This window comes from Dendropsophus ebraccatus, chromosome 3 (assembly GCF_027789765.1).
Source record: "Dendropsophus ebraccatus isolate aDenEbr1 chromosome 3, aDenEbr1.pat, whole genome shotgun sequence".
NCBI lineage: Eukaryota > Metazoa > Chordata > Amphibia > Anura > Hylidae > Dendropsophus > Dendropsophus ebraccatus.
The window spans coordinates 22,085,153-22,227,048 of record NC_091456.1 but is presented as its reverse complement, the minus strand read 5'-3'; the positions used below and the strand labels follow the sequence as shown (position 1 = coordinate 22,227,048).

The 141,896-nt window shown below is 44.0% G+C and overlaps 3 protein-coding genes across 3 annotated transcripts; 1 reads left to right on the top strand and 2 right to left on the bottom strand.

The window, feature by feature from the left end:
• The first annotated feature begins 20,019 nt into the window (after positions 1-20,019).
• On the top strand, positions 20,020-37,079 carry YPEL1 (yippee like 1). The gene is made up of 5 exons (XM_069961103.1): positions 20,020-20,205; positions 27,314-27,592; positions 28,925-28,968; positions 31,076-31,184; positions 32,226-37,079. The coding sequence occupies exons 2-5, from the start codon at positions 27,476-27,478 to the stop codon at positions 32,313-32,315; spliced, it is 360 nt and encodes a 119-aa protein (XP_069817204.1). The 5' UTR covers positions 20,020-20,205; positions 27,314-27,475; the 3' UTR covers positions 32,316-37,079.
• Positions 37,080-64,737: 27,658 nt separating this feature from the next.
• Positions 64,738-103,211, bottom strand: PPIL2 (peptidylprolyl isomerase like 2). The gene is made up of 20 exons (XM_069961102.1): positions 103,057-103,211; positions 99,115-99,164; positions 96,690-96,735; positions 94,920-94,982; positions 91,905-91,956; positions 84,068-84,119; positions 80,685-80,776; positions 80,400-80,489; positions 78,624-78,699; positions 76,557-76,717; positions 76,380-76,455; positions 73,799-73,905; positions 71,513-71,602; positions 70,729-70,762; positions 70,517-70,634; positions 70,362-70,418; positions 70,216-70,288; positions 69,735-69,797; positions 67,962-68,104; positions 64,738-65,690 (listed from the first exon to the last, which is right to left on the bottom strand). Exons 1-20 carry the CDS (start codon positions 103,086-103,088, stop codon positions 65,600-65,602), a joined length of 1,566 nt encoding a protein of 521 aa, XP_069817203.1. The 5' UTR covers positions 103,089-103,211; the 3' UTR covers positions 64,738-65,599.
• A 6,603-nt stretch (positions 103,212-109,814) lies between these two features.
• HIRA (histone cell cycle regulator) lies at positions 109,815-139,438 on the bottom strand. The gene is made up of 25 exons (XM_069961101.1): positions 139,230-139,438; positions 138,541-138,603; positions 134,724-134,834; positions 134,453-134,543; positions 132,984-133,078; positions 132,448-132,543; positions 131,841-132,001; positions 131,592-131,759; positions 129,394-129,507; positions 126,749-126,819; positions 124,556-124,661; positions 124,231-124,446; positions 123,743-123,828; positions 122,601-122,789; positions 120,643-120,798; positions 120,342-120,537; positions 118,790-118,891; positions 118,265-118,413; positions 118,022-118,183; positions 116,822-116,880; positions 116,499-116,604; positions 113,782-113,904; positions 112,679-112,842; positions 112,338-112,426; positions 109,815-110,626 (listed from the first exon to the last, which is right to left on the bottom strand). Exons 1-25 carry the CDS (start codon positions 139,264-139,266, stop codon positions 110,510-110,512), a joined length of 3,027 nt encoding a protein of 1,008 aa, XP_069817202.1. The 5' UTR covers positions 139,267-139,438; the 3' UTR covers positions 109,815-110,509.
• Positions 139,439-141,896: the final 2,458 nt, after the last annotated feature.

Sequence of the window (141,896 nt, the reverse complement as noted above, 5' to 3'; positions counted from 1 at the left end):
TCTTGCATATACTTATATAACATATTTCATTTGTATATACTTCTGTATAAGGTCATAATGCATCTCTTTTATTCGTAGCCAGGGAAGTCTGGCGATGCTTTCTAGCTTTTTATACTGGTGGTGGGATGATCACGTGATGCTTGACTATTTTCAGAGGTAGACAGGCCCTCTGTTATACACACTTGTGTGAGAGACTCAGGTGCAGCTCATTTTGTATATATTAGTATCTCCTCTCTACAGTACATTATGATACTGATGTCCTGTACTTAGGGGCGGATTAACTCTACCATAGGCCCTGGGCTGTTCACCAATCCTGGGCCCCCCTACCCTACTGTACATATGCTAGCACTAGCGTGGTGTTCATAGTACAGGATAGATAATATCATGCTGCCCTGATCTGTGCAAAATCGTGGTAAAAAATAATACTTTTTTTGCTAATCATGAAAAAAACTGTATCCAGGGACAATACTCCACTGAAAGTATAAGTCTGTTTGGGTGACCATGGGCCCCCCAGGAGCTCAGGGCCCCGGGCTACCGCTCGAAAAGGACCTATTATAGTCTACTGCTGTATAGGACAGGTACTGTACCCATCGTATAGGAACAAAGCCCAGGTCTCTGTTTAGCTTAGGTTAAAGAGATTTGCTACTGAATAATGTGTCTGCCTTCTCACTGCCTTTCATTTCTGGGAAAAAAAGGCATATTTATAGATTTTATAGCCAGCTCCTTCATGTCTGCTGCCAGTGCTGCCCCCTGGGGGCTGAACATCAGACACAAAGAGAATTGAATTAAAGCACAATAGAAAGTCTGCTGCCAGCTACTTCCCTCTCGCCTGTGATGAAGTCCTGCGTTACTTCCACGTAAACTGTTACAAATTAACCTTGTAAGCATACAATAGGACGCAGCGCTTTATGCTTGGTTCACCGCACGGATTTCAAGACTTTTTCCTTGTACCAGACACAATGATTACTATCATAGTGCTATCAGACACAAAGAAAAACTGATGTATGAGACCCTATTCACATGTCTGTAATTCGGTTCCGCAATTGTGAACAGAATTTAAGACCAATATATTTCAACAACCCAGTTCAGGCGTCCATACTGTACATGTGTATTGAGCCGTGATCCGTGCCGCAAAAAAGAATAGGTCCAAGTGCAAACCTGCATTTGCGGCACAGATCACTGTCTTCTATGCATGGGTCTGTGAATTGCAGAGCACTACTGATGCACATTCATTCATAGTGCAGGTCGCACTGCGGATGAGTAAATGAGGCCTTAGGGTCCTATTACAGGGGAAGATGTCGGCCTAATCAATATGGTAAATGAGCGATGATCTGCTAGATCGGTGCTTGTTTACTGGGCCTATTACACAGCCCAATAATCGTTTAGTAAGGGCTGCACAGACATCTTTAGCGATGTCTGTGTGGCTCTTGCTCAAACAGTTAAAACATAACCTCGCTATGCTCCCGGTGTTCTCCTGTGCTCTATATGCGTCCCGGTGTGGTGTGACGTTACCCAAATATAAACTGGAAAGCAGAAACCTGCAGCTCCAGGAAGGGAAGCGGGTTTTTGGAAATAGTAAAAGATAATTACCTTTCCCAACTAGTGCAGGAACCAACAAGAGGGGGGGCACTCCTGGACCTAATCTTAACCAATAGGCCAGACAGAATATCAAAAATAGAGGTGGGGGGTCACCTAGGTAATAGTGACCATAACATAGTAAGTTTTCAATTATCCTTCAATAAAATGATTAGTAGAGGGGCTACAAAAACATTAAATTTCAGGAAGGCTAATTTCCAAAAACTAAGAGAGGACCTTGGGAACATTGACTGGGACAATGACTTCAGAAATAAAAGTACACAAGAGAAATGGGACATATTTAAGAGCATCCTGGGTAAATTGTGTGAACGACACATACCATATGGGAATAAAAGTAGTAGAAATAAGAGAAATCCAATGTGGTTAACTTCAGCTGTAAGGGGTGCAATAAATGATAAGAAACAAGCATTCAGACTACTAAAACAAGAAGGTAGTGGGGAAGCATTGAGCAACTATAGACAGAAGAATAGAATGTGTAAAAAAACAAATAAAAAAAGCAAAAATCGCAACAGAAAGAAGGATAGCCACAGAAAGTAAAACGAATCCCAAAATGTTCTTCACCTTTATAAACAACAAAAGACTTAAAACCGAAAATGTTGGTCTCCTCAAAAATAATCTGGGTGTAATGGTGGAGGGGGAAGAGAAAAAGGCCAATCTATTAAATACATTCTTCTCTACTGTATTCACAGAGGAGAATCCCATAACAGACGACATGACTAGGGATAATGTAAATCCTCCCATAAATCTCACCTGCCTAACACAACAAGAAGTGGGAAGACGCCTTAAAAACATTAAAATCCATAAGTCACCGGGCCCAGAAGGTATCCATCCTAGAGTTTTGCAAGAATTAAATACTGTGTTAGACAGACCGTTATTCCTAATATTTAAAGATTCTATTACGACAGGGATTGTTCCACAGGACTGGCACATAGCTAATGTGGTACCAATATTCAAGAAGGGGTCAAAGAGTGATCCTGGAAACTACAGGCCCGTAAGTCTAACATCTATAGTAGGTAAAGTATTTGAGGGGTTTGTAAGAGATGCTATACTGGAGTATCTTAATGAAAATGATCTTATGACGCAGCACCAGCATGGATTTATGAGGGATCGATCCTGTCAGACTAATCTGATCGGCTTCTATGAAAAGGTAAGTTATAGACTGGACCTGGGGGAGGCTGTGGATGTTGTGTATCTGGAGTTTTCAAAGGCATTTGATACTGTGCCGCATGAAAGGTTGGTCTACAAAGTGAGGATGCTGGGACTTGGGGAAAACCTATGCAAATGGGTAACTGGTTGTGTGATAGAAAACAGAGGGTGGTCATTGATGGAACACATTCAGATTGGGTTTTAGTTACTAGTGGGGTACCACAGGGGTCAGTGTTGGGTCCACTTCTTTTTAATATTTTTATTAATGATCTTGTTGAGGGGCTACAGAGTAGAATCTCCATTTTTGCAGATGATACTAAACTGGGTAAAGTAATAAGTACAGAGGAGGATAATATCATATTACATAGGGATTTTGGAGAAGCTAGAGGCTTGGGCGGTGAAATGGCAAATGAAGTTTAATGTGGATAAATGTAAGGTTATGCACTTGGGCCATAGAAATAATAAGTACAGTTATGTGCTAAATAATAAAACACTGGGTAAAACTACTTCCGAAAAGGACCTGGGCGTATTGGTGGACAGTAAACTCAACTTTAGTGATCAGTGCCAGGCAGCAGCTGCCAAGGCTAATATAATAATGGGATGCATCAAACGAGGTATAGATGCTTAAGATGAGAACATAGTTTTGCCTCTTTATAAATCACTGGTCAGACCACATATGGTATATACTGTGTACAGTTTTGGCCACCGGTATATAAGAAGGACACAGCTGAACTGGAGCGGGTGCAAAGGAGGGCAACAAAGGTCATTAAGGGAATGGGTGGGTTACAGTACCAGGACAGGTTTCCAAACTTGGGGTTATTTACGCTAGAAAAAAGATGTCTTAGGGGTGATCTGATCACAATGTACAAATATATGAATGGACAGTACAGAGATCTTTGTAATGGTCTTTTTACTCCTAGGTCTGTAACCATGACTAGGGGGCATCCTCTACGTCTAGAGGAAAGAAGATTTTATCATCAGCATCGAAGCGGGTTCTTTACTGTACGAGCGGTAAGACTGTGGAACTCTCTGCCACATGATGTTGTCATGGCCGATTCATTAAATAAGTTCAAGGGAGGCCTGGATGCTTTTCTTGAACAATATAATATTACAAGTTATGGGCATTAGATTTCCGGTGATACGTTGATCCAGGGATTATTCTGGTTGCCATTGGAGTTGGGGGGGGGGGGGTTCTCGCTGTGGTGGGGCAATTGTTGTCTGCCTCATAGGGGTTTTTGCCTTCCCTGGATCAACACAGTAGGGTTCCCTAGGTTGAACCTGATGGACTCGTTATTTTTTTAACCTTATTTACTATGTTACTATTGTGTCGGTGGTGGCGAATAATCACAGAGACTTGGAATAAAGTTGAGGCAGTTTACTACTTGTAAATGTGCAGCAGGTAATACAGGATCAATAATATAGGATTTCTTTAGATAAAGTCTCTGAGACACACTTGACAAAGTTTCCAACAAACATTTGACAACAGAACGACCAGGTCTGTAGTAGAAGTGCAATGTAGGATATAGTCCTGTTGGTTGAGTTGTGCTGAGTGATACAAGAAGTAGAGTAGCAGAGAGGAGGATGCCGTGAGAGTCTCAACCTATGTAGTACTGTGCTCTGCCATGATGTTGGAGGATGAGGTAGAATACTTGTAAGAAGAAGAAGAAGAAGAAGAAGACCTGTGCCCGTGTAATGACCTTTGACTTCAGTCTTTACACCACCTAATGCCCACTAGACTTGGCTGAATTTCAAACGGCTCCTCTTCAGCCAATCAGTGCTGCCTTGCACTGATTGGCTGAAGAGGGGAGCCGGGAATTTCAAACGGCTCATTTCAAATGGCGATCAGAGCGGCGACGGGGGCGACCGGAGCAGCGGGTGGCGATCAGAGCGGCGGTGGCGGTGATGAGAGCGGCGGGGGTGGCGATCGAGCCAGCGCAGGGAGCTGCGGATGAGCGGGGGGCCGGGCTGCGAGCAGGGGGTCGGGCGGGCCGGGTGCCGCAGGCGCGCGATCGGAAAACGATTTTTCTGGACGATATATCGTACCGTCTAAACGCTGATAGTTAGGAAAAAAAATCGTTACTCCGACATCGTTAATCGTACGATCGGGCCAATTATCTTTTCGTGTAAACGCACCATAACTCTATTTTTGCCATAAGTGGTGAGTGCCTCTTCTGTCTTTAAATGGAATTACTGGAAGACATTGTCTGCAGTTTTGGGAGGGCACCATCGGTGGCACTGGGCCAGGAGGATGGTGCACTGATCACCCTTATGATCTAACCCTAGCCAAAGGGAGTGCTGATGTATATCTATGTTTTACCTAGAAACCATACACTGATCCTCAGAAAACATATTTGTGACCTCCTTTCTATCCAGGATACCAGAGTGTCTTTCGGCTATATCTTCCTTCTTCTCCTCCCGCTTTTTAAAACTCAGCATTGACAAAACAGAACTAATCATCTTTCCCCCATCTCGCTCCACCCCGCCTTCTAATCTGTCAATCACTATCAATGGCTGCACTCTGTCCCCTGTTCCCCAAGTCCGCTGCCTTGGGGTCACCTTTGACTCTGCCTTGTCTTTTAAACCACATATTCAGGCCCTGACCACCTCCTGCCGCTTTTACCTTAAAAACATTTCCACAATCCACTCTTTTCTCACCCCTGACTCCACAAAACTGCTGGTGCATGCTCTCATCATCTCTCACTTGGACTACAGTCTATCCTTAATTCTGCTGCCCGACTAATCCACCTGTCCTTTCGCTTCGCCTCTGCCTCCCCCCTCTGCCAATGCCTTCACTGGTTCCACATTGCCAGGTTTCTGCAGGAGACGTGACGTCACGTTGAAATCTGAAGAACTCTGTTCAAATTTCTGCAGCGGGAGAGAGGAGCGTTACCGTCCGGAACGCGACCCCCCCATATATACTATATTTTCGAGGACTCAGACAGCATGCTCGAGTCCATCCCAACCCCAACTTTCGGCATTTGATTAGCAGGGGCTGCTGAAGTTGGATAAAGCCCTAAGGCTATGTGGAAATCATGGATATAGTCATTGGCTGTATTCATGTTTTCCAGACAACCTTAGAGCTTTATCCAACACCTGTCCACCTTTGGCAAGATTTCTTACTATAAACTTAATACATCCAAATCTGAGGCCTTACCTTTAAATGTCCCCCAGTCAGTTTTAGATAATATGAGGTCTACTTGTGCACTGGATTGGCAAACCGAATCCATTAAATATTTGAGGACGCATATGACGGCCAATTTGTGTCAATTATTCTCAAAAAACTATACACCTCTCCTTTTGGAGCTCCAACAATCCGCCACCAATATATCAAAGTTGGAGATCTCTTGGTTTGCCGAATCTTCGACTTTATTTTGTTGCTGCACACTTTTCACGTATTCTTAAAGGGGTTAACTATGAGGTGTTTGCACATTTATTGTCTCTGAGTAAACACGATAATTGGTTTGAGTTGTTAGAATCAGGGAATTTGTTGGAAGGGATATTTAAAAGAGTGGCGCTCTGCTCCCTTATTAATAGAGTTTGGGCATATATTAAAGACGTATGTGGGATAGTGGGAAGCACTCATTTCACTCCACTTTGGAATAATGCTTTTTTGCACCAGTTTTCTAATATTCCTAATAGTTCGTTTTGGATAGGGAAAGGTATCACTCGGCTTGCTCAGATATGTGAAAATGGTTCACTTATTAAATTTGAGGTACTTAAGGAGACATATGGTTTGGACACTAATCACTGGTTTTTTTTATAAACAATTAGAATTTGCAAAAGTCCACTCTGGTGAGGTACACAGTTTTGAAATTAGTAGTTCAGTTTTGTTTAATAGATTCGTCACCGATCCGGCATGCAAGAAGTCCCTCTCATTCATATATAAGTCCCTGGTTATGGTGGCTCCCTGTAAAACTACGGATAGATGCTGGTCCAAATGGAGCAGCTTCTTGGGAGATATAGGAGAGGAGGGGCGTGAGCGGATCCTGGGAAATATAAGCAGGGTCTCTCTTAGTGAAGCCCATAAATTCATTCAGTTTAAACTGCTACATGGTGTTTACTATTCCCCTAAACAGTGGGGAAAAATGGGTATTTCGAGAAACTCCTGTTGCCCCAAGTGTAAACTGGAAGACGTTGATGTTCTGCATTTACTTTGGTCATGTGAAAGTGTAGGGAAGTATTGGAGGGAAGTTTGTAACACTCTTGATAGTAAGCTCAAATACAGTGTCCCCAGGGATCCGCTCACTCTAATCCTGGGGGACTCTAGTAGAATCATGAAATATGAGAAGCTTATTATAAGGATATTGTTTTATGCAAGGTTGGTCATTCTCAGAAATTGGATATCGGCAACTCCTCCCTCTGTACAAGAATGGATAAATACGGTTAACAAAATAATGTCTTATGAACGAATCTGGTACTCAATAAAAAAAAAATTGGTGTTCAGAAGCACCAGTGTTTTTGGGGAAAATGGGAGATCTCTTGGTCAGGTAGAATAGCGGCCTTCAAGATGCTACTACTCCCTCGCCTATTATACATGTTTAGAGTTCTGCCTATCCAGATTCCCCTGCAATTTTTTAGGAAAGTCCGATCCATGGTCTCTAGATTCATTTGGGGTGGTAAGCCATCTCGTATTGCTTATAATACCCTGATCAGACCTCCTCTTTTGGGTGGCATGGGAGTCCCTAACATATATAATTATTATCGTGCCACATTGTTGGCACAACTCAAAGAGTGTCTTGCAAACCCAAAGGACTATAAACCATGGCAATTAATAGAAGACTTTTACTCAAGACCTCCCTTAGGCACTTTATTATACTCTCATATCTGGTCCCCTACAACTTCGTTTCATAGATACTCTCCCCCTATGGCAGTAGGTCTTAAATGCTGGCTTCAAGCCCATGCTACCAGTGGCAAATCTTATAAACTTCATAACCTTCCCATCCCTATCTTAGCCCTAACAGCATCACTTCCTCACTCTTCCACACCTACATTATCTCTTTGGCAAGAGAAGGGAATACGTTTACTATCTGATTTATTCCACAGTGATCGCCTTCTCAAATTTAAGCAATTGGCCGACACTTATAACCTACCCTCCTCCTCTTTCTTTCTATATCTTCAGATTAGACACTGTGTTGAGGAGGCCCCTCTGTCCACCACTCTTTGGGATAGCTCCTTACTTACTCTTCTGACTGGGAAATTCAGGGGCCTGCGCCCCCTATATGATTTCCTAGGTAACTTCTCTGACTTAAAAAAACCTGCCGCCTTGCAAATGTGGGAAACGCTACTGGCAAAACAATACACGGCTGAAGAATGGCTTTCAGCCTATAAACGGTCATTAAAGTCTGTTATTTCTGCTGCTCATCGGGAAAACATAATTAAAGTACGTCTAAATTGGTACTATACCCCACAGAAGTTACAGTTACTTTTTCCTACGTGTTCCCCACTTTGCTGGCGTGGTTGTGGACAGACGGGTTCCCTGTTGCATATATTATGGGGATGCACACACCTCACTTCGTACTGGTCCGAAGTCTCCAAGCTTTTGTCAGAGGTAACTGGGTTGAACATCCCACTGAATCCAGCCCAGGCCTTATATTTAGAACTAGATCACATTCCCCCACCGACTAGGCCTATTGTCACCAAGATTCTGACTATTGCTAGGGTAGTGATCACCCGTCACTGGAAAGACCCCGTCGCTCCGTCTATTGGGGAAGTAATCGTAGAGATACGACTATGTTACACCTTGGAACGCCTCATATCGTTCACTAGGAATACTACAAAAACATTTCAGGCTAATTGGATGTTTTGGGAGACCTGTACACATTTTAGAGGTGACACATGATAATTGTACCCCTCCACTTCCTCTCATTTCTTCACTCCTTTCTCCTTGCGACCATTCCGGTTCTCTACACAATCGCTGGTTCCATGCCTGGTCCTATGCCCTATACTCGACACTTCAACAAAAGTAGACATACAAAAATTTTACCTTGCTGGTTTCATGTTTGGCCCGTTGATTTGGCCTGGTTTATTGTGTTTCCCCCTCCCTTATCTTTTCCCCTCTCCTGGGACGCCTACCACCATTCTACTTCATTGATGATCTTGTGACGATGGGACTGCCTGGAGTATGGTTTGCTTTAAACTCGTGGACAATGGACTCTGACCCAACTATGGGTGACCAACTTTGGCAAACCACACTGTTCATATTTAAAAGTTGTATGGTGGCATTAATGTTTGCTTTTTTTCTTATATCAATCCCCCTCCCATGTCTTCCCCTTCCTCCTTTCCTCCCCCCCCCCACATATGTTGTATATGTATTTCCTTCTGTGACATTTCCCCCCCCTCCCCTACACCCCCTTTTTCCATGTATGTTAGAATTTCTTATATGAACAAAAAAAACTCACTAATAAAAATTTATTGAAACATTAGAGCTTTATCCAAGTTCAGCAGCCGCCACTAATCAAATGCCGATCGTTCGTGTTCGGATGGACTCGAACCCGAACCCGGTTCGCTCATCTCTAGATTTCACCCAATGTGAAGAACATTAAGACAAACCACACCACTGGGTGAGTGACACCTACGCTGGATTATTGTTAGACACCGACCATCACTGCGTGGATACAAACAGGGCAGAGGAACGTTTTTGGACTGCTTGACAGTCCACTTGCATATATACCATCACTTAACATAGGAAGAGGGCTAGCAAACACAGAGAGACACTCAGTGTATACTAATACAACTGTTTGTTTTATCCAGCTAGACAGGGTATCCATCTAGCAGGGTAATCTATTCCTTTAGTTGCTGCACTCACACAGGAGCGCAATCAGCCACATTTTCACACAGATAACGTGAAAACCCATCTCTTCAAACTAGGCTACAACCTACAGTAACTCTGCATCACACTTGACTGGCATTATCACATTATCTGATAGATTGTAAGCCCTCGTGGGCAGGGTCCTCTTGCCCCATGTACCAGTCTGCCATTTGCCTTCATGTAAGGCTGGGTTCACACTGCGTTTTTAGCATACATTTAACAGATCCGGACAAACGGAACGGACAAAAAAAATAGTGTCAGCAACGTTTTTGTGTCCGTAAAAAAAAAAACGGATCCGTTTTGATCCGTTTTTTTTTTTTATAATGGAAGTCAATGGAAAAACAGATCAAAACAGATGCACACAAATGCATCCGTTTTTGCAATCAGTTTTTTTTTTTCCTTTAAAAAACGGATGAAAAAAATGGATTGCAAAAACGCAGTGTGAACCCAGCCTAATGTGTTTTTTGATCTTGTATTGTTCCTGTTTGTTACCCCCTATCTCTTGCATAGCGCTCTGGAATCAAGGGCGCTCTATAAATAAATAATAATATTTACTCCTATTTATATTAACATAGTTAATAAGGTTGAAAGAAGACAAGAGTCCATTAGGTTCAACCTAGGGGCACCCTACTGTGTTAATCCACAGTAAGGCTATGTTCACACAACGTGTATGTACAACGGCCGTGATTATTACGAGAATATACGTTGCATTGCTGTCTATGGCCCTAGCGGCGCCGCAAACAACTGACATTGAATAGTGGCCGCAGAAAACCATGTCAGTGCACACTATGGAGCGTGCAGTGGAAAGTTCTGATGCGGGCGCGCACAGATGCACTCGCATCAGAACTCTTCGGCCCGAAAGATCATCTGCCCAGTAGTGCAATACCGGCCGGGATGATCTTTTCAGAGACCGGCCGTTCCGTGACCCGGCCGGTCTCATACGCTGTGGGAACATAGCCTAATACTGGAAACAACTCATTCATGTTTAGTGTACATAAAAAATATACTACTTCTTTACTTCCTTCATACGCTGTGTGGTACAAAGAGAAGCGGTGAAGTGCAGACACTAAACACTAGAGGGCGATCATAATCTGTAAAAACAACAGAGCTGGCACTCGCATGGCGCTGCCAGTGTTTTGGATCAGAAGGGAGATACACAACATACAGTTCTTTGTTTTACAACAGAAATAATAGTTTGTATTTCCAAAACACGAGGACCCAAAACATTAAGATGTTTTCTAAATTAGGACTATGAAATAATAATATTGCCATAAACAGCCGCTGATCCACCTACTTATTAAAACCATATCAGCAAATAAATGTATGCAATGTGGTTAGTATCTAGACGAATCAGAGTGGACTAAATATGGCATCCAGGAGGTTCTATTTCTGAAATTAGAACCCAGCTTGATAATTCAGCCTAAAACTCAGGCTGTAAAATTTATATATATTGTGGGGGGTTAGCTCCGTCACAGGTATCACAGACACAGCAGAGTTAAAATCACTGGGTTTTATTTCACAAAGTCCAAGCAGTAACAAAATAGCTTCTCTTCAGCAGGTGCAAATAACATAAAGATAGCCTTGCTTCAGGCACAAAGGGTTAAACGAAAACAGGATTTCTCACCAGAACAGTCTTTTTAGGCTACAGCAGATTCTCCAGCTTCTCTGCCTGGAACCAACACAGCAGAACCTCCAAACAAGCTCCAGCCTTGGAGTTACACACCACCCCCAGCTCACCTAGTCTCCTGGCTGTTATAGGCCAGGGAAAACCCGGGATGGATACGTGGGAGCAGTCATCCCACCCAACTCTGAGACTGCTCCAGTAAAAGCCGGCCCGGAACAACTGCTTGAAAGCAGGTATACTAAATTAGAAAAAACTGTCCGTAACCTATGGTTACTGACCAATTCTATCCGGCCTACTCCACCGAGGCCTTGAACCACGGTGACACGTATCTGTCATCGACCACCATACCTTGTGCCTTGTCACATACCCCCCCCCCTCTGCCCAAAGCCGTGGGGCTGGGCACTTTCAACCAGCAGGCAGTGTACCCTTGACAGGGCATCTGCATTACCATGCAATTTACCTGCTCTATGTTCCACATTGAAACAATAATCTTGTAATGCCAGAAACCAGCGTGTTATCCTGGCATTATTCCCCTTTTTCATTCTCATCCATTTCAGTGGGGCATGGTCAGAAACCAACTTAAACCTTCTGCCCAGTAGGTAATACTTAAGGGAATCCAATGCCCACTTAATGGCCAGGCACTCCTTTTCTACAATGGAGTAATTTTTCTCGGCAGGGGAAAGTTTACGGCTGAGATACATAACTGGGTGCTCTTCTCCATTTATGTCCTGGGACATTACTGCACCCAGGCCTACATCGGACGCATCCGTCTGGACCACAAATTCCTTAGAGAAATCGGGTGCTACCAAGACTGGCTGCTTGCATAAGGCAAGTTTTAGTTCATTAAAGGCTCTCTCAGCCTCCGGTGACCATTTAACCATAACTGACTGGGTCCCTTTTGTGAGTTCAGTTAATGGAGCTGCTATTGTGGCAAAGTCTGGGACAAACCGTCTGTAGTAGCCTACGATACCCAAGAATGCCCTTACTTGTTTTTTTGTTAGTGGGCGGGGCCAATTCTGTATGGCTTCGACCTTGTTAATCTGAGGTTTAATTAAGCCTCTACCTACAACGTACCCCAGATATTTGGCCTCTTCCATCCCAACCGCACATTTTTGGGGGTTGATGGTAAATCCCGCTCTCCTTAGGGCATCTAAGACTGCCTGCAGTTTTTCTAGATGACTTCCCCAGTCACGGCTAAATATCACAATGTCATCTAGGTATGCAGCGGCATACTTCTTGTGAGGGATCAGTATGCGATCCATCGCCCTTTGAAATGTGGCAGGAGCTCCCTGCAACCCAAAAGGCATTCTGGTGTATTGGTAGCATCCCTCCGAGGTGGAAAAGGCAGTCTTTTCCTTGGCCTCCTTAGACAGGGGGATTTGCCAATACCCTTTTGTGAGGTCCAAGGTGGTGATGTACCGGGCTGGACCTAGCCTTTCGATGAGTTCATCCACCCGTGGCATCGGGTATGCATCCACACTGGAGACCTCATTAAGCTTTCTATAGTCGTTGCAGAAGCGCCACTCCCCACTTGGTTTTGGCACTAAGACTATTGGGCTTGACCACCCACTCTTAGACTCTTCTATAACACCCAACTTTAGCATTCGTTCTACCTCTTGGGAAACCACTTGTCTACGGGCCTCAGGTATTCTATAAGGTTTTAGGTTTACCCTAATATGAGGGTCTGTGACAATCTCATGCTCAATCACGGAGGTGAGACCAGGTAGCTCAGAGAACAGATCCTTATTCTGTTCTAAGAGTTCCCTGCATTGCTGTTTCTGAGACGGTGAAAGGGTGTCTGCAATAGTGACATTTTGGAAACCCACCTCTGGCTGAGTAAGGAAACAAGGTGTGTCTATAGAATCCCTATCTTTCCAGGGTTTGAGGAGGTTTACATGATATACCTGGATGGGCTTCCTTTTACCTGGCTGGTGTATTTTGTAATTAACCTCATTTACTTTTTCAAGGACTTCAAACGGTCCCTGCCACTTCGCAAGGAATTTACTTTCCACTGTGGGTACCAGTACAAGTACCCGATCCCCAGGGTGAAACTGTCTAATCCTGGCTGTTCTGTTATATACCCTACTTTGGGCTTCTTGAGCATGGAGAAGATGGGCCTTTACTATTGGCATAACATTTGCTATTCTTTCTTGCATTTGTGCAACATGCTCTATTATGCTTTTATATGGCGTTGCCTCGCTTTCCCAGGTCTCTTTAGCTACATCCAGTAACCCTCGAGGGTGTCGTCCGTACAAGAGTTCAAAGGGTGAAAACCCTGTGGAGGCTTGAGGGACTTCCCTTATAGAGAATAATAGATAGGGTATCAGACAGTCCCAATCTCGCCCATCTTTCTCTACAGCCTTTCTTAACATAGCCTTCAGCGTCTTATTGAAACGCTCTACTAACCCATCAGTCTGTGGATGGTATACAGATGTTCGTAGTTGCTTTATATTCAGGACTTTACATAATTCTTTCATAACCCGTGACATGAAGGGTGTTCCCTGATCGGTCAAGATCTCTTTAGGCAGCCCTGTCCTGGAAAAAATATGGACCAATTCTCGTGCAATACATTTTGATGAGGCATTTCTTAAGGGTACGGCCTCTGGGTATCGTGTAGCATAGTCCAGGATAACCAAAATGTATTGGTGGCCTCTAGCAGATTTTACTAACGGGCCTACAATGTCCATGGCTATGCGCTCAAATGGTGTTTCTATGATGGGCAGGGGTACTAATGGGCTACGGAAATGAGAGACCGGAGCGGTTATTTGGCAGGTTGGACATGACTGACAAAAATTTGCTATCTCCCTGTAACATCCTGGCCAATAAAATCTTTGCAAAATACGCTCCTGGGTCTTATCTACACCCAAGTGACCTCCCAACACATGGGAGTGGGCCATGTCCAACACCATCCGTCTATATGGGCCTGGTACCAGCAGTTGCTCTACCACCTCATCCCTTATTTTATGTACACGATACAGCAGGTCATTATTCATAGCAAAATAAGGAAACCTTTGGTCTGCACCTGGTTCTTGGGGAACACCATTTATCACACTGACATTTTCCATGGCACTCTTTAATGTCAGATCCCTGAGCTGAGCAGTCCCAAAATTTTCTCGGGACACTGCTAGATCAGGGATATGAGTTTCAGAGGACGACTCCTCATCCTCAGTCCCCACTAACACAGTCAGAGGAAATTCACGTGTGACCCCATCATACACATCAACAGTTTTATTAATGATTGCTTTAGAGTCTAAGGCCTTGCCCCACAAGTCCCAAAACAACGGAAAGTCTCTTCCCACGATTATGGGGTACATTAGACCTTTGACAATTCCCACAGTATGGGATATGGTGGTCTGCTTCACAGATATGGTGACCTGGGCAACCGGATAGTCTTTAGTGTCCCCATGGATACACTGTACCCCCACCCGCTTCCCAGGAACAAGCACATGTGGGAGTGTGGCCCTTAGTAGGGTCACCAAACTCCCCGAGTCTAAAAGGCCAAACACTGCAACCCCATTTACCGTTACCTGACAGACCTGGGGACCCTCTTTGGGGTGAGGTACGGCACTATAGGCAGGACAGGCGAACCAAGAACCACGGCGGCCTACGTTGCAGTCCATCGGTTCTGAAGACAGAGGGCAGTGTGCTGCAATATGCCCCTGGCCATGACACCTCCAGCAAATTACGGGGCGAGGCTGCCTCCCCGGGACAGATTGGGGATCTACCGTGTCTCGGATACGCCACTCTGCAGAGGGTTTAGGCCACTTTTTTGAGGGGTCTGGACCACTTCGGGAACGCATGGAAGATGACTTTCCCCCACCTTGTCTCTCATAGGACACTTCCACTGCCTGGTATCTTTCCACCAGGTTCACCAGGTCATCTGCACACTGGGGGTCTCCCTGGGCAACCCAGCATTGTATGGTCCTTGGCAGAGTTTGGATGAACCGGTCCATGACAACTCTTTCCACCATCTGTGCTGGGGTGCAGGACTCTGGCTGCAGCCATTTTTGTACAAGATGAAACAAGTCAAACATTTGTGACCTGGGTGGCTTATCTTTATTATATGCCCAGTGTTGCACCCGTTGGGCTCGGACAGCCAGGTTCACACCCAGGCGGGCCAGGATCTCCGCTTTTAGTTTGCTGTAGTCTTTGGCCTCTGGTAGTGGTAAATCAAAATAGGCCTTCTGAGGCTCCCCGCTCAGGTAAGGCGCAAGGACCTCCGCCCATTGCTCTGGAGGTAATTTTTCCCTCTCTGCTACTCTTTCAAATATGGTCAAAAAGGCCTCAACATCGTCCTCCGGTGTCATCTTTTGCAGCGCCTCCCTGACCGATTTCCGGGTTCTGCCAATGTCCTCTTTCCCAGAAGGAGCTGCCTCCTCTTTCCTCTGGGATGTCTCGGTCAGTGCGGCAAGCTGACGGAGCAGGAGTTTATTGGTCTCCTGTTGGGCTTGCATGGCCTCCATGTGGGCTCTCTGCTGCTGGGCGCTGGTTTGCTGCTGCTGCTGATTAGCCTGCACCAACTGTTTTATCAGCTCCTCCATGCTGGGAGATCCTGATTGCACTCCTGCCACTGCTTTAACCCAGGACATGCAAAGTCTTTATAAACTCTCTGTGACTCTTCTGGGAGCGCTAGATGCCCGCATCCAAACACCACTTGTGGGGGGTTAGCTCCGTCACAGGTATCACAGACACAGCAGAGTTAAAATCACTGGGTTTTATTTCACAAAGTCCAAGCAGTAACAAAATAGCTTCTCTTCAGCAGGTGCAAATAACATAAAGATAGCCTTGCTTCAGGCACAAAGGGTTAAACGAAAACAGGATTTCTCACCAGAACAGTCTTTTTAGGCTACAGCAGATTCTCCAGCTTCTCTGCCTGGAACCAACACAGCAGAACCTCCAAACAAGCTCCAGCCTTGGAGTTACACACCACCCCCAGCTCACCTAGTCTCCTGGCTGTTATAGGCCAGGGAAAACCCGGGATGGATACGTGGGAGCAGTCATCCCACCCAACTCTGAGACTGCTCCAGTAAAAGCCGGCCCGGAACAACTGCTTGAAAGCAGGTATACTAAATTAGAAAAAACTGTCCGTAACCTATGGTTACTGACCAATTCTATCCGGCCTACTCCACCGAGGCCTTGAACCACGGTGACACGTATCTGTCATCGACCACCATACCTTGTGCCTTGTCACAATATATATATATATATATATATATATATATATATATATATATACCAAAACCAACACTGTAGATTGTAGACTTATTGTGGAGAGTCGGGAGAAACATATGAAAAGCCAGAGCATTGGTGGTGAGCGAACTTACTCAATTACGCGTTCGTCAGCATTCGTCCAAACCAGGAATCACAGAGGCTGAAGATCTTGAATGCCACTCTAGGGCATATGGCTGTATCCATGTTTTCCAGGACTCCATAGTGCTGCATCCAACTTCTCCAGACGCTGGTTTACAAATGCAGCACGTTCGGGTTCAAATATTGCCAAACCCAAACTTTCAGCAAGTTCACTAATCACTACAGAAGATGAAATCACATAATCACATAGGCAGCTTCTGTAATAGTTTCTGATGAAAGTGGAAGAAAAGGATCCAATAAAATATAAGTTGGAGATGAGCGAACCTCGAGCATGCTGGAGTCCATCCGAACCCGATCATTTGGCATTAGATTAGCGGTCGCTGCTGAACTTGGATAAAGCTCTAAGGCTATGTAGAAAACATGGATATAGTAATTTGCTGTATCTATGTTTTCCAGACAACCTTAGAGCTTTATCCAACTTCAGCAGCCCCAGCTAATCAAATGCCAAATGATTGGGTTCGGATGGACTCGAACATGCTCAATATTCGTTCACCTCTAATAATATTCGTTCACCTCTAATAATAGTATAAGGGTACAAACACACACACCGTATACGCAGCGTATTTACTGCTGCGATACGCAGCAAATACGCAGCAGATTAGATCTAAATAACTGAACACAGCATCAAATCTGCACCATCAAATCTGCTGCAGATCTGCTGCGTATTTGCTGCATTATCTGCTGCGTATAAGGTGTGTGTGTTTGTACCCGAAAGTAGAGCTGCACACAGACATCTTTGCCTGGCTTAGTACATGTAACTATAAATATGACTAATTTTGGTAGCCAAGTACTGTAAGGATACAATGGTACAGGATTTATTGTATACTGAATGCTGGAGCAAGGGTCAGGATTTGTATTGAGTAAATAGACTGGTCATTGGTTATGTATTTAACCTGGCTTTCCTAACCCCAAAAAAGCTTGTGACTGAGCGTTGAACAAGATAAGCTCCGTCCCTCTTGATTTCCCCAATGGCCGCCCAAAGTTGCCGGGCCTACTCAGCCAATCAGTGACCACAGCAAAGACCCACCACAGCTAGTGATTGGCTACCGAGACCAGGAAAAGCTGAGTTGTGGGACCTAGCACTGTCAGAACAGAGGCAGCAGGGGATTGGGGGAGGTGAATACATGAGAGGAGTGCTCTATTTGACTATATCCAGTATAGACCATAGAAAATGAAAAGAGCAGTCACCGCTAATCAAATGCCAAACGCCCGGGTTCGGATGGACTCAAGCATGCTCGAGGTTCGCTCATCCCTAGTGCGGATTCAACAGGGTTAAATCTTTCTTTACCGGAGTTTCCAAAAAATCAAAAGTTCATGGGTTTACATTTAGAGGGATTATTCGATTTAATGAATGGATCAGCACTGGGATGCTGGTGCCTGGCGCTAGTCTGTTCCCAGTCACTGTCCTGAAGCACTGGAGGTGGCCCAGTGGCCCCTCTGTGACTCTGCTCCTTTAGGATCAATGTTGCCATGTCACAAAGGGGAGACCATCACACCGGGGGCCAGGCGGGTGCCTGAGAATAGACAGGCGCCGTGCATGAGAACCGTCATCGGTTCAAAAAAAGACCGTGGCACCAGCATCCCTGTGCCGATCCATTCATGTAAAAAACTTAAAGTAAAGTATCTAGTGGCACATTCGCTTTAAGGCTATGTTCAAACAACATATCTTTTCATAAAAGTATGGCCGTTGTTGCAATTGGCAATGAAAAGATAAGTTCTATGGAATCCCTGCCGGAACGTATACACATGGTATACGCTCTGGCCAGGATTTTACGCGGCGCCGTAGAAAACTGACGTCAGTTTTCCGCGGCTGCTATTCAGTGAATAGCGGCCGCAGAAAACCTTGTCAGTGCACACTATGGAGCGAGCGGCTTCGGCCGCACGCTCTATTGTGTGCAGTGGGGAGTTCTGATGCAGGCGCGCACTGATGCACCAGCATCAGAACTCTGCGGCTGCAAAGATCATCCGGCCTGTACTGCAGTACCGGCCGGGATGATCCTTTCAGAGACCGGCCGTTCACTCACGATGTGTGAACATAGCCTAAGGCTGTATTACACGGCACAAGTGTTGACCTATCAGGTTAGAAGTCCCTAACCCCCTTGTTTCCAGCTCGCTGCCTGTGATATTACACACATAGACAACAAATGGGGACGATGGACAATCCTTAGATCTTCCGCGCTGCCAGCTGAGGTCAGTGGCGGTCTGCCTACTACACGTAGCAGAGCAGCGGACCGTCGCTGATATAATTAGGCCGTTTCAACATGATGAAAGACCATGATCGTGGTCTTTCATGGTGCATTTACACGGAACGATTATCGTTCGAATAATCGACTCGTGTAAACACTGCGAACGATCAAGCAACGAACAAAAAAATAATTCATTTCGATCTTTCAACATGTTCTCAAATCTTCGTTGGTCTTTCGCTTAAAATTCGCAGATCTCTTCATGTAAACAGTCTTTCACCGATTCACGCTAAGTGAAAAATTATCGCAATAACGATTTTTCTAACTATTTATTCATCTAAACGCTGATTGTTATAAAAACCAAATCGTTGCTTCAAAATCGTAAAACGATCGATTGGGCGAATTATCGCTCCGTGAAAACGGACCATAAACATGTCCGATTACCAAATGATTATCAAAGGCCGGTAATCGTATAGGCGATAATCGTTTCGTGTAATAAGGCCACAGGCTGAGGCTTCATAACAACGCGCGTGACCTTTGGCTCCTCCATCCTGTGACCGTCAGGGGGATCACGTGGTGACTCGTGAGGTAATGCGACTATAACACACGACAATAGGAATCCATATCTGACAGATTTCTGGTTGTACCATACTTTGCCCCCATTGTGCGTGGTGGCCCCAGCCGTACCCCCCTCCCTCAATCTGTGGCGCAGTCTCGGCAGTTGCTGCCATGACAGGAAGGTCACACGTGACGAAGTCGCACTGCGACCACTTCACATGCCACGTCTCTGACTGAGTGAAAGCAGCCCGGCCACGCACGGGTTAACGTTACCCGCAGCGGCCGAGCTTTCGTCACTCTCCTTGTTGTTTATCCTCCTTGGCGCGTCCCCGAAGCTCCGCCCCATCGCCGCGTGCTGCCCGGGCCCGCGCCTGTTGTTAAGAACCCAAACAACAGTCCTAGACTCCCGCCCCCAGCCCGTGATTGGCCGACAAACAAAATTGTCACGCGTTGCCACCAATCCCTGTGTGAAGCGGCCGCTGTCATTCCAGGCCACGCCCCCACATCTCAGTCACCTCCTCAACCGCAACCAAAACATCCTTTGTCTCGAAGCAGCCTCCGCTCGCCATTGGCCAACGCTCACAAGGTCTGAGCCCTGATTGGCTGTGACGCACAAGGATTCGGCCTACCATTGGCCAGTTTTGTCTAACCGCCTTGGGCTTCTGAATGGTTGGCTCCCTCACTTAGTGACGGCAAAAAAAAGTATCCATCTTTTGATTGGCTGATAACGTCAGTGTTGTTACGTAGGCTCCCCCCTCTTCTCTCTAACCCGCCGTTGATCGGTTTCCAGTCAGAAACAAAAACAAAAGCGGCGGGAGGAGGTGGAGGTGGCGGTGGCGGCAGGGTGTAAAGGCCGCCCGGAGAATGAGCGACGTAGAAATTGGTGAAGGTGTCAGAGAAGAGGGAACAACGAGCAACGAGTAAGGAGGGGGCAGAGGGCTCCGTGTGGGCATGAGGGGCACCATTGTGTCTGACTATGAGGAAGCTTGTCTGCTCCTTGTGAGGGGGCACCATGGCGGCTGCTACCGAACACATAATGGGGATATGTGACAGGATGGTATATTGTATATATATATATTGTGTTATGGGGCATGAGGAGACTGGGTCTCCTCATAACAATGGTGAGGGCGCCTCTAGTGGACAGGGCCAAGACCTGAGGCAAAAGTAGGGAACCTTGACTCTCCAGCTGGTGCAAAACTACAACTCCCATCATGCCTGGACAGCCTTCGGCTGTCCAGGCATGATGGGAGTTGTAGTTTTGCACCAGCTGGAGAGCCAAGTTCCCAACTGACTAGACATGTCAGCTCCTATCCCTTCTCTTGGTGATTGTTTGTGTGGCCATCATCACATTAGTATTGTCCGTAGTCTGTTGGTTGTTTCCTTGTTCCCCCTTTGTGTTGTGGTAACTGTTCAGACAATGCAGATGATGATGGAGCTGTGTGAGTGTCACAAGGCTTTTAAGGATCAGGATCAGTCCTGTGGCTGATCAGATGTCATTGTATCAGTGTTTTTATACTTTTATTTGTAGATTGTTTAGTTTTTTATGTACTTACAGATACCCCCACCCCCATCCTTGCACTAAGCACCTGGTTGGTGTATGAACAAAGGGGCTGCTGTTAACCCACGATTCCCCATAGGCGGAGAGTCACAGGTTAACCCAGTAGTTCCCCGACCGTCAGCCACCTGGCACTCCTCCACCGGCCTCTACATAGTAGATCATAACAAAGACGGCTTGACGTAATAAGCAACATGTCTGTCTGTTGTGCCCTGCTTCCCCTTTGTGTGTGCCAGACCACTGAGCGCTTCTTACCCCCGAGCTGTCACACACACACACACTGAGCACTTCTTACCCCCGAGCTGTCACACACACACACACACACACACACACACACACACACACACACACACACACACACACACACACACACTGAGCGCTTCTTACCCCCGAGCTGTCGCACAGACACACACACACTGAGCGCTTCTTACCCCCGAGCTGTCACACACACACACACACACACACACACTGAGCGCTTCTTACCCCCGAGCTGTCGCACAGACACACACACACTGAGCGCTTCTTACCCCCGAGCTGTCACACACACACACACACACACACACACACACTGAGCGCTTCTTACCCCCGAGCTGTCGCACAGACACACACACTGAGCACTTCTTACCCCCGAGCTGTCACACACACACACACACACACACACACACACACACACACACTGAGCGCTTCTTACCCCCGAGCTGTCGCACACACACACTGAGCGCTTCTTACCCCCGAGCTGTCGCACAGACACACACACACAACACACACTGAGCACTTCTTACCCCCGAGCTGTCGCACAGACACACACACTGAGCACTTCTTACCCCTGAGCTGTCACACACACACACACACACACACTGAGCACTTCTTACCCCCGAGCTGTCGCACGCACACAGAGCACTTCTTACCCCCGAGCTGTCGCATGCACACAGAGCACCTCTTACCCCCGAGCTGTCGCTCACACACGTACACAGAGCGCTTCTTACCCCCGAGCTGTCGCGCACACACATGCACACAGAGTGCTTCTTACCCCCGAGCTGTCGCGCACACACATGCACACAGAGTGCTTCTTACCCCCAAACTGGCACACACACACACACACACACACACACACACACACACAGCGCTTCTTACCCCCGAGCTGTCACACACACACAGAGCACTTCTTAGCCCCTAGCTGTCGCGCACGCCCGCACACACACACACACACACACACACACACTGAGTGCTTCTTACCCTCTAGCTGTTGCGCGCACACACACACACACACACACACACACACACACACTGAGCGCTTCTTACCCCCTAGCTGTTGCGCGCGCGCGCGCGCACACACACACACACACACACACACACTGAGCGCTTCTTACCCCCTAGCTGTCGCGCACACACACACACTTAGCGCTTCTTACCCCCTAGCTGTTGCGCACACACACACACACACACACACTGAGCGCTTCTTACCCCCGAGCTGTTGCGCGCGCGCACACACACACTCACACTCACACTGAGCGCTTCTTACCCCCTAGCTGTTGCGCGCACACACACACTCACACTGAGCGCTTCTTACCCCCTAGCTGTTGCGCGCACACACACACTCACACTGAGCACTTCTTACCCCCTAGCTGTTGCGCGCACACACACACACACACACACACACTCACACTGAGCGCTTCTTACCCCCTAGCTGTTGCGCGCACACACACACACTCACACTGAGCACTTCTTACCCCCTAGCTGTTGCGCGCACACACACACACACACACTCACACTCACACTGAGCGCTTCTTACCACCTAGCTGTTGTGCGCGCGCACACACACACACACACACACACACACACACACACACACACACACACACTGAGCGGTTCTTACCCCCTAGTTGTTGCGCGCGCGCACACACACACACACTCACACTGAGCGCTTCTTACCCCCTAGCTGTTGCGCACACACACACACTCACACTGAGCGCTTCTTACCCCCTAGCTGTTGCGCGCGCACACACACACACACTCACACTGAGCGCTTCTTACCCCCTAGCTGTTGCGCGCACACACACACTGAGCGCTTCTGACCCCCTAGCTGTTGCGCGCACACACACACACACACTGAGCGCTTCTATTTATAGACAGCAGCTATCATAGAGTTCATGAATCCCAGACCACATGCCTTGGATATTGCTCCTCGTTCTCTAGCTCAGAGAGGGGGGGGGGGGGGGCAAACAAAAGATCTCAATGGACTTTGTTCCTGAAATCCCTACAGAATGTTTTTTTTTTTTGTTTTTTTTTTTACTGTTTCTTTGTGTCCGGCACCTTGTGTTTGTCTGCCATCCTTGTCTATGGCCGGAGTAATCCTGCGGCGCTTTGTGCTCATGGACGCAATGTAAATAGCCCAGATCCTTAATGTAAATAGACCAGATCTGTTCTAAGCCGCTGTCACGTCCAGTGACGTCCCTGAGCCGTCAGATCGTTTACTTGTTTGGGTCAAGAAATAAATAATATTTGTCTGTGAAATAGTCAGGGCTGGGAGAATCCCCCTTTTTTGTTTGTGTGTTTTCCTTCAGTTCTTGGTTCTTAGCGAGGGTTAACAACCATGTGGCTTTCCTCTTTGTTTGAAGGGCGGCTATAACTAATAATGTTTACATGATCACATGACATTATGATTGGATATGTTACACCCAATGCTTTACCTATTGCTCATCTATCTATGTGTATATGTATGTATGTATGTATGTATGTGATATATATATATATATATATATATATATATACACACACACACAGCACAATAGCAGACACTGATAATATGGGTCCCCGCCACCCATATTATCAGTACCTGCTATTATACTGAATACTAGGGGTGGGGAACCTTGGCTCTCCAGCTAATGCAAAACCACAACTCCCATCATGCCTGGACAGCCGAAGGCGGGGTAATATGGGGTGAAGGTGCTCCCAGTAGGTAAGTGCGTATAGGGTAGTTGTGGAAGCGCAGAGTAAACAGTGTCTGCATGTAAGGCGGTGACTCCAGTGTGAACACGTCACACGGGGGGTGTTTCTGATAACCCCCTCTCTCCGTCTGCACATGCTTTCTTTATATAGAAAGGCGTTTTGACTGAAGCATTGAGTGGTTTTCATTGCCTGGCTGCCTCTGATCAGTGGGGAATATGCATTACAGCTGTATATATTCAATATTGTGTTTTTTTTTATTGTTTATTGCACATGAAGTAGTGGGAATGTGCATAAAAAACACATCTGTCGCAGCTGCTTTTTTTTTTTTCAACTTACATTTTTGCATTTCTTCTGTACATGCTGAAGAGATGGCCCTTTGAGAAGGCAGGAGATCGGTCTAGGCTTAGCTTTCTATAATTTGGCAACAAGGTAAATGGGCAGGTATACCAACCTTACAGGGAGGAATAAGCTATATTGCTGTCTAGATCCCACCAGCCCATTGTGTGCTAGCCCCAGTTACAGGGAGACTCCTCGCAAACTGACAGTGATCACAAGTAGTTTCATAAGACCTAGTAACTCTTTGCTACACATGTTTCATGTATCTTACTTCAGTATGCTTTGGTTTTATAGCCCATTGTTGAGGGACTAAAGAGTGTGTGTGTGTGTGTGTGTGTGTGTGTGTAGATATATATATATATATATATATATATATAAATAAATATAATGTATGTATAATCTTTTTATTATTTTTTTTGTAGGTTTTTTTTTTTCTCCCCATGCCTATAATATGAAAAAAAAAAACTGACTGAAATCCTGAAAGTTTATATTCTGACACTTCCCTTACATCATAGGCAAGATTATAATGAAAGTTAAAGGGCCTTTTACACAGGCAGATTATCAGCTAGTACAGTTTCAAGACACGCTCCTGCAGCCAACAATCGCCCTATGTGAAAGCGACGGCGAGGAGCGAGAAAATTCCTAATCCTCGGCTGATCATCTGTTTAGAACGGGCTTAAAAATTTAGTGTTATCGACGGAACATCTTTCTGTGTAAACAGGTTTGTGCGGCCGATAAAGGGAAACAGACAGCAAAGATATGTATATAGCAGTCTCCAGATTACAAGCAGTCTATACTTACCAGCCACGCTGCTTGTGATACAACATCTGGCTTCTCCAGTCCTCCAGCCGCTGCTGTAACTTCAAGCCTCCGCCTTCTCCTCTAGAATGATTGACAGTTAGAGGAGGTGGGGCCTGAAAATACAGCCAGAGGACTGGAGAAGCCAGATGCCGGATCAAAAGCAGGGCAGAAGGTAAGTATACGCTGCTGCTTGTGATCTGGAAACTGACAGCACAGATATATACATATCTGTGCTGTCGGTTTCCAGGGCTGCACGAACGAAAGATGGATTGGTCGTGCAGCCTGGGCTTTCAATTTCTTGTGTTGTGTAAAGGCACTGCAAATGAGCACCAATCTTACAGTCTAAAAGAACCTTAACACCTATGTATAGATCCACTATGTGCAATAAGTGATGTTCAGAGCTAATCAGCCCCCCCCCCCCCCCCCCCCCCCAATTTGAATAGATAACCCCATGGTAGTGGTTTAGAGGCCCAAAAACTTTTAAGTTGCAACTTCTATAAGCGTCTACTACTGCGTTTACAATTCTGCATGCTCCTGAGCTAAAATCTTCCTACATTTCCTATCGTCTCTGCTTAATCAACTTCTCATTTAACTTTATATCTGTATTAAAGCTAAAAATAATGTTCAGCGTGTAACAGTCCCGTCAGGAAATCTGTGGTCCAGCCTCTCGGTATATACGCTCCTTTCATCAGATTATGATCTGGCGGCCGCCATCCGTTCTGCACAGTGGGTATGGGGCTATGTTTGCACTTTATACATAGAAGTAATAAGGGTGGCAGGGGTTTGCAGTTTTCCACACATTACAGTCTATGATGATCATGGTTAATTTGGTCGTTTCCGCTGCACATTTCAGCCCATGTGCCGCTCTGTATTTCCACTTTTAATGCGATTACTACAAGCTTTATAGACTTATACATCAATTGTACCTTGTTAGGAAAGTATAATGTGAGCATTCAGACTGAAAGGAGAAAAGGGATTGACTTTTTTTTTTTTTTCCGCCAATCCCTCTATAGCTAAGATCATTACCGTTTCTTTGTGGAGTCCATTGACATAATATTATAAATGTTTTATATTGAAGAAAGAGCTGGTCGGCGTGTGAGCAGGAGCAGCCTCTATACATCCCCCCCCCCCTTCTCTAAGGTGCTGGGTCGTAGCCGCCTTCTGCATCGGCAGTAATATGTCGGCTATATTTACCTTGCTATTCTTAGATACCACACACTGATTTGGTTTGCTGTGCTTGCAGGTTGTTTGTTTAGGTTGCAGCTTGCTGACCACGGTGCAGGAGACAGAAGTAAAGCCTGGGCTCTGTTTACATGGACTGCTTGCACACAATGACATTGCCCACAGTTTAAGAATTCAGCCCTTTAAACAGCTATTTAGAAATCCAGCACATAGAGGGGTGATTGGTTCACGCTAGAAAGAAATGCAGAACTTCAGAAACTCTTCGGCTTCAAAAAACAACTATTTTTATAGGTGTTTCAGTACCCCTGACTTGGGGCCTTATTATATGGCCTGATATTTGCTGTAAGTAAGCACCAGTCTGTGCACCCTTACAGAGCCTATTACATGGCTTAAGGAGAAGTCTGCCCAGACCCTTTTTTTTTTTTTTTTTGCAAGTGCTGGGGAGGATAAAAGAAATAACATGCTCTTATCTCCCCCACTCCAGGCACTGGTAGCCGCATAAAGCTGCTCTGGGCCCCTTCCTGGCCTGAGCAGGGACTCAGTTCATGACATGTGAGGTCTGCTCAGCCAGTCAGCAGACCGTATTGGCAGTATGCGGCCACCAGAGCTGGAATAGGGGAGGGAAGAGCACTTTATTTCTTTTATTCTCCCCAGCACTTGTTAAAAAAAAAGGGTCTGGCTGGACTTCTCCTTTAATGATTGTGCAGGATGGGCCGCTTTTATAGAAAATAATAGTTATACTTGCCTCTCCATGTTCTGTTGTCCTCCTGCCTGCCTCACTGCAGCCACCGCTGAAGCTTCTAAGCCCATCTGAGCAGTGACAGGCCGCTCAGCCAATCACTGTCCTAAATGAGGCACAGCCGCGTCAGAGGATTGGCTGCTCGTCCTGTCATTTCAGAGACTGCTTTAGCTGCGGGGAACAGGCCGGACAACACCAGGGAGCGGAAAAGTAAGTATAACTTTATCCTTTTCTATATTCTTTCATCAGCTACCGATTGCGGGGCTGATGATTTTTAAACTTGCTGAAAGACAACCATCAACCAATGATTGTGTTTTTTTACTGATCGTTGTCTTTGATATCTGCCCGATTCTGCCTGATTGGCCAGCTAATCGCCCTGTGTAATAGGACCCTTACAATAGAGTGTCATTATAGAGGGATATTGGTGCTGCCTCCTTACATATATATATTTTTTCTTCCCCCACAGGTTGACTTTCTCCTTTGGCATCTGTGTGGGAAGTGCCACACACTCCCCAAACCAACAACGGCTTTTGCTTGCATTTTCCAGTGTTTCTTTTGTCAGAGAGTGCAGCAAAGTTGTAATTCTTCCAGTGCCAGCCCCGAGCTGAGTGAGGAGCCACCGACAGACATGGTGAAAATGACAAAGTCCAAAACTTTCCAGGCTTACCTGCCAAACTGTCACAGAACCTACAGCTGTATTCACTGTAGAGCACATTTAGCCAATCACGATGAATTGATATCCAAGGTAAGCGTTCCCTGGGGTCCTGTCACTTTACTGTTCACTGGATAGGCTTCACAAACACATTGGAGCACATTAGTGTGTACGGTGTATGTTAGAAGCATACATATACATGTCACATTCCCTCCAATGAACACCATCTATTCAGTGGTGTCTTTTACCCATATATATATATATATATATCTACGACTTAGTACAGAAGAAAAACACTAGTTTAACGGAGGCAAAATTAACACTCTTGGGTTCTTGGTTAAAGGGGTACACTGGTTAAAAATCTGTTTTTAACCCATTGGTTTTAGAAAGTTTTACAGATGTGTGTTACTTCTGTTGAAGAATCTCAAGTCTTTCAGTACTTATGAGCTGCTGTATGTCCTGCAGGAAGTGGTGTATTCTTTCCAGTCTGACACAGTGCTCTCTGCTGCCACCTCTGTCCATGTCAGGAACTGTCCAGAGCAGTAACAGATCCTCATAGAAAACTTTTTCTATCTGGACAGAGGTGGCAGCAGAGAGCACTGTGTCATACTGGAAAGAATACACCACTTCCTACAGGACATACAGTAGCTAGACTGGAAGACTTGAGATGTTTAAATAGAAGTCATTTACAAATTTGTATAACATGCTGACACCAGATTTGAAAAAAAAAAAAATTCCCTCCAGATTACCACTTAAAATAAGGTCTACAGATATGATTCAAGGAAACATTAGACATACGCTACAGATACATTGTCAATGCCAGGTTTAAGAGGCAACTTTGTAAGTTAGGCGCCAGCAACAATCTGCTGTAGACCTGGATCTCGGTTGATGAATGATTAATTTATTAGCTGTTTCGTATCATTATATAATTTTCTCCAAGGACTGAAAGTCACTTTTTCACTCTTTCTTATTTTTGTGCGCGTCGTGACCCTTTTGGGGTCTTGTAAGGTGTTACTTCCTGATCCTGAACCTTATTTAACCCTATAAGATACCTCATGGTTTCAATTATTTCACCCCCCCCCCCCCTCCCTCCTTTCCTTCAGGCTATACAAATTAAGTTCTAAGAACATTAGCTAAAGCCTTTTGTATTCCTGCCAAGATTCCTGGTCAGTGAAGTGGGTTGGCTTTTATTAGCTCGTTCACCTGCTATCCCGAATAAGCTGAATTATCTTTACTTAGAGCCAATTACTATATTGCTTTATTATACAGACTGGGGTATGGTCATAAAAAGGAACAATAGAACTGTGAATAAGCCATTGTGTAGTCACTAGCTTGTGTAAATCTTATCATACACAGTTGTAGATATTCTTGTATATGTCTGTTTTGGACTAGTAACAATTTGGTGGGTTTTTTTTCCCCCTGCAGTCATTTCAGGGAAGTCAAGGGCGAGCCTACCTCTTCAACTCTGTGTAAGTATTTCCATGACTTGTTTTTGCTTTCACACTACTTTCTGGTCAGAGACTCATAGTAAACATACACTCCGATCAGTCTAGGATGCAGTGCATTGCAGTGGTGGGAAGGAAATAAGCTGCTGCCAGAGATTGGCATGCACATGTCCATGATAATTGGTCCACCAGCAGACTGCATGTCACGGACTAAACTCTTGATCTCTTTTGGAACTCTCGACATGATGATTTATGATGATGCCTGGAGATCCGAAACAGCTTAACTTCTTTGCTACTGAACTGACTGTGCTGTGTCAGTACAGTAGCACGAAATTTTAAATGTTTCGGATCTCCAGGCATCAAAATAAATCCTCATGCCGAGAGTTCCAAAAGAGATCAAGAGTTTAGTCCGTGACATGCAGTCTGCTAGTGGACTCTATATTGTTGTGGATGTGTGCATGCCGCCTTAGTGCTCTTTTTAGAGATCATGGAATGTGTTGATCGATCTGTGGGCTGATCTCTTTGAGCTGCACAGACATCTGCTGCACATAGGCACCAGTCTCCCACCATACAATACAACTGATTTAGGATCACACCTAGCCGGGGCTATTCTTGGCCTGAGTGCAAAGCTCTTCTCAGTCAGGTCATTTCCTTATTTATAATCTTGTGAGTAGCTGTCCAAACTGTGTGCTATAAATAGAGTACATGAGAAAGCAAGGCCTGCACTGCTAACAGAGCACCTGGCGTAGATCGTGTCTGGTGTGAAAGTGTTGTAGGCTCTACAAACAGGAAATTCTAGAGGACTCGCTGCCCGGTTGTTCCATGTAACTTACCCAGTCAGATTAGGGAAGTATCTCAAATGCTTGTAGTATTCAGTTCTGCTTGCCAAGATTTGCTAGTTTGGAATTTGCTTAAGCTTTACCCCTATGTCCTCATCCAGATAGCAGTGGCTTGCATGTATTAACCCTTTTGTTATTTTAAAGTGGTACAGTCACCCCCCTTACTCTATATCTGGGTCTCCGAACCATCCACAAGCTTAGATGCTGCACATTCAGTATAAACCTGTATAACCTGTATAAAACTTGTCTATGTTTTCTTTCTGCTCTAAAATCGATTTAATTTAACCGGTGGACAGTGTCACCCAGGCGGGGCTTTACAGCAGGGGGATGGGGCCCAACTGTTGTGATGCTCCGCCTAGGTGATGGTGTCCACAGATAAAATGAAGCAAGAGTAACGGCGGGGGGGGGGGGGGGGGGGGGGGGGGGGGGGGGGTGACAGTATCACTTTAATTTAAATATTCCTTAAAGTGTAGCTGTCATTTCAAACAAATTTGCAAAATTCAGTAGTGGAAGTGATTATAAGAGACTCTGTAATAGGTTTTATTAGGCAAAAGAGCTTCCTTCTATAGAGAGGGGAGGCTCCAAGGGGGATGAGTTAGCAGGGAGAGGAGAGAACCAGCCCATGCAGTTTGCAGTATAGGAGCCAGCACAGCACAACATCGTGCAATCTTATCTCACCAAGTTCCCAGACCAGCACTAAGCAGTCTGACATGTAAATCCATCAATTTAATAGAAGGAATTGACATAGCTGTATAATTTTGACACCATTTGATTTAAAGGGGTTATCCAGCGCTACAAAAACATGGCCACTTTCTTCCAGAGACAGCCCCACTCGTGTCCAGGTTGGGCGGGGTTTTGCTGCTCAGTTTCATTGAAGTGAATGGAGCTTAATTGCAAACCGCACCTGAACTGGAGACAAGAGTCATGCTGTCATGGTTTTGTAGCACTGGATTACCCCTTTAAAAACTTTTTTCTTGTCCTCCGGCATGTTCCTTTATGTCGCATTTGAATGAAACAAATGTGAAAAACTATTTAAAAACAAAAGATCCCTTTATAAACCCCTCCCATGTTAATTTATCTGTGGGTTGTTGTTTGCCAAAAGTAAGAAGGAAACTACTATAGGCCGGACGGGGTTCCTGTATTGATCTTGTCAGCATGGAGATGAAAGACTTGTCAGCCATTGTTGCCTAAAAGTAATAAGTCCGAACCCAAAACTCGCTCAAGATCTTGCAATGTTGTTTTTATTTTTTATTTTCTTTCACAACTGACCATATACTGCTTTTGCTCTATAGGGTAAATGTTGGCTGTGGCCCAGCGGAAGAGCGGGTCCTTTTAACCGGGTTGCATGCAGTGGCTGATATATACTGTGAGAACTGTAAAACCACGCTCGGCTGGAAATATGTAAGTTTATCAATACAGAGTTCTGGTTGTTCAGGTTTCACAATCATTGCCTCTGTTTGTGAGCTACCTGCATGCCCTTCTATTACAAGGTATAAGGTAGTGCTGTATTTTCATGCAACACAGATCGGAGATACTTTGCGCTATTATTATTATTCTATCTATCATTGCCTCTGTTTGTGAGCTACCTGCATGCCCTTCTATTACAAGGTATAAGTTAGTGCTGTATTTTCATGCAACACAGATCGGAGATACTTTGCGCTATTATTATTATTCTATCTCTCCCTGTCTCTGCATTATCTACTGCCCAGCATGTAAAACACAGATGTTTAAAACTATGCATCCCTTTCTGCCATTGCTAGCAGCAGTATTCAGACCTATCCCTTGCTAGATGTTTTTCTGGTGTAGTGTATGTTCCAGGGCTTAGCCTAGAGCTGGTATTATCTATAGTCCAGTAACATAACTACCTGTATGTGTCTGGTTTATGCAAGAGTGGGATGATTTCCAGGTATTGGCTTATAGGGTTACTGCCGCAATGGATTCCCACGTGCTGTCAGCAGATCGGTGTGGATAGATGCAGCGTATGCCGGGGATCAGGTTGCCGATCATGCATGGAACTTGCTGGGCGTGAAAAAGTCTTGGCAGCCCAATGCCCTAGTATCGGCTTCTCTTTCTGTGTTGAGCTGCCCTTCATGGCAGTGACCCTTTAAATCAGGAATGGGAAACTTTTGGCTCTTCAGCTGTTGCAAAACTACAATTCCTATCATGCCAGCTTTGGCTGTCCAGGCATGATGGGAATTGTAGTTTTGCAACAGCTCGAGGACCTGACTTTGACATGCCTGTTGTAGAACTTGCAGATAAGTTATTGGTGCAACTATAGGATCCTCAGTCCTAGCTGCATCTCACCAGTGCCTGACGCCACCTTACCATTGAGCGTCATGACCAATAAAATGGAGATCCTAGAAAGAGTCATCCGTTTTGATGCAGTCATTTGCTGGATGGCGCCTGTTTTCTTTATTAATGACGTCTCCTTGTTTCCCACAGGAACATGCCTTTGAAAGCAGTCAGAAATACAAGGAAGGAAAGTTTATCATTGAACTGGCTCACATGATAAAAGACAATGGCTGGGAGTGAGTCCTGTCCACCAGGTCGCATCTCTTGGAAACCTTTATTACTGGCTATGTAAAACCGAACTGTTCTAGAGCAACCGATTTAAAATATTGAACTTTACTGAAGAAAAAAAAAAAGTAACCTCATGGATTGGTAGAGTAGTGTATGGACACATTGTGACTGGACTTGAATATCCACATGTCTTTGAAGGTTCCTGCTCCCTTTTACTATCCCCCCCCCCCCACCCCCTTATGTAAGCGTATTCTTGTGTGTGATCAGCTGTTAACTGTTTACGCTGCAACACACCGGAATAGATTTGCCCCATCCTCCGACTCGTAGACTTACATGTCTCTGAGACCCGACTCACCTGTGCTGGCTTGCCGTTCTGTTTTTGTGCATGCCTATACTCTGTTATGTCCCTTCTCACATTTCGGCATCCCAGTTCCAAAGCTGAAGGAACAAGTGTCCATCAGAACATACAAGGAAGAAATAAGAGAACCAACAACCTTACAAAAACAGAATCAATGGAACTTGCAGTGCGAGGCGTTCCATGCCCTGGGCCTGAAGACACCGTGAATGACAAGACAGTGTTTCCCAGCCTTCAGTGCATGTTCAAGACTTCATACCCTATGCTGCTGTGGGGGGTGGGGGCGGGAGGGGTGTCCCCAAAGTGCAGAGAAGTGCCAGCTTCCGGTGATGTTCCTTTCGGTTTACACATATGTAGGAACTCCCGAGGATGGGGAAAGGTTCTCTCAATGAAACTAATATTCTGATAATATTTCTTATTTGCTCCAGACAAAATAACGTTTCAGAAACCCTGTGCAAAGAAAAAAAAACAAAAAAACACCACAAACCTTTTGATGGGGTGGGCCAACAGCTGTTGCAGACCCCACGTGGGAGCAAGGTGGTTTGCAGAGACGGTTCTTGTGTAACTGGCGCTGCAGACGTCAGGATCGTGTTATGGCTGGTTCCATAAACCAATGATTTAATGCACTGGATTAAGAGGGCATTGAAATGTTGTTAGGCGTGCTCCCGCTTTTTTTGCACATTCACAATGTAGGGAATCTTTCTGGTGAAAAGGCCCTTCTTGTTTGTATAGTATATTCCCCCCCATTTTTGTGTAGGATAGGTAATTTAAGCCTTGGGGTGTGGGTGGTTTGCTGGTTGAATCTCTCCCAAAGTTTGTTTGCATTTTATTTTTATCAGAAAAAAAAAATAACCTGAACGATTTATCGAAGTAAATGTTACCGACTTACATGTTACGTTGCACAGTGCGGCTGCTGTGGATGGAAGAAGAGAATTTTGGACAGACTGAGCCTAACCTTCCACCATTTCCCTGTGTGTGGCATGTATCCCAGCGGGGGGAGGGGGGGGGGCTGCTTTTCTTATGATAACCCTAAAGTACCCGCACATTTTTTTTCTTGCTACCCTTTTTACAGGCCTCTATGTATGAGGTGTGGGCCTCCGCTCTAAATGTCTTTGCTCTGCGCTTTTGTAGTTGATGTGGGCTTTGCATTACCATAGCTTATTTGTTTTCCCCCCTTTATAAATAAGTGAAATGTAATCTTCTATCTACTGCACATAACCTGTTTGGAAAGGAGTTAATGTATTCACGAGCCTTCAGAAGGCCGAGGGGTTACAGCAGAGAGATGAGTTTTGGCGTTTGCAGGACCATTTTATTTTTCTATAAAACACTACCACTACTGTGAGCACTTTCAATCCAATGATAATATGGAAATCCATGCAATAGCAATGCTACGACCCCCCTGCCCTTCTAAACATATTCTATGTAATGCTAGCTCTGTGTGTGTGTGATGACGCAACGCTGCTGCTGCTTAATGCATTATCTAGAACTAGGCTGAACCGCACTTTATGCTTCTTGTCTATTTAAGCTACTGCTTTTATTAAACTTCTAAAAGGTAGATTACTGCTACAGTATATTGATAGAAAACCTCTTTTTTCAGTGCATTCTTCACATACTGATAGTCACTCTTAGCTCTGTGTGTATCAGATCTTCATACGGTTGGAAATCTACCATCTTGGTAATCTATCAGACCTCCTGCTAGTACTGTGAAAGGGGTTTTCAAAACAGGTGCCTGAATTAAAGTGAAAAGGAACACTTTATAGGAGTTAAGGAGTATTCACATGCTTCGTAGATCACGGGTGAAGCTGCTGTCTGGCATCGGGGCTTCCTGGCATCATGCACCATTAGGATGCAAGGAGCTCTGAACCTATTTGAATCATCCTGCTACTGCAGTGCCGCACTGCTGTGTCAGTACAGTAGCAGGAACATTTGAATAGGTTCTGGAGCTTACAGTATCATAATGGGGCACGATGCCGGGTGTTCCTGATGCCGGATGGCAACTTCGCCCATGGTCTATGAAGCATGTGAATGTCCTCTAACTCCTTTTAGCTGGACTTCTGGTATAGTCATATGCAGAGATAACTGTGCAGCAGAGCCAATAGGAGCAGTTCCTTTTAAAATCTGCCACATTGCTACCTCTGCACATGACCAAACTCTGAGGTCGGGCAAACCTCGTATAATCTGAATCCCAGGTTCCTTAGAGTCAAGACAATATCTACTATATCCCTATATATTTTGCTATGCACTTTGCTCTTTATCCATTGAACACGTGCACAGATGAGTAACGCACAGTTCAATTATTGGCCTCCAAATTTCTATACAAGCAGAATTTTTAAGTAAAGAATCAGCAGCCATCAGTAGCCTGTTCTTGCCTCGTGAACAAAGCGCCCACCAATTACTAATGGCTCCCGGTTGTGGCTACGGTTATATATAAATATATAGGACAGTCTGGTTACTGGTCCTGATTTGTCTTTGTTTTACAGCAGTTTGCATAAAACTTGAAAAAAAAAATATGTACAAAACAAAAAATAAAAAAAAAATTCCATCTAACCAATTTTTTTGTATATAATATTATGGATAATATTTAAGCATTTTTGTGTTTATGGTAAGGTTTCCTCCCTCCAAAAAACGTTTGTTTGTTTTTTATGATTCTTGTAGCTACTTATCACATTTCTGTGTGTGCGTGTGTTTATTTTTGTTTCTTTTTTTGTTTTTTGTATAAGCTGTTTGGAAAGTCATTAGGATTCATTACATTTTTTGTGTTTCAGTACTAAAAACTGTCCCTGTACCCTGCTGGTGGGCTCACAGCATTGCCGCGCCTGCCCCTGGGTATTAAGTGATTATGGGGGGCTCGTACTTAATCAGGTGCTCTGTTCCCAATGACAGTAAGAAGTTAAATAGTACTTGACGTGACTTTTACTTGATTCGGTGCTGTTCCACCTAGTGTCTAACAGTGATGAGATTCTACCCCCTGCTTGATGTGACTTATAGGACCTGGTTTTGGTAACTGCAGACTTGCATTGTAGTGCTGTACTTTCCCAACAAGATTGTTATCCAGTAGAGATGAGCGCAACTTGAGCATGCTCGAGTCCAATCGGTAACTAAAGAAGTTGGATGCAGCCCTAGGCAGTCATGGAAAACATGGATACAGCCATAGGCTATATGCATGTCTCTTGGCCTCCCTAGGGCTGCATCCAACTTCTTTAGTTACCGATTGGACTTGAGCATGCTTCAGTTGCGCTCATCTCTATTACCCAGGAGTCATAATGACTGACCACCTTATGTCTCAGTAATACCTAGGTCTCTTTTCATTTCCAGACAAAACTACCACCATGTTTTCAATGTGATATATTTACAGTGTTCTCCTATGAGATACTAGGGGCAACCAGCTAGCCGCCATCTAAGATCCATGTGGATTATACAAAATCCCGCCGGTCCGTTTGAGGTGGTCAACCTCTCATTTCTGTAAGACCTATGTCAGGTGGCCGTTCAATCACCGGACTTTAAGTGCATATAGTTTATATTGTAAAGTGCACTTATTCTGCTTTCTTCTATGTATGGCTGTGCTTTTGGAACCGAGTAGTAGAGGGAGGGAAACGCCTGGGAAGTATTTGCAAACTCTATTAACATTTGCTTTGTATTTGAAAGTTTTGCAAATGTGTCCTATCCCCCAGAGTGACATTTTTTTTATTTTTTTTTTATGTATTTAAAGGGATTAGCTGGCGATAGAAAAACATGGCCACTTTCCTCCAGAGATAGCACCGCTCTTGTCTCCAGTTCTGGTGTGATTTGCAGTTAGGCTCCATTCACTTCAATGGGAGTTGTGAAACTTGCACCCAAACTGGAGACGAGTCGTGTTGTCTCTGTAAGAAAGTGGCCATGTTTTTCTAATACTGGATAACCCCTTTAAGTCTTTTGCTATTAGGATCAGTAATACCGGTGGCAGCTGTGACCATGCCTCTCATAGTCCTAATAATAATTGATCCCCCCTACAATCTAACAAAAAGAATTGTTCTTCCCGTGTAATTCTCATCTCTGTGACAGAAGTCCGATGCCCCCCGAACGTCATGGTTCAGATAGACCTAAGCTTTTATTCACTGTGCGTATTGCTGACTCGGACCACTTCAGTGTTGGAAGTCTGCTGAGCAGAGCTTCTAGATCCCTAAAGACCTTCTATACCGAGATAGAATCTACAGACAGAGCCACTGTTAGGATTGGGACATGCTGCCACACAATGTGATGCCTAGTGCCGACACTTCAGTCACTATTTGACACCATTTTACACTGAAATTTTTTTTTTTTTTTTTTTTGAGATGTCATAGCTTTGCTGTTCTGTCCTAGCTATATTGTACAACACTTGTGTGAATTGTTTCACGTTGTTGTATACAATTTGAGGTATCACAATAAAAAGGCTTTAATCAGCATCCGAGTCTCCAGTCTGTTTACCTTTCATATACATGGGAACCAGTATGGTCGGCTCTCCTGACATATCAGTTTTAGTACATACTTGATATACTGAGTCTTCTAAGTGTGTCTCCATTCACACTGAGCAAAAATAGCAGAATTTCAAGCGGAGCCTGCGCCACGGACGCCGCTTGAAATTCCACCTGTCCCCCTTGATTCACTGGGATAACTCGCACGCCTCCGCTCTCTGCTCAAAGAATTGACATGTCGCACAAGGCACACGAGAAATCTCTTTGAAACAATGGGACAGACGGAATTTCAAGCGGCGTCCGTGGCGCGGATTCTGCTTGAAAGTCTGCCATTTTTGCTCAGTGTGAACGGGTAAGTGCTAGTGCAGGTTAGTGCTGCTCCTCTGGTATTCTTCCTGGAACTTCTAATAAAAGTAAATTAAATTGACATCGTGTGACATTTCAAGGACTATAGGCACTACAGATATGGGACGGGAAGTATTTACTATGACAGTCATTTCAAGCATGTCTCCTTATAGAACTGACTGGAATGCAGGGGGATGTTTTTTAAAGGGGTACTCCATCTGGGAAAAAGAAAATCTTCGCCAGAAAGTTGAAGATTTGTTATTTACTTAAAAATTTGAAGCCTTCCTGTACATATCAGCTGCTGTATGTTCTGCAGGGAGTGGTGTATTCTTTGCGGTCTGACACAGTGCTCTCTACTGCCACCTCTGTCCATGTCAGGAACTGTCCAGAGCAGGAGAGGTTTTCTGTGGGGATTTGCTACTGCTTTCTATTTTTACACCCTTTGATAAATCTGGGCCATTGTGTGGATCCAGCTCACCAATTACACTAACATGTGAAGTGATACAAGATGAAGCATAATAAAACCTACCACTGAATACATGTAACATACTGTACACCACCTTTATTACAGGGATACCAGTATTACTATCCAGTTTCTTCCTTTTTAGTTTACACTTTTTATTTGCCTTTTAAAATAACATGGAGGATAGGGTGTTTTAATGAGGATGATTTTATTGTTATATAAAAAGACAAAACTACTACGGCAGCGGACTAAATAGGGTGACTGTACTAATAGCAGGTAGATTTAATGCAGGATTAGTCATGTATGTGAGCACGTGGATGACTAATGTGAAAGAGCTGAGCCTTGTGCTTTGTAGTTCTAAAGGACCTTTTTTAAAAAAAAAAAAAAAAATTCCTTTTTATGGTGCGTTCACACCTACAGGATCTGCAGCTGATTTTCTGCAGCAGATTTAATTTAAATAACTGATCACAGCATCAAATCTGCTGCAGATCCTGTAGGTGTGAACGCACCCTTAGTCTGTTCTTAGGGCCGTATCACACGATTAAAGGGGTTATGCAGCGCTACAAAAACATGGCCACTTTCTTCCAGAGACAGCATCGCTCTTGCCTCCAGTTTGGGTGCAGGTTTTGTAACTCCTTTCCATTGAAGTGAATAGAGCTTAAAGGGATTATCCAGCGCTACAAAAACATGGCCACTTTTGCCCCGCTCTTGTCTCCAGATTGGGTGGGGTTTGAAACTTAGTTCCATTGAAGTAAATGGAGCTTAATTGCAAACCACACCTGACCTGGGGACAAGAGTGGTGCTGTCTCTGGAAGAAAGTGGCCATGTTTTTATAGCGCTGGATAACCCCTTTAAGAGGAGGAAGCGAACGCCGACCTGTCAGCTCAGTGCTTGTTATCTCCTAGTTCCCTGCTTGCTGTCTGTGCTATTACATACAGAGCGTGGGGGTGGGGGCTGCAATCTAATGATTGTGCAGGTGGCCAATTGAAGAGAGATTATTGGTTGGAACACCAAAGTGATCGTTTGGTGTAATAGGACCCTTAGGGCCCTATTCCACTGGACGATTATTGTTCGCGGTCGTTAATCATTAACTGGATTTCAACCGAACGATTATCGGTTAGATTCGAACGATTTAACGATAATCTGAACGATAATCGTCCGGTGGAATAGGGCCCCTAGGGTCCATTTACACAGAAAGATTATCTGACAAAGATTTGAAGCAAGAGCCAGAAACAGACTATAAACAGAGATCAGGTCATAAAGGAAAGACTGGGATTTCTCCTCTTTTCAAATCAACTCCTGGCTTTGGCTTCATATCTTTGGCAGATAATCTTTCTGTGTAAATGGACCCTTATACACTCTTCTGATCTGACAACAATCTGGGATAGTAATTACTCTAAATGACTGTTTCTTATGGTGCGTTTACACAGGCAGATTTATCTGACAGATTTTGGAAGCCAAAGCCAGGAGTGGATTTGAAAAGAAGAGAAATCTCAGGCTTTCCTTTATGACCTGATCTATGTTTATAATCTGTTCCTGGTTCTGGCTTCAAATCTTTGGCAGATAATCTGTCAGATAATCTTTCTGTGTAAACGCACCATCAGGGTACAAACCCACACACCGTATACGCAGCTTATTTACTGCTGCGACACGCAGCAAATACGCAGCAGATTAGATCTAAATAACTGAACACAGCCTCAAATCTTCACCATCAAATCTGCTGCGTATTTGTTGCGTATCTGCTGCGTATACGGTGTGTGGGTTTGTACCCTCAAAGGGGTTATCCAACATTAGAAAAACATGGCCACTTTCTTACAGAGACAGCACCACTCTTGTCTCCAGTTTGGGTGCAGGTTTTGCAATTGAAGTGAATGGAGTTTAATTGCAAACCACACCTGAACTTGTGTTGGCCTTTCCTGTTGATCTTGGCGGCATAGGCTGGCCATCTAGTTTGCTTCCCGATACTTCACCAATATCCCACATCCAGTGCAAGGAAGGATCTAGCATGTTAGACCTGTCTGGCAGCAGCTTTCTCCCCCTCTCAGCTGTTTGCCCAACAGCTATCTTATGTATATGGTCAGCCTAAAGATGGCTACACCTTAGGACTATGTTAGACCTGCAGAGCAGGTCCTGGTAATGAGTGCTGCTGATCTCCTAGAGCTGCACTTATGTAATGAGCCTCACACAACTCAACAGGCGTGAGGGCAGGACTACAAGGACAATTGCTGGATAATTTGTGGGAAGATGAGAAGATTAAGCACGCTAATGCTGCGTTTACACGTAACGATTATTGGCCCGATCGTACGATTAGCTATGTTGGATTTACGATTTTTTTTTTATAACGATCAGCGTTTAGATGGTACGATATATCGTACGAAAATTCGCACTGCGATCGTTTTGCGATCGTTTAAGCCTATCTCACACATTGGTTAAATCGGCGAACGACTGTTCACACGGAACGATTTGCGAATTTTTTGCGTACGATGAACGACGATTTGATGACCTGATGAAAGATCAAAATGTATGATTTATCGTGCGTCGTTCGATGCGTTTACACGTACGATTATCGTTCCAATTCGACCGTTATCGCGCAAATTCACACGATAATCGTTACGTGTAAACGCAGCATAAAATTATGTGATCAACTGGAGAATGATCAGGAGTTCCCCCATACACCTTATACTGTTGGCTGAACCTTCCAGCATAAGGTGTATGAGCAGCATTGATCTGTATTTGTCTATATGCACATGAGGATTGGCCCTGCTGACCCATATGCACTAAACAGTAAACTGCTGCTGAGATGAGGGGGAAGCCTTGATTTACCCTTCAGGGATGTAGATCCTGCACAGGATGGAGATAGGTTTACAGATTGCAGGTACACAGGCCAGGCTCTCACTATCTCCTGCACATAGCACTATCTAAACCCCGCCTCCTGTATTCTGGCTCTTACCTTGCTGCAGCTAAAGTTAGGCTAGGTTCACACTGCGTTTTTGCAATCCGTTTTTTTTTTTTTTTGCAAAAAACGGATGCATTTTTCCATTGACTTCCATTGTTAAAAAAAAAAGAAAGGATCAAAACGGATTTTTTTTTTTTGACAGACACAAAAACGTAGCTGACACTACATTTGTGTCTGTTAAAAGAAAACGGATCCGTTTTGATCCGGTTTTTTTTCTTTACAATGGAAGTCAATGGAAAAACAGATCAAAACGGATGCACACAAATGCATCCGTTTTTTTCATTCGTTTTTCATCCGTTATTTGCAAAAAAAACGGATAAAAAAACGGATTGCAAAAACACAGTGTGAACCTAGCCTTAGGCCAGGTTGTCATTTGTCCAGCAATCTGGCACCGTCTCTGATGTGAACACCAGATGCCACAAGATTAATCTTTTTGCACCTGACTACCATATGTTGCCCAATAGGCTAAAATAGTACACAGTGATGGATCCTCCAATGTGCATAAGAAACTAAACACAAGGACAAAAGGAGACAGTGAGAGGTTACTGGGGGAAAGATTAGAAGCAATGTGAGAAAATATTACTTTACTAAAAGAGTAGTAGATTCTTTGAACAAACTTCCAGCAGAGGTGGTTAGTAAATCTACAATAACTGAATGTAAACCTGCCTGGTATATACATATATCTATTCTAAGATAATAAGAAGGGGAATACTAATAGGGCAGACTAGATGGACCCAGGGGTCTTTTTCTGCCGACAATCTTCTATGTTTGTACAATTTACAGATGAAAAGGGCTGTGTCTGTGTTCAACTACATTTAGGGTGCCTTCACACCTACCGGATCCGCAGCGGATCTCACTTCTGCGGATTTGCAGCGAGATCAGCTGCGGATCCAGTATAATTAACCCCTATGATAGCACATACTCGCAGCGGGATTGACATCCCGCTGTGAATATGTGCTTTAACCCTCCGCTGTCCGCAGCCCCACCGCCGCATCCCTCATCCCCGGCCGCATACCCGCACCCCCCCCATCTCCGGCCGCATCCCGCAGCCGAGAGCATACATTACCTGCTCGGCAGTGAGGCTGCCGGCTCAGATCAGCTGAGCGGGACCGGAGCCGGGAGCCTCACTGCAGCCGAGCAGGTAATGTATGCTCTCAGCTGCGGGATGCGGACTGCGATGGGGGGATGCGGGCTGCAGGATGCGGCCGGGGATAGGGGCTGCGGACAGCGGGGGTCAATCCCGCTGCGAGTGTGCTATCATAGTGGTGAATGGTACCGGCGGATCCACAGCGGTTTTCGATTCGAATCCGCAGAAGTGAGATCCGCTGCGGATCCGGTAGGTGTGAAGGCACCCTAAATGTACATATCATGAAGCACATCCGCTCCCCACTCAGTTGGGCTCCATAGACTTGTATAATAAGCCAGACTGATCATGTGACACAGAGACAGAAGAGGCTTGTTCTCCCGATTGGTACAGGTCTGAACATTCAGACCCGAACCAATCAAAATTTTTCACATGTCTCTATGACAAAGTTTTCTAAGATGGCCGTGACACTTTAAACTTTACGAAATGTTTAAAAAAAAAAAAAAAGTCGGCATTCCAAAAGCTGAAAATTTGCCCTGAGCATGAAGAGCCAAAATACTTGCAGTCAGGAAAGGGTCAATGTTATATAATGCTGTGAAGACATCTCATGCCTCCAGCTGCATGTAAACACAGCATAGTTGTAGGTCAGCAGATTGTTCTATGGGGGAGTCTACACATGCCAGGCCAGCTGTGATCTGGTCAAACAACTCACTGTCATGCGATCTTCCCACAAATAATCATGTTTTCAGAGTGATCATTATTGGTCTCTAAACCTGTAAAATATAATGGCTATTAACGATTTGGAAACTGCTTCGATTTGTGGTAAAACTGCCCGTGGCGCAACGTATGGGTGGCGTCTTAGAGGGGTACCACAGCAAAAAATAAATCTTTCAAATCAACTAATGTCAGAAAGTAATATATATTTGTAATTTACTTCTATATAAAAATCTCAATTCTTCCAGTACTTATTAACTGCTGTATGTCCTGCAGGAAGTGGTGGAGTCTCTCCAGTCTGACACAGTGCTCTCTGCTGCCACCTCATGTCAGGAACTGTCCAAAGCAGGTCCATGAAGCTATCTGAGAATTTTCAACGAACGACGATTTAAGAACACGTTAAAAGATCAAAATGAATGATTACTCACATGTCGTTTGAGCGTTCGCTGTGTTTACACGGTACGATTATCGCTCAAATGCAATCGTTTATGCGAAAATTAGAACGATAATCATTCCGTGTAAACGCAGCATAACTCTGGGCCATCAAATCTGCTGCGGATTCAAATTTGCGCCATCAAATTAGCTGCAGATCCTGTACGTGTGAATGCACCCTTAGGGGTAGCTTCACACGCACTGTATTTTCTGCTGCGGATCCGCAGCAGATTTGACTAAATGAATGGACACAGCATTAAATCCGCACTGTGAAATCTGTAAAATAAAGTACGTGTGAAGCTACCCTCAATATCTAATGCTTAGCTCAATCAGAAAGCTTTCAGTCTATAGTTCACCAATTACACTGACCCATAGGCACAGGCTTACAGTAGTTCCCAGCGTGTTCTTGCCAATGAACAGATAACCCTCGTCATAGGAATTTGACATTGAAAGCCAACCTGATTGTTCAGCAGTATGTTTGTTTTCCATGTTACAGACTTTGCTAGAACATAATCTACTTCCATGGCAGTGGGGGGGGGGAACCTCTATCTGTATTGTCCTTATTGGAGAATTAGCACCAGAACCACCCACCTCTCCAAAGGAGCGGAGTGCATGTTCTTGTAAACACAAAGTGCTGCATGCGAGCACTGCAGTCATCAATATCTGTCACTCCCATGGCAATAAAAGAGCACAGGGCTTTGTGGTGATGGCTTATTATGTTATAACTGAATATGATAAGGAAAGAATGTTTTCTATGCCGTGTTTGCTCATAAAGTACTCCTCCCCCTCACTTTTAATTATCCTTGAAAACCAACTTATTAAAGGGAAACTAGACTTAACACATAGGGCAGGGATGGGGAACTACTGGCCCTCCAGCTGTTGCAAAACTACAATACCCATCATGCCTGGGCAGCCGAAGCTAAAGCTTCGGCTGCCCAGGCATGATGGGAAATGTAGTTTTACAACAGCTGGAGGGCCGAAAGTTCCCCACCCCTGACATAGGGGGAGATTTATCAAACATAGTGTAAAGTGAAACTGGCTCAGTTGCCCCTAGCAACCAATCAGATTCCACCTTTCATTCCTAACAGACTCTTTGGAAAATGAAAGGTGGAATCTGATTGGTTGCTAGGGGCAACTGAGCCAGTTTCACTTTACACCATGTTTGATAAACCTCCCCCACTGAGTGTACCTATAATGTAGACAGATATGGGCCCATGCTCTACCTCCGTAGGGTGGTTCACATTGAGGAATAAAACTCTGGACGGCTGTTCGCGCTCACATGTCAATTCTTTCAGCGGAATGTGGAATCAGCCGGCCCATAGAATGGTGTCTATCAAGCAGGCAGAAAGGCATCTGTGAGCGCGTACAGCCGGCAGAATTCCACGGAGTTTATCCGCGAGAATTCCTCAATGTGAACCCACCCTAATGATGGAGGTTCCATATAAAATACTATTCCCATCATACCTATACAGCTAAAGGCAGTCCGGGCACGATGGGGATTGTAACTTTAAAGCAGCTGGAGGGCCGCAGGTTGTGCAAGGCTGCATGTAAGTCAGGAGATAAATCATGGTGGCTGGGTTCATACTGCGTTTTTACAATACGTTTAACGGATCCGTTTTTTTTAACAGACAAAAAAAAAAAAGTGTCAGCAACGTTTTTGTGTCCGTCAAAAAAAACGGATCCGTTTGTATCCGTTTTTTTTATAATGGAAGTCAATGGAAAAACTGATCAAAACGGATGCACACAAATGCATCCGTTTTTGCAATCCGTTTTTGATCCGTTTTTTTCAAAAAACGGATGAAAAAAAACAGATTGCAAAAACGCAGTGTGAACCCAGCCTAAGCAACATTACATGCTCCCTCCTTTATTTCACATGTCAAACTCAGGCCCTCCAGCTGTAGCAAAACTACAATTCCCATCATGCCTGGACAGCCAAAGCTTTAGCAAAACTTGTTTCCTCCAGCAACCTTGTTCCCTGAGTAGGGAGGGATAGAGGCCGTCGTGTCATGGATAGTTGTATGGGTATACCATTATGTATGTATATAACCTGGCTTGTGATTTTGTGTTTATATTCCCCTTTAGAAGCATTGCTATTATGGGAGAATATTGAAAGAAATAGCAAAAAAGACAAGGCACCGGCGCCTCGTGTAACACCTTAGGATAATATAGTTAGGAGGGAGGTATTGCGCTCACCTAAAAGCCACTTAGGCTTGATGCATATCACCCTAGAAAGGGTACTGGATGCGTACAGATGTCCTTGCTGGAGTAGAAAACCAAGGTCACAGCGGCTTCTAGGCTAGAAGTACCATCAGACGGGATGCTCCCAAAAGGGGGCCCGTATAGAAATGCAATGAAATAAAAAATTAATATAAATAGTTTCAAGGAACTCCAATATAGTGAAAAAAAAGAAACGTTTTTTATTTAGATAAACACAAGGTTGTCATGTTTCGGGCAAATTCTCTCCCTCCTTTACAAGTGTGCATGCATTTGTTTAATTAATAGCGGCCGCAGAAAACCCTGTCAGTGCACACAGTGGAGTGGGTGTCTCCAGCCGCACGCTCCATTGTGTGCGGTGGAGAGTTCTGATGCAGGCGCGCAGGGAACGGGTGGTCTCATACAGCGTCTGAACATAGCCTAATAGTTTATGTATGTATGTTTGCATCATCATTAGAGATGAGTAAACTTCGAGCACGCTGGAGTATGTCCAAACCAGAACACTATGCATTTGATTACCAGAGGCTGAAGAAGTTGGATGCAGCCCTAGGGAGTCCTAGAAATATGAATAAATCCTATGGCCTATGGTTGTATTCATGTTTTCCAGGAAGCCTTAGGGCTGCATCCAACTTCTTCATCCTCCGGTAATCCATTGCAAAGTGTTTGGGTTTGGATGAACTCCAGTGTGCTCGAAGTTCACTCATCTCTAACCATAATGATGAAAAAGCATTCACACATCCAGTGGTTTTTCAGGACTGTATATGATGTGTGCATTCATCTTCAAGACACAAAAAAATAATCTGTACTGCAGCCAGAAATCCAAATTTTTTGTGGATCAGAAAAAAAATTTGAGGTGAAAGCGAAATAATTTGGATTGGTTTAAAATGATTTTTTATTTTTTTTTAACAGATATGCAGAAGTTATGGACTTTTTCATCCATAAAAACTACAGATCCACATAAACTATCGACGCTCCCATAGACTTCTATGGGACAATCTGAGCCGCAATTATGGTCCGTACTACAGCTCGTCAGTAATTTTTGCGGATTCGTCAATATGCGGACAGTGTGAACAGCCCAACTGAAATCAATGGGCCCTAAAATGTGTCTGTATTTGCGGATCCGCAACTACGGACAAAACTGCGCAAGGTGTGAGTGTGGCTTTAACATGCCTGCATTCTAATCTTGAAGTGAACGTTGTGCTGCTCACAACCGTGGTGTTTCCCATCAATCACATTACACGTCTGACTAGCAGCGGTTTATTATTTCCTCTGATGAAGTAACATTGTTGTCGGGAATGTTGTTGGGGGGTTTTATTGCAATAGTTAAATTGCCCCAAAAATCAATACCATTTTACACATAGTATAATTATATATCGATCCGAATAGTAAGTTCAAAGACAACTAACGTCATAAGCTTTAGGCCCAGTAAATAACAATCAGCCGCCAAGAAAAAGTCAAAGCATTGTAAACATAGCATTGCAGGGCGCCGGTGGTCCTCCGGAGCCTGGAGTCCTGCGGGATGAGGAGGGGGCTCTCTGTACTGCTTACAGGCAATAAGGAAAGGGACTGTACTATTAAGGCTCCATGCACCATACTCCTCTAGAGTCTTCAGCAAGGCTGGAGTTAACGTTTTCATTCTAGGTCAGACATTACATATTGCTGTCTGTGAGCATTGCCATCCCATTTCCTGAGCTCAACTGAACCTAAATAGCAGGAAACCAGTCCCCATGAAACAATGGTTCCCCCCCCCCCCCCCACGTACTCCCTCCGGGCTTCTGACTTCGTAGTTAGGCAGACGTGTGGAGGATAACAGGACTGATAATTGTTATGTGATACAGTCACTGGAGTAGCTTGCTGTATGCGCTGTCCATGTAACCATCTGTGTTCTAAAGAATTAAAGGGACTGATATGTTATTTTATACTGAGATGTGATGACTGATACAACGGGTAAAGAGAATATACAAATACCGTGTTTTCCCGAAAATAAGACATCCTCCTAAAATAACACAATCCTACCAATTGGCCTAAAGTAAGACATCCCCGTGAAAATAAGGCACCCCCACCTTAAACTAAGGCATTTCCCGAAAGCAAAACAACCCCCTACCCGCTACTCCCCTAATGCCCTGGTGGACCTTCACAGCCGGTGCTGGGCTGACGCATGTCATCTGCCGTACGTCCCGCCGGCCACACGTTCCGCTCTATGCCCCGCCGGCCGCACGCTCCTGGTCCTCTCCTGCATGTTGGTGAGCTGGGGGCTGAGCGCCGAGGGAGAGAGACCTGGCAGCAGAATACCGGGGGCTGGGCGTCTTGGAGGGGGGGGGGGGCAGAGAAATAAGACATCCCCTGAAAATAAGACATAATGCCTCTTGGGAGGCAAAAAAGAATAAAAGCCACTGTCTGATTTTTGGGGAAACACGGTACAACATAAAAAAAAAACATCAGAAAAGCAAAGCAGTCTCCCATAGAAACCAAGGCGGGGTCTACTTTTATTTTTTAAAGGGACTGCTTTGCACCCGTTTTCCTCCATGTTCCCCATTGTGTTTTGCGGACCACTGATTTTATATCGTATTATTTTTACTCATACCTGTTCAGCAGATCTGATAACGCAGTCCCATTCTGGGGCATATACCGTATCCAGTATATAGAAATAATGGAGACATTAGATGTCAGGCCTGATGGGTGTAGCGAGATCTCGGCAGTGCTTTCGGTCGGTATGGTTTGCAGCATTCATTATCTCGTGTTCTCACTCGCTCCCTCTGGGATCAGCTATTTTCCATTGTTTCATTCCTCCTGTTAGAGGCGGCATGTGTTTTCCACAACAGCTGCATCCCACATGTGCATATGCAAAGCGTGTCATCAGGAACAGCATCTGTCCCCGACACCGCTCTTTCCTGTCTGGAATCCACCTACACATTAACCACCATCTACATAAGAAGAGGGATAAGAGACGTCCAAACAATTCAATGACCAAAGAAGGATATTTGATGTTTATGGATTAGTCACCATTAATGTTACCCATAAAGGGGCTGTATTCTTTATGTGCTACTATTAATGTCAGCACGAGGCCGGGGGTCCTTGTGCCTTAGCGGGCTCCTCATCCATCTATCCACTATGCACAATCACTTGAGACACCACTAACATACACAGACACACATTACTGACACTGACTGACTAAGGGTCCTATTCCAAAGGACGATGGGGGCCCGATCAATAATGTAAACGAGCGCTGATCTGCTAGACCGGCGCTCGTTTACTGAGCCTATTCCACGGCCGGATAATAGTTTAGCGAGGGCTGCAGGGACATCGTTACCGATGTCCTTGCAGCCCTTGCTTTAAACACCATACATTACCTAAGCATGTTGCAGGTCTTCTCCTGCGCTCCTTCTTCCTCCCGGTCCCGCGTGCAGCAGCAGCTTCTGAGCTGACAGACCACTCAGCCAATCACTGGCCAGCTAAGACAGGCCGCACCAAAGCTGCTGCATGCGCACGGGATCGGGAGGAAGAAGGAGCGCAGGAGAAGATCTGCTACATGCTAGTTAAAGCATGGTGCTAGTGAAATCATCGGGCACTGACCGCACATCGCTATTCCACGCAGCGATGCGCAGTCGGTGCCTAATGATTTTAGGTTTGAACCTAAATAAACCATCAGCCGATGACACGATCATCAGCTGATCGTTGTCTCTATTCCACGGAGCGATAATTGGCCAAATCGGGTCCAGATCCTTCATCCCTCCCTCTCTGCAGGACGATGGCTTCTTCTGATGTTCAGTGCTCACCCTGCACAGTTTGGCCCCTAGGGGGTTAACTTAACCCCTTAGAAGACAGACTGTCACTTTCAGATTATCCAGGTGGGAAGGGAACCTGAATAAATACTCAAATACTTAATGGTGCGTTTACACGGAACAATTATCGTTCGAATTTTCGCAATAACGATCGCATTTGAGCGATAATCGCCTCGTGTAAACACAGCAAACGATCAAGCGACGAGCGAAAAATCGTTCACTGTGATCTTTCAACATGTTCTCAAATCGTCGTTGGTCGTTCGAAAAAAAAAAATCGCAGATCGCTTCGTGTAAACAGTCTTTCAAAGATTCACTCTATGTGTGAGATGGGCTTAAGCGATCTTAAAAACGATCGCAATAACGATTTTTCTAACCAATTTTCGAACAATTTATTTTCTAAACGTTAATCGTTATAAAAACCAAATGGTTGCTTCAAAATTGTTAAACGATCGATTGGGCGAATTTGTAAACGGACCATAAGTCTTTCATTGTTTTTAATTGGGCTCGGAAAAAAACTCAAGTATTTCGTTGCTCGCTCATCTCTATAACTGTTTAAACAAGCTCTAAAATAGACATCTTGACAAAGAACAGCCAAACTTCTATCTAAGTGCCAGAAACTCTAAATGACGGAATGTAGACAGTTGTACAAACACTCCTTGCACCCTGTGTACTGATGTCTCTGGGCAGGAATCAGAGGCGGCCATTGTGTTGTGTCACCATGTAGGTGACTTCATGTTGGTCAGGTCCTGGTGGTCATAGAATATCAACGAAATTGGTCATCGAATGGTCATCGAATTTCAGGGAATCGTGAGTTAATATCAAGCTGGGAAGTGGATTCTGTGGGTGGAGCGTGAATACAGCAACACTCAAGGAACATGGAAATGGAAATCATAAATTGTTATTGAGCCGAGCAGAATGAAAGCTGAGCCGCCAGTTTTTTCCAAGCGAGCTTTCTGTATGAGGCACAGGGTAGATAAGGGACCTATACGGCAGCTAACCACAGAGGGCCTATAGATGGAGGCTGGGAGCGATTCCAGCAGCAGGCTCTATTTTAAGACGTTGATGTCACAGCTTAGCCTGAGGAAGATGTCAGCAGCGTGTGAGTCAGTGCAATTGATTCAGCTGCTGGAAAGAGACTGGATGCAAAACAGGAGAGCTGCTGGGGATCTGATACAGAGTCATAGGAGAGGGGGAGACAGGGACAGGGAGAGGGTGTTGAACTTGGAGCAACAACTCCTACATCCCAGATCCAAAAGTAAAAACTAAGCCAAGCCTTCCAGTGTCATCATCATTACAAATCGCTTTTTCAGTAACCTGGTCGTTTTCCATACAGTAGATGTTGTCACGCTTGTTATTTCACGTTACAGCGACTGGCTGCCAGATACATGACACGCTGAGAGCCAAGATACTTAGCAGGCTTATGGGCAAAATAGATGTCCATATTGACTATAAATGTAGATCAGGTCCTTTCCAGTGTCAGTCAACATCTCACTACATGCGTGATGTGTTAGGAGACTGCGTATACATATATACACGTATATCTTTACACTGTACATACACTAGGTTCACTTCATTGCAAAACAGGAAATAATGAACCGCTCTTGTTTCCTTCTATTGTTTATCAAAACAAAAATAACAAAAACAAATTTAAACCCTCCTATACTATAACACAGCCAATATCCCCCTATAGATTGACCATATATTAGATATCAGTGCTGCACATTCTCTGCGGACTGTATAAAGGAGGACATTGACTTGTATCCAGTGATTCGCCAGTGACATTTTCTCTAATCGGAGTTGGTCACTTCTCTTTATCATCTGGCCTTAGCCGTGACTGTTCTCCTCAGGATCTGCCACAGAAACATTTTAGGTTCCTTGCTTCAGCATGTATAGTAGGCCCCCTCTGTGCCCCAATATAGTATTAAGGCTCCTATGGGTCACCAAATAGTAAAAAAAAAACATGTGCCTTCATATAGTAGTTAGGCCCCCTCTGTGCTCCTATATAGTAGTTAGGCCCCCTCTGTGCTTCCATATAGTAGTTAGGCCCCCTCTGTGCTCCAATATAGTAGTTAGGCCCCCTTTGTGCTTCCATATAGTAGTTAGGCCCCCTCTGTGCTCCTATATAGTAGTTAGGCCCCCTCTGTGCTTCCATATAGTAGTTAGGCCCCCTCTGTGCATCCATATAGTAGTTAGACCCCCTCTGTGCATCCATATAGTAGTTAGGCCCCCTCTGTGCATCCATATAGTAGTTAGGCCCCCTCTGTGCATCCATATAGTAGTTAAACCCCCTCTTAGCAGGTACACCTCCAGTTGATAGTATGACCCATGTAGCAACACCCCCTCTCTATAGTTAGTCCTCCCAGTAGTTAGTATCCCCATTGTAGGTGCACCACCCCTTTTTAGTAAAGCATATCTCCAATGTAGGTGGTTACTCTGTAGGTAGTCCCAGTGGTAGTTAGCCCCCCAGTAAATAATACCCCCCTGTAGGCAGCCACACTCCCTGTAAACATCCCGCTGTACCAGAGCACTGGGGGAGGGTGCGGGTTGGATAAGCTTGGATAACCCCTTTAAGTAACCCTGCGGCCTATACATATTTTTCATGCAGCCCTGGGGCTGTATCCATCTTCTTCAGCCACCGGGAGTGAAATGCCAAGCATTCAGGATTACATAAGCCCAAACTTATTGTAAATTTGCTTTAACGGTGTTCTACCAAGACAGACCCCGCAGACTAGCAGAAGACCCTCCAGTGTGTTCAGGCTCTGCCACAATAATGGGTCCTCTGAGGGTTGATCTTAGGGAGGGGTGTGTGATCTGTACCAATGTGCATTATAAAGGGGTCTGTGTTAGCATTTCCCACATCAGCAAACTGCAGAGGGCAGACTGTCTGTATAGTGATGGGAGAGTGCCAGCTTGACTGTTAGACAGCCCCATTTATTGTCCTACTCTGCAGTGTCCAGCAGGATCATTGCTTCTTCAGCTGCTTCTTTGAAGGTTAATTCCAATCACACCCTCTCCTGTACAGGAAGCCTAGACAAGCTGGTGTTTTCCTGGTCCTCGGCCGATCGCTGACACTTTTACCCAGTATCAGCCATATTAGCATTTCTAGAAACTTGCCAATAATTGGCCTACGGGAAAAGGGCCCTTAAACCCCCTCTACACAGGCCGATTATTGCCAAGGAGCATTGCTAAAAATGTCAATGATCAGCCGAAGATCAGGAAAATGCTTGGCTCCGTGGAATAGGAGCAGCGGCAGCAGACTGCTGCTGACTACAATGGGCTGCCCGAACAATCTAAGGATCATTCGAGCGGCCCCTCACGTTGCCTGTATATAGTACATAAGTGGGTTGAGGGGAAAGGGTGGGTAGTCCCCCACTAGGTAAGTAGGTTGCTCCTATAAATAAACAGGTACCCCCAGGAGCTTATTACCCCCATTAGGTCGGTCTCCCAGTAGCTAGTCTTCCTTATCAGTAGGGAAGGGCTTTTAATAAGAAGCTGATCACAAGAACAAGGGGCACAACCTGGGGTTATTAGGAAAAACAAAACAGAAGAATTTGAAAGAGTAGTAGATACTTAGAACCAACTTCCAGCAGTTGTGGCTGGTAAATCCACATGTGTTAACCTGCCCTGCCGATATGAATCGAAAATCATATAAGATCGGACTAGATGAACCAGGTGGTCTTTTCTGCCAACAATCTTCTATGTTCCACTCATTTCAGAATTGTACAGTGCCAAAGATTGTTGGTACTATATAACTAAATATTATTATTATTATTATTATTATTATTATACCCAATTTTCTCTAAACTTTATTTTTCTGATTAGTCAATAAATTCTATACATTCTCAATGTTTTACAGTCTATAAGCATAGTATATGCTAGTAGTTAGGCCAGTAAATGAGCTATGTGTGCAGTTTGTATGACTGGTCAGATGAGATGGACAGTGCACAGAAACAAAGCTTCATGCAGCATGAGCACAAACCCCAAAACAAGGCGACCCTGTGACCTTCCACAACAAATGGGAGAAACTGCTGGAGGCTGGAAGTGCTGAGTGTCCCTGATCTGGCAGGAGAGGACAGGGCTTCATGGGGGAAGGTAATGTCATCTAATGGGACACAGTGGACTGATATCCTCCTGTTAGTAGAGGTAACACTATTAGGGTTGCTTTGCATTGAAGAACTGTATCATTCATCTGAATGGGGTTTATAAATATCCAACAAACCGACCCCATTCACATGAATGGAACTGATTTCTAGTTGTAGAGTTTTCTTCAACCCATCTAACTAAACTGTACATATTACTATAGTGAATAACGCTCATTTGTTTAAATTCGCTAAGCAATGCAGTTGACAAGACTGAACAAGGAAGGGCTATATGTATAAAACTCCTCTGTAATTAAAGGGGAAAGTACCACGTTTGACACGATGCACGTTTGACCCTTCCTGCCATTGCTAGCAGCTGTTCTCAGAACTATTCTTTACTCGCTGTTCTTCTGGTATAGTGTGCGTTCCAGGGCTTAGCCTAGAGCTGGTGTAATCTATAGTCCAGCAACATAACTACCTGTATGTGTTTGGTTTATGCAGGACTGAGATCCTTTCCAGGTATTGGCTTATAGGGTTACTGACGCAATGGGTTCCCACGTGCTGTCAACAGATCAGTGGAGAGATGCAGCGTATGCCGGGGGATCAGGTTGCTGATCGTGCATGGAACTCGCAGGGCGTGAAAACAGTCTTGACAGCCCAATGGCCCAGCATCAGCTTCTCTTTCTGCACTGAGCTGCCCTTCATGGCAGTGACCCTTTAAATCAGGGATGAGGAACCTTCGGCCCTTCAGCTGGTGCAAAATTACAATTCCCATCATGCCTGGACAGCCAAAGCTTCCCTGCTTTAAATAAAAATCACTGTAAGTGCCCTATTACACTGAGAAATAATCGGCCAAAATCAGCCAATTATCGCTCCCTGTAATAGAGACAACGATCAGCCGATGAAACAATCATCGGCTGATCAATTCTTTGGGCCGAGACCTAAAATCATTGGACATCGACCACGCATCACTACGTGTAATAGCAAAGCATGGCCGACGGCTGACCATTCAACAAACCACCTCTCCACATTCCCGGTCTTCTCCTGTGCACTGCAGCTTCAGAGCGGCCAGTCTGAGCTGACAGGATGCTCAGCCAATCACTGGCCGGGACCACCACAGCCAGTGATCGTCTAAACAGCCTGTCAGCTCAGATGGGCCGTCTGAAGCTTTAGCGCACAGAAACGGGAAGGAGGCAGAGGGTAGGAGACGACCGGGAAAGTGGAGAGGGAATGTAAACGGTTTGAACAAGGGAATGTACGGACATCACTAAAGATGTCCGTGCAGCCTTTGCTAAACAATTATTAGGCCATGTAATAAGGCCAGTAACTGGCCCTAATCCGTTTACAGTATTGATTAGGCGGCGGCCTTCTTCGGCCCGTGTAATAGGACCCTAAAACCGCGCTGTAACCACACTGTTGGAGCCCATCCTTGGGGGGCATTCACACTATGTAATTCTCGCGGACAATGTTCGCGGAATTCCGTCAGCTGTCCGCCCGCACGGGCATGCGCTTTTCCGCCGGCTCCATAGACACCATTCTATGGGCGGGCGTTTTCCGCGATCCGCTGAAAGAAGTGACATGACAGTTCTTTCAGCGTATAGCGGAATACGCCAGCGCATAGAATGGTGTCTATGGAGCCGGCGGAAAGGCGCCCAGATGTGCGGGCGGACAGCTGATGGAATTCCGAGAGAATTCCGTAGTGTGAACCCGCCCTATGCATGGAGTGTTCTGCAGACCAGACCTTCCCAGTACAGTAGCGTGAACATTTAAACAGTTTCGGAGATCCCGGCATCATAATAAATGGTGGCGAGGGAGGTCCAAGGTGCGGTTCCCCAGAACTGCATCCAGCTTTCCCCGAGTTCAAAGGCAGATGGCTGTGACACACCAACGGCCGAGCGTAATGTAATGTCATCTCTACTCATCACATCTTATTAGGTTTGTTTTTCTCTTTTTTTGTAATTTAAAATGTATTTGGTTCTGTGCTAATAAAAAACAAGAGTTGCACAGAAAAATGTGTAAGTAAGCAGCTTCCCTTTTGGAGGAAGTCAGGGTCGCAGTCCTGGTGGCACAGCTGACTTCCTCTCTCATGGTACTAGAAATGACAAGAAGCAGCTGCAGACACTCGTAGTCTCATGAAAATGCAGCGATCCTCCGAGAGGTCCCACAACCATTGCTTGTATGGAGGTGTCATACACAGGAGGGGGAGAGGTATAGGGGCTTGCCAACTCGGATTTATCAAGCTTCCCGAAAACCCACTTTGTCTGGTATTTCCCACAGAAACCAATCACAGCTCGGGTTTTAGATCTTAACAAGCTCTGGTAAAAATTAAACCTGAGCTGTGATTGGTTGCTGTAGGAGAAACCAGACAGGACAGCTTTAAAGCAGATTGAAAAATCTGGGCAAGTGTAATAGTTAAAGAGGTAGTTCACAAATAAAAAAATTCTTTCAAATCAACTAATGTCAGAAAATGCCCCCAAAAATGTACTTCCAGTACTTATCAGCTGCTGTATGTCCTGTAGGAAGTGGTGTATTTTTTCCAGTCTGACACAGTGCTCTCTGCTGCCACCTCTGTCCATGTCAGGAACTGTCCAAAGCAGGTCCATGAAGCTATCTGCGAATTTTCAACGGACGACGATTTAAGAACACGTTGAAAGATCAAAATGAATGATTTCTCACACGTCGTTTGAGCGTTCGCTGTGTTTACACGGTACGATTATCGCTCAAATGCAATCGTTTATGCGAAAATTAGAACGATAATCATTCCGTGTAAACGCAGCATAACTCTGGGCCATCAAATCTGCTGCGGATCTGCTGCAGATTCAAATTTGCGCCATCAAATCTGCTGCAGATCCTGTACGTGTGAATGCACCCTTAGGAGTAGCTTCACACGCACTGTATTTTCTGCTGTGGATCCGCAGCAGATTTGACTAAATGAATGAACACAGCATTAAATCCGCACTGTGAAATCTGTAAAATAAGGTACGTGTGAAGCTATTCTATTGGGATTTGTTACTATGAGATTTTTTTTTTTCATAGAAGTAAATTACAAATCTATGGCACCAGTTGATTTGAAAAGAAAACATTTTTGGTGAACTACCCCTTTAACTTTTACAACAGATAACTATGTAATGTGTTAAGCAGCGGTCTGTCACTTCAGACATTGCCAGGAGCGAGACATCAGGGAGCGCCGAGAGATAGGTATAACTTTATTACTTTACATTTGTTAGGCAAGGACTGCACGGACATCAATAATAATTATATATATATATATATATATATATATATATATATATATATATATATACACACACACACATACACACACAGCCCTTGTTGCTTGATTATTGAGTCATATATTGGCTCAGTAAGCGAGTGCAGATCGGTGCCTTTTAATAAGGTCCTAATGGTGCGCTTACACAGAGATTTATCTGTCAGATTTCTGAAGCCAAAGCCAGGAATGGATTTGAATAGCGCTCCCAAGATAGCTCCCAGTCTTTCCTTTATGGCCTATTCTCTGTTTGTAGTCTGTTCCTGGCTTTGACTTCAAAGATCTGTAAGATAAATCTCTCTGTGTAAACACACCGTAGAGTAAGGGTGGTATTACACGGGCTGAGCAGGGCCCGATAATACCTGTAAACGAGCAGCGATCTGGGCCTATTACACGGTCCGATAATCGTTTGACAAGGGCTGCAAGGACATCGGTAACGATGTCCTTGCAGCCCTTGCTAAACTGGCATACATTACCCATCCACGTTCCAGGGCTACTCCTGCCGTCCGCTTCTCCCGGGGTCCCGTGCGCGCTCTAGCTTCACAGCGGCCTGTCAGCTGGTAGGCCGCTCAGCCAATCACAGGCCAGGGCCGCCACGGCCTGTGATTGGCTGAGCGGCCTATCAGCTGACAGGCCGCTGTGAAGCTAGAGTGCGCGGGACCCTGGGAGAAGCGGACGGCAGGAGCAGCCCTGGAACGTGGATGGGTAATGTATATCGTTAGTCGCCGGCCACGCACCGCTACTACACGCAGCGGTGCGCGGTCAGCGCCCGACAAAAATAGGGTCTAACGTATATCAACGATCAGCCGATGATCGTTGTCATCAGCTGATCGATGCATTTATTACACGGAGCGATAATCGGCCGAATCGGGCCAATTCGGCCAATTATCGTTCCGTGTAATAGTACCCTAACTCCCCTTTAAGCTGGCCCGATGGGCTCTTGCTTAATTACCATTAATCATGGTTAAGGGATACAGAAAGCAGCTGGTTATGTAACCTTATAATACCAACGTTAGCGTCCATTAAATGGAGTCTGCCAGCTGCAATTCACATTTCAAACTGCTGACACTGTTAGATAGCTGATTCAAGTTCAAGGAGACACTTGGTACTTTTCATATATCTATCCGTTCTTTCAGAACATAGAAATATGCTTTTTGTCTATAGCATAAAGAGTCAAAGAAACTCCTGAAGTGCAGCAAGCTGTAACGACCTGCGACCTCCCCTGTGAGATCAGCACCCTTCTCTCCTGACATCCTCTGTGCTGCTGGGACCCTGCGACTTCCCCTATAAGATCAGCACCCTCCTCTCCTGACATCCTCTGTGCTGCTGGGACCCTGCGCCCTCAGCTATAAGATCAGCGCCCTCCTCTCCTGACATCCTCTGTGCTGCTGGGACCCTGCGACCTCAGCTATAAGATCAGCGCCCTCCTCTCCTGACATCCTCTGTGCTGCTCGGACCTCTCCTATAGATCAGCACCCTCCACTCCTGAAATCCTCTGTGCTGCTGTGACCTCCCCTATAGATCAGCACCCTTCTGCTGTGACCTTAGGGGGGGGGGGGGGGGGGGGGGCAACAGCAGGAAACCAGGTGGCAATATGTTTATTGGGGGCAACAGCGGGTAAACAAGTGGCAATATGTTTATGGGGGCAGCGGAGGTGGGGTGGACAATGCTTACTGGGGGTAGCAGAAAGGGACCAAACATCATGTTTATTAGGGCCAGCAGGGAGGGGAGGTGGGCAGTAGCGGATTATAATGTGGGCGGATTGACCGGGGGGAGGCAGGTTGGGTGGACAGCCCGATGCCCAAGGTACATTTAATCCACCACTGGTCTGATCATTTCGCATTTGAATACCAGTAACTGAATAAGTTGGATGGTGCTATGGTGTTAGGGTGCAGCCCTAGAGAGTCCTGGAAAACATGGATACAGCCATAGGACTCCCTAGGGCTGCACTTTAACACCATAGCAACTGCTGCAGGGCCCACTGCATCATGGGGCCCATTGGCACACTCCTGCAACAAACTGAACCCCCAGAGCCTTCATCATTTGCAGCACTGAGTGGGCCTTCAGGGTGCTGCATATATCCCTTTAACTACAATTGCTCCTGACTAGCACTTGCAGTTAAAGGTTATGACTACACTTACTGGGTGGGTGGTCAGTATGTGTGTGGGGGGTTTGCTATAGGGCCCAAACATTTCTAGTTACGCCGCTCTACACCAACTTCTTCAACCAGCGGTATTCAAATGCTGAATGTTCAGACTACAGCACGCTCACAAAAATCTTCTGAGACCATAGGTATCCTTTAAAGGGGTTATCCAGCAAAAAATCTTTTACTTTTAAATCAACTGATATCAGAAAGTTATATAGATTTGTAATTTACTTCTATTAAAAAAAATCTCAAGTCTTCCCATACTTATTAGCTGCTGTATGTCCTGCAGAAAGTGTTGTTTTATTTTCAGTCTGACACAGTGCTCTCTTCTGACATCTCTGGCCGAGACAGGAACTCTGTCTCAGTTTTATATGAATCCCCATAGAAAACCTCTCCTGCTCTGGACAGTTCCTGTCTTGGCCAGAGGTGGCAGCAGAGAGCACTGTGTCAGACTGAAAATAAAACAACATTTCCTGCAGGACATATAGAAGCTGATAAGTATGGGAAGACCTGAGATTTTATAATAAAAGTAAATTACAAATCTATATAACTTTCTGACACCAGTTGATTTGAAAGAGATTTTCGCTGGAGTACCCCTTTAAACTTTGTCTCCAACTACACTACATGCTCTGGAGTTGCATAATGTTTACTAATGTTTTCTAGAAAATGTTAAGATCCGCCCACTGTGATTGCAACACACGTCTCGGCATTGTACCAGTGACACACTTTCAGATGTTTTGTAGCCCCGTTACTTAGAGTTGGACTTTAGAACTGTGTCAGTTAATGTAAAACTAAAAGCACTGTGCGTGTCCGACTGCTTGGGTTGCGTCCAGCCAAGTTCAGCGCTGGTGCAGATAACTCCAGAATCCCTCTCAGCAGAGCATTTTATTGATAATATTCCAGTATAGATGCTTGATACAATTTGTTGGGGATACCGCTGTGTCCTGACATTTAAAAGGTGATAGAGAAACGCATTAAAATGATGGATGAAAGTGGCAGAATGAGGATGAATAAGAGGTATCATTACACTAAGCACCCGGAATAGGCAGAGGAGCCGCATTTAGGGAATTCATTGCTGTCGTTTAAATCCGTTCTACACCTACCTCTATTTTTAGAAAACAACCTGATAAATAACAAAGGCCGAGATGAAAGTAGCGTGGCTTAAAGGAATTATCCGGCTAAAATCTTTTTCTTTCAAATCAACTGGTGTCAGAAAGTTATATAGATTTGTAATTAACTTCTATTAAAAAATTCTCAAGTATTCCCATACTTATTAGCTGCTGTATGCCCTACAGGAAATGTTTTATTTTCAGTCTGACACAGTGCTCTCTGCAGACATCTCTGGACGAGACAGGAACTATCCAGAGCAGGAGAGGTTTTCTATGGGGATTAATAGAAAACCGAGACAAAGTTCCTGTCTAGGCCAGAGATGTCAGCAGAGAGCACTGGGTCAGACTGAAAATAAAACAAAATTTCCTGCATGACATACAGCAGCTGATAAGTATGGGAAGACTTGAGATTTTTTTTTAAATAGAAGTAAATTCCAAATCTATATAACTTTGAGACCAGTTGATTTGAAAGTAAAATACAGTTACATGGAAGGACAGCTCTAGCAAGTGACCACTGTCATGACTGTGCTGGGTCTAAATAGACCCAGTGACATTGGTCATGTGGTCAATCACATGATCCCTTAGACCTATGGAGCTTCACTCAGCAATCAGCGCCCCGTGCGCAATAGGGAGATATAAGCAGATACGATTTGTCTAACCTGCTGATAGTTCCCCTTTTAGGCCTCCAAAATGTATAGATATATAGATTGGAATAGCCTTGGACAGAAGGGAAGAGAGCATGACCAAGAATGAATGTTATTACCCCCAAGTGTACCATGCAAAAAACATGTCACATCTTGTCATGAAGCCAGGCAGGGCCGGCACCAGGTTTTTACGGGTCCTTGGGCAACAGAGCCTCAGCGGGCCCCTCATTTACACACTATGCACAATAACGTGAGACGCCACTAACATGTACAAACATACATTATTGACATAGACACTGACTGACTGACACCGACACACAGCAGTTACACCTCAGTCTTCTCCCTCTTCCTCTCTGTCGGGTGCGCTCCACACTGTAGGGTTGAGGACCTTTAGGTCATGTGATCAGGTCCTTAACTCTTTTCTCTCTCTTTGCAGGTCCTGCTCCATCTCCTGATGTTCAGTTCTCACCCTGCACTACAGTGAGCAGGCTGAACATCAGAAAACCGGGCCCTTCTCCCTTTCTGGGCCCCGACACTTGCCCAGGTTAGGCTGGGTCCACACTACGTTTTTGCAATCAGTTTTTTTCATCCGTTTTTGCAAAAAAACATGCATTTGGATGTGTTTTGATCAGTTATTGAAAGTCAATGGAAAAACGCATCCATTTTTTTTTTACGTACACAAAACTAAGGTCAGCTACGTCTTTATGTACTTTAACAAGAAAGGATGCGTTTTGGTCGTTTTTTTTTTTATAATGGAAGTCAATGGAAAAATGGATCAAAACGGATGCAAAAATGCATGAAAAAAAAAAAAACGGATTGCAAAAACGTAGTGTGAACCCAGCCTTAGGGCCCTATTCCACTGGACGATTATCGTTCAAAATTATCGTTAAATCGTTTGAATCTAAACAACAATCGTTCGTTTGAATAGCAGTTAACTATTAACGACCGAACGAGAAATCGTTGACCGTCTAATAAGACCTGAACCTATTTTTATCGTTGCTCGTTCGCATTGAATAAGATGTCGTTTGGTTGTTCGCTGTAGTGACGAACGCAATAGCAAGGACAAGATGACTGCAAGAACGATTATAGGTAACGATTATCGTTCTATGTAAATGGGTGAACAATTTCAGGTCTTTCGCAATAGCGATCGTTTATCGTTAACGATTATGCCAACGATAATTGTCCCGTGGAGTAGGGCCATTAGCCTTGTGCTGACGCCGGCCCCGGAAGCCAGGGGTAGGGGGCAGAATTTGATCAACATATTTATCAAGAACCTTATTAATAGTGATGTATAGATGCTGTATATTGCAAAACAGGCAGAGCTCTGCTACTTCTGTGCATCTGATTTTCTATACCAGAAACACATACTACCATCCTAAGCAGTTCAGACCAGGTATACATTCTAGGAAGGGGGGGGGGGATTTATTCAGAATAACTGTATATTTACCATGATAATAATATACCTGGTGATATGAGTAAATGTCAGTGTGTGTCTCCTTCCAGAGCAGGAATGTCAGATGATATTAGGGCATACACTAGCGAAAAACACTCGCAATTACAACCTATGACTCATGGGATGACGTACGGAGATGTCAGCCGTACTTACAGAAAACTGCAGATTACAAGCAGAACAAATAGCACGGTCGCTGGCCGCTATGATTTTATGGACATTAGAATACTATTTCGAATATACGGTAAGGACCACGATAATTCCTTTTTTCTTCTCTCTGTCCAGGATCATGCTGTAATTTTGGTCTATGTGCCACCATTGGACATTCATTTTAAAAGGGAATCTTTTGCCAGGTTTATGCAGCCTACAAAATTGCTGGATAGATCGGTGTATTACTTACATCATTCTGTTCTGCAGTTCTCCTAATATGCAGGAGAATAGGATTCTTGCCACATTCCTCCCCCTCCAATCAGCAGCTGGTGGGCGGAGTTTGCTGCTTCCCATAAATATCCAAGACCACTGGGCTCACGCTCATGATACAGAGGACTACTTATTGTTCATGTTATTCAGGAAGATGTATGTCCTGCAGGAAGTGATGTATTCTTTTCCATCTGACACAGTGCTCCCTGCTGTCAGGAACTGTCCAGAGCAGTAGAAAATCCCCATAGAAAACCTCTCTGTTCATGTCAAAAACTGTTCAGAGCAGAAGATGGCGGCAGGGAGAACCGTGTCAGACTGGAAAGAATACACCTCTTCCTGCAGGACATGCAGCAGTTGATAAGTACTGGAAGACTGGAGATTTTAAATAGAAGGAAGGGCTTATTCACACATCACGTGTTTTACGGATACTACAGACGGGGAAGCCCTGAAGTGGAGTTTTTCCCGACTGGCATGATGTATCAACATCATGTCAGGAGCTGGGAATCTATTTGAACCTTCGCAGAACTGTAGTGACAGAGCTGCGGCCTCTGTATTTTTATTTTTTGCTGAATGCTCTCAACATCTAATACCAGTTTGATAAGTTCCCTTCAATGTCTTCTAGGTCACAGAGACATCAGCTGTAAGAGAACTAAAACAGCCAAGGGCAAATATCTAGTTTGTTATTGAAGAATGTGAAGCACAGAGGGCCGAACCTACACCAGAAAGACTGCGCCGAGCGCCTGGACAAGTTATCATATTAGCTGGAGGGCAGAAGCGGTGGTACTGCCGATAGTGCCACCTGCAGAGGCTTTACATTATACAACACAGTGCGAGGTTACATGTCAACACACAGAGGTGTATGGGGACAAAGCAAGGTATGTTGTGTGTGTGTGATGGTCACCAAGGCAAATGAAAGTAGTGCTTGGTTATTTCTGTGCTAGAAAAGGTCATGTTTAGATGTCATAGAGACTCCATGGCCTCCAGCCTTGTGCTAACATAACAGTGTCAACATACGGTGGAGAGATAAAGCGCTCTCATAACCAGACGGCATTGTGGAGTGCTGGAAATGTATTGTTTTCTAGTGCAAAGCATTGTAGCAAAAATTATAATATATTATTAATTAAAATAAAAGCATACTGCCATTAAACTTGTTTTTACCTTCATTCTCTGGCTCATTCTGATTGTAGTGATAACAAACATGTCTATTTTTACAGTGAACCTTTTACAATTTTTTTCCCCCCATTATTAAAAAAAAATTAAAAATAAAAATGGTTTTTATTGTTTTGTTATAGAGGAAGGATTTTTATGAAACTTTACTGTAAGTAATTTTGCTTTCTCCCAGTTTACCAAGGCTGGATTCAGCTTTTCCTGGCACCCAGGGAGGAGCTAAAGGGACTTCAAAGCCAGCAGCCTGACAAGCTGCCGACGGATCCTAGCGCAGCGCTTTGCATTATGTGTGTGTGTATATATATATATATATATATATATATAAAAAATGTACATATATGTGTGTGTGTGTGTGTGTGTGTGTATGTATATGTACACACACAGAGCCCTTGTTGCCTGATCATCGAGCTGCGCAATAGGCTCTGTAAGGGTATGTGCACACTGAGGAATCCAAGCAGATCACCCACCACTAGCCCCCGCTTGCATCTCCACCTGTGCCATAGACTCCATTTTATGGTCAGATGGATTCCGCCGTCCACCCAGAGAATGAACAGGTTCATTCTTTGAGTGGATGACGGAATCCGCCCGACCATAGAATGGATTCTATGGCACAGGTGGAGATGGCCATGGGCATGAGCAGTGGAATCCACAGCGGGTAACCTGCCCAAATTCCTCAGTGTGCACATACCCTAAGTGAGCACCAATCTAGCAGATTACAAAGCCCTTCCAAAGCAATGGCTTAAAAATGGCTTTATGCTGCATTTACACGTCCCTTGAAGTTGTCTGTGCTCACGGACAAATGTATAGGCCATTCCTTAGTATTGGATTATTCACATGTTCAGTGTTTTCACGGATCTCCAAACTGTTCCATTTAAAATTAGGACAGGGCATAACTCGGAATGGAAGAACGGCACCTATTCCTCATAGAAATCAATGAGATCCGTGTTTTTCACAGATGTTATGTAATCAATGTAATTTAAAAAGCTTTAAACATATCTGGAAAAACATTGCCACGGATGCAAAACAGATGTTAATACAGACGATTTTGCACAGATCACGCAGGTAGCTAGCAGACCACAATCACAGACCAGGAAAAACACTGAATGTGTGAACGCAGCCTTAGATTTTTCACAGGGAGACTAGTTCCAATAAGTATACATTTATTTTCTGCTGTAGTCTTTCCAGTTTACTCCTTTAGCCTAATTTTTTCCATGTAAGGATTCATGGCTTCAGTGTCCTATCATTCAATGTATGAAGTGATTTTACGTGTTCAGTGAAAAAATATATATCGGACAAAAAATCAAGATATTTGAATGTATTTTATGTACAGAAACAAAGTTAAATCCTCATATCAAACATAACCCCCCCTCCCTCCCCCACAAAAAATATACTTCTCATAGTCTCTTCAATCATGCAGACTCAATCATTAGCAGAGCTGAACCAGATAGGTGTCTCCCAGCAGGTTTATAGAGATATTAAGGAGGCATCAATAAAAATAGAATGAATCCTAATTATAATTTTACGGGAAAATTATTTTTAAAAGAAATCCTACAGACACATGGTTAATATCCTAATGGTTTTGGCATGGACACCACACAATGTCAACTTTAAAGACTCCGCTCCCATTGACATCAATGGAAGATGGGAAACTGCCCAGAAAAATAAGTAACATGTCACTTCTTTTCTGCCCAGATTATGTATGTATGTATGTATGTATGTATGTATGTATGTATGTATGTATGTATGTATGTATGTATATGTATATATATATATATATATATATATATATATATATATATATATATATATATATATACATATACACACACACACATACATACATGCACACACATACAGAATCTCCTACTGAAGTCAATGGGAGCATCAAGACTTAGCTGCCCCGCACTGAACTCGCAGAGAGACGCAGCATAATGGTACATTATACCAGTGCGCACAAGACCTACTGTAAAAAATATAGTCAGCTTCTATATACAACCTCATATGGCTTTTCCCCGGCAACCCCTTACTGTAAGAAGAGTACAGACTGCAGTTTGCCCAGCTACCTGTCGTATTGTTCTCTTCTTACACTCTTGGTTATCGGTCCCTTATTACGACATCATTCATTAAATAAATATCAGTTGTAGCCTGAGGAGATGCAGCTCTGAATGTTAGAGAAGCTCCTGTCGAATGTGTCACAGAACTCTCAGGGGGGAATGTGATCTGCTGTGTAAGGTGGAGCTACCAGGAGCTGAAGTCTCCAAAGCCACGAGTCACCCTCTCTTTTTTGCTGGTAGAGGCTCCACTGTCGTCATCCTCAGCAGCACGTTTCCTATGGATGAAAAGCAAGTGATGCCAATGTGGTTAGCGCAGACATATCTAGTGATAATAAGGCATCTTAGATACTAATCACCTGATCCGCACTGGCAATGTGTTTGGGGACAAGCTGGCGTGATCTCATTTCCCTCCGATGTCTGGTAGGGGCTAATAATTTGATATTTCTGCTTGGCTGATCACACAGGTTTATGGGAATCTTATGTAAATGATCAGCTTTGAAGTATAAGACAACATTTTAGGCCGCTACTTCCCATACTATCCTTTCTCTTCCCACTTTTTTTTTTTGCAGCTGATTTAAAGATTAATCGTATGATAAAATGTATATATTTTTAACTCTTTGGCTGCTTTACTGGTACTGTGATCAAGCAGATATCAAAATGTAGACTATTCTCTATGACCACACCAAACTACATTTAAAGAGGACCTGTGAGATATTGGAGTACCGTGAAACTTATAAAGCACAGGTGGGGGGGGAAAGTATACTTAACCTTCCTCATGCCTTTAGTAGCGCCACGCTTGGGTCTCTGACAGCTGCCTGGTGTGATTTTCAGCTGGCATTTGGGTATGTCACGTACCTGGGTCCTGCTGCTGCAATGTCACGGCCCTGCTGATGGATTGCCTGCTCAGCCCCAGTTAGTCACTGCATCAGTGTCCCGTCCCAGTGACTGATTGGCTGAGCAGGCAATCCATCAGCCAGGTAGGTGACCTTTCAGCAGCAGGGGCTGCAGGAGGCCAGAGACTGTCAGAAATAGCTAAGAGAGCTGCGGGCGCATTGGTTAATATAGTTTGTTATGTTCCCACACCTGCGATTTTTAAGTTTCATGGGACTTCTCCTTTAAGAATTCCTTTATAGTCTCTGATGTCCTGATTCCAATGCTGTATTTTATTTTGTTACTATCCTCCTTTGAAACACAAGTTTGTTTATCCAATGAAACAATTTTTTTTTACAAAAAAATGTTTGAGCCAAAACAAGAAGTGGATTCAGCAGAAAGGAGAAGTGCAAGTTCTCCCTTTATAGTTCCCAATTCTTTTGAATCCACTGAAAAACTGCAGTGGCCGTTTTCCAGGAAGAACAGCCATGTGTGACATCAGCCTATCAACCATCTTGATATTTCACATACGTACAGGATATGCCATACATTTTTGAAAGATGCGGGTTCTATAAGCTGGAATCACAAAACAAAGCAATCACTGAGCTCAGGGAGATCAGCAACAGAAAATCCAATGGAGTACTCAAGACGCAAAAGGAGCCACCCTGGTATTTCCCTATCTATGTTCCAATACTCGCAACTGAGTGGGACTTAAGAAGCTACGTATCAGGGTGGTTTGGTGATCTCCCCACTGGGAGGCCCTTCTTGGCAACAGGCTTCCTTCTCTTGAGGGATATCTGGCTATTCCAGTGTTTTGAGACTCATAACGGAGGCTCCACGAACCCTTTTTTTGCATATTTAAACTTATAGGGGCCAATGTATTAGTGGAGACTTATGAGTCAGTACTCCATTGGATTTTCTGTCACTGATCTCCCTGAACTCAGTGATTGTTGTGTTTTGTTGGTCTATTTTTCATTGTCCCCATTATCTAGAATCCTGCTCCACACTGACGAGGGGCAAATGTCCTAAAACAGCTGTCTGTGGATGGATGCCTGGCTTTGGTAAAACCTTGTCATGTCGCAATACTCGCCACAGAGTTAGATTTTGACACAAAAGGGGCCACCCTAGTATTTCCCTATTTACGTTCAAATATTCACAACTGAGTGGGACTTAAGGGGCTACTTATCAGGGTGGTGTGGCATTTCCCCACTGGGAGGCCCCCCTTGGCAACAGGCTTTCCCTCTCTGGAGGGATATCTGGTAATTCCTGTGTTTTGAGACTCGTGACTGAGGCTCCAAGGTCCCTTTTTTGCAAGCTGGAATCACACACTGCAGTATTTTTTTTTTTTTAATTATTATACCAAAACCAGGAATGGATTCAAATGGGATGAAAAATATAAAGGGAGGATTTGTACTTCTCTTTCCTGTTGGATCCACTTCTGGTTTTGGCACAGAAACTGTTGTGTGTTTCCAGCCTTATGGTTATGTAAACTGTGTAAAACAGCCGGCTCAGCACTTTTTGGCTTTCCGATGATCTGTTTTGACAGCAAGCAGGCCAGAGGGACTTTGGCCTCTACAACCTGCATTTATCAGACATATTATGTATATATGCCTCGTAGATAACGGTGAATAAACATCTCAAAGAAAAAAAAAATAACATTGCTAATGGATACTTACGCTGCAGTCATGTTAATATACTTTCCAACTCCTGCCCTGTAGGTTTTGGGCTTTTCAGCTTGCTCTTTTTTAGGTAGCACTGGTTGTTCCTTTAATTTTCTTTCTTCTTCCTCTTTCTGAGCCTTCTCTCTCTCTAAAGCAACCTAAAAAGCATGAAAAATATTTAGCAACGCAACACCAGCCCTCCCCAATCCACCCTATAGCCGTGTCATAGTAAAGGAGACCTAAGTAGTTCAAGTAGTCTTCCAACAGAATATGAAGAATGTAGAATAGCATATTTTTCAAATTGAGGCTGTGTTCCCATGACGTACTGAAGACTGAAAATGAACAACAACGGCCGTTCTTTTGGATCTTTAGTAAGTCATGAGAACATAGTCTGAAATAATTGATAACAATGGCGGAAAATCAGAGTTGAAGTGGAGTTTATTGACAGCTGCCAGCCTTGTGGTATGGGGTGGGTTGTTTGACTGTAACAGGATAAACCAGTATTTCAGGTGCAATAGGTCTTTAAGTGGTTAAAGAAATGACAAGGACAAGTCGTCCTGATCTGTATATTAGTCCACATGATGACTACTTTATTTACTTCCATATCTTTAAGTAGTGTACACAGATTTTATGACTATTTGTGTATGTTTACTGGTGCATTAACCCCTTTCTTTCTAATCTATCTTACTTTATGTGGCAACGCCTTCGTGATGCAAACTCAGGCCCTCCAGCTCTAAAGCATTGGCTGTCCAGGCATGATGGAAATTGTAGTTTTGCAGCTGGAGGGCTGCGAATTTGACAACCTTGCATTAACTTATCCATGTGATTCTGAGATTTTTTAATCGTTATACTCTACGCTAGTGGCACATTTTGGTTGATACACTGCTTGATTATTCGTGAAAATTTGGTAAAAATTTGCATTTTTTATAATATGAAATGCTCTGCTGGTAAGAAAGATAGTCACACATAAATGTTTTAATAATTTACAATTACAACATGGCTACTTTATATTGGAATCATTTGGTAGGCACTCTTACTTTTTTAGAAAGTTTAGCAGCATTTCAGCAACTTTATTCCACACAGAATTTTTTTTTTTATTAGAGACCAAATGATTTTGGAAGTGGATCTTAGAGGTCTGTGTAATAGAAACCCACATACATCAATTCACGATAGTTACTGCAATACTCAAACATTTCACAAAAGGATTTACAAAGTTTCCTAACCCTTTCGTTGGTTCACAGGAAATAAAGCATGTGGTTTAAATTTAAAGATGTTGGCCACTTTATAGTAAAATAGTTCAGTGTACAGTATTAGTAAGTGTACTCACTGTATATACTGACAGCAGCTCTCTGTGTACCTCAGAGCTAAAATCAGACTCCCCTCCTCCAGGCTGGGCTTCCCTGCTCTATGGTGTTCCTGCCCATAAAATGGCCGACATGGAGGAGCATGTGACCGTGCCCCACCCCCAGTGTCCACCACTGAACCTGTATGTGTCTATGGAGGACACAGGGGCGGGGCAGAGTCACATGCTCCTCCATGTCAGCCATCTTATGGACAGAAACAAAGCAGAGCAGGGCAGCCCAGCCTGGAGGAGGGGAGTCTGATTTTAGCTCTCTGAGGTACACAGGAGCTGCTGCCAGTATATACAGTGATTACAGTTACTAATACCCTACACTGAGCAATTTTACTATAAAGTGGTCAACCCCTTTAAACATTTAATTTTTTTGTGCAAATTTTCAATTTTAATTGTAAAAACAGCAGGTATACAAGTGGAACGATGGCACTCACCTGTGCATCCGCCTCGTCGTATGGATCCACAAAAACCATGGTACTTTCTATTCGAATGTCCTCCTAAAATGGGCAACAGATGCAGTTAGTCATATCATTCTGGGTAGTTTGCGATATCCTAATATCCATGGCAAAGGCAGTTAATAATATAATACTAAGCACAGAACTTAGTTTCCAAAGCTATATACTTACCTACATGATGTGGCTTATATAGCCCTGTACATGCTAAACATCTCCTTTAGTCTAGGTTACGACGTACTAAAGATCGAAAAGAACGGCTGTTGTTGTTATAGAACGGCTGGAAATAATGTTAATGTTCATTAATTCTGGCTGTTGATTTACAAACGCAGCCATGGTTTAGCACTCACGTCCATTGTCAGTACGTAGTGGGAACATAGCCTTAATATACTAATTGGTTTGTACTGAAAATGCGTCTGACAAAAAAAAAAAAAAAAGAAAAGGATCCTGTTGGAAACCTCACCTTTGGCCTGTCAGTCTTTGGGTCTGTGTCCACTTTTTCCATGGCAGTAAGGGTATCAAATCCTCCAACAACTCTAAAAGGTGAAGTAGAACCATGATGCAAACACAAAGTAAATGACTTCTCTCAGAAGTTTCCAGTGCGCTTACCGTCCAAATACTGTGTGCTTTTTGTCCAGATACGTGCAGGAGCGGAAAGTTATAAAGCTGTTAGATAAGGAAATAAAGCAAGTGGTAAATTAAGCAACGACAAACTAAAAAAAAAAAAAATGTGATCCAAACCCACAACCAGGACGATGTCTTACAACTGGGATTTATTGGTGTTGGGTCCAGTGTTTGCCATGCTGAGAACTCCACGACCTGTGTGACTCAAGTTTGGCTTGATCTCATCTTTGAAAGGCTTTCCCCAATGGGATTCACCACCTGATAATGGGATGAAAAATTATAACCTTGACTTTGTAATTATACAGTAAGGAGGAGGGAATGTATATCCAAAGAGAATAGATGCATCTTTTACCTGTGCCTGTGCCAGTGGGGTCACCTCCTTGTATCTATATATAGAGAAGAAATGAAGGCTTATAAGATATCCTTGCATTTTGTTTTAGGGCTTAGAGAAACTAAGGGTATTATGCAGAAAAACAAACACCACAAATACATTATAACTTGACACAGAGCAAAATTAATGTGAGACTTAAAAATAATGAAGTCCCTATAGTTGAATAAGGACCACTTAAAAAGATATTCCACTCAAAAATAACTTTTCATATGTTGCTGCCCATAGTGAGACTAACAATTCCTTAGCAACTTATTATCCTTCATTATCCTATTATTAGAGATCAGCGAACCGGGTTTGGGTTCGTGTCGATCCGAACCCGAACGTTCGGTATTTGATTAGCGGGGGCTGCTGAACTTGGATAAAGCTCTAAGGTTGTCTGGGAAACATGGATACAGCCAATGACTATATCCATGATTTCCACATAGCCTTAGGGTTGTATCCAACTTTAGCAGCCACCGCTAATCAAATGCTGAAAGTTCAGGTTCGGATCGAATAGATAATAAGTATAGAAGGGATTGTTAGTCTCACCATGGGCAGCAACACATAAAAAGTTATGCTTGAGTGGAATATCCCTTTAATTCTACATTTTCTTTTACAGCAGTTACTGCAAGAAAAGGAGCAGCAGATTATCAGGGTTTACAGACGCTGAACCCCTTAGATCTGTTGATCGCTGGGGATCCTTCAAACTAATATGGGGGTTCTATAGATTTAAAAAAAAAAATGATTGTACTGGAGGTTTACTTACCACAAAGTTCCGAATAGAGCGGTGGAAGACAGTCCCATCATAGTAATTCTTCTTACAGAGCTTGATAAAGTTCTCACAAGTCTTTGGCGTCTAACAGAGGATACATATAATAATTTAAATACCCTATGCATTTACATTATGTGTATGGTTCTTAAACAAAGAAAGCACTGTATAAAACAAGGTATAAGAGACAAGAAAGCCTTTGTACAACTTCCAAAAATATTGTCCATGTGCTCAATATATGTGAGTAGCAGTATATGGAAAGGGAATCTGTCAGCTGCAACTCAAATTTCCAAACGGCTGACACTGTTAGATAGCTGTAAGGTCAAGGAGACACCTGGTACCTTTCCTATATCCATCTGTGCTTCCATGATGTAGAAAAATATTTTTATTCTCTGGTACCCCTAAATAGCTGCACGCCAAAGGGTATTTTACACGGACCGATAGTCATTCAGGAACATTGCAAGAAAAGGGCCTGCGGACAATCGGCCCGTGTAAAAGTGACAGCGATCAGCTAAGGACGGGGAAAACTCCCGATTCTTGCAGAATTGTGTATTTACAGTTTGCTTTAAAATTTACCGTTATCGGCTGCACATCTTTCTCTGTAAACAGGGGATGTGAGGCCGATAACGATAGAGGGAAACTGACAGCACATATATTCATGCTGTCAGTTTCCAGATCACACAGCAGTATATACTTACCTAGTTCACTGCTGTGATCCAGTATCCTATTCTCTGGCTCCTGTGTCCAGCCTTTACTAGACAGGAAAGCAGGATCACAGCGGCAACGCGGATAACTATATACTGCTGTGTGATTTTAGAAACTGAAAACACTGACATATGTATATCTGTGCTGTAAGTTTCAATGGCTGCACGAACGATAAATGGATTATTAGTGAAGCCCAGCAGCTTCGTTTGTCATGCTATGTAATGGCACTGCAAAGGAGCGCCGATCTCGACGATTGCATTTGTGGCAACTGAAATCTTTAGATCTAAAGCCCCTATTACATGGGGCAATGGAGAGGAGCAAACGGGCGCTGTCAGCGCTTGCTTGCTCCACGTTCCCTGCTAGCTGACGGCGCTATTACATGTGTTGGCAGCAAGCGGATAGGTGAGGGGGGGGGGGGGGGCGATCGCTAGATCGTCCGGGCAGCCCATAGCACATAACAGAGGTCTGCTGCCACTGCTATCATGGAGCGATGGCAGCAGATCATTGCTATATCAGTCATCGTTCATGTTGGCTGATCGTTGTCTTCTATTACAAGACGATTATCAGCCATAACGGCTAATATCGGCCGAATACGGCCAATAATTGTTTAGTGTAATAGGGCCTTAAATGTCTCCTCTCTCCCCCTGCCTACTAGATTGACACCTGGAAGCCAAGTCCCAAGCAGGATCAGATAGGGGAGGGGGAGTAAGGAGGTGTTACACTTTTTGTACTATAAAATAAAAGAATTTAAAATAAAAATTATATATATATCTATATCTATGTACATATACATTGTGTGTCTCCTTGTCCTGACAGCTATCTTACAGTATCAACAGTTTGGAATGCAATTTGTAACTTATAGATTCACTTTAAGCAAGTGCCAGACCTCCCAACAGTGGGTGCAGGTCTGTATTATGTCACTTGCTTTGTGTTTCTTTGTGTTGCTTTGTGTCTGATTTTAAAGTTCGATTTGGACCCGATTGGATTTTCTGTAAAATCGTTGTGTATTATTAACTCCCGGTTTAGTATGTAACATAAGGCGGATGATATCCCCGTGCCTTTCAGGTTACATAAAATGGGTCACAACTTCTTTAAATATTTAACACTTTATGTCTCTCATTCACCACCCCCACAGTTAGTAACTTGTCGGACACACCCGGATCTCTGTTGCCACAGTAACAGAAGGAAAAAAAAAAAAAAAAAATCTAGAAGCTGATAAGGTGTTGCTATGGTAGCTACAGTATCTCATATTCGGCAGAGTTGAAGGTAAAGAAACATTCGGTTATCATTCGGCAGTCAAGCCTCCAAGACTCCTTGTTAGCTTTATCATCTTAATTATGTTGCATTTTTCTCTAACATTTCAGCAAACAGCCCATCAATCATAAAAATGTGAACTCTGAGGAGCAGCATATTGATAGTTATCTCAGACTAGACACATCCGCCCACGCTATGAATCATCCCGAGTGATTAACAATTACAATGCATGGATCCCCATGACTGACTCAATGTTCCAAACGTGTACAGGTCACTCTATGTGGAATCACGCCAAGTCCCCTATAGATGCATGTAGCCGCTCACTTTGTCACAGTACAGCTCCAGATTGAGGTCACCCTTGTTTGTGTGAAGACGAACATAGCCCTTCTTTTTTACATACTGATAGCGGACGGTATCTTCTGCAATGGCGGCTGTGTGATGAGGAGAAGAAAGCAAAAAAAAAACAACAAATACATAAAAATAAATAGATTGGTTATCATAAAGGAGAAAAATAAACCCTAAGGGGGACATGTATCATCCGGCCTACGGATGATTTTCGGCGGAAAGTGCCGATTTGCGTATTATTTTATTTGCAAATGGCAGATTTGCGAATAAAATATTAGCAAATCGGCACTTTCCGCCGAGTACGCCGGGGGGTGTGTGTGAAGGGGGCGGAACGGAGGGCACGGACTCAGAGTCCGCGAGATTCACCAGCCCTTCCGCCAAAAGATACGCCGAAAACGTACTCCAGTCCTCAGCTGGCGTAGGTTTTCGGCCGAGCGCACAGGATTTATGTAGAGGCAGTCCGCCTCTACATAAATCCCCGTAGCGCTGGAGATGCGGGGACATTTTTAAGTCCGGCGTAAAAAACGCCGGACTTAATAAATGTCCCCCTAAGAGTCTATAACATGGTCTGACTATGGCCCGATCATTTTAGTAAACGAGCACCGATCTGCTCGATCGGCGCTCGTTTACTGGACCTATTAGACCGCTGATAATCAGGCAGTAAGGGATGCATGGACATAGTTAGCGATGTCCATGCAGCCCTTGCCAAAACAATAAAACAATAAGAAAATAAGAAAGAAGCAAGATAACTGTTTCATGGTGTGCAATTAATATTACAACATGACTTGCCAAAACACCAGACACCTTACTTCTCCCCGCTGTACTCCACAGCTTCCCAGCCCGGCGGCAGTAGTGTCTGCGCGTCCTGTCAGCTGACCCGACGCTCAGCCAATCACAGCACCACTGCGGCCTGTGATTGGCCGAGTGGACAGGCCACTCAGTCGCTGGAGCAACAGAGGGTCTATATACTACTGGGTGAGCTCACAGGGGTCTATATACTACTGGGGGAGAGCACAGGAGTCTATATACTACTGGGGGAGCAACTGGGGGACTATATACCTATATACTACGGTGGGGGCGCACAGGGGGACTATATAAGGGCTGGTCAGAGAAAAAAAAAAGCCAGTTTTACCACTTAGGCTACGTTCACACAGAGCAAAAGGGGCGGATTACGCGAGGAAATATTTCCGCCTGAAATCAACTGATGCTGAATTCCGAGCAGAATATAAGCAGAATGTAAGCAGAATCCCTGCGTATTCCGCTAGGAAAGTGTTCAGCTCGTAATCAGCTCTTGACAAATTCAGCGCGGAATACTCGAGGAATCCGCGCTGAATCCGCATGCATTCAGCGCTGAAATTCAGCGAGTATTTGGTGAGTAAACTAGACTATACCAGAATATATACTAGAATCCTCCCCCCCCTTTTTTCCCCATTTCCGCGCTGATTCAGCGCGTAATTTCCGCTTGTATTCCACGCTGAATACGCGCGTATTCCACGCTGAGAAAGAAAATCAGAGCCCCATTGGTTTGTATAGGCTTCCGCTAGCGGAAGAATGAACATGTTCATTCTTCTGGCGGAAAGCGGATTAGTTCAGTGCGGAAATTCCACCGTGTGAACTGCAGAGCAGAATTTCCATTCAACACAATGGAAATTAGCTCTGCACCTATTTTAACGGCTGAAATTTCAGCGCTGATTCAGCGCACAAATTAGGCTGCTTTTGCTCTGTGTGAACGAGCCCTTATAAGCATCAATTCTGTAGGTAAATAGTTCAACGTTTTTGAAAAGTAACAAAACATGTTTACTACTGATGTTCAGCTCGGACCTTCACTTGACAATAGACTCCAGTAAGTGGACCTTCACTAAAAGTTGTTGAGTACCCCTGATATAGACTGTACACAAAAAAAAGCTGGGTGCCCATCCAACAGGGACTGCCGCCGGAACCAGGAAGCTGCGAAGAACAGGAGAGAAGACTGGTAGTGGGGAGAAGTAAGGTGTCAGGTGGGGAATCGACAGCCAAAGGCCGCTCATTGCTATTACATATAGCGATGCGCAGTCAGCACCCGGTGATTTAGTTTCTAAACCTGAATTAACTATCAGCCGATAATCACTGTCATTAGCTGATCGATGTCTCTATTACATGGAGCGATAAATCGGCTGAATCGGGACGATTTGGCCAATTATCGCTACGTGTAATAGGGCCCTCAGGTGTGCTACAGAACAGGGTTCAGTGTTAAGAATGGTGTCGGGAGCACCGAAACTATTTAAATCTCTGCGCTACTGTACTGAAAGAGCATGTCAGTGCAGGAGCACGAAGATTTAAACAGTAACAGAGCTCAGAATCTTGTTGCACAGCACATCTTCTGTACTACAGACCAAGCATGGAACGGGTGAATGCCCCCGTAGCTCTAAAAAATAGAAGCAAAACCAAAATGACAGAACAATATATGTACAACATATCCATAGTTTTAATATGTTGCTACAGAAGTAAGCGGCTGTTAGATACAATGGTAGTGGGAGAACAAGAGATAGAGGCAGGGAAGACAAGATGAGGGGGGACTTACCAGCCTCATGTGTGGTCTCAGGGGTCATTGCCGTGGAGGTAAAAGACGCGCTCACAGCACCTGTAGAGTAGTGTGCCTGCATAAAAGAGACAATACTTACTACAACAAGTACAATACTTACCAGCTCATATAAAACTGGCTAAACTGAGGAAGTTGTACGTGTCGCTTATCTCTCACCGCATTTAGTTTATCCGTTGCCTTTTTCACTGGACCTTTCATGGTGGCCGCCAGCATTTCGTCCCCTTTAAATTCCTTGTACAGTTCACTAAGTGTCTCGCGTGTTTCCATGTTAGCATTTTTTAGATGGTATGATGGGTCCTGGCGGGCTTTTTCTTCCTCTGGAATATTTATTTGAACATAAGAGAATGAAGAGGGTTGTCAGGTGTGTAACATCAATGTTATAGCTCCACAACATCCCTATGGACTGCATCGTTGTCATGGACAGATATACTGCATATTGTACATATAGACCAGGGGTCCTCAACTGGTGGACCGTGGAGGACAGCTGTCTGGACCCCAGCTGCAGCTCAGTATTCACATAACGAGCGCTCATAGTAACTGTGCGGCAGCACTAACAGAGGCAGCCATTGGCCACTGCCTTTGGTTTCGGCGCTCGAGTGACGTCACTGGAGCGCCAAAGCCAGGAAGAAGGGGAGAGCAGCCTCTAGTGACTGCTGCAGTGCAGCCACAAGAGCGAAGAGAAGAGGAGACGCCCGGATCCAGGTGAGTATAAGTGGTTTTTTTTTTATGTTATATTCTATACGGGAGGGGGAGCTCACAAGGGGGCTATATATTACTGGGGGGGCTATATACTACTGGGGCAGCTATATACTACTGGGGGAGCGCACAGGGGTCTATATACTACTGAGGGAGCAACAGGGGGTCTATATACTACTGGGGGAGCGCATAGGGGTCTATATACTACTGGGGGAGAGCACAGGAGTCTATGTACTACTGGGGGAGCAACTGGGGGGCTATATACTACGGGAGGAGCGCACAGGGGGACTATATAAGGGCTGGTGAGAGAAGAAAAATGCCAGTTTTACCACTAATAAGTATCAATTCTGTAGGTAAATAGTTCAACAACGTTTGTGAAAAGTAACAAAACAAGTTTACTACTGATGTTCAGCTCGGACCTTCACCTGACAATAGACTCCGGTAAGTGGACTTTCACTAAAAGTTGTTGAGTACCCCTGATATAGACCGTACACAAAAAAAAAAAAAAAAAAAGCTGGGTGCCCATCCAGCAGGGACTGCAATGAGGGCAATAGGCCTACTTGGTGCACGCTGTGGTTTAGAAAATCAAGACTCACCACACATAAAACATAGGAATATCAATTCAGTTTTTAACTCTAAATACGTGCTGCACTTAAGCTTATCCAAGTCATTTGTGTCAATGCTTAGAGGGTTGTAACTGGGAGTTGCTCAAATGACATATAGAAACTGAAGCTTATAAAAGGGAACACAAGTCTGATGTGTGTAAAGCTATAAAGTAGATGAGTAAAGGGGTTGTACAATGACGCCTCATATTAATGTGGAGAATTAAGGAGCCAATTAACGTGTCTAATGAGCCGTTTCCTTAGATGCCATCCATCTCTACAGAGAGGAACAAAGCACGCTCAGCATGATTTTTGGGTAAAAAAAATTAGACTTTGGGGACCCCCTTTTTGTGAAGCACAGGGGTCCCAGAGGTCAGACTTGTTTAATATCCTTGTCTGCCTGGATATAAGAGTTGGTTGTAAATATCAATGAAAAAGAAATAAGGTACTTAAAGGGGTACTCAGGCAAAAAAAAAAAAAAAAAAAATCGTTATAAAATGAACTGGTTTCAGAAAGTTATATTGATTTGTAATTTACTTCTATTTAAAAATCTCAAGTCTTCCCATATTTTTGAGCTGCTGTATGTCCTGCAGGAAGTGGTGTATTCTTTCCAGTCTGACACAGGACTCTCTGCTGCCTCCTCTGTCCAAAGCAGGAAAGGTTTTCTATGGGGATTCACTACTGCTCTGGACACTTCCTGTCATGGACAGAGGTGGCAGCAGAGAGCCCTGTGTCAGACTGGAAAGAATACACCAATTCCTGCAGGACATACAGCAGCCGATAAGTACTGGAAGACTGCTGATTTTTTAATAGAAGTAAATTACAAATCTATATAATTTTCTTAAACCAGTTGATTTGAAAGAATTTTTTTTTTGCCAAAGTACCCCTTTAATTATTGCCAAATGTAGGAGATAACAAAACTTACCAGGATCTATGACTTTTAGGTTGTTTTTGACATGATAAAACTCTGAGACGTTAAATTTTTCCAGCTGAGAAGGATCCTAGTGAACAACCAGAAAATAAAGATTATACAGTAGCCAAAGTTAAAAACTTTTTTTAGTTGTTTTTATTGAGAAAACTAAAGAAAAATCGTGAGAACTGGAAACATTGTCAAGGTCCCCCCATGTAATCTGAAGGGAGAGTTAATAGAGGTGGATCTTACCAAGTTTGTGATAAAATGGAGCCGGAGTGGTATCTAACCCATTGGCCCTCCTTCACACTCCCAAGACTAAGGGTACTATTACACCCAGCAATTTTCCGACGACTAACGATTAACATTCTAAACGACCGCTAAGGCAAACGACCCGAAATCGTTCGCCCAAGTACACGAAACGATGATCGGTCGTTTAGTCGTCGCTATTGCGTACGTTTCAGCTGTGAATTCTTATTCCACCGAACGATGTGCGAACGATGAGCGAACGATCAAACGATAAAAATAGGTCCGGATCCTATTAAACGATCAACGATTTCCCATTTGTCGTTTAATCGTTGCCTGTTATTACACTAAATGATGATCGTTCAAGTCCGAACGATTTAACGATTTTTCGAACGATAATCGTTCCGTGTAATATGCACGGTTTCAGCTGTTGGGGTATGCTGGGGGCAGTAGTTATGCACTGTTTCAGCTGTTGGGGTATGCTGGGGGCAGTAGTTATGCACTGTTTTAGCTGTTGGGGTATGCTGGGGGCAGTAGTTATGCACCGTTTCAGTTGTTTGGGTATGATGGGGGTAGTAGTTATGCACTGTTTTTTTAAATAACATTATGGACAATTCTCTCTTTAAATATTTTTATTTTACAAAAATATCCTAGAAGGCAAGGAGAGGAGAGATGCCAGTGTTTGTATATACTGTGGAAGTGCATGTCTACACAGCACCAGGGTCAGAACAGTGTATGTGAAGTAGATTGCCACAGTATATACACACTTTGCACTGTCAGAGAGAAAGAAAGAAAAAGAAGATAGCTAGCTAGGTAGGTAGGCAGACAGGAGATAAATAGATAGATAGAGATAGTTAGATAGGAGAGAGAGAGGTAGATTGGAAGGAGGATAAAGAGCTAGACAGAGGCGAGAGAAGAATCATTAGGCTTACAGCAGGGGCAGAGGATCCTGGACTCTGCACGAATTGCTGTGGAGGAGGGAGGACGCACAGGGCTGGGCAGAGGTCACAGGTCACCACACTGATGGGGAAGCAGGGCCTGTGCTACAGAGAACAGCTGACACACACAGCCGACTGATTTATGTCCTGATGACCTGTCCGGCATACAGTTCAGCAGGCTGCATTGTGGCAAGGAGAAAGGCAGTATCCCACCTGCGGTGGGCACCGGGGGGTGGAGCTTACTGGGACCTACCCAGAACATTAATTTGCCAGGTCCCTAGCCCGTCTGTCTTCAGAAGTGCCCCAAACCAACCACTATGCAAGGAGGGCAGGTGGCCAGCTAGGGGGGCGCTCTGGCAGACAGACGTCAGGTGTGCAGCTGACTGTCTGCCAGAGCGTCCCCCAGCTGGCCAGGAGTGATGCACCCTGTGCAAATGCACAGGTCGCGCACCCCAAAGGCCGGCCCTGGTGTTGAGCTATACAGCAGTAACTATACAGTCGATTTCTGAGGCCTGTGTGTATTACTTTATCATCATCATCTTTTTACTTGCAGCAAATACTTCTTACAGCTTAAGCCCCCACAGAACTGGATGATGCAAGTTCCTACCTGCAGAGTTATAATGTCTTGCCGGGTGAAAGGTTCATCAGTTAGTAGGTCTTTGTAACTCTTCGGTTTAATATTTAATTGTTCAACAGCCTGGGTGGGGAAAATACACGTTTATTTTACTGCCAGGGTTGTACATACACAAATGGATAGCTCTATTTAAGCCAATTGTATGAAGGATCCCTAAACAGGCATGTATAGTAAAGCTTAAGAGGGCAGCCTAGATCTCAGCACATTAGTTGCACATTAACTATAAATGTATAGCAGGATTCTGCAGTCTGTATTTACCTCATTTGAGAAGACGTTTCCGGTCTTGCTGATAGCCACAATGTGGGAATTGTTGGTAAAAACCGAGAACAGAACTGGGCAGTGATACTTCCCTATAAAATAAAAGTTAAGTGTATAAGTGTAACACAATATAATATAATATATATATATATATATATATATATATATACATCTACAGAAGCCTGCTTTTCTACATAAACAGCGCCACTTCTGTCCCCAGGTGGTGCGCGGTATTACAGTTCTGTTCCATCCACTTCAATAGAACGGAGCTGCAAAACTACATACAAGCTGAGGACAGTGGTGGTGCTGTTTGTGGGAAAAAAGTGGCCATGATTTTTCCAATCCTGAATAACCCCTTTGGAGGTAAACCTATTTTTCTGGTGGATTGCTAGGTGGATGACAATGGTTTTGAAATTACCTGTAAAAATGGGGGTTGGCCCACAGAGTGCAGAGGAAGAAACAGTCCATTTCAAGACTATAATATGTTTAAAGGGAATGCGTCACCTACATTTTCTTTTACTGATTAGAGTCAGATAATAAAACTTCTTTTATTCTAATCTGTTTCTATTTTCTGACTTAATTTTTTTTTATTTCACTATTTCTACATTGTTACGGGCCCTGCCATCTTGCCTGAGCTTTTTTTTTTTAACAGCATTTAGTGACATGCTTTGCAGCAAGACTCATGGACATAAACGACAATAGACAGTCTGTTGAGATGAATGTAAAACATTACTGATTGTGCTTGGTGACCTTTGAAGAGGTCATTCCACAGGGAGCTGATATTGTCTCCTCTACTGGTGTCACATGTTGCTGCAATGCTGTACAGATCACTTTACAGCAGCCACCTCTCATTGCTACAGACACAACAGGAAGTCTGTGCTTAGTTGTATTCCCGATGGTGAGAATGAAAACTGCAAGATTAGTTTATAATATAGATAGAAAACTGGAAAATAAAAATAAAAAATAATCAAAAATTCTGTAAAAATATGTTTAAGGGCGAGTTCACACGGAGTAAAACTGGCGGAATTCAGCGGCGGAATCCCGCCAGCCTCCGTGTCATACAGGCAGTCTATGGGAGGGCTTGCGCACCTCCTCTCTCCGCTCAAAAGAATTGACAGAATTCCACCAGTTTTACTGGCCCTAACATAAGAACATTATTTAGACAATAAGTCGTTGTCTGATGACACATTACCTTTAAAGTGTCACTGTTGTTTAATTTTTTTTTGCAGAAATCAATAGTACAGGCGAATAATTGGGTTTATTAACCAAAAAATGCATTTTTATCATGAAAAAGCAGTTTGAAGCTCTCCCCTCTTGTTCTCTTATGAAGAGGGGAGGGGTTAAGGGAGATGAGGCACCAAAACAGGACAACCAAGAGTTAATTTACAGCTACATCACCACGCTATTTCCTCTGAAGTCAGCACTGACCTCTCTGACCTCTGAATACCGGCTTTAACACAGGTCCCCAGGTCCCGCTGTGTAATCCTTTGTTCTCTACCGGCAACTAATCTCCCTCCTCCCCTCTCCATAGTTTAGACAGGGCTCGACTGATGTAAAAGAGTCAAGATTTCCTGATTCTGAGCAGTGAAAGAGAGAGGAGGGGGGGGGGGGGGCTGGGGAAAGGCTTTTTGAATGCAGATAATGGCAGATTTGCCTAATAAACCCAATTACAAAGTTTCTTAAGAATCGCCTGCACTATTGATTTCTGCACAAAAAAATACGACAGTGACACTTTAAAAGAATTTTCTAAGATTTTTCTGAAATTCACCTAGATCCAGCAGGAAATACCCTTTACATCCTACCTGTCAATGATGTCACCATTGCTTTTACTGGTAGGCCACATGATACTGTGTCGTGAGAGCACACAATACACCACAGCAGGACTGACAAAGGAGACTAGCTTCATGGAAAGCCCTGAACGACCATGTCCCAGTTACTAGAAATCTGCACCCAATGATGTATGTGACCCCAAAAAAAAAAGGTTTCTGCACCAGGTATCACATAAAACAGGGATGGGGAACTTTTGGCCTTCCAGCTGTTGCAAACTACAACCCCCATCATGCCTGGACAGCCTTCGGCTGTCCAGGCATGATGGGGATTGTAGTTTTGCAACAGCTGGAGGGCCGAAAGTTCTCCATCCCTGACATAAAACATTCATCCAAGTTAGGGAGATGATTTTGATATAATCCCTTCCCCTGCATAGAATGTTTGTAGTGTATCTAGATCTCATATCCTATAGGAAACTTGTGCCCCTTATATAGAGGAGTCCCAACAAGGTTTTATGGTTGTCATGGGTCCAATTCCCTGATCCAACTCAATTCAATTTATTCCAATTAAAAGTATCTGCTACATCCGATCCCTCCTTCTTCTGTTCTTCAGCATTTTTTTTCTGTCCTCCCATAGGGACACTGTACATATGTAAGTTTAAGCACTCGGGAAAAATATATATATTTTTTTTCTTACAGTAGCTGATAAGTATTGGAATAACTGATATTTTTAATAGAAGTAAATTAAAAATCTATATAGCTTTCTGAGACCAGCTGATTTGTATGTTCTGCAGGAAGTGGTCTATTTTTCTAATCTGACACAGTGCTCTCTGCTGCCACCTCTGTCCGTGTCAGGAACTGTCCAGAGCAGTAGCAAATCCCCATAGAAAACCTCTCCTGTTCTGCACAGTTCCTGACACAGACAGAGGTGGCAGCAGAGAGCACTGTGTCAGACTGAAAAGAATACACCACTTCCTGCAGGACATACAGTAGCTGACAAGTACTGGAAGACCTGATATTTTTAAACAGATGAAAATCTATATAAGTTTCAGTAACCAGTTTATTTAAAAGAAAACTATTTTGGCTCTCTTTATTTGTAATCTCTTCTGTTTCATCTTCAGGTATAATGGGACAGGTTTACCATCCCATTACAGCACATGGCTATTTCGGGTGGCTCCACAGAGAATGAATAGAGCTGTGGGCCACCTGCCGACCCTCGCCTCTATTCGGGGGGGGGGGGGGGGGGGGCGATCTGGAGCTCGCCGTGAGGGGCACGGAGTTCCTGTAGATAGGGGACAAGTAGTTTTTAATCGGAAAGCCCCTTTAATTCTTCCTAACGAAACAGGAACTCAACATGTTCTCTTTACTGTATGGAACAAACAATCTGTATTGCAACATAAAAATGTGATCAAGCAGGGCAAAGTCACAAGAACGCCACACCAGAACGGCCAGTTCTATGCACGGCATTACACAAGAATACTTTATCATATAAACACCAGTCCAAACACTGGCTTCCTAGTATGTGATACATATACAGCTGTACTATGTACATTCATGTATGACTATGCCAGTGTATAGGCAGCTGAAAACCGGCACATTACAGCATAACAGACTTACCATCCTGATTCTTCACAAAGTTCAGTTTAATAAGGGATTTGGCCTCCAATTTCTGCATAAAAACAACAAGGAATTAATATGGCCAATAAATAGTACTGCGAGGTTGTCATGTTTCAGTGCAAATCCAATGGTCTGTTATACTTAAAGGGGTAATCTGCTCAAACATAACGTTTCATATGTTGCTGCCCATGGTGAGACTAAGAATTCATTCCATATTTGTTCTTATCTATTCAGTCTCCTTCTCCCAGTTCTGATCCTACTGCTTTGTGCTGAAGATAAAAAAAATCTGTGTCTGAGCTGTTCTTACCGTCTCTGCTCCGAACTCCCTTCTTCCCCTTCCCTTTCCGACTTGACTCATGTAAACAATTCCCTGGCAGGCTACTTTGTAACGCTGGGAGGGTATCACAGGGAGTTCATCAGCAACTTGACCTTAGATGAACCCTCCCAGCATTACAAAGTTGAAGATACAGCCTGCCAGGGAGTTGTTTGCTCCGAATTCCCTTCTCCCCCTTCCCTTCTGAGATGGCTCAGGTAAACATCTCCATGGCAGGCTACTTTGTAATGCTGGGAGGATTAATCACAGTGAGTTCATCAGCAACTTGACCTTAGATTAACCCTCCTAGCATTACAGTTGCAGATACAGCCTGCCAGGGAGTTGTTTACCTGAGCCATCTCGAAAGGGAAGGGGGAGAAGGGAGTTCAGAGCAAAAAACTCCCTGGCAGGCTGTATCTTCAACTTTGTTATGCTGGGAGGGTTCATCTAAGGTCAAGTTGCTGATAAATTCACTGTGATACCCTCCCAGCATTTCAAAGTAGCTTGTCAGGGAGTTGTTTACATGAGTCATGTCAGAAGGGAAGGGGAAGAAGGGAGTTCGGAGCAGAGACGGACAGAACAGCTCAGACACAGATTTCTTTGTCTTCAGCAGAAAGCAGCAGGGTCAGAACTGGGAGAAGGGGACTGAATAGATAACAACAAGTATGGAATAAATTGTTACTTTCACCATGGGCAGCACCATATCAAAAGTTATGTTTAAGCAGAAAACCCCTTTAAAGTGTCAGTCGTATTTTTTTTTTTTTTTTGCAGAAATCAATAAGTAGTTTTGTAATTTGTAATTAAGTTTATTAGGCAAATATGCCATTATCTGCATTCAAAAAGACTTTCCCCAGGTCCCCCCCCCCTCCTCTCATTCATTAACTGCTCATTATCAGGAAATCTCAATTTTTACACCAGTCGAGCCCTGTCTGTTCTATGGAGAGGTGAGGGGGGAGGGGGGAATTAATTGCCACCAGAGAACAAAGGATTACACAGCGGGAGCTGTGAGAAAGCCCGTATTCAGAGGTCAGAGAGGTCAGTGCTGACTTCAGAGGAGATAGCCCGGTGATGTAGCTGTAAATTAACTCTTTGTTGTCCTGTTTTGGTGCCTCATCTCCATCCACCCCTCCCCTCTCCATAAGAGAACCGTGAAGACAGGGGGGAGTGCTTCAAACTGCTTTTTCATGATAGAAATGCATTTTTGGCTAATAAACCCAATTACAAATTTTCTTAAAATCGCCTCTAATATTGATTCCTGGAAAAAAAAAATGTAAACGACAGCGACACTTTACGGTATACATCTTACACAACATTTTCCTGTAGTAGCAGAAGACATTGATAGGGTATTATTCCCTCCGCGATCCACCTGTATTGTACTCTCTAGTTGTCTATATACAGGAGGGATCAGCTGACTATCAAACATCTATGAAGCTTAGGAAGATTAGCAGTTCTACTCTTCCCTGCTCTTCTCATGCACGCTATAGGTTAATCCTGGGCTGACCGCCCAGCTGCTTGCTATCTCAGTCAGGTATACTTAGACACTGTTTTCTCCTGTATTATAACACCTGCCCTATTACATTCCCTGGCGCCATCACCCATGACCAGCTATGTAACACGGCCAAGAGAAAGAGTAATAGGTGAACTAATTGAAACAGTGACTTGGTCTCTGGACTTGGTGTCTGGCTGCCCTCCTGGCAGGACGCAGGTTAACTCATGGTAGGGTGGAGAGTCTGTGACCTACTTTCTAAGAAGCTAGCGCAGTGAGCTCAAGGGGTTGCTGACACACAATCCCATGCAGGGTGTGTGCATGACAGCCTAGTATACAAAGATGGCAAGAGGATACGGATTTTAAAAGGGGTAGTCCAGCAAAAATCTTTTTCCTTCAAATCAACTGGTGTCAGAAAAATATATAGATTTGTAATTTACTTCTATTAAAAAATCTCCAGTCTTCCCATACTTATTAGCTGCTGTATGTCCTACAGGAAATGTGGTTTTATTTTCAGTCTGACACAGATGTCTGCTGACATCTCTGGCCGAGTCAGGAACTATCCAGAGCAGGGGAGTTTTTCTATAGGGATTCATAGAAAACCGAGGCAAAGTTCCTGTCTCGGCCAGAGATGTCAGCAGAGAGCACCGTGTCTGAAAGAAAAAACAACATTTCCTGCAGGACATACAGCAGCTGATAAGTATGAGATTTTTTTAATAGAAGTAAATTACAAATCTATATAACTTTCTGATATCAGTTGATTTGAACGAAAAAGATTTTCGCTGGACAACCACTTTAAATATACCATGTTGTCAGAATTTAGAAAGGGCCATAAACCCTTTAAGACAGGGGTAGGGAACCTTGGCTCTTGAGTTGTTGTAAAACTACAACTCCCATCATGCATGGACAGCCAAAGCTTTAGCTTTGGCTGTCCAGGCATGATGGGAGTTGTAGTTTTGCAACAGCTCGAGAGCCAAGGTTTCCTACCCCTGCTTTAGGGAATGGTGAAATGTGACTCCATCCAGTAATGGATATGCTGTATAATATCATTCAGCTAGGGATATACACCTGGCATAACCATAGAGGACGGCTTAACAGATCACCCTTTAAAATAGCTCAAATCAGGAGGTTGTGACACGGGCCAAATATCTGTAGGGCATGAATGAAACATTTGCTGCCTCTGCCTATAAAGTGTGACATGTGCAAGGCAAGCTTATGCACGCTAATAGAATGCCAGATATCCAAGGCATGCAGACGGGTCAGGGTGGAGCGCATCATTAACATCGGAGAAGGAGGTGGGAATAGAAGCTGTAATTATACGTGTGGATATTAATATACTGCTAGGAGAATAGGCACAGGGGTGGCTGAACAGGAGGCAACCAATGGGGGATCCTAGATAAAGAACAAAACAAAACGGTTTTCTATGAGGATCTGCTATTGCTCTGGACAGTTCCTGACATGGACAGAGGTGGCAGCAGAGAGCACTGTGTCAGATAGGAAAGAATCCACTACTTCCTGCAGGACATACAGCAGCTAATTAGTACTGGAAGACTTGAGATTTTTAAATAGAAGTAAATTACAAATGGAAAATATGGTTGAACAGTTGTTCTGCTGCCTATAACTTGTTCGGCCATATAAAGTTCCAATAAAGAGCCACATTTCACCCTGTGTAAACAGGTTGTATGTCCAACAATGATTAACTTAAAAAAAAACGCCTTTAGCCTAGACCACAGGTGTCAAACTCAGGCCCTCCGGCTGTTGCAAAACTACAATTCCCATCATGCCTGGACAGCCAAAGCTAAAGCTTTGGCTGTTCAAGAATGATGGGAATTGTAGTTTTGCAACAACCGGAGGGCCTGAGTTTGACACCCCTGGACTAGATAGTCTTGAAATGCTCCAGATTTATCAAGGTGGCTTAGGCTGTTCAATAAACCGGCGTACCCGAGGACTTATACTACTCGAGTACTGTGCCGAGAGGGCCGCACTATCGATCCCTGGATCATTTGTGTGGCCATTTGCTGCCATCACTTGTAGGCCTCACTCCCTGTGACAATCAATTATATATATATATATTTTTTATTTTTTTTTAATTTTTTTTTTTAAAGATACAACTAGCCAAGTAAGTGCTCGCACATTAGCAGATCGCTGGCTCTATTTGAAAGGGTGATGTCAGCTGATAATCGACCTGTGTAATAGTGCCCTGAGCTTTGAATAACTATTAAATAAAAGTGGACCTCCAGTGTTTTCTTTTTCAACTCTACTGGCATCAGAAAGTTATATAGATTTGTAATTTACTTCTATTTAAAAATCTGCAGTCTTCCAGTACTTATCAGCTGCTGTATGTCCTGCAGGAAGTGGTGTATTTTTCCAGTCTGACAGCGCTCTCTGCTGCCACCTCTGTCCAGGTCAGGAACTGTCCAGAGCAGAAGCAAATTCCCATAGGAAACCTCTCCTGCTCTGGACAGTTCCTGACACGGACAGAGGTGGCAGCAGAGAGCACTGTGTTAGACTGGAAACAATACACCACCTCCTGCAGGGCATACAGCAGCTGATAAGTACTGGAAGACTGCAGATTTTTAAATAGAAGTAAATTACAAATCTATATAACTTTCTGACATATTTTGTTTTCCTCCGCAGGCGTGTCTCTATTTGTCTACACAATTTTTGGTGAATTTAGGCCACTCCCCTATAGTCAAACTTGGTAGAAAAGGGTCTGAAGAGTGACTAAAACCCATAATAAATGTGGCACATGATGAATAGTAACATGTGAGCCTATTTACATTTTCTCACAGATGGGATTTGATGCAAGACCCCCAAAACTCTGACCCTTACTTGCTGCTAACCCCCATTACCCCTCAGACCACGTAGAGGGAAAGATTGTGCTATATAAAGAATATGAAAAGCACAATGGAAATATGCAGTATGACCAGAAAAGTGACTAGAAACGGACTAAGCCCTAACTACTGTATTCACCATGACATGCTTGTAAACAACATAGCTGGGGATGGAGTGTAATCATTAACCTACTGATCTACTTTGTCTCTACAACTTCCTTGAAGCCTAACAAAAACAGACATCCCTTATAAATATTTGCTTCTGTCAGACAGTCATGTGATGAGTCACCTTCCCAGCACCCTTTAAGATCCCTACCTGAATTAACACATTGAGTGCAGAAAGTAAATGCTTCAGTCACTGTGCGGTGCTTAATAGCAATGTATCGCCATCTAGTGTGGAAATCTGGAACTGCAGACTTTTTTTGGGGGGCCATTTAAATTATTTCTTGTGCTTAGTTTTCATTGTTTCTGATTATATTCAACACACATTCTGACAATGTTTAATTCCTTAAAGGGGTTATTCACCATTTTCTTCTTTATTCAAATCAACTGGTGTAGAAAGTGCCAGAGATTTGTAATTTACTTCTATTAAAAATATTCAAGTCTTCCAGTACTTATCTGGTGTATGTCCTACAGGAGATAGTTTATTCTTTCCAGACTGCAGAGCAGGAGAGGTTTTTTATGGGGATTTGCTACAGCTCTGGACAGTTCCTGACATGGACAGAGGTGGCAGCAGAGAGCACTGTGTCAGACTTGAAACATTACTTCCTGCAGGACATACAGTAACTAAAGTATTGGAAGACTGGAGATTTTTTAATAGAAGTAAATTACAAATCTCTGGCACCAGTTGATTGCTTATGATACTAATCATTTCAATCAAATACTGACATCACCAAGTATTCTGCAGGGCACGTCTGGATCGCGGAATGTCAGGAGATCTTTTACAGGAGGCTTCTACATGGACACCACTTCTTTATACAAAGCTATGACACAGCAGGTTGCATGACTGTAAGCATTCACTGACTGGTAGCGAGCACTCCAATAATACATGACTCATCCACCTCCCTGCTGGGAAGCATATTGTAGCCTTTATACTGGGTGAGCTGTATTAATGTGCTATATGTATCAGCCAGTAACTGGATCAGGTCAAGGATTATACATAGCCCCAGTGATGCGGCTTACAGCCTTGCTATGACGAATGCAGGACTTAGAGATGAGCCTGTTCCAGGTCATGCACATCTTATTGTTACTATTCACATTTGCTACCATCATTTGAGGGGTATGAAAATCAAGGCGGACACAGGGTTTATAGGAATGTCACATTCACAGTCATTCTGACTATAGATTATGTGGACAAAGCTATAGGGCTGGGGTAGGGAACCTTGGCTCTCCAGCTGTTTAAAACTACAACTCCCATCATGCCTGGACAGCCAAAGCTAAAGCTTTGGCTGTCCAGACATTATGGGAGTTGTAGTTTTGCCACAGTTGGAGAGCCAAAGTCCCCTAACCCTGATATAGGTGTAAGGGTCCTATTTTACGGGCCGGTGGGGGCCTGATCAATAATGTAAATGAGAGCTAATCTGCTAGATCGGCGCTTGTTTATTGGGCCTATTACACGGCCCAATAATCGTTTAGCGAGGTCTGCAGGGACATTGTTACTGATGTCCTTGCAGTCCTTGTTTAAACACCATAAATTACCTAGCATGTTGCAGGTCTTCTGCACTCCTTCTCCCAGTCTCGCACGCAGCAGCAGCTTCTGTGCGGCCTGTCTGAGCTGACAGACCGCTCAGCCAATCACTGGCCGCGGCGTTCCTGGCCAGTGATTGGCAAAGCGTTTTGTCAGCTAAGACAGGCCGCACTAAAGCTGCTGCTGCGCACGGGACTGGGAGGAAGAAGGAGCGCAGGAGAAGCCCTGCAACATGCTTAGGTAATGTATGGTGCTTGTGAAATCGTCAGTCGCCCACCGCGCATCGCTATTCCACACAGCATGCGCAGTCGGTACCCGATGATCTCAGGTTTGAACCTAAATCGGCCCCTTAATGTCATGAAGCAGAGACACAGAATGTGTTCACATTGCAGCAAATACATAACACAATTATAGGATTTGGTGGAGTTTTAAGGAATTGTTGCATTTGATCATTTTCCTTTTTTCTTGACCTCAGTATGTACAGGAAAACCCTCAAGATATGGCCAATAGCCTGGAGAAAAGCTAGGCTGCCAAGAAAGTAGTTGTAGAAAACCTAGTCTGTGACAAGTTTATATAAAAGAATTTCCTAAAGGGGAACTCCAGAGATTTTTTTTTCCAAATTAGTAGGTCCCAGTAAATTATATAGATTTGTAAGTGATTTCTATTTAAAAATCTTAATTCTTCCAGTACCTATCAGCTGCTGTATGTGCTGCAGGAAGGGTTTGTTCTTTCTAGTCTGACACAGTGCGCTCTGCTGTCACCTCTGTCCATGTCAGGAACTGTCCGGAGTAGTAGCAGATCACCATAGAAAACCTATCCTGCTGGAGAGCCAATGCTCTAAGGCTGACCCATTTAGAAAGCCTTGAAACATGACTAGGGATATCAGCCTGAAGAAGCTTCTGAGCACTCATTCTCCCAGCTGCAACACCTTATGAGATGGAGGAGATAAAGGAAAGACTGAGATTTCTCCTCTTTTCAATTCCATTCCTGGCTTTGGCTTAAAAATCTGTCAGATAATCTGTTGATGTAATAGGGCCCTAAAAGTGCCATTTCCAGTCCCCAAGATTATAGTAATACAAATCCAACACAGAGCTCCCTGCTGCCACCCTCTGTGTCAGGAACTGTCTGGAGCAGGAGAGGTTTGCCCTGGGGAATTGTTTTTGCTCTGGAAAGTTCCTGACATAGACAGAGGTGGCAGCAGAGAGCACTGTCAGACTAGAAAAAATACACCACTTCCTGTAGGACATGCAGCAGCTAATAAGTACTGGAAGTAATTTACAGATCTGTAGATCTTTCTGGCACCAGTTGATTTGAAAATAAAATCTCTTTTCTCCAGAGCATGTTAAGTGAGAAAGAGAATCCAGACTTTTGCATAAGAACATATAGACATACATTTATGAAGAAATAATCATCATTACACAAAAATAATGTCCCGCTTTGTTTGTTTTTTCAGTACTTTCTACTGGTAAAAATAAGATAAAATAATGATTTAACCACAAAAATAGGAAGACACTCACCTCTCCTGTGATGGGGTTAGTGCCAAATTTTTTTATCCATGGGACAATGCTTCTGCAGAAAGAGAAATACGCAGATTTACACCCCAAGGCTGAGGTCACATCTGTTAGGGAGTCTATCTTAGCGACTATGCAGATTCCATCATATCTCATGAGGAAAATACTGATGCATGTGGTGTTGTGAATTGGATCTGGCACAGGATCCATTAGGAGTCTGGGGTGTAAACACGCTACCAAAGCGGCTGCTGCCTCCCAGCCATATGTAATTGCGTTATAGGAGATAGAGTCTCCCCCTCCTAGAGACATGTCTAAAGTGAGCGCTCTGTTTCTAACCGACCAGTAGAACGAACAGGGAGACGACTGCACTTCCATGTGCTCCTTTCCACACTCTATGATACCTGGACGGCCACGTTGACTTGCATTAGGAGTCCTTCCAGGTCACATGACACACAGCAGAGCGAGAACGTGCTGTTGACATCTTAAAAGTTTTTTATTTTATTTTATTGGCAAGTATGTTTCGCCCCCCCCCCCCTCCCTCCAAGCTGTCAGCATTTGATACCAGTGGTTGAGGAAGTTGGATGCAGCCCTAAGGCTGCCTGGAAAACATGGATACACTTATTGGCTGTATCCATGTGTTCCAGGACTCTCCAGGACTGCATCCAACTTCTTCAGCCACCGTTAATCAAATGCTGCATGCTCAGGTTCAGAGTTGCTCGAGTTGCGCTCTTTTCTATGCTTTACCCATTTACATTGTTTGCTTTTATTTACATAAACTCTTTCTACACCTTTATTTTTAGCCTTATGATGCGTTTACACAGGCAGATTTATCTGACCAATTTTGGAAGCCAAAGTCAGGAATGGACTTGACAGGGAATCTCAGTCTTTCCTTTATGACCTGCACCCTGTTTATAGTCTGTTCCTGGCTTTGGCTTCAAAAATCTGTCAGATAAATCTCTCTGTGTAAACACACCATTAAGCCCCTATTACACAAATCGATTATCAGACGTATTCGGACGATAATGGTTTCGTGTAATAGAAGACAACGATCAGCTGACATGCACGATGTTGGCTGATCGTTATCTTTCAACAGGCTGAAATGCCAACGATCAGCCTGGCAACGACCTGCTGCCGCCACTCCGTGTAATCAAAACGGCGGCAGCAGACCGCTGCTGTCTCCTATGGGCAGCCCCCCTGCAGCTACCTGTGGCCCCCTCCTGGCCACCACCTGCTCCTCCTTGCTATTACATGCTCCCACAGCAGGCAGGGGAATGAAGAGCAAGTGAGCGTTGACCTGACAGATCGCCCCATGTCATAGGGGCTTAAAGGAGTAATCCAGGCACCCCCTGTGAAATCTAAACTCCTCACACACTGGGGGATGGTTACTGGCTTCCTCTGTCACATTTCTTCCCACTCTGGCTGCTCTCGCTGCCCCCTGCACTGTTCTCTGTTGCTGCTGATTACATCTCCAGCTTCCTGTTTGGACCAGTGTCTGTGTGCTGCATATTCCTACAGTCCCCACAATGCCTTGTTTCCCTGGCCTGCCTCTGTAAACCTCCCACCTCCTCCTCCCACCCACAAACATGGCCACAACCCCGCCCTCCATCCCTAGCTCCTCTATTCTCTGCCTCCCTCCATCTATTCCCCTCCCACTGCACAGCTTAGTCCCCTACACAAGCAGTAATGGGAAATACTGACAACCCAGCCCCCTTATTTGGGTGTCCGTCCAGTGAATACAAACTACAGCCACCATTGTCTACTTTTAATATGTCATGATGCTGAGGGTTGTGGTTGTGCAACCTGGAGTTGCACAGCTTGAAAAATTACTACCAGCATCTTGTCCAAGAGACAATGATGGTGGTAGTAGTTCTGGAAGCTGTGCTACTCCAGCTTACACACATACAACCCCCACCATCATGCCATGCTGATACTTGATGATGGTGATTGTGCTTATGAAGCAGAGGAGACCTCGGACACCAGATTCAGTTATAACACATAGTCCAGCAGCTGACAGCAAGCAGCAACATCTTTAAGGAGCTTGAACTCGGCCAGGATCTTCCAGGAAGCATTGAAACAAACCCTTTCAGCCCCAGAAAGATGTTGCTGCTTGCTGTCAGCTGCTGGACTATGAGTTATAGCTGAATCTGGTGTCCAAGGTCTCCTCTGCTTCTCAGTCATTCTGGAGGAGAATCCTGTAGCATCAGACACCAGTCATCTCCTAGCAGGCATCTGGCATTGAAAGGGTGTCAAATGCCTCCTATTAGATATGTGACATCTGATGCTGCAGGCAGCTGCCGAACTCCAGGATGACTGAGAAGCAGAGGAGACTGAGATTGTGCAGAGGAGGGAGCCCGACAGATAATATAGTATGTATTGTAAAACTGGGCGGGCAGAGGAGGAGTGGGGGCGGGCAGAGGAGGAGTGGGGGCGGGCAGAGGATGTGTTGAGGGGTGGGTTTCCCTGTGACAGAGAGGAAATACATCACCTCTCAATATGGCACCTGTGGAACAGCATTGAGACGTGATGTGTTTCCTTCTTCCTAAACTACAGAACTTCCTGTGGGACTTTGATTCTTTGAAAAACGGGTAACATTACAGCTGTCCTAATGAGTGTAAATGGCAATGTTATATAACTTTCCTTTGTAAGTGCAGTGTTAAATTATTTAATTTGCCCGGAGTACCCCTTTAAGAGCTCCTAATTTTCAACTTTGTACCGAGTACATACTTTGCCATGTTCATTTCAATAAAACCTTTTTTGAATTTGGAAAATAAAATGTAGTTCCTTAGCAGAAGGGAATATTCCCCAAATATTTTGTACAATGTTTCTTAGGTTTGTGCACCTGTCCAATGTGGAAGGTGGACTACCTGTTATCTGAAGCAATCATACGTTGTACAGCAAATCTCAGTCTGTGAAGGGATGGTGGTCTCGGTGAGGGCAGATATATGTAAGAAAATGCTGTCAAAGCAGTTTACGCTGACATAGTGAATTTAATAACACTTCCATTTAAATATATATACTTACAGTAAGTCAAACACAATTCCATCTGGGGTGCACACGGGATATTCAAAGGGCTGCAAAGATAAGCTAAAACAAAGTCTCAATTATTAGCAAGTCGGCTACATAGCTTTTCAACATAGAGAGAATGAACTGAATGTATGAATGATCTGGATAACCCTGCTCCCACCAGGTTAGCACAGTAACTTAGCGAAGCTACCTTTCAGATGTCCACATTTAAAGGGTAAATATCAATTTTCCTTGGAGGCAGGATATGGATTTAAATTGGACCTGTCATGATGTACACTGACCCAATTGGTGTGAAATCCATTCTGACACTATAATTTCAGGTATGCATAGACACAACACTAGGTCGGTTCCGCGCACAAGGCTTGCTGGATTAGAATGGGACTTGTGTACAGTACCAGCTTGGTATGGCCGTATCCATGCATACCCAAACTTCTGAGATGTGGCTTGTGCGTTCTCCATCTCTTCAATGAGACAGAGGACTTGTGACCCACTGACATCACCTTCAGTGGGCTGAGCCTCCAGTAAGAGTGTGCACCCTCTTCAGTGTATGAATGCCCCTTCATATCTCTCCATGACCTTCATCCTCAGCTCCCTTCCACCAAGATCCCATTCCCCCTCTGTCCCCTTTAATCCTACATCTCCTTCCCCCTAACACAGCTCAGCATTGTATGTGCAATGCAGAGCCCAGCGGGTACAAAGCAAGAGTAGAAGTAGGCAGAATTATGACAAAAGAGAGAGGGGGAGGAAGCATAACAGGTTAGAGGAGAGAGAGGAAGATGTATGAGGTGCGGTGCATGATGGGAGCTGTAGTCTCCTGGACGGTGCCATATTAGAAAGCATGACAATTATAAAAAATTTTATATGAAAAGCAGAAGCACATTGAAATGCAGGAATGTGTATTGGAGCGAGTGTCTGATTCCAACTGCACTTGGACAGCTGATAATGCACTCAGAGCGCCAATGTTACAGCTGCCTAAATTAGAGTTTAGCAGAAGCATCAAGGGTCTGAGCAGTGATGTTTAGGGTAGCTTCACACGTACCGGATCCGCTGCGGATCCTGGTAGTGTGAAGTTGAATGGGTCACATACCCGCAGGCAGTATGTGACCCTTTACCCCCCCGTGGCCCGGAGCATAGATTACCTGCTTGGCACTGCGACTGTGTGTGTGAGGCTCCCTGCTCCCCATCAGCCAATCAGTGCACGGCAGCACTGACTGGCTGATGGGGACCCGGGAGCCTCACACACAGCCGTGGGCCGAGCAGGTAATGTATGCTCTGGGCCGGGTGCTGCGCGGGGATTAAAGGGGCTGGCTTACATATCCGCATTAGAATGAAAATTCCGCTGCGGATATGTAACAGACCTCACACTATATGGATCCGCAGTGGATTTCATGCTGCGAGTTTGCAGCGAAATCGACTGCGGATCCAGTACGCATGAAGCTACCCTTAGAGCACTTGATCCCAACAATGCAGGAATTAAAAGGAACCCCTCCAAACTGTGGGTTCCAGAGATTGTACGTAGCTGAACGGCATGCTTTACCAATTAATGGACAACTATAAACACCATTATTAAAAATGCAATGTTTTATAAACGCTTATATATATAAAAAAAATAATAATAAATCACTGATAAATCAATTTGCAAAAAGTTACAATTGAAGCTTTGCCAATATTTTACATTCCCTGAGAGTAAATAAAATCAAAACATCATGAAATGATAAAATATAAATAAATAAAATAACATTATAGATAAGAAAACAAGTAACAAACCTGCAGTGATCAAATGGTAAGCGTCTGAAGTTTGACTTTGGAATATCTGTTCAGCAAAAAAAGAATCTTTTTTTAACATGTATCCCACTGGTAATGCGTAAGTTTAAAAGACCAAAACATGCTGTAAGACTGCTGTCACACACACACACACAAGTTTTTTTTAAAGGGAAACTATCAAACTAACTAACAATATAACCTGCTGATATGTCTCTACAGTGCATTGGGCCCCGAGGATCATAGTAATTTTCTTAGTTTTGTCCTTTGTGCTATTAGCAGTTTATTCCCTATGCTAATGAGGTGTGCACTGGGGGCAGAGCTACCATTCCCAGGGAACTGATCCACCCCCGGCCACCTTGCTCTGATGATATTCATAAACTGCTAAAAGCATGAAAACAGCACTGAGGACAAAGGTAAACTTACTTTCATCCCTAGTACCCCATGTGCTATAGGGACAGGTTAGATTTTAAAGAGACTGTCAGGAGGGTTATGCTGTCCTCTCTCAGGGTAGCATAAACTAGTGACAGAGAAGCTGAACAGAATGATGTATGACTTACATTGTTCTGTGAAGCTGATCCAGAGATATCCTCCTGAATAACATGGCCAATAAGTAGTCTTCTCCATTATGTGCATGAGCCCAGTAGTCCTAGATATTGATGTAGAGATGCAGTAAACTCCACCCACCAGCTGCTGATTGGCAGTTATCTATACATGCTGTGTATAGGCAGCCAACTGTCAATCAGCAGCTGGAGGGCGGGGGGAGAAGTGCAGCATGAAGGCCATTCTCCTGCATATTAGGAGAACGGCTGAACAGAATGATGTAAGTAATACACCGATCTATACAGCATTTATATCACTAGTTTATACTGCCCTCATTTAACCCTTTAAGGACGGGCCCATTTTCGTTTTTGCGTTTTCGTTTTTTCCTCCTTGTGTTTAAAAGGCCATAGCACTTGCATTTTTCCACCTAGAAACCCACATGAGCCCTTATTTTTGCGTCACTAATTGTACTTTGCAATGACAGGCTGAATTTTTGCATTAAGTACACTGTGAAACCAGAAAAAAATTCAAAGTGTGGTGAAATTGAAAAAAAAAAAACAACGCATTTCTATTTGGGGGGTATTTGTTTTTATGCCATTCGCCCTGGGGTAAAACTGACTTGTTATGCATGTTCCTCAAGTCGTTACGATTAAAATATATAACATGTATAACTTATATTGTATCTGATGTTCCTTAAAATCGCTCCATTCCCAGGCTTATAACGCTTTTATCCTTTGGTCTATGGGGCTGTATGACGTGTCATTTTTTGCGCCATGATGTTTACTTTCTATCGGTACCTTGATTGCGCATTTACGACTTTTTGATCACTTTTTATTACATTTTTTCTGGATTTGATGCGACCAAAAATGCGCAATTTTGCACTTTGGGATTTTTTTGCACTGAAGCCGTTTACTGTGCGAGATCAGGAATGTGATTAATTAATAGGTCGGGCGATTACGCACGCGGCGATACCAAACATGTTTGTTTATTTATTTGTTTACTTTTATTTAAAACCTGGGAAAAGGGGGGTGATTCAGACTTTTATTAAGGGAGGGGGCTTTTTTACTATTAACAACACTTTTTTTTTTTTTACACATATACTAGAAGCCCCCCTAGAGGACTTCTAGTATATATACTTTGATCTCTCATTGAGATCTTTGCTGTATAGATATACAGCAAAGATCAATGAGATCGGCACTCGTTTGCTTTCGGCTGCTGCAGTCGGAAACAAACGAGTGCCGAGCTGGGGACGGCGCCATCTTGGATGACTCCCCGGCCGGCTTCAGACAGTGAGATCGCTCCTCCGGGACAACCCCACTAGACACCAGGGAACGGTTGCCTCTGGTAATCGGAGGCAGCTGTCAACTTTGACAACTGCCTCCGATTAGCTAATTAGCGGGCACGGCGATCAGACCGTTCCCGCTAATAGCGGCGGTCCCGGGCTACACGCGGCACCCGGGACCGCGGCGCTTCAAAGCGGGGTCGCTGTGCGGCCCCGCTTTGAAGTGCTATTGAGGACATATGACGTACGGGCACGTGATATCTCCTTAAGAGGTTAAGGCAGCATAAACCTAGTGACAGATTCCCTTTAACCTTTAAGAACTGCCACTGCAGTTTTTCAGCAAAAAAAATGAAATGGATTCAGAGGAATAAAAAAGAAAGGACTTTTATCTCCCACTTGCTGGATCCACTCCTGGCTTTGGCTCAAGAACAGAAGTGGCAGTTCATCAAAATGTGTACGACAGCAGCCTCACAGTGATTCTGCAAGACTTTTAAATTCATGGCATATCCTAAGAAACTCCTGGAAACCCCCCTTTAAGTGTACAAAATATGCTACATGTCAATGCACTAACTATACGTCACTGTTCTTGTACCATTTAGCTCATACCTGCTTTTTTTCCTCCGTAGAAGTTAGTATACTCCGCACAAGTAATGTACCTAGTAAAACAAAGCAGAATTATTCATCAGCAAAGAGGAGACAATGCAGTAACATAATCCATCTGCCCAAATAAAAAAAAATAAAAAAAAAACCATCATAAAATGATTCATTGTCTATCCATGCCACCTAACAGCACTCCTAGCACGTAGGGGGTCTATACTGTTGTATGAGTCTGTGTTTTCATTTTCATAGACAATGTCTTAAAAAGTGTCAAGGAGGCGGGGCTTAGGGTTCCCTAGCCCCCAGCATTGCTAAGTCTCACTGCATAACAGTGTTAGTCCCCAGGGAACGATATACCTTTTATCCTTGATACTCTTTAAAAACTTTTTTTATTGAAAATTACAAAACACAGGCAGCAAAGATGTTCTGAATGCTTTTATTGATAGCTAACCAGTAGTTCCACCAGGTAAAGCACTCACTTTAAAGATGCCCATAGACTGGTATCAGACGCAGAGACAAGCCTAGGGTACGGAAACTCTAGGCTACGCCAATTTGACAGAGTTGTCAGGCCCCTAGTGAGCATGGTACCTTTGGGTAAATTGTCTGTGGAATGGGTTATGCGCAAGTCTTCTACTGCAATAAAGAGTTGTGGCTCAGCGTTTGTGCCACACACCGGCACATCTCCGCACTCCTTCCTCATAATCATTCTCTACTGCCCGGCCTCCTGCTCGCTTACGCTGTCAGCCAGCGTCTGAGTGTTGATATCAGTCATAAACTGCCTACAGGGGGACTGATCTGCAATCAGATATGGTTGAATGCCCAGACCTAGTTGAGTTGGAGCCGTGGTCTAGGGGTATTTCACCTAGAGAGCAAAACTTTATTTTTTCCTGGGTTCGAAACCTCTGATATAAATGAAATAGTTGCCCGTAGACCACAGCTCCAACACAATTAGGCTTGAAGATTTGACTATATATGATTGCAGATCATTCCCCGGTAGGCAGTTTATGTCTGAAGCAAACACTCAAGACACTGGCTGACAGTGTGAGTATACAGGAGGCAGGACAGCAGAGATTATTCATTAAAGTGTCACTGTCGTGATTTTTTTTTTTGCAGAAATCAATAGTCCAGGCGATTTTAAGAAACTTTGTAATTGGGTTTATTATCCGAAAAATGCATTTTTATCATGAAAAAGCAGTTTGAAGCTCTCCCCCCTGTCTTCATTGTTCTCCTATGGAGAGAGCTAAAGAAAAGACCAAAACAGGACAACAAAGAGTTAATCTACAAATCCCTCACCTGATATCTCTTGGGACAGTCACCACTGACCTCCCTGACCTCGGATTACAGCTGTCACCCAGCTCCGTGCCTGTAATCCTCTGTTATCTGCTTTCTGCTGCCGGCTAACTCCCTCCTTCCTCCTCCCCCCTCCCCTCTCTATAGGAATAGACAGAGTGTGACTCATGCAACAAGTCACAATTTTCAGATTTTTTGGAGTGGATGAAAAAGAGGAAGGAGGGGGGGGACCTGGGAAAAGGCTTTTTACATGCAGATAATGGCAGATTTGGCTAATAAACCCAATTACAAAGTTTCTTAAAATCGCCTGGACTATTGATTTCTGCAAAAAAAAAAATACGACAGTGACTCTTTAAGGAGAAGAGGAAGGAGGAAGCAGTGGTGAGGTGTGCCAGAGTTTGAAACAAACATGGCGCCGCAAACTCCTCATTGACTCTTCATTACAGTAGGAGACACAAGATTGTGCGTAATGCACTCCAAGGACAAGTTACCAAAAGGCACCATTCTCACTAGGGGACTGCCAACTACAGCACACTGTCAGCACCTCAGACAGAGCCCAGGTGCTGACTAGAGATGAGCGAACCTGACCTGGAGCATGCTTGTGTCGATCCGTACCCGAACTTTCGGCATTTGATTAGCGGTGGCTGCTGAACTTGGATAAAGCCCTAAGGCTATGTGGAAATCATGGATATAGTCATTGGCTGTGTCCATGTTTTCCAGACAACCTTAGAGCTTTATCCAAGTTCAGCAGCCCCAGCTAATCATATGTCGAAAGTTCGAGTTCGGATGGACTCGAACCCGGTTCACTCATCTCTAGTGCTGACAGATTCCCTTCAGGATCACAGTTTCTCTATATAATACTAAGCGAATTTACTAATAATGCTGTATTCCAGATTAGAAAAACTGGTTTTAGAATAGGCAAGCACTACTTCACAAGCACAAAAAAAAAAAAAAATGTAGTTAAACACACCATGAAAAACATGGGCCTTTAACCTTTTGAGGATCTATGTTAATCCACCCCAGTCCTACACACACAGTTTCCCGATTATACAAGCTATTACATTCTAGATGCCGGTTAAAAAGTTTTTACCTTTCCCATACGTCTGTAATTGTTACTACAATTCAAGAATCAAATAAATAGATCCTTTCTTGATGGCACAGAGCCACTCTTCAACTACATGACTGGTATCCCCAGTTTCCAGATAAAAAGCAGCAGTCTATACTTACCAATCACGCTGCTTGTGATCCGGCAGCATCTGGTTCACTGGTTGCTGCTGTACCTTCAGGCCACCGCCTCCAGAATGATTGACAGCCGGAGTAGAAGCCTGAAGATACAGCTGGTGGCCGAGGAACAAAGAGCCAGAGAACAGGACCAGAAGCAGCATGGCTTGTAAGTATACACTGCTACTTGTTATTTGGAAACTGATAGCAGAGATATAAACATATCTGTGCTGTCAGTTTCCAGGGCCTCCTGAGCAATACAAGGATCCTTAATGCAGTCCCTTCTGCTTAATTTCTCATCACAAACCGGCCACCTTTCTCGTTTATCTGCACTCGTTTGCTGCCCCCACAGACAAGAAATTTGTGTGTCCCTAAAACTTGTAGAAATGGCTACCTTTTTAGTCATCTACTGTGCACCAGAACCCTTCATAGGCCATCATGTGGGTCCCAGTCCTCCTGTGATGGGCACACTATTACTACTACTTTTTTGAGCCAAAGCCAGAAGTGGATCCAACAAGAAGGAGAAGTTCATTTCTAGCTCCATTTCCTTTACACTTCACTCTTAGTGTTGGCTCAAAAGATAGCAGTTTGAAAAAGAAATGTCAAAACTTCATTGATGGTAAGAAGTAGAAATGAGTGAATCGCTTATCCAAATGAAGCGCTTTGTTTAATCTGTGCTCGGCTCATCATGCCGCCGGCCTTTCAGCGCTGCTCTGCTCCCTGTCGCTCCACCCTGGGTGCCGGGAAAAGCTGGAACCAATCCTGGGAAATTGTGAGAAGTTTCCCAGGATTGGATCCAGCTTTTCCCGGCCTTCTGGAAGGAGCAGCGCTGAAAGGTCGGCTGCTTTATGAGCAGAGGGCGGGTCAAACAAATCGCTTTGCTTAGTTTAAATGAGGGATTCACTCATCTCATAAACAAAACTAGTATCAAATGTAATGGCCGAAAATCGGCCATATACGGCCAATAATCGCTTGGCGTAATAGGGCCTTTACCTTCCTCCTCAGCACCGTTCCTGTGCTGTTAGTAGTGTAATCCACAGTCTGGAAAATCGGTAGCACGAGGGCTCTGGGGGCGGGGCAATGCTCCTATTGGTGCTCCGGACCGAGGATTACACTGCTAACAGCACGGGAACGGTGCTGAGGAGGAAGGTGGAGACATACATTCCTCCTCGGTGCCCTCTCTTCAATAGGGGGCTATGAGCAGGTAAGATTTGTCTAACCTGCTGATAGTTCCCCTTTAAACATGGAGTCACATGACCTGTCCCATACTTTACTATACAGGCAGAAAACACTGCATATAAAACTGTGATAATGAGCAACTAGCAGCAAACAAACAAGATATAATATAAGAAGTGACTCCATAGTGCAGAGAGTAAGCAGCACACTATACAGTGTTACTAAGCGTCAGTCCTGACAGGAGACACGAGGCTCCGCACTCACATCTTATCCTTCTGGTGCTGACGCTTCCCCATCTTTCCAGTTTGTTCTCCCTCAGATACCAAGAAACATAAAAGAGCTGAAAAATCCCTTCAAATGCCCCACTTCCGGTCGTCTCCTACCAGCGCCGCAACACACCGGAAGCTACGAACCGGAAACGAAGCCGCCGCCATCTTTGGACTCCCAATATCCTTACATAGAGGAGTACTAACATGGGCGATTGGAGCGCTGTCTACTGCTGAAGCACAGCGGGCCGGGGGTATTGCTGGCACATTGAAACTATACTGGAGGGAGAAGGTACATGAGGTATCAACAGTATGAAGCCTCCGCATACAGCAAGTGCAGCGGTACATGGAGTGATTCCACCCACAGTACATGCAGCGCCCCCCTGTGGTTATAGGGAGCCTGTCACTGTTAATGGGCTTTCTCGCTCGTTTCATTGGCTACAGGCGTCATATTATAGAGTGGGAGGAGCTCAGCAGATTGATATATAGTTGTGTGGGGAAAATTAAAGGGGAACTTGGTGACATTTTTCTCTCTTTCAAATCAACTGGTGTCAGAAGGCTATATAGATTTGTAATTTACTTCTATTTAAAAATCTCAAGTCTAACTTTACTTATCAGCTGCTGTATGTCCTGCAAGAAGTGGTGTATTCTTTCCAGTCTGACACAGTGCTCTCTGCTGCCACCTCTGTCCATGTCAGGAACTGTCCAAAGCAGGAGACATTTTCTATGGGGATTTGCTCCTGCTTTGGTGGCAGCAGAGAGCACAATTCCAGAAGACACCATTTCCTGCAGGACATACAGCAGATGGTAAGTACTGGAAGACAGGAGTACTGTTACTGAAAGAGACTGGACTTTTTTTTTTTTTGTGACACTAGCTGATTTAAATGTTCTTTTCTGATGGAATTCCCTTTTAACCCTTAGAGGACGGGGCTAATTTCCTCCTTGTGCTTAAAAGGCCATAGCACTTGCATTTTTCCACCTAGAAACCCACATGAGCCCTTATTTTTTGCATCACTAATTGTACTTTGCAATAACAGGCTGAATTTTGCATTAAGTACACTGCGAAACCTGAAAAAAATTCAATGTGTGGTGAAATTGAAAAAAAACAAAAACGCATTTCTTTTATTTGGAGGGGTTTTGTTTATATGCCTTGTTAAAACTGACTTGTTATATATGTTTCTCGAGTCGTTACGATTAAAACGATATATAACATGTATAACTTTTCTTGTATCTGATGGCTGTAAAAAATTCAAACCATTGTTAACAAATATATGTTCCTTAAAATCGCTCCATTCCCAGGCTTATAGCGCTTTTATCCTTTGGTCTATGGGGCTGTGTCAGGTGTCATTTTTTGCGCCATGATGTGTTCTTTCTATCGGTACCTTGATTGCGCATATGCAACTTTTTGATCACTTTTAATTACAATTTTCTGGATTTGATGCGACCAAAAATGCGCAATTTTGCAATTTGGGATTTTTTGGCGCTTACGCAGTTTACCGTGCGAGATCAGGAATGTGATTAGTTAATCATTTGGGCAATTACGCACGCGGCGATAGCAACCATGTTTATTTTATTTTTTATTCATAACATGGAGAAAGGGGGGTGATTCAAACTTTTATTAGGGGAGGGGGGTTTTATTAATAATGACACTTATTTTTTTTTACTTTTACACTTCTACTAGAAGCCCCCCTGGGGTTAGGGTTATTCCCCCTGGGGGACTTCTAGTATAAGTGCACTGATCTCTCATTGAGATCTATGCTGCATAGATATGCAGCATAGATCGATGAGATAGGCACATTGATTGCTTCCGGCTGCTGCAGCCGGAAGCAATCGAGTGCCGAGCCAGGATCAGCGCCATTATGGCCCAGACACTCGGCTGGTACAGACATGTCGAACGTCCCAGGGGGGTGATCCACCACACTAGACACCAGGGATCGGCTACAACTAGTAATCAAATGCAGCTGTCAACTTTGACAGCTGCATCTAATTACTTGATTAGTGGGCACGGTGATCGGACCGTGCCCGCTAATAGCCATGGTCCCAGGCTACATGAGGCACCCGGGACCACGGCTGTTCCGAGCGGGGTCACCCGCTCTAAACTCCCTTAACGACCGCAGGGACAGTTTCACTTTGCACCATATTTGACAAATCTCCCCCTAGATTTTTTTTTTTAAGCAACGAAGATTTCATATTAACCTTCTTCACATAGCATTGGTAGATTCCCCTCCATTCTGCACCTGCATCCTGCTCCTTCTTTACCTAGATGTGGCTGCCAACCAAAAATGTCAGAGGGTCCCCCCATGCTGATGCCATGGGGCAGTATTTGGCAGTTGCAGTCACATCACATCTTAAAGGGGTACTCCAGCGTGGGGGCACTTTTGCGCTGGGACTGGGGATGAGGTGGCCGAGGGGAAAAGACGTCCACTCACCTCCCCGGCTCCAGCGGCGGGTCCCGCATCGCGGCGCTACAGTGCAGGGTCGGGACAAAGGGTAGGCAGGGGTAGGCGATGGCCTAGGGCGCCATCTGGTGGTTAATTACAGGGGGCGCAGTAAGGAGTGAGCTCCTATCCTCCAGTCCCTGTAGCCTGGCACCATCCCCCGCCCCCCACAGCCTATCCCAGCCAGCAACCCCCACCCCCCTCCCCACGGAGACAGACAGGGGGGGCTGCAGGGGCCGGATGTCATTGAGGCCGCTCTGACACTCAGCTGGGGGGCCATGAACTCCCCTCCCTCCTGCTGGAAGTACGGCATCTGTTGCTGCTGATCGGTGGGATGACAGGAGCGCCCCCTGCCGTCTGATCCACCAATGAGCTCAGCAGCTCTGTGCACATACACAGCAGCCAGAGCAGAGATGAGGCGCCCCTCCCCCGGCCGACCCGTCCTGTGTGAGTGTGTGTGTGAGTAATCTCTCTGCTTCCTTCTCTTATACAGCACCATTCCTTGTACATGTGTGAGGGCTGTGACAGGACAGATGGACTCTGAGGTGGGGGCAGCAGTCCTGTCACATAGGAAGGGGCTCCATTTTCTTGCTGTCTCCTTATCTTGATTTGTTGGAGCAGTCAGGTTTAACTGCTCTTCTGTAGCTACTGTTAGAGGAATATCTAAAGTAAAGTAGCGAAAGGGTTAAACCTGACTTGCTGCAATGTAAGTCACAGATAAGGAGACAGGAGCAGCCAGAGGAGGGACAGGGAGCTGTACTGGGGGTCCCTGACACACACCACACATGTGAGTGCAGCTAGTGCAGTACCTCACAGCTATCCATCAGCATGGAGATCCCCCATAGACTGCAACACAGTCACCTAGAGATTGTCCCAGCCACTTCAATTCATTTACCTGGACTCATTAGTGTGGTATACTGAATTATTGTGTCCTGTGTAATGGTGCGTTTACACAGGCAGATTTATCTGACAGATTTTGGAAGCCAAAGCCACGAACAGACTATAAACAGGGAACAGATCATAAAGGAAAGACTGATTTCTCCGGTTTTCAAATTCATCCCTGGCTTTGGCTTCCAAAATCTGTCAGATAAATCTGTGTGTGTAAACGCACCATAATTAATAGTGATCCAGCAGGAAGCAGTGTGAGCATAGTCACCAGCTGATGGTAATTTAATGGTTCCTGCTGCACTATGTGAAATTATACCCTAACCTCCTTTTGGTGGGATTTGATAGCTATGATGCACGGCATAAACGCAGCGTGATCCTTAAAAAAAATAAAAAATATATATATATATATATATATATATATATATAATCTATATTTAGGTCTCTTAATCCCTAAGAAAAAAAGACAAACATTTCTTTAAAATAAAGTATTAAAAAAGTCCTTTCAGTGTTTTCCCCCCTTTAAAAAAAAACAACAAGACAACACTGCCATTCCTTCACTGATAGCCATGCAATGTTGCTGGGATTATTGGCCATATGGCACGGCTCCTGGTAAAGAAGTGGTGTGCTTGCTGCTGTGTTTGAAATGCTTTGTGAGGATATGTTCCCACACAGTATTTTTGCTTAGTATTATGCAACCAACCGCCATTTGCCCTGTCTGCCTAGGGCACCAAAACTCCTTGTCCCGGCCCTGCTACATTGCCCTGTTCCCGACCGCTGCTCATTATCAGGAAATCTCGAGTCTTTTACATCTGTTGAGCCCTGTCTGTTCTATGAAGAGGGAGATTAGGCGCCAGCAGAGAACAAAGGATTACACAGCCGGACCTGTGTGAAAGTCAGTATTCAGAGGTCAGTGCTGACTTCAGAGGAGATAGCCCGGTGGTGTAGCTGTAAATTAACTCTCTGTTGTCCTGTTTTGGTGCCTCATGTCCCTCTCCTCTCCATAAGAGAACCATGAAGACAGGGGGGAGAGCTTCAAACTGCTTTTTCATGATTAGGGCAGGTTCAGACTACAGAATTCGCACGAAAAAAATCCAACGGATTCGGTTGCCTGTACGCACTCACTATGCCATAGACACCATTTTATGCACGGGCAGATTCCGCATTCCGCCAAAAGAATTGACGTGTCAATTCTTTCGGCGGATAGCGGAATCAGCCGGCCCATAGAATGGGGTCTATGGAGCCGGCGGAAAGGCGTGCGTACGAGCAACGGAATCCGTAGTCTGAACCCGCCCTAAAAATGCATTTTTTGGCTTATAAACCCAATTACAAAGTTTCTTAAAATCGCCTGTGTTAAAATTATTACTAAAAATTGCTCTATTCTGACAGAATTTTTTATTTTTCATTCTATGGGGCTTTAGGAAGGTTCACTTTTTTCAAAGTGATGTGCAGTTTTTTGCATATTTGATTATATTTCAATTATTATATATATACATACACACACACACATTCACACACACCGACCACTACTTTAAGAGCAGAGTGGCTGTCGGTAACTTAGACAAAACTTTATCTTGAAAAGCCCTACAATTTGAGCTATATTAGTTGAGATGGGAATACGCTGCCTAGATGAACACTGTAGTATAAGAGCTTTGTGCTCATATCTTTCCTTTCATCACCCTAAGCAAAAACATTATAAGGGTCCCATCACACGTACAGGATCTGCAGTAGATTTGATGTCGCAAAAATCAATGTAACTTAATAATGCAACACAGTGTAAAATTTGCATAAAATTTACAAAGGAAAGACACATTAAATTCTGTCTAAAAACAAGTTTTATTCCAAGAGTGCAGCGAGGCTGGGTGTCAGTGAGGGGCCTAGAGCATCTGTGCCCTAGGTCTGCATTGCCTCTCTCCCCGCCTTCATGCAGCCCAGAGGCGTACCGAAAAAGAGGCGCCGCAGGCCTATGGCACAGATGCTCTAGGCCCGCGCCTTATCAACACCTCGCCGTGAAAAAACTTGTTTTTAGCCAGAATATCGGCTCCAGGAGAAAGGCCAAAAGCAGGACTGGACATGGTGTGATGAGGGTCCCCTCTAAAGGTTGCTTCAGGGACTCCCGGCGCTCAGCCAATCAAGGTGCTGTGGCGGTGGGGTTAAGGGGGCTGACTTTTCCATACTCGCAGCGGGATGACAATCCCACTTCATATAATGTCATCTCATTGAAGTGACTGGGAAAGTATCTGCAGCATGAAATCCGCTGTCGATACGGTAAGTGTGGACCCACCCTAAAGTATATTAAATAAACACATATATAGACAATTCTAGTGGGTTCCCAAACTGCAGATATGACAGGGTTATGATTATCGGGGTTGAAATTCAGAATGTTGGAATAATTATAATATTTATTATTTCCATTAACGCTTCTTAGGGTAGCTTCACACGTACCGTATCGCTGAGATTTTAACGGTGCGCCTTTAACCGTGCGCGTTTTGATTTTCACATGATTTTCATGTGAAAATCAAAACTCGCATGTAAAAATCGCACCAAAAACGCAGCGTTAAAGACGCACCGTTAAAAACGCAGCGATACGGTACGTGCGAAGCTACCCTTAAAGGAAATCGATCTGCAGGTTTGTGCAGAAGAACCTGCTGATAGTTCCCAGCAGCCGCTTACCTCCTCTTGCTGGCACTGGTCTCCTGACTCTTTTAAGTCCCGCCGTGTTTGTGAAATTCAAATCTTATAAATATGCAAATTAACTTGTTAGAAGAACTAGGGGCATTCCTCCCCCCCACCCCCTCAGAGCACTGTTCAAGTCCACTCACCGGCTCAGATGCTCACGCCTACTTATGAATATGTACGAGCAGGCAGCCCGAAATATGCATCAGTAGGCGGCAGGCGGCCAAACAGTGCTTGTTGGGAAAGGGGGGTAGGAAGGCTAAGCTCATCAATTCAGCTGTCTGTGAGCACTGCTCCGTTACCTGCCACTGTGTCCCCGGGTTTCGGGGAAAAGCTGGATCCAATCCTGGGAGAAGTTTCCCAGGATTGGATCCAGCTCTTCCTGGCATCCTGAGAGGAGTGGCAGGGAGGGGAGCAGCGCTGACATGCAGCCAACTTGATAGGCTGAGCGCAGATCAAACAAAGCGCTTAGATCTCTAATCAGCAGGTTTGTATGCATGAACCTACTGATCGTTTTCTTTTAAATCAAATATAATTCACAAATAAAAATGAAAGTGGCAAAGGAAAGCATTACTGAGTGATCAGTGGTCAGTGGATCAGAAACTTTGTGTACATGATGTCGCGTCTGGCCTTTCACTTGTCTATTACCACACCCCTTTCCTTTTTCTTACAAAGGTTATCCGATCAATAATAAATATTTATTTGTATAGCGCTAACAGATTCCGCAGCGATTACAAAAGGAAGTGGGATACAACTTTTTTTTCTTCTTTTTTTTAATTTGTAGTTAGAAAAGGAATGGAAAAAAACCCTGTTTTTTTACAAACATTTAAAAATCAAAAACTGAATGAGTACAGAATCAGTTGTTGGATTATTCAAACACAGCAGTCATTATCAGAACGTCCTACATTAACTGGACCTGTAGGGTGATTGTTGCCCTGTGGACAGTGCATTACGAGTTAGTACAGTCTAGTAGAAAAATAGTCTGAAATGGGGCAGCATTCTTCTTATATTCACAGATGAAATTTGGCTTAAAAAACAAAAAAATGAAAAACCACTCCAATGTGACCGTTATCTTTCCATTTGTATAGTGCAAGGTCTTGATTAAGCAATGGGACACAACCCTAAAATGTGGATGGGGCAAAGAAATTCAAGTGTTTTAGTAACGTACTGTGCTTTTCTTGCAAACAATGGCCAACGTCCTGTCATTCAGTCTTTACCATTAACAGAAATCCTCCGTTTTCCAGCAAACATGAAAGAACAGTTACAGGGCTTCTAGCTGATGCTCGACAGGCCAAGAAAGGCTTCTTCGACTCATCCTTCATGTCCATGCATGCTCCTCACAGCACCTTTGTTTCTCACAGTGGACACTGCCCTGCTGGTCATCTTCCCAAACTAGCAGGGAAGCACACAAAGGAGAACAACCAAAAGGAGGTTAAGGATGTGAACCATGTGTTATTTGTCCATTAGACTGTCCAGCTGCTCCCGATACTCGGTGAAAAGACGCTGGAACCGAAGATTTTGTCCAATAAGCGGGAGCAATTCCTGCAGCAGACTTCTTTTCCTGAATCCCTGGAATATTAGAAACATAAAACGTTATGGCTTTACTTATTCTTTTATTAAAAATATTTGTATTTAGAAAGAAAAATATTTATTTGTGCCATGCCGGGATACAACACTGTGAATGTCATGCAGATCTATTTAAAGGGTTTGTCAAGCAAAAAACATTTTCTTTCAAATCAACTGGTTTCAGAAAGTAATAGATAGATTTGTAATTTACTTAAATTAAAAAAATCCTCAGGTCTTTCAGTACTTATCAGCTGCTGTATGTCCTGCAGGAAATGTTTTTTTTCCAGTCTGAGAGTGCGCTCTCTGCTGCCACCTCTGTCCGAGACAGGAAATGTCCAGTGCAGCAGTAAATCCCCATAGAAAACCTCTACTGCTCTGGACAGTTCCTGACATGGACAGAGGTGGCAGCAGAGAGCACTGTGTCAGACTAAAAAGAAAACACCACTTCCTGCAGGACATACAGCAGCTGATGGGAAGACTTTAGATTTTTAAATAGAAGTAAATTACAAATCTATACAACTTTCTGAAACCAGTTGATTTGAAAGGAAAAGATTTTTGCTGGATAACCCCTTTAATAAAAACCCGTAGATTCAATTCCAAAACCATAAAACAAAAAAAATCTCATTGACAGCTGTGTGAAGTGTGAACAGTAGGGATGGTCCGAACAGAGTTCGGTTCGGGTTCGTATGAACCCGAACTCTCGGTAATGATTCCCGCTGTCTGCCCGCTCCATGCAGTGGGCGGACCCAGCGGGAGGACCGCCTGGAAAACTGGGATACAGCCATAGGCTGTATCCCAGTTTTCCAGGCGGTCCTCCCGCTGTATCCACCCGCTCCACGGAGCGGGCAGACAGCAGGAATCTGATACCGAGCGTTCGGGTTCATACGAACCCGAACCTCGGAGGGTTCGGACCATCCGTAGTGAACAGTATTTTTACTTTTACTTTTATTTATTTTTTTACATGCACCATTTTAGGACGCATATAACTTTTTTTTCTGGTATATCCAGATACCACAACATTAATCATTTTTTTTTTCATATAATATAAAAAGATTTTTTTTTCCTGGCTCACTTGTACAATACCCTTGTGCGTTTGTATTGTGCGATAATTGCAGTACTAAGATGGGAGAGCCTAGAGGCTTTCATTAAGACCAGCTGCCATGCCAACCCAACGGCACCCTATAATCACATTGTGAGGGTGGGGGGGCTACTGGGTGACTGATAACGATCTACCCGCCCACATACCATGGTGACCTGGCATGTATCAAGTAGGTTTAGTTCCTAAGCCATTGCCATATTACCATGTCAGGAACAGAATGAAATTATATATATATATATATATATATATATATATATATATATATATATATATATATATATATATATATGTGTGTGTGTGTGTGTGTGTTCAAACATTTTATTGAGTTTTCACATAATATAACATTGGTACAGAAGATGTGTGTATATATATGTATATAAATATTTGTGTGTGTGTACTCTTTTGGGGTTTATATTTCTCTGACTTCCAAAAAAGAAAGTTCTAGCAACTAAAAAGAATGGTTTACAGAGGAGAATACCAAGCAGGAGACCCTCTATGCTGCCCATGTGCCTCCATATAGGACAACCCCTAAAAGTATGATGTAGAATGTAAGAGAACCATGAAGTAGAAGGATGTAGAATGTAAGAGAACCATGAAGTAGAAGAATTGTCTTACCAATATTTTAGATTCCCATTGACTGTCAGATGAGTGATGGACAGGGCCAAGCAGTTCCTGGCATATTTCCCGTAGCTTCTGCTCAAAACCTGTGTTCATGCAGATACAAAACACAATTGTTTTAACATACAATAAATGTGTACTTATGTGTATAAATCTATTATACAAAGCTGTTCCCCGTGGCTATGGGTTACAGTTTCTGCATTGCAAACAAAGCTGGTTTAAAAAAAAAATCTGTATATTATTTCAAATCACAAGAAGTCATGGCAGCAGAGAATGAGTTAATGGTGCCCAGAATTCTATCCGTTTGGTAAACAAGGTTTTTATAGATTGAGACTGACCTTCATTAACCAAGTAACGTGCATAGATGAGCAACCAGTATTTGTATTCCTGGCTTGACTGTAGTATCAGGGCACCTGCAATCTGATTTTCAAGGTAAGCCATGGTGGTTTCCTGCTGCACTTGGTGAGGCATTGTGAAAAGGTGAGCGGCCTGTCTGCCTGCACTGAAAATGACATAAGAATAAAAAGTTATAAGAAGTTATATAGTCGACCTCGGGTACAGACTTCCAGTTCTACAGCATGTCGATTGTTGTTGCAGATTTTAATCCTTCAATATACAGTACTGGGCAAAGGTTTTAGGCAGGTGTGGAATATGTGATCAGTTGTAAATTTTTATTCTGTGGTAGGAAAACAACCTCAAACATCCAGCCAATGCCACCAAGAGCTATCTACAGTGTAGCGAAGAACAAGGAGTCCTGGAAGTAATGATATGGCCTCCACAGAGCCCTGATCTCAACCATCAAGTCTGTCTGGAAATACATGAAGGCACAAAAGGATCTGACCAGCCGACTGCATTAAAGGTGAAGATTAAACCCAGTTCAATCACCCATAATCTAAGCTTGTGTGTAATAGCTTTCTTTTACATGAATTGGGCAGTTTGTCTGCAGAAAATCCTGACTAATCGGCCCCGTTCACACTGAGCAAGAACGTCGGAATTCCACGGAACAGCGCTCCGCTGCCTTGCTCAGTGTCTCACTGTCAGTGAATGAGAGGGCTCGTGCTCCTCCGCAACTGCCGCTCTCGACTCATAGAAGTGACATGTGACTAAGCAAGGCAGAGCGCTCAGCCGCGGAATTCAGATGTTCTTGCTCAGTGTGAACAGGGCCATCGCCTGAAGCTGCTGAAAATTATCACTGCCTGGTCCACATTGTCTCCACTCCTGTGTCCTCCTGTCCCCCCTCCCTTCTGAGACAGAGGTCACATGATCTCTCTCTTCTGTTGCCAGGAAACCTCTACCACCCTCATCTGTAACCCCAGCAAAAAGACACTGGTGTTTCATCTCTGTCTTTTTCTAATATAGCTATCCATCTAGTTGAACAAAGACAGGTAATATATCTTTATTGAATTATAATGTAACAACGTCTGGAATATAACATTCTTACTTGGACGCTCGTCCTTGGATTATGGCTAGTGGTCCAGAGCACATCAGGGCTTCCTGTGAGGGCAAACAGTTCCTGTAATCTGCGCACTGCGCCAAGGAGTCATGTTTGTCTGATACCAGGTTCCTGTTCAAATGCAGAAGTCAGAAAATAATGTAAAATGCAAACGTCACAAACCGTGTAAATGTCCACAAAAGCAGCAGATAAACAGTCCTGAACAAAACGGTTACATTAGAATTTTAAATTTGTGTTACGAAAGCAATAAAAATGAACTGTGTTACAGCCCTCAATACTGAACAGTGCTGAAGCTTTATAGGCTAAGGGTCCATTTACACAGAAAGATTATCTGACAGATTATCTGCCAAAGATTTGAAGCGAAAGCCAGAAATGGATTTGAAAAGAGGAGGAATCTCAGGCTTTCCTTTATGAACTGATCTCTGTTTATAGTCTGTTTCTGGCTTTGGCTTCAAATCTTTGGCAGATAATCTGTTAGATAATCTTTCTGTGTAAATGGACCCTAATGGTGTGTTTACACAGAGAGATTTATCTGACAGATCTTTGAAGCCAAAACCAGGAACAGACTATAGGGATCAGGTCATAAAGGAAAGACTGGGATCTATCCTCTTTTCAAATCCATTCCTGGCTTTGGCTTTCAAAATCTGTCAGATAAATCTTTCTGTGTAAACGCACCCTTAGGCTGGGTCAACACTACAATTTTTTATTTTTAAATGATGCCTCCAGCAGAAGTCAATGTCTTTTATAAATCTCTATGAGAGCGCACTCATGACTTCAAAACTGCTGCACTATTCAGGATAGTCAGAGGAGAGGCCATGAGGGTGCCCGACATGACTGGAATAGCATGGGCATACAGATATAAAACAAAACACAAAAAAAACACATTGACCACCCATCAAAAGGAATGCTGATGTATAACAAAGTCCAAATGCAGCCACTAGTGAATGGGGCCCACTGCAATGTACAGCAGTATATGCCTGTATCCTTTTTTTTTTAACGGATGCCAACATATACCTGAGAAGCAGTGCATTATTACATTAAAGGAAATCTGTCACCTCCAACTCACTCCCTCCCACCTCTAAAACTAGTTATCTGTAAATAAAATAAAAGTTGCCAATTCCAAATGTTTTTAGCTTTCTACCCTTCTGCATCTCCCCGCTGTAAGCCTACAAACTGGGCATAGAGAGCGATACTTCACTCAGGAATATAATAGAAAAGACTACCTAAATTCCTTTGTTTGTTGGCTTATAGCCAAAATCTTAGGTTTTGGGGTGTTTTGGAGGTGATTCTTTAAACTGCACAGTGATTCCATCACTGGATTAGAACACAAAAAGTCCCTCATTTCTTCTGGAAAGATTCCGTTAATATTTTACTTTTCGCTCCAATGGGTCTCCAACATTTAACATTATTATTATGACTATATAAAAACAATGGATTGATAGAGGAAGGAGGGTTGTAGAAGTTCATTTAAATATAAATGCTCTATATGCCACCACATAGACTGACCTCACTAACATCTACACTCACCGGCCACTTTATTAGGTACACCATGCTAGTAACGGGTTGGACCCCCCTTTTGCCTTCAGAACTGCCTCAATTCTTCGTGGCATAGATACAACAAGGTGCTGAAAGCATTCCTCAGAGATTTTGGTCCATATTGACATGATGGCCATGATGCGAATCTCCCGTTCCACCACATCCCAAAGATGCTCTATTGGATTGAGATCTGGTGACTGTGGAGGCCATTGGAGTACAGTGAACTCATTGTCATGTTTAGAAACCAGTCTGAGATGATTCTAGCTTTATGACATGGCGCATTATCCTGCTGAAAGTAGCCATCAGATGTTGGGTACATTGTGGTCATAAAGGGATGGACATGGTCAGCAACAATACTCAGGTAGGCTGTGGCGTTGCAACGATGCTCAATTGGTACCAAGGGGCCCAAAGAGTGCCAAGAAAATATTCCCCCCACCATGACACCACCACCACCAGCCTGAACCGTTGATACATAGCAGGATGGATCCATGCTTTCATGTTGTTGACGCCAAATTCTGACCCTACCATCCGAATGTCGCAGCAGAAATAGAGACTCATCAGACCAGGCAACGTTTTTCCTTCTACTGTCCAATTTCGATGAGCTTGTGCAAATTGTAGCCTCAGTTTCCTGTTCTTAGCTCAAAGAAGTGGCACCCAGTGTGGTCTTCTGCTGCTGTAGCCCATCTGCCTCAAAGTTGGCCGTACTGTGCGTTCAGAGATGCTCTTCTGCCTACCTTGGTTGTAACGGTTGGCTATTTGAGTCACTGTTGCCGTTCTATCAGCTCGAACCAGTCTGCCCATTCTCCTCTGACCTCTGGCATCAACAAGGCATTTCCGCCCACAGAACTGCCGCTCACTGGATGTTTTTTCTTTTTCGGACCATTCTCTGTAAACCCTAGAGATGGTTGTGCGTGAAAATCCCAGTAGATCAGCAGTTTCTGAAATACTCAGACCAGCCCTTCTGGCACCAACAACCATGCCACGTTCAAAGGCACTCAAATCACCTTTCTTCCCCATACTGATGCTCGGTTTGAACTGCAGGAGATTGTCTTGACCATGTGATTGCCGCCATGTGATTGGCTGATTAGAAATTAAGTGGTAACGTGCAGTTGGACAGGTGTACCTAATAAAGTGGACGGTGAGTGTATAACAACACTTAGGAGCCTTACCATGAGGAGAGTGCAGGATTAAAGCAATATGCTTTTCCATTAGACAAGCTTAGTACAGGTACACCTCTCTGGGTAAGCAATGTTTGAGAAACAGTCAGATCACTCCCTAAGGTATAAATAAAAAAAAGTGGTAAAAAATATTTAACAATTATATTATATACATATGAACACAAACACACACACACATATATATATATATATTATTATTATTATTTTTTTATTGGACATAATAGAAGGTAATCACTTTTTAGAAGCTACTGTAATATTTTATATTTTGTAAGCACACAAAATGGTAAAAAACACACACATCTGAATAATATTACCTGCTAAAATGGGCAATAAAGACTCATTCTTTACAACGGCTTTCTGATTCAAGACATCCCTTTAAAAATAGAAAAAGAAAATACTTATAACTGCAAATCTACATAATTATATACATGGAATGTGAAAATACTGCTGCAAAGCATGTATACTAATAAGCTATAATATTATAACCACTGGCAAATATTGTGTAGGCCTCCCTCCTGCTTTCCAGTGGTATCTGAAGCCAAAATATTACAGTAGATTCTGTAAATTAAGGTGGGGATTAGATGGATAGGACTAGTTTTTTCCAGCACATCCCATAGATGCACATATGATGCATTATAATTATTGACATTTCTGTAGTGTTGCAAGGCGCTTTACCTTGTTCTCTAGATATGAAGAATCAGCCTACGAGACAAGAAATCTAGTGGCCAGGCTGCACTACTGACCCATGTATAATGACAGCACGGATATACATATCTCTGCACTGTCAGTTTCCAGATCACACAGCATTACATACTCACCTAGGGAGATATAGGCATCAGTTTTCTGGCTCTCCAGTCCAGCCGCTGTGTCTTCAGGCCTTACCTTCCCCAGTTGTCAATCGTTCTGCTGGAAGAGGCTGCAGTCTATGATACAGCAGCTGGACAGGAGGGCCGGAGAATAAGATGCTGGATCACAGCAGCAGTGCACAAGGTAAGTATGTACTGCTGTGTGAGATGGAAACTGACATACAATTACACACATGTGTGCTGTCACTTTATAGCACTCTGGAATCATATAGTGGATAATGGATGTCCCACATCTTCCTGCTTGAAGTTAGCAAAGGGAAGACAGTTTTTACTCTTATATCAGTAAGGTTTGTAAATATCCAAACTTAGAGTCTCAAAGTGTTTTTTCCATACCAGGCCTATCTAGGATACACTAAGAAAAATTCAGCCTACCCTCAGAAAGCACTAGGGGGTTTATAAATAAACAGTACAATTAGGGTCAGTCTGGGTAGGGCACAGGGAATTATTGTTAATAAAATTTTATTTGGCTGCAAAGCATTCCCTGGAAACTGTCCTACACTGTACTGAGGAGGAGGGGCACTCTAAAATGTCAGCTCTATTAGGTCCCTTGTTGGGTTTCTAAGGAGTCTCACAATCTCGACGTACAGTTAAGTTTTACTAGCTGAACATATTATGCAAACTCTTCATACAAAACTTTGAAATACTCACCAAACTGAGAGGGCAGCTGAGGATGTAAGAGCCATGACGAAACGGCCTGTACATTGTAATGAAGATATTTGGGAAGGCAGGATGATGGGTGGAAACACTCGTCTGCCACTGCCAGAAAAGATGGATAACATTCTCTTCTCGCAGGCGACACACACCACCTCACTGAAGAAGAGTTAAATGGTTAAATGCATTGTATTTATATAACATTAAACAGACTTTGGAGGACACAGTGACAATACTAACTTGCTTCCTGCTGCTGCAAGGATTCGACTTGTAAGCACAGTCTTCCACTCCTTCCCTTCTCGATTACACTTGACCTGGCTTAGTTTTGATCCTCCTACTGTTCGGATGTCATTCTCTACTTCAATGTATATTGTGGGGTCTGCACTAATCTGAAAAGTTAAGCAAATAAATTAAAGGCACCTAAGTACCCTGACAAAGTACTTAAAGGTTTAAGGTGAATACTGATAATATTAAAGGGGTACACAAGAGACTGACACAAGTATGTGTGTATATGTATTATATATATATATATATATATATATATATATATATATATATATATATATATATATATACATACATACACACACACATACATATATAATATATACTAATTTTTATTTCCCAGAGTACCACTTTAATAAAGCCAAAATACTTGAGAAGCTTATTTTAGCTTTAAATAAATTGATGGCGCACAAACTGATGTGTTTAGTTAAAAGATATTTTTCTTCATTTTCAAAATGCCCAAATGTAGAGCAGACTGACCTGTACGGTAAAGGACTTCTGAATGATTGGGATCGGCAGTCTAAGGGATATCGCTGGTGTCACACAAGTTAAGTCCTTCTCGGATGTTGCAGCCACCTGAGACTGAGAACATTCATAAAATATAATAAAAATTACTAAGCAAACTCTGTATTGGTGGATGAACACAATATTCGGGCAAAAAGGCTTGCAATACTTTTTAAAAGGATTTTTTTGAAGGTTTGTATTACATTCATTATAAAGTAACGGTGTCTTATATTTATGGAAATCTCCATATTTGCGTGCCAATTGTAAATCCCCCAACACATGTAACGGTATAGCATAGTTTCATGTCTCCCATAGTCTCCCACCTAGAAGAAACAATGTGTAGTTTGGATATCTTTTCAAGAAGCCTGTAAGAATTTTGCTTTAAGTTCTAAAATATCAATAATGTGCGGTCTTGTGGTTAAAAAGTACAATAAATTCCCTTTTTTATGGTCCAATTTGCAGACTTGCTGTGTGTTATTTCTTATCCAGAAACATTTTTGATAAAAATAGTTAATTAAAAAAAAAAATTAATAAAATAAATGAATATTTCAACTGAGCATCCACAGTAATAGGTGTAACTATTGTCCACTTGATAAACGATAACACACTTATGTCCCCACTACAGGAATGTGCCTTTTAGCAGGGAAAGATGGAAGTCTATTGATATTGATGGTATTAAATTATGTTCGTGATCATTAAAGCGGACGTCATCTTCAATAGACAGCCAAATTTTACCGCTAAATGACGGCATATTCTTGTAGTGGGAACATAGCTTAAAGGGATATTTTCATCACAACCACCACTGCTAAAACAGTAGGTCTTTATAAGTTAAGAAACTTTGCAATTGGTTCTTTTTACCTTATTAGCTGTGTCTCCTTGCTAGGCACTCTGAGCTCTGTCATGGTTACAGCTGGTTGCCTAGGTTCCCGACCACCTCTCTGTGTTATCAGCGGTGGCGGCGCTGTCACGATGGGACTTGGTATAGCAGAACTGAACAGAACAGCAGAGTGTAGAGCAGAGGAGTACAGTGCTGCTGGCCACAACAACCAATGACTGTGGAGGTGCCTGCCCCCCACCCAAAGCAAGAAGTGAAAGCACGCCAGGAGCATTAAGAGGGGTATGTTTGGCAGCTGAGAATACCCCTTAAATATTACAATCCTTTAAATAAACTATCAGCAATAATTATTTGGAGCATTTTCTTTAAACACCTAATAAAGCTATATGCTACTTTGCTCTATTACTGTGCTACTACTTTTGGTGGATGTCGTCACCCATCATCCTTTTGTATGCAGCACCTATTCAGGTCAATAGGAGATGTATACAGGTCAGTGGTGGCACCAGGCAATGAGGATTTTTACAGAGACAAGGGCAGGAGAACAAAGGAATACACAATTAACCCTTTTCCACCATATTAGGGAAACACTCCAAATAAATTATGCTGCTAACTTCCTAAGGAATATAGGGGTAGAAACACTTAAATTTTTGATAACCGCTGCATTGCTAGTGTTACTGAGGATACTTCACTAACCTGCACTGTGAGGGAAACAGACATGAGCCGCGAATCTTTCCGAGGTCGTCCTTTTTTTCTTTTTTCTCCAAGATCTGAATCCAAATCTGCCTTTCGTTTGTTTAGAGACTTGTTTGCGAGATTTTTTTCTTCACTGTCACTACTACTCTCTAAGTCACGAGACTTGGTTTCTTTAGATGCATTATGATCTTTTGGTCTATTTAAGGTAAGAAAAGCAGCAAAGTATATGATAACAGACTAATAACTTAGGCATAAGACTATGATCTCATTCTGTGAAGGATACTGTTAATGTTGGACTCACCGGTCAGCAGTGATCTGGTTCACATGTGAGATCCCTGTTGTCCCTGAGGTGGCTTTTGATCGTTCAGTGAATCGAGAATCAAGTGCTTTCATGGGCTCAATCTTCGGCTGGGCAGAGACGCTTGTGGGTGTTGTTGTAACTTTAGTGGTGTTTACACTATGAGGATTAGAGTGCAAAAAATTGCAGTTATTTCACAGATATAATGTTCCCTAACTGTGGAATTCCCCTTTAAGGGTATATTCACACGGACGGGCTCGCAGCAAGATTCTCGCTGCGAGCCCGGCAGGTCCTGGCAGTTCCCATACACTACATACTTGCTGCGGTCTAAACGACCGCAGCGAGTATGTAATTATACCGCCCTTAACCCCTTCTGCTCCCCCGCTGTGTATATACTTTACCTGTCCTCGCTGCACGGGTCCGGCGTCCTGCTCTCCTGTCCGGCCAATCAGTGTGTTGCCCAGCCGCAGCCACTGAATGGCCGGGCGGGAGAGCAGGACGCCGGACCCGTGCAGCGAGGACAGGTAAAGTATATACACAGCGGGGGAGCAGAAAGGGTTAAGGGCGGTATAATTACATACTCGCTGCGGTCGTTTAGACCGCAGCAAGTATGTAGTGTATGGGAACTGCCAGGACCTGCCGGGCTCGCAGCGAGATTCTCGCTGCGAGCCCGCCCGTGTGAATATACCCTAAGAAACTAACATGTACACAAGGTTATAGATAAAATATTCAACTAAACTGCAATTATTATAAGCCACTTAAGGCCCTATTCCACGAAACGATTATCGTTCATAAACTTGCTCCAACGACCGCTCGTTAACGATAATCGCTTCGTGGAATTGGTGTTAACGGGCGAAATTGTTATACTGTCGTTCAAAATTGTTTTTCAGCATTTCGAAAAAAAGTCGTTGGTCTTTGAAAGATAATTCCCTAATCGGTTAGTAAAATTAGAAATCTTTCAGTCGTTCGTAAAAAGGTTTAAAAAAAAGTAGGTGTGTCGTATGGTCATGATCACCCCGGCGAACGTTTTAAACGACCATGTAACGATTGTGTTTTATCATTCGCTAAAAAAAAAAAAAAATCGTTTAGTGATCGTTAACGAGCGGTCGTTGGAGCGAGTTTATGAACGATAATCGTTCCGTGGAATAGGGCTACAAGTCACCAAACTACAGCAGGTTTATACATAACAGACAAACTGGTTCCCTGCTGTTAGATCTTCCAGTTCTGTTGTTCTTCCAGTGACGTTTCACTCAGGAACTGCCTGCTTAGCCCCATGATTGGTTAAGCAGGAAGAGAAATGTCATAAGGAGATAGAACAGGACTAGAAGACAAGACAAGTATGATGTGCACAAAAATGCATACCGAAAGAGATGATTTTCTTTTGTACTTGCCGTAAAATCCCTTTCTTGTGGCTTCATTGGGGACACAGCACCAATGGGTATAGGCTACTGCCACTGGTGCGGTGTCCCCCAATGACAGGCACAAGAAAAGTATTTTATGTGGCCAGAAAACCCCTTAAGGGTGGGTTCACACGTAACTGATCCGCTGCAGATCCCTTCACGGTCACTTTCAATACGATTACATACTTGCAGCGGAATTGTCATCCTGCTGCGAGTATGTAAAAGTCAGGCCCCTTAACTCCCCCCATGGCCTGGTGTCATAGACATGTCAAAAATTTAGATCTGCCTTAGAGCCAAATATTCAAACCCTGACCGCTCACAAAAGGCGAGCCAGTTGAAGTCCGTGGTTAGCACGTTTGCTCCAGGTTTTGTGTCACGTGATGGAAGTTTATGCTCCCGTCTAGAGTGGGGAGGAAAGCACAAAGCAGAGCAAGTCTCTCCTCACTTGTTGTACTGGTCACTCAGGTCTGATTGTTCCATAAGACACATAAAGCATACCTATCACTCAAAAAAAGTTTGAAGTCACATAGAGTCCAGGCTAGCTTTACTCTTTCACAATACCTCTCTTTGTTGGCAGGTTCTTCTGATGGTTTTGCATTTCCCGTTGGTTCTAGGGTGGATTTAGCTCCTAAAGAGCTGTTGGTGTTTGAATCCAGAGATAAGAGCTGCTGGTTGCTCTGAGATGACATCATGGACCCCGTGACTGACCCCGATATAGGAATACTATTGAAAAATGCTGTAGAAAAGTCCCTGCAAATAACAATAGCAAAATAATTAATATAACATGGTGTAGTGTTACAAACAAGGAAAAAGATTTTCTCTGGATAACCCCTTTAAGCCTTTATGTGCTTCATCATTTCACGGAGCAACACAAAAAGGATGAAAGAGCAAGACGTTTCTGCTTCATTGCTCCTGCACCAATAACCCCCGACCTCTGCTCACAGGCTGCCCACAAGTAGAATTATGTGCGGGACTCCATGTGGTGTTTATGACTGCATGAGATATAAAATCAATTTGTTCTTTAACCCTTTCTGTGGTGCAGAATGTAAGTGAATTTTTTGTCACTTACATGCTGCAGCACACAAGGGGTTAAGCAGCACGACTCTCTTCTGGCCACAGGCAGCATTAAACCCCTGGCCACAAAAGGCCGCTGTCTCCTCCAGCTCCTTGGACAGTGACAGAAGAAGCCAGAGTAGTATGTGTGTTTGTTTTTCCAAAGTGGATGATGCCTACATGGGGGGGTAAGGGGATTATTATTACCTACAGGGGGATTACTACAAGGGGATATCCTGCAGGAGGAGGAGTACAATTTACTGGCAGAGATAGGGAGCACTAATTACTAGGGCATCTAACTATATGGAGGATTCTACTTACTGGGCGGGCTAGCAAATAGATGCACAGAGATGACCTCCTATACTATATGGGGGCTCAAAATGGCCTGAATACTATCTAGGGGCACATACTGGGCATAACTGCTTATGGGGGAGGAGGGGCATTGTTACTGTGTGAAGCAATATAGCTGATGCCTCAAACACCATTAAAATAGTATCTGAGGCTGACTGTCAGGAGAAAAATCTTTATATGGCCACTTGAAAAAAAAAAAAAAAAAAGGTTTAAATTGTAAACCGCCCATGATAATTAAAATATATTTTTATTACTCAGCTCTATTTCAAATTAGTTAAAGTTGAATATTTCATACAAACCCAGTGTCCAGCTGGGCAATGCACAATGGGGTGATCCTACGCCGGCCATCTGCTGTCCTTGTTTCAACTTGCTTCTTTAAAAGATTCTGTTGAAAATAAATTTGAAATTTTTTTTAATAAAAATTATTTCATACAGAAAAGCATAGACACTCCCTCTAATAATGCAGCCATAAGAACAAGAAGATCCAACCAATAGGCCCCTGTGACGCCTTTCCTTTTTGGCAGAAACCTGTATTATTAAGAACTATAGGGGGACATTTATCACGCTGTGTTATAGAAGGATTACAGCAACCAATCACAGCTTAGTCTTCACTTCTCACATTGCTCTGGTAAAAATAAATTTGAGTTGTGAGATAGATAGATAGATAGATAGATAGATAGACTTAGATTTTTTTCCTTTTTTCTGGATCAACACAGTAGGTCGAACTTGATGGACTCTTGTTTTTTTTTTCAATCTTATTAAATGTTTGCCCCTTGTAAGTTTATACCTTTCTGATGTCCTCCAGGCTTTCACCATTTACCATACTGGCCACTTTTGGGGCTGGGATATCTTTCTGTACAGCTGTCGTATGTTCTCCATCCAGATGTGAATGTGGCCTCTGTTGAAACTTTAACATTTCGGGGTTTTCAATAATGGTGTTGGGCAGCTGGGACTCCGTTGTGATAGCAAGACTCTTCCCATAAGTGCTTTGGTGGATGTGATTCTGCAACAATCAAAGTAACTTGATGATGTTCTATTACAACTAAATAGGATCAGGTATAAAACTTTGTGGAAGCGCAGTGTGCGGTCAGTAGGAAGGCATATTTCAGTACCTTTTCGTCCTCGTTTAGTGGGTCACCCAGTTCATCCTGTGAGAAATCTAAGTACGCAACTGATCCATCCATAGAACACACCAATATGCCAAGTCCATTAAGGGTCCTAAAAGACAACCACAGAACAGGATTGTGTCACTTGTGATATGAGAATGAAAGGAATTAAACTAAACTTTGGTAGCAGCAGAATAAAAGCTGTTACTTCTCCTGTGCACATAACATACAGAGTGATTTGAAGTGAAACGAACAGCAGGTTTGTACATAGGAGCCTGTTGGTATGTACCTGTAGTCATTTTGATGGCCATTTGAAAGATAACTTATGATAGTCGATCTGTTCTGTCATTTTTTGTATAAATTATCTATTTTTGATCAATTTGTTAAATTATTTTAGCGCACTGTGAGCGTTCCTGCTAGCTTTCCCTATGTCACCTACTTATGCATATTTATGTATGCATTATGTTAGGACATCATCTTCCCCAAGCTCCTGCACTTGTGCAGTAACACTCCCCAGCCACCACCGCCGGTAACAACCTGGCCCCCGTCACCAGCCCCCAGCCTCCCCCACTGCCGCACGTCCTACTCACTTCCCTGCCGGTACCGGACTCCCAGCTCACTGCCGACCCCGTGTCCCGGATGATAAGAGCTGCTGGGGGTGACATCCGGGACGCTATAATGGGAGTAGTAGTAGTAGTAGTAGTGTGTATCTATCCCACAGCACTGAGCAGGGAGGGAGGGAGGAGGTAGTTAGATGTACCGGCTCCTCTCTCCCTTCCTGCTCTGTGCCTTTCCTTTGGGGAGCAAGAGTCCTTGCTCCCCAAATTATCCTATACACACGGTCCATTATCCCATACACCTAGTCTACCAATAAAGTGTAGTTTTCACATTACATTACATACTCCACAGACTTCAATACAGTCTATAGGCTTTTACATATACTGTGCCCCCTGCTGGACATTCCATTGGAATTACACCCCGGTTCGTGACGTCATGGTATTTCAGAGAATTTGAAGTCTCCATGATCTACTAAATTAGGGGAAATAGCAGTATATGTGCATTTCCCATATTTAATGTACATTAGGAAATTGTCTAACTTTCCATAAGTAATAATATATAAAAAAATACTTTTGGCCGGAGTTGTCCTTTAAGTATATAAAAAAAAATATGGTAGAACAGATTGGTGTTACCTTTTGAATCAGCCTCAAAACAACTGCAGGCACATACCAACATGTTCGTATGTACAAATCTGATGTTACTAAGTGGTTACTAAGTGGTACTTAGGTGGGAACCTTTTTTAATATATGCCCAGAGATAGATTGTTTGCAAATTAAGTGCACTTGCCGCCCTGGCTCCCATAGCACTGTTGGCATCTCACAACTCTGTCCTGCTGTTCATTTATTTCCAGGTCCTGTGGCGGTGGCTTTGCAGGCCCACCCAGCCAATCAGCGCCTGCAGTGTGGTCCTGCCTCAGTTGCTGACTGGCTGGGCAGGCCTGCAACGCCACCGCCCCAGGACCCAGTGGTGAGATACCGGTGGTGCTGCGGAAACCAGGGAAGTATGCATGCTTTATTGTTTTCAAACAACCTATCCCTTGGAATTTAAATCCTTTTAAATGCATTTTTCCCAGCGTGAATATAGGGGGAGAATGTTTTTGGCTTCTTTGTTTATATGGATACCCAAAATGTGTAGGTTTTTATTGGTATGTAATATATGCCTTAAAATTTTCTTTTTCTAATATTTATTTTATATTTCTGTATGCTAATACATTACGCTGTGTGTACCTATGAACACAGGCTGCATCTACACCTACACTTATTGTGCCCTAGCTGCAGGTTTATCGAATAGACAGCCCTGGGGTCTCCTTTCTAGGTCCCCAGAGCCAACTGTGGAGCATTTCCCAGATGTCTGCTTAGGTTACTAGGAAAACCAAGTGACCCGATCGGAGCAGGGAATTCAATTTGATCATACTGCAGTCACGAACTACGGCAATCAAAGGGTTACACAGGCAGGATCTGTGGCTCCCCTGACCCAAGCCTGTGCTCCAGAGCTCCGGTTCTTAGCAATTCAGCAGCCCCAGAGACGCAAACCCCCCACTACTGCAGTGATGCCAGAGATCGTCACTACAGACTGAGGACCTGCACTGCACATTTTCAGAAAGGCTATAATGAATGATGTAGTTCAGAACAGATTAGTTACCAAGAAATGTCCATTATAGACTTGTCAAATAAGTCGTGGATTACCACCAGAGGTCTCTTAAGGCAGGTGAGCTGCAATACAAAGAAAGATTAATTTAGCAATCCATGCAAAGACGACCCCTTACGATAATATGCAGATCGAGAACGTGGCTGATGTCTATGAAACGTTTGTGGGATTTCTGTTTCAATTAGAAACCAAGTCCAGGTTGTAAAACAACAAAAACAGGAGGGGAACATTAAGGAGAGTGAAGGCAATATGGCCCAGATTTACTAAAACAGTTAGTAGACCTAGTGCAAACCTAGATGGAAAACTTTCAAATGCACCATACTGACCAGAGTGACTGACAGACCGTGTAGTTTAAAGTAAATCTGTCAGCTGCATTTTATGTTCCAAAATGTTGAAACTATTAGGTAAGGGAGACACATGATACCTTTAATACATCCAGCTGGGCTTCCAGAATGTAGAAAAATGCTTTTATTCTCTGGTGCAAAGTGTCAGAGAGGCTTTCCGAAGCTCCTGATCTACTGCAAGCTGGAATGCATCCTCTCGCCCCCTCCCATGCCTATCTTGGCTTGGAGCTTAGCTTGCAGCTGACCGTCAACCAAGCATAGACAGGGATGGGAGGGGGAGTGAGGGGACATCCAGCGCGAAGCAGATCAAGAGCTCAGTAAAGCTTCTCTGACACATTTGACTGGCAAATAAAAGCACTTTTCTAGAAGCACAGGCGGATACATAAAAAGGTACCATGTGTCTCCTTGTCCTAACAACTATCTAAGGGTATGTGCACACTGAGCAATGCTTGCGGAATTTCAAACGTAAAAAATAAGCAGTCTTTGCTATTGTATTTCCACACATTAGTGCACACGGCGGAAATTTCCATCCGGATTCCGCGTTCTGCCTGAAGAATGGATGGCTTCATTCTTTTGGCGGATTCCACTTGAGGAATCCTATAGAAGTCGAAATTCTGCTTGAATTCAGCTCTTATTCTGCCAGAGCAGAAAAGCAGAGGAATTTCAAGCAGAAATCTTTCCTCTTCAATTCCTCGTGGAATCTGCGAGAATTCCTCAGTGTGCACATACCCTAACAGTATCAGCAGTTTGAAACATGAATTAAAGCGGACAGATTCCCTTAGCCACCTATTACGTTAAAGTGAATGTACCATAAGGTAAATCGCTTTGGATTTTTTACCTTAACTTTTTTTATACCTCCCCCCCCTCCCCTGCAAGTGGAAGAAAAGGGTCTAAACAAATTATAAACGTGGTACAAGTTATTCAAGTCAGTTTCTGGCTCATCTGCAATAGTAAATTTGAAAAAAAAAAAAAAAATTATATATATAATATACATATATACACACACACACACAGACAGTGACTGTGCATTTCCTGCAGGAAGCACTGCTCAGCGCAGATCAAGGACAAGATTCGCGAGAGGCTGGACAAACCTCTTAACTAAAGCATTTTATATATATATATATATATATATATATATATATATATATATATATATATATGTTCTTATTGTGAGCCTTATTCGCTTAAAGGGGTATTCCAGGTTATTTTGATATTAATTCTACTGATTTCTCTTGTAATATAATTAATATATCTCATTGGTTTCTATAATAAATTTTGTCTCTTTCTCTCTATTTTTATGTAAGTCACGTGTTTCTGTGACGTCACCGAACCGGAAGTGTGGGGACTTCCCCGACTCGGCCGGCCTCTTGGTGTTTATGTAGTTAGAAAGCTAGCAGAGCTTTACAAACGGCCTCCCTGCGCACGGGAGGTCACATGACACCCTGTTCCCGGGCGGCCTGTCAGTGTGAAGGAGGTCGCATCCACCTCCTGTATAATCACTAAAACCCTCCACCCCCTGCCAGTATAATCATACCGATGTCTCCCCCGGCCCCCTCCATCCTGTGTATACAGTCCTTTTCAAAGATCTCTCACCCCATCCCCCGGTCTCGGCACCTCTTGCACTCAGCTGACAGGCTCTCTCTCTCTCTCTCTCTCTCTCTCTCGCTGTGTGTGAAGCAGGAGAGATTTCTTTCCTGCTCCGTACACAGTTCCTGTCAATTGCCCCGATAAAACTCAGCTGCCAGGAACTGTGTACAGAGCAGGAAAGAAATCTCTCCTGCTTCACACACAGCGAGAGAGAGAGAGAGAGAGACTGTCAGCTGAGTGCAAGAGGTGCCGAGACCGGGGGATGGGGTGAGAGATCTTTGAAAAGGACTGTATACACAGGATGGAGGGGGCCGGGGGAGACATCGGTATGATTATACTGGCAGGGGGTGGAGGGTTTTAGTGATTATACAGGAGGTGGATGCGACCTCCTTCACACTGACAGGCCGCCCGGGAACAGGGTGTCATGTGACCTCCCGTGCGCAGGGAGGCCGTTTGTAAAGCTCTGCTAGCTTTCTAACTACATAAACACCAAGAGGCCGGCCGAGTCGGGGAAGTCCCCACACTTCCGGTTCGGTGACGTCACAGAAACACGTGACTTACATAAAAATAGAGAGAAAGAGACAAAATTTATTATAGAAACCAATGAGATATATTAATTATATTACAAGAGAAATCAGTAGAATTAATATCAAAATAACCTGGAATACCCCTTTAATATATCTGAAGACAAATGATAGATTTCCTTACCCACACAGACAGTGAGCGGTCCTTGCTCCCCACTGCACAGCAGCAGTACGGACAACCCGCCTTGCTTGAGCTTCCATTTTTTTGTTTCTTTTTAAAGATTTTTGGGTTAAATTTCTGTAAGAAGAAAAAGATACAATATTTCAATGTTGTTTTCTGGACTCAAATGGAGCTATAAACCACATGTATCATCACCTATTTTATTTAAATACATCACAGCAATAAAAACAAAAATATGCAAAAGGTGTTAAGAGAAACACCGGAAGGGGATTAAAGGGGTACTCCAGTGAGGGGGCCCTTTTTTGCTGGGACCAGTGGCGGGTCCCGCATCGCGGCGCTCCGGTGCCCGGCCGCTTCCTGGTGTCCGACGCGGGCCGAAGACGTGATGTCTCAGGTCCACTCAGCCAGTCAGTGAAGGAGGCGGGATCCGTTTCAAGTCCGCTCAGATCCCACCTTCTTCACTGACTGGCTGAGCGGACCTGAGACGTATCGTCTCGGGCCCGCGTCAGACACCAGGAAGCGGTCGGGGACCGGAGCGCCGCGGGACCCGCCACTGGAACCGGGTCCCAGCAAAAAAGTGCCCCCCCCCACTGGAGTACCCCTTTAAATTGTTTAGGTTTTGTTTTTGTTTTTTTAAAATCCCACTTAAATTTAAAGCATGACTGCTTAACGTTACAGGCTTAAAGCTGCAGTACTGGAAATAAGGTGACGTAATTTTTGCCAGGTGAAGTGTCGTCATAAAGCTCGTACGTAGATGTCACCAACAATATTGAGGTCCCTACCTGTACACTAGAAAAATGCTAATTAGGGTGGAGTTAACTTGCTGAACTGTAAAGCAACGTTTTCTGAACCCAAGTGCTCAGCGTTTGACTTCCTGTGGCTGCAGAAGTTGGATGCAGCCCTAAGAGTGCCAGGAAAACATGGAGAAAACCTGTTTTCCAAGACTCCCTAGGGCGGCATCCAACTCCTCCGGCCATTGGTAATCAAATGCCGAGCATTCGCGTTTACAAAACGTTGCCGAACACAAACAGTTCAGCAAGTCAACACTTCTGTTAATATTTATACTAAGCAGCGAAGAGATTCTTATTTTTAGTTATCTGGATACACAAAAGGTTCTCAGGACAACATATTACATCCGGTAGGTCTTCTTTAAACAGCCAGAGGGCACTCACCGTTTATATGTGCAGACTTTATTCTTTATGAAAACCCAAAATTTCAGCAGGTTCATAGGTAACGGGCTAGGACGCCAAACACTCGTTAGCACAAGCTATTACAGATGTTTCGCACGCATGTGCACCAAACAGCTGTAATAGCTTGTGCTAATGAGAATAAAATCTGCACGTATAAACGGTGAGTGCCCTCCAGCTTTTTTCTCCTATATGGTAATTTATTTATGAATGACTTTGGTTTCATGAGGAGCCCGTATACCGACTTTTTTACCTCATCTTGCACTTTGGCGGCGAAGGCCGGGCCTAAGGGGTAGTGCAGTTACTGGTTTCTATTTGAAGTCTTCTTTAAACAAGTTATCCAGGATTCAAAATATATGGCTGCTTTTTTTCCCCAAAAAACAGTGCTAAACCCATCCTTAGGTTGTGTGTGGTGTTACAACTTCATTCACTTCAATGGAACTGAGCTACAATACTACACACAAACTGTGGACAAGAATTTTTGGAAGAAGGCAGGCCTATTTTTTTTAAAACCTTGATAAACCCTTTAACACTGTAACAAGTATAAAGCACTAATAACAATGGCCCAGATTTATATTTTGATTTTTCCCCTATTTGGCTTTTATCCAACTGGGTATTTTTCACCAGACTCATCTGGTGGCACACGGATAAAAACACTGCACTCAAACTGGGCTCACACAAACCATGAGAACAGAAAAATACAAAATCATTTATTATTTTTTTCTTCTTTAACTCAAAGGGGGAGATTTATGAAAGGGTGTAACTATACACCTGGTGTAAACTGCCCACAGCAACCAATCACAGCTCAGCTTTTAGCTCTGGTACAATATAAGAGGAGCTGTGATTGATTGCTGTGGGCAGTTTACATCAGGTGTATATTTACACCCTTTCATAAATCTCCCCCAAAGTATTACTTTTAGTGAAAGCGGATAGTAACATTCTTAAAAAGCACAATTGGATATTGGCATATGATTTATAGTGTCACAATGGAAAAAAAAAAAAAAGCCATCTTACCACCACAGTGACAGCTTTTCGATGACCCACAAAGTCCATGTTTGTTTTCCAGCCATCACGCTCAATAATCTGTGCTGTAGGACCAGAATTGTTCATTGCATGAGCAGATACAAGGTAATGCCCATCAGGAGACCAGCTAAGACGCAAGACATGGGTAGTCCCTCCACACTAGGAAAAAGAATAAGATTACTTTAAGCGAGGGCATATGTACAACTTTGTGACACTGAGAGAGTGTTAAATAGTTGGTACCTCATCGAATGGTTTGGTGATACTGGTTTCTAGCTGCCAGTCCATGGTCCTCCAGACTTTTAGGCTATGGTCATCAGCTTGAGAAGCAATATACTTCCCTACTGGATCCCAAGTCAGTCCTTTAACCAGTCCCGAATGGCCCCTCAATGTAGCTATAATCTCTGCAACAGTATGTCCAATATTTCCATCAAAGACAAATCAAAAGTAACAAGATAAATATTCTTACAGTGTACCTGTCACTACAAATAACATCTGACATGTCAGACTTGTCAAAAGTTATTCATCACATTGCGTCTCACTGCTGAGACCCATTGTGATCAGGCAATATAGCTGGGGAGAGATCACGGCAGCGCAATCGACTCCCCGGCTCTCCATGCATAAATATTTTTCAATGTAAGTCTATAGGAAAATATTGACAATTGCCCAGGGAATAAATCAGTGTTGCAATCTCTCCACAGCTATATCTCCTGATCACAGCAGGTCTCAGCAGTGAGACCGGCTGTGATCTGATGGCATCTCAAAAGTTATTTGTAGCGACTGTACTCATTTAAAAACTACCTCAAAATGGCTAATAGAATACATTAAGAAGTAAAATACATTAACGCACCTGGAAACTTGAGGGCATTCCATATGACAACAGTGTTATCAACACTACAGGAAGCCAGCCATGCATCATGTGGAGACCAGGCGACATCCATTACATCTGAAAGGAATTTTGGAACAATTAAAAGTTTATAAAACTTAATGTGACAATATACTTTACAGAACACTACAAAAGCTGTTCATTAAAGGGAAACTCTGGCCAATGTAAAAAAGCTGCTGAAGGGGAGTGTGGGAACATTAAAAAAAAAAAAAAAAAGAATATATACTTACCCATCCCTGTGCCCCCACAGCACCGCATCACCAGCTTCCGGGCTCCACTTTCTCCTGGCTTCCTGGTACATTACAAACCTAAGGGAACTACTTACTCAGCTCAGTCACTGACTGGCTGAGCAAGCATTCCCGAGCACAGGTTACGATGAGGCAGGAGCAGCAGTGCTATGGAGTCACAGGAACAGGTAAGTAGAGCCTTTTGATTGTGTTTCTGCACCCGTCTACAGCAGTGTTTTCATTTTGGCCGGACCCCTCCTTTAAGTCACTTACCTCCAGAATGATTCCTGAGAATGGAGAGGCAACGCCATTGCTCTACATTAGCCAATTTGCTGCTGGAGCCAAAAACAGTACTGGGTCCGATGTACCTGAGATGTAACGACAAAGCAGAAGAACTTTATACATCTTTTAGGATAAGGCAGAACATACTATTCATTGTAACTAATAATTATGAATCATGACTAGGATTTCATCCAGAAGTCAATCATCTGCGTTTTCCTTATAGAGGCCATGGGAACTTTAGAAATTAATGACACAAGAAAAATATCAATGTCTTTACTCAAACCCTCTCTGTACCTTAATACAGAAAATCAGAAGTGCATATGTAAGAACTATAGCAGCTATTTGTATAAAAAGACAGTTACAAAAATATAAAACCGCTAGCAAAGACAAACATAAAAATTATAACTATAGTGTTTGCTATGTAGTAACATGGATATGGGTTTGGAGACTATTTAGAGAACTTAAAGGAGACCTGTCACCCCCCCGTGCCGGGATGACAGGCTCCCAACCCCCAGCTAGATCCCCCTATACTGACCTGATCCCGCTGAGTCCCAGGGCGGAGATATTCATTCTCTATGGACGCCGGACCTATCTCGACCTATCCTGATCAGAAGCCGGCGCGCACGCTGTCGAGATAGGTCCGGCTTCCATAGAGAATGAATATCTCCGTCCCGGGACCGGCTCCGGGAGTGGGACTCGGCGGGATCAGGTCAGTATAAGGGGATCTAGCTGGGGGTCGGGACGTTTCCCCCCCCCCCCCCCCTTCCCGGTCCACTTTGAATGGTGTAGTTAATGCGCACTCTTTCTCTTTGGCATACATCAGCCCACTATCTGCTAATAACATGTATACCAGAACATGGGAAACACAATGCATAGGGGGGTGACAGGTCCTCTTTAAAGGAAAACTATCAGCAGGTTGGAAGCATCTAACCTACTGAAGTTGAAATGTCCCTATTGTACACAGGGCGCTGAGGAGGAAGGTAAGTTTCTTACCTTCATCCTCAGTGCCTTTTCTGTAATATGATAAAAAGGCATTTTGGTGCTGGCCCCAGTATAACTTTTCTACCAGGCTTCAGTTAAAGCTTCATCCTCATCTCATTTGCTGCTACAGATGCAACTTTCTTTTCTTCTCTTTCCTGCTGTGAATTATCATTGCAAAATACCCCTAGTAGTATTGAGCGATCATCATTTAACTCCCTGCATCTGGATGCCGCCCTAGGGAGTCCTGGAAAACATGGATACAGCCATAGGCTTTCTTAATGTTTCCAGACAGTGCTTGGCTGCCTCTACCTTTTCCAGACGCAGGAGCTAAACGATGAGCATTCAGGTTCGAAAAATTTGCTGAACCCAGACACTTCCATATTATCTATTATAATATTATATTACATTTCCAAACTGTTTTATAACCATTCCACTCCAGAACAAGGCAAGGCACAGCGTACACAGTTATCTCAGCTTACCCAGACTTCTTCCACACCATGATGAGTTTGTCATCTCCTCCAGACGCTAAATACGCTCCATTGTTGGACCATCGCACACAGTTCACACAGGCTGAAACAGAGTGTACATAAAGATTAATCCAACTCCACAGTGAGGACAACAAACTGCACATATAGAGGCTACCCTTCCAATGCCAGCCCCCCATCCTTTGACACCATCTTAAAGATTGCCTCTTGTTCAAGCAAGGAGGCGTGAACCCCCAGAACAGGTATCTCCCATGTAGTCTGCTACCTAAGTGGTTGTCCATCTGACACAGCATCTTGGGAATACTTTCATTCTTCTCATCTTCTTCCTTGACAACAGGTGGCATATTCCATATGACCACTTTTCCAGAATCTTGCCCTAAAAAAAAACAACAAAAAAAACTTTATTTTCCTGTTATGCTGAGGGACTATGTGTGAGTACATTAGAATGTTCAAATGTCAAAAGTATTTTATTTGATACAGCCTATGCATGGTGTTTCCCATGTTATGGTATACAAGTTATTAGCAGATAGTGGGTTGATGTATGCCAAAAAGAAAGAGTGCGCAACAAAAGTGGACTGGGAGGGAAAAAAAAACGTTACAACAAATCACAGTTAAGGTGCACATACAAATCAGATTAAGGTCAAAGTGGGCAACTTCATCCAAAACAATGTTTTTAACCCCTTCTAGTGGCTATATCAATATGGGCCTTATGGCCCAAACAGTTTTCTTCTTTTCCATCATTGCCTGTATTATACACGGCTGTATACAGGCATATACATAGCATGTTGGTCGTGCCGACATGGAAACCCATTAACCCTACAATCGTGTCCCCAGGTTGCAGGTCCTGCGATCATGATTTGTCTGGATCAGACAACAGATCTTTTCCCAGAATCTTCCCATAAAAATCTCTTGCACTTCACCAGGTGTCACTAATCACAGACTCTATGGACTATTGCATGGGTCTCCAAACTGCAGCCCTCCAGCTGTTGCTAAACCACAATTCCCATCATGCCCGGACAGCTAAAGCTTTGGATTTGGCTGTTCAAGCCTGATGGTAACAGTTTGAGGGCCGCAGTTTGGAGACCCATGGACTACTGTGTATGGCTGTGTCTGCAAAACAATCACTCATCATCGCTCCTTTAACCATCAGCCTACTCATATCTAATGTGTGCCATCTTTGCTGATCTCTGGTGCCGGTCAGTTAGGTGATGCACGTCATGCATGCAGTCAGTGAGTGGAAAAAAAAGTTGCGCAAATCACTCTACTGCCACAGACCAGTTCACACATATTACAGATGTATTTTTTCCATCCATATTACAGCTGCAAATCCCAGCCTGACAACCCAAACTGACAGCTGTCAATTCTGGCCACTGGGAAGGCCGGTCCTTGCTGCTTTAATATAAATGTTTAGCCCAAGGTTACATTTTCTATGGATACAAGGGTTGTATGACCACGTATACATCTAAGGGTCCTTTTACACTCACAGATTATCTGACAGATTTTTGAAGCCGAAGCCAGGAACAGACTATAAACAGGGAACAGGTCATAAAGGAAAGACGGAGATTTCTCCTCTTTTCAAATCCATTCCTGGCTTTGGCTTCAAAAATCTGTCAGATAAATCTGTCTGTGTAAACGCACCATAAGGGTCCTTTTGCACACAAAGATATCCGACAGATTTTTTTTTTCTTTTTTTTAAGCCAAAGCCAGAAATGGATTTGAAAAGAGGATAGATCCCAGTCTTTCCTTTATGACCTGTTCTCAGTTAATAGTCTGTTCCTGGCTTTGGCTTCAAAAATCTGTCAGATATCTGTGTGTATAAAAGGACCCTAAGGCTACATACCTACGTTCCCTGCCCAGGCTGTATTAATGGACTGGACTTTGGAACTCCTCATTTAATGTGATGGCAGCTCAGAAACTGTTCAAATCTCTGCGCTACTGTACTGACACAGCGGTATCAGTACAGTAGCCTGAAGATTTAATTATAGCTGAGCTAATGGTATCATAACGAATGATTATCCCAAGAGTTCTGAAATCCGTTCCTTAATCCAAATATACAGTCCAAGCACAGAATAGATGGATGCGGCCTTATGGTCCTTTTACACGACAAATCGTTCATTTTGATCTTTCAACATGTTCTCAAATCATCGTTGGTTGTTCACTAAAAGTTCGCAGATCGCTTTGTGTAAACAGTCTTTCACCGATTCACCCTATGTGTGAGATAGGCTTAAGCGATCTTAAAACTATTGCAATAACGATTTTTTCAAATGATATATCGTTGTCTAAACGGTGATTGTTATAAAAAAGCACATTGTTGCTACAAAATCGTTAATCGTTTGATTAAGTAAATTATCGCTCCATGTAAAGGGACCATTAGGGTCGATAGTCGATAGTTACCATCGTTACAACAATCGTTACTACGATCCTTTATGTTGCATTTACATGGAGCGATAATTCGCCCAATCGAACTATTTCAAAGTAACAATGTATTTTTTATAACGAACAGCGTCAAGACGGAACGATATATCATTTGGAAAATTCGTTATTGCGATTGTTTTAAGATCTCTTAACCCCATCTCACACACAGTGTGAATCGGTGAAAGACTGTTGACACGAAGCGATCTGCGAATTTTTAGCAAACGACCAACGACGATTTGAAAACTTGTTGAAAGATCAAAATAAACGATTTCTCGCTCGTCGCTTGATCGTTCGCTGTGTTTACATAAGCCGTTTATCGCTCAAATGCGAACGTTATCGCGAAAATTTGAACGATAACCGTTCCATGTAAACGCAGCATTACTCCATCTGATCCCAGCAAAAGAAGGAACAATTTGGAATCACACTGAATAATTAGTGAACGCGGAATTGCAGCAAACAATTAATAATGATTTTTGGGTCAGATCTAATGGTGCGTTTACACAGACAGATTTATCTGGCAGATTTTGGAAGCCAGGAGTGAATTTGAAAAGAGGAAAAATCTTAGTCTTTCCTTTATGACCTGTTCTCTGTTTATAGTCTGTTCCTGGCTTTGGCTTCAAAAATCTGTCAGATGAATCTGTCTGTGTAAAACGCACCATAAATCAATGATCAACGACACAAACGATTTTTCTATCCTTGCCTGCAATTACACAGGACGATTAAATTCAAACAACATGATTTTCTGCGCGATGATCGTCCTGTGTAATAGGGCCCTTAAGGCCCTATTCCACGGAACAATTATCGTTCATAAACTCACTCCAACGACCACTCGTGAACGATCACTAAACGATTTTTTTTAGCGAACAATAACACACGTGGGAACGTGAACGATATATGTAGTGTAACAATTTTGCGGTCGTTACATGGCCGTTCAAAACGTTCGCCGGGGTGATCATGACCATATGACACACCTACTTTTTTTAAACCTTTTTTTTTTTACAAACCGATTAGCGAATTATCTTTCAAAGACCAACAAATTTTTTTCCCGACATGCTGAAAAACAATTTTGAACGACTCACCACCGATTTTGCAATTGTCGTTCGCTCGTTTACAGCTATTCCACAAAACGATTATCGTTCATAAACGCACTCCAACGACCGCTCGTGAACGGTCACTAAACGATTTTTTTTTAGCGAACAACACACGTGGGAACGTGAACGATATATGTGGTGTAACAATTTTGCGGTCGTTACATGGCCGTTCAAAACGTTCGCCGGGGTGATCATGACCATACGACACACCTACTTTTTTTAAACCTTTTTTTTTCTACAAACCGATTAGCGAATTATCTTTCAAAGACCAACGATTTTTTTTCCCGACATGCTGAAAAACTATTTCGAATGACTCACCAACGATTTTGCAGTTGTCGTTCGCTCGTTTACAGCTACTCCACGGAACGATTATCGTTAACTAACGGTCGTTGGAGCGAGTTTATGAACGATAATCGTTTCGTGGAATAGGGCCCTTAGGGTTAGTGCACACTGTGCTTTGTGTTGCGTTCCGCTTTGATTGATGAAAACATGCTAAAAAGATACAGCGTAACCACAACCTGACATCTGTTGCAGCCGCAAACTATACTAATAAACATAGATGAGCATCAAACCCACCTTGTCCTCCTGTAGCAAATTTTGTACCGTCGGGATGAATGTCCACGGAAAATATCGGTTTGCCTAAAATTAGAGAGAATTTTTTTTAAAATGCACATGGTACGTCCAATATTACTACCGTATTATACTGTAAGTCAGGGGGTAGGGAGCCATGCCTCTCCAGCTGTTGCAAAACTACAACTCCCATCATGAAGGCTGTCCAGGCATGATGGGAGTTGTAGTTTGCAACAGCTAGAGAGGCCCGGCTCCCTACCCCTGCTATAAGTAATCTGTGATGTGATCCCTGCCCGGTGCCCAGGAGCATCATGTCCTCATATCCTGGTCTATAGTATTCCAGCACAATCTGGTCAGCTCTCCCCTGGAGATGGACCTGTCACCTGTGGAGGATGATGCAACACCTGGCATGGAGGCATCTAGAATGCATCATCCTCTACAGGTGACAGCCCCAGGGGAGAGCTGACCGGCTAGTGCAGGCACACTATAGACCAGGATATGAGGTGCAGGTGCCCTCCTAGCATCACCACTGACCTCGCCCTCTATGGCATCAGCCTGGCACCATCACATCTACACCTCCACCAGCTCACAACATTTCCCATTCAAACACAAGAGCCGCTAAAAGTTGGGAATAATTGGCAACTTGTGTGGCCCCTTGGGGGCCCCTCTCTCCCGCCCGCTCCTCCCTCCCTCACCATTGTGATTCACCCAGGTGGGCTTCAGAAGCTTCATGGTCCCGCTGTGCCCGGAGCCGGGTGTCAGCTCCGGCCGCCCATTGAGCACCGGAGCTCTCCTCCCCCCACCACCGTGCAGGCTTCTCGGAGCCGCCTCTCAGCGCCGCTCCATCCCGCTCCGGCACCCGCACCAAGACCGGAAGCCCGCGGGAAGTAAGGTTTAAAAATGTCCTACTGGAAACATCGACCTGGAAGCAGGCGTTCCTTGTTAAGAACAGTGTAGAGAGGAGGGGAGGGAGGGACGCCGGCTCTGCTGACACACCAAGATGCTGGGGGCTCCCCGGGGACACTGCTGCCACCTCACCTCACCCCTCCTGAGGGGAAGCTACACACACCCCAGGCACACTGTATACAGGCTGGGGAGAGGTGACAGCAGGTGGACCACATCATGGGGCAGACATTTCTCTAGACTTCCTGTCACACATCTAAAGAACACAACATTACCGAGCCCAAAATGGCTACTGACACCACCAACACCTCACAGGGGCCACATCCTATGGGCACTCTCTTAGGGCTTTGTTCACACCCTGAACAGAATCGCATCCTGGAAACCCAACAGAACCCACTGCCACACTTGGCTTCTATGTCCAGATTATAGGGAATCCGCCACTGTCCCCTCAAATATCGCTTTAAGATAGGGATGGGGGACCTTTCGCCCTCCAGCTGTTGCAAAACTACATTTCCCATCATGCCTGGACAGCCTTTGGCTGTCCAGGCATGATGGGAAATGTAGTTTTGCAACAGCTGGAAAGCCGAAGGTTCTCCATACTTGTTTTAAAGGGGTTATCCAGCGCTACAAAAACATGGCCACTTTTCCCCCTACTGTTGTCTCCAGTTCAGGTGTGGTTTGCAATTAAGCTCCATTTACTTCAATGGAACTGAGTTTCAAAACCCCACCCAAACTGGAGACAACAGTAGGGGGAAAGTGGCCATGTTTTTGTAGCGCTGGATAACCCCTTTAAGCTCCATTTACTTCAATGGAACTGAGTTTGAAACCCCACCCAATCTGGAGACCAGAGGTGGAAAAGTGGCCATGTTTTTGTAGCGCTGGATAACCCTTTCAGGATGCTAACACACACGACTGATGCGCAGCAGATTTGATGCTGTGATCAGTTATTTACATTAAATCTGCTGCGTATCGCAGCAGAAAATCCACTGCGATACGGTGTGTGTGTCAGCACCCTTAGGGTACGTTCACACCTAACGACTCGCAGCGGAAATCTCGCTGCGAGGTCCGCTACGAGCCGAGGTCCCTCTGAGTACATACTCGCTGCGAGTATGTAATGCAGCCGCCCCCTAACCCCTTCATCGGCTCCAGCTCTCTGTATACATTACCTGTCTCCCGCACGAGGTCCCGGTTTTCTCCTCTGCCGCCCAGCCAATCAGTGTGTTGCCCAGCTGCAGACACTGATTGGCTGGGCGGCAGAGCAGGACACCGGCCCCGTGCAGGATAGAGGTAATGTATACAGAGAGCTGGAGCCGGGCGGGAGCGGATGAAGTGGTTAAGGGGACGGCTGCATTACATACTCGCAGCGGTCTTTCATACCGTTGCTAGTATATAATCAGAGGGACCTGCCAGGACCTCAGCTCGTAGCGGACCTAGTAGCGTAGATTTCCCCTGCGAGTCGTTAGGTATAAAGGTACCCTTAAGATTTTGAAGGGGTTATTCAGCGCTACAAAAACATGGCCATGTACCACCAGGTACATCCTCTTTAACCTGAACCCACTGTTCAAACGGCGCCGGCACGGGGAAGCCGATGCCGCGGTCCGTTTTTCGGACCGAAACTCGGTTCCCGTGCACGGCGCCCTTCTATGCACTGGAACCGGCCGGTCCACCCACAGTGGGAGAGAATTCCCTCCCCTGTATGACGCGGCTCCATTCATTCTAAGGGTCCTATTTCACGGGCCGAGGTGGGCCCCATCAACGATGTAAACGAGCGCCCATCTGCTAGATCGCCACTCGTTTACTGGGCCTATTCCACGGCCCGATGATCGTTGAGCGTTACCGATGTCCTTGCAGCCCTTGCAGCATACATTACCTGTCAGGTCTTCTGCTCAGCTCCGTCCTCCTCCCCGGGTCCGACGCGCTCTATCTTCAGAATGGCCTGTCAGCTGACAGGCCGCTCAGCCAATCACAGGCCGCGGGGGTCCCGGCCTGTGATTGGCTGAGCGCTCCGTCAGCTGAAAGGCCATTTTGAAGATAGAGCGCGCCGGACCCGGGGAGGAAGACAGAGCGAAGCAGAAGACCTGACAGGTAATGTATGCTGCTGCTGCTGCTTCTCAAATCGTCTGCCCGCCGCGCACCGCTATTCAACCGTAGCGATGCGCGGTGGGGGAACGATGATTTTAGGTCTGGCCCTAAATGAACAATCAGCCGATGACACGATCATCGGCTGATCGTTCTCTCTATTTCAAAGAGCGATAATTGGCCGAATCTGGCCAAATGGGGCCGATTATCGTTACTGTGGAATAGGGCCCTTAGGGAGCTGCGTCATACAGGGGAGGGAATTCCCTCCCACTGGGGGCGGCCCGGCCGGCCTCCAGTGCTTCAGCACCTGCCGGTTCCGGTGCATAGAACGGCGCCGTGCACGGGAACCGGGCCTCGGTCCGAAAAACGGACTGCAGCAC

Coding starts and splice junctions, on each gene's coding strand:
- PPIL2 (XM_069961102.1), bottom strand. CDS start 103,088: ATGGGGAAGCGTCAGCACCAGAAGGATAAGAT. Junction 76,456..76,556: donor CAACGGATAAACTAAATGCG/GTGAGAGATAAG, acceptor TCTTTTATGCAG/GCACACTACTCTACAGGTGC. Junction 70,763..71,512: donor GCTCTATTCGGAACTTTGTG/GTAAGTAAACCT, acceptor CTCTATATATAG/ATACAAGGAGGTGACCCCAC.
- HIRA (XM_069961101.1), bottom strand. CDS start 139,266: ATGAAGCTTCTGAAGCCCACCTGGGTGAATCACAATG. Junction 118,892..120,341: donor CTGTTTCCCTCACAGTGCAG/GTTAGTGAAGTA, acceptor GAATGTTCTCAG/TCTCAGGTGGCTGCAACATC. Junction 116,605..116,821: donor TTTATTGCCCATTTTAGCAG/GTAATATTATTC, acceptor TTTATACCTTAG/GGAGTGATCTGACTGTTTCT.
- YPEL1 (XM_069961103.1), top strand. CDS start 27,476: ATGGTGAAAATGACAAAGTCCAAAACTTTCCAGGCTTACCTGCCAAAC. Junction 27,593..28,924: donor ACGATGAATTGATATCCAAG/GTAAGCGTTCCC, acceptor TTCCCCCTGCAG/TCATTTCAGGGAAGTCAAGG. Junction 31,185..32,225: donor CCACGCTCGGCTGGAAATAT/GTAAGTTTATCA, acceptor TGTTTCCCACAG/GAACATGCCTTTGAAAGCAG.